This window comes from Salvelinus sp. IW2-2015, linkage group LG15 (genome assembly GCF_002910315.2).
Source record: "Salvelinus sp. IW2-2015 linkage group LG15, ASM291031v2, whole genome shotgun sequence".
In the NCBI taxonomy this organism is placed as follows: Eukaryota; Metazoa; Chordata; class Actinopteri; order Salmoniformes; family Salmonidae; genus Salvelinus; species Salvelinus sp. IW2-2015.
Window position 1 is genome coordinate 21,726,633 of NC_036855.1, and position 140,046 is coordinate 21,866,678.

Sequence of the window (140,046 nt, forward strand, 5' to 3'; positions counted from 1 at the left end):
CCCCCCCCCCATGTACAGTATGATAAAAATAAAGTGAGATTTTTCAAAGTAACCACCCTTTGCCTTGATGACAGCCTTGATAACAGCTTTGCACAATCTTGCCATTCTCTCAACCATCTTCATGAGGAATGCTTTTCCAACAGTCTTGAAGGAGTTCCCGCATATGCTGAGCACTTGTTGGCTGATTTTATTTCACTCTGCGGTCCAACTCATCCCAAACCATCTCAATTGGGTTGAGTGTGGGTGATTGTGGAAGACAGGTCATCTGATGCAGCACTCATCACTCTCCTTGGTCAAATAGCCCTTACACAGCCTGGAGGTGTGTTGGGTCATTGTCCTGTTGAAAAACAAATGATAGTCCCGCTAAGCACAAACCAGATGGAATGGCATATCGCTGCAGAATGCTGTGGTAGCCGTGCTGGTTAAATCACTGACAGTGTCACCAGAAAAGCACCATCACACCTCCTTCTATGCTTCACTGTGAGAACCACACATGTGGAGATCATCTGTTCTCCTACTCTGCGTCTCACAGACACAGAGGTTGACATCAAAAATTTGGACTCATCAGACCAAAGGACAGATTTCCAACGGTCTAATGTCCCTTGCTCGTGTTTCTTGGCCAAAGCAAGTCTCTTCTTCTTTTTGGTGTCCTTTATTGGTGGTTTCTTTGCAGCAATTCAACCATGAAGGCCGGATTCACACAGTCTCCTCTGAACAGTTGAGATGTGTCTTACTTGAACTCTGTGAAGCATTTATTTGGTCTGCAATCTGAGGTGCAGTTAACATTAATGAACTTATCTTCTGCAGCAGAGGTAACTCTGGGTCTTCCTTTCCTGTGGCAGTCCTCATGAGAGCCAGTTTCATCATAGCACTTGATGGTTTTTGCGACTGTACTTGTGAAAAATTTCAAGAACTTTGTAAGTTTCCTCATTGACTAACCTTCATGTCTTAAAGTAATGAGGGACTGTCGTTTCTCTTTGATTATTTGAGCTGTTCTTGCCATAATATGGACTTGGTCTTTTACCAAGGAGGGCTATCTGCTGTATGCCACCTCTACCTTGTCACAACACAACTGATTGGCTCAAACACATTAAGAAGGAAAGAAGTTCCTCAACTTTTACAAGGCACACCTGTTAATTGAAATGCATTCCAGGTGGCTCCCTCATGAAGCTGGTTGAGAGAATGCCAATATTGTGCAAAGTTGTCATCAAGGCAAAGGGTAGCTACTTTGAAGAATGTCAAATATAAAATATTTTAACACTTTTTTTTTTGGTTACTACACGCTTCCTTGTGTTATTTCATAGTTTTGATGTCTTCACTATTATTCTACAATGAGGAAATAGTAGAAAGAAAAAAAGAAAAACCCTTGAATGGGTAGGTGTGTCCAAACTTTTGACTGGTACGGTAGGTATGCTGTTGCTCCACTTCTCAAAAGGTCAATGGGTTCTGATCTGTGCAGTCTGAATTACACTTTGACTAGAGCAGAACCAATATGTTTGTGTATGAGTCAATGTTGTGACCCTTTGTTCTCCTGTACTCCTAGGTGTGAAGCCATTAATAGTGGAAGATACGTATCTCCTCTGTCCTGCACCCATTCTCCAGGAAGAGGGAATGTAAGTACTATAATCACTGAAAGAATATCAGTTTTTCTCTTTATCTGCTGTTTACCTGCTGATGTTTCTGTCACCCATCCTAACCACACGCTATCTCTTTACACCCCTATTGTGTTCCAGGGCAGCCAACCTCTATGTCAGCATGAATGAAGGTCTCAGTTTTATCTCCAGTTCAGTCACCATTACAACAGTGGGCTGTGTAAGTACAGTGGGGTGGTGCATGTTGTTGCAGTACCCCCATCAAAGACTCACATGAACCAATAACTGTCCCAAACTATGACAGTTAGTCCCCTGTAGTTACATGATTACAGGCACTTTAACTTTCTGATGGGTCTCAGCCTTTGCACTGTGGTGGAACATGCAGGTCAGTGGAGACTGAGTTTGACCTGTGTCCCTCTCTCTCTCTCTCTCTCTTTGTCCCAGTCTGATGGAACCATCCTGGCCATCGCCCTGCTCATCCTCATGATGCTCTTAGTCTTCATGCTGCTCTGGTGGTTCTGGCCTCTCTGCTGCACTGTGGTGAGTCACATACACTATCTGTCACATTCACACTCATGGACAGTGTCTTAAAAGCTTGAACCTTTTTTAAACTTTTATTTTATTAAATACAAATGGCCCTATATGGTAGACCTGTGTGTAGCTTGAAGCATTCCCAGTAAGTCTTTTCTGAGAGAACTCTATGTACTTTATTTATGTACTTTATCACAGATGATCACGGATGTATTTTACGGAGTTATTTTATCTGAATAAATCACACTCAAGTCATCTTGCTAATCTAAACAGTATTTCCATGGTGAGATGGGTTATATGAGTCAGTGAAGGATGAGACTCTTTGGCCTTTTTGCCTCCAATTGATTTAATTAGTCCATTATGCCCGTAGGCCACCAGAGGTCAGTGGTAAAGGTGTGCTGAAGTACTTAGTCCCTCTGTTGAAGTAGTTTGTTCCACTGGAGGGTCACAGAACAGTGGTTCTCAGCTCCAAGGTCGAGGACGATATAGCTTCTTTATGCTGTTCTAGTATTTAGACAAAAATCCTCCCAGCTAGGCCTGACAAAATGGATCACAATTTAACCGCTTTGGTCTCCTATACGGAATTAAAAATGTGTATTTCCCATCAAGCCTGGAAACAGAGAAGTTGGAAAGACGCAGATTTTTTTTTTTTTATATGTTACACTCTCTTTTTAGTTCTTGTCAGTTATTTTCAGTGGAAACCCTTGCCCAGCACTGTTTAGGAGAGTGATGCTATGTTACCATGGGAAATCAGATAGCATCCCAGCCTTTGGGATTGGGAAGCACAGGGGAAAATAATCTAATTTCAAGTAATGAATATTCATTGCCTTGGCCGGGTTCATTTCTAAGGAAATGTACTTAGTTATAGTTGCTCAACGTTTTGTTAGCCATGGACACACCCCAAGCATGTATTTTCCTATAGATTGAGCAATGTGAATGAGGAAAATACAGATTATCAATATTTACTAAACATCTCAATGATTTTAATATTTTTCTACATCATCACAGGGCTCTGCCAAAATCCAACAGGAGGAGCTGGTAGTTAAAAGCCTACATGTCTGTGAAGATGTCCTTTTTTCTGGAACATATTTTACACAGGGTTTCTTGAATTTCCTCATAGCTAAAAACAGAAAAACAAGTGAGCGTGGAGCATAGACTCGAATGCCCTTTACTATTCCCCCACCCCCCTTGTAAATAGTAGGAAAAAGGAGAGAGAAAAACAATTCCTGAGCCATGTGTTTTCATGCAACCCTGTTTTTGGCACACATTACTGTGACATATATTTTAATGTGTTTTTGAAGTACATTTGCTTTTTTACATGCTTGTCACGAGTGTAAACTCCCCCCCCCCTCTTTCTCTCACCATAGATTATCCATGAGCCCCCACCAGCAGTAGTGGAAGACAGTTCGGTAGGTAAACCCTTGATGTTGATTACTTTCGGGGTGTGGGTTAATATATTTTATGTCTTCTATTGGTCTCCAGAAGAAAAGTTTCCATTCACTCACTGTTACACAATGATATGGCTGTTAAATTATGTAATGGCCATTAAGCAGAACATAAATACACTTGCAGCCATTTGTTTTATAGTTAAAGTAGTCACATTCTTTTTTTGGAGATTTTTACTGAACAACAGTTATCCTTGATGTATATTCCCTATCCACGAGAGAGAAAACCTAGGCTACAAGGACAGTGTAGCACATCCATTTGAAGTGTTAATAGGTGTAGGAACCCATTGCTTATGGTCCATTTTCTTCAATAACCTCAACTCACTGACCTTTAATATTCCCCTTGATTTTATAGACTGACATATGACCAAGCTGTTTCTTCCGCCCATGTCATGAGGACAACACCCTCCCACTATGAAGCCCTTACTCTCAGCAAATACCTTCTGATAAAAAGGCATGAGAGCTTCTTTGAACAGACCCTTCTCTGGTCACTGTACAAACTGATCATCCATTTCTATACCTCCCCTGTATGATAAAAATAAAGCTGAGAATAATTGTCCCTTTACTTCACTGTATGGGATTTTCTTTAAGTTTAAGGTTTCAACTAAGGCCTTATTTAAGAGCCATCTGTTAGGAATCCTTTCCTTGAAATCCCTCCAGACCTCTGGAAATTCACTGACTAATCAGATGAAACAAACAATACTTCACAACAATAAATACTTTCACAGTGAACAACAAACAGCACCGCAAATGACTCTACTTACAAACATTTTCAACTGTCAACAGAATTCTATCAAATTTGACTCATTTGAATGTCATTAAGCTTTTTTACAGCACACACTCTCTTCATAAATGTTGCAATATTTCCTTTTATTATAGACCCATTTTTTTTTTTTTTGGGGGGGGGTACGCGACTATGGTTGTCATCAGGAAAGAATAGAGAGACAGGTGTATACTGTAGTGACACAATCCAAGTACTTGTCTTCTCAACTGATATCATTATGTTTATACCAGTGCTTCTTTTAGATGTTGATTTTGTAAGATATCGATTGTCMTAAGATCACCTCATTAACCCGGCACATGGAATGTCCACACAAAATTGGTGAAGTAAGCATCTCCCCCACTCCAATTCAATTAGATCATATAGGAGGTATCTCCTCCTTTTTTTCTGTGAAGCTCTTTGCCCATTGTCTGTGTCTCTCTGAGGGTCAGCGAGGGTGATGGCGTCAGCCTATTGTTATTGCCACCTCCTCCCTGGCAGGCCCGCATCATAGTCCTGATGGATTCAATTAATCTGAATCTGGGCATGTGAAAGAGCTGAAACATGAGGAGGTGGGCTGTGGGCTCTGTCATTTCCTCTGATCTGACGCACGCCACGGACGGGACTGGAGGTAATGAGGCGAGGGGGAGAGTGAGTAGATGGAGACTGACTTAGACAATAAAGGAAATCATACCCAGGGCCTGAAATATTAGACTGAGAGTAGGGTATATGAAAGATGGAGAGACAGGGGGCTTGGTCTTTAAACTGTATCTCAGAACCAACAGTACCAGTGTGTGTGAAATGATCAATCAATCATCTCAGACCTACATTAACCCTGTCTTAGATACTGTGAACCACATGTGAGATATTAACACCTGTCTTTACACACTCTCTCTATTTCCCCCCACTTCAGGATGAGGAAGAAGATGGGATGCCCAAGAAGAAGTGGCCCACGGTTGATGCTTCCTATTATGGGGGTAGAGGTGTGGGTGGAATCAAAAGGATGGAGGTGAGCTTCCCTGGAGCCCTGCTGTGTTTAAGTGCTGACAACCAGATTTCATTCCCACTACTGTACTTCATACTACTGTAATGTACCTGCCCTCCCTCACAATCTACAGCTGTCCTCTCCATGCTATTTGACACAGGAAGACTCTGTTTGAAAGAACAGCAATGGCAAACAATCAAGCACACACTCAGTGGTTGATCCGACTGATTGAATTTGGTTGAAATGAAGCTAGACCGATCTTAAAACCTCTTGTTATTTGTCAGGTGCGTTGGGGTGAGAAAGGCTCTACTGAGGAGGGAGCCAAGCTGGAGAAGGCCAAGAACGCCAGGGTGAAGATGCCCGAGCAGGAGTTTATACAGACCCCGACTCGCATCCTCAACAATGGCACGCGCAAGCCTCCTGGCCCTCATAAGTGGTACTCACCAATTAAGGTATTGACCTGGACAATACATTGCACACACAGTTGTCAAGTTCAATCACATACTCAACATAGGTTCCTTTATATATGGCCATGTATTTGACTGATAGGATGGGTTGAAGCTGGAGTTTATTATGTAGGCATTTCATATTTTAGTGTTGGGGTCCCAGTCCTTACGTGACCACTGGTATGGAGCCCCTACACACAGGGCCAGGTGCTAGTTAAAGGCATTGTTCTATATGTCCTGACAGTCAGCAGGGGATGGCTAATTGAAACCAGATACACACTGGACTGACCTCCAGGGGACAAGGGCTGCAGAACCAGTAGTTTTGTGTAGAAAAACAGATTATTTTTGTTCTGCCCCTTCCCCAACCTCTTATTAATGGCTGGGTCTATGCAGAATTCACAATGAGCAAATATAATTTGTTCAGGTTCTGGCTTTGATAATAATCTGGGTCAGCTGTTTTATAATTAAATTGAATTTCAATCTACAAAGTGAACACTCTAATTGGTAACAGATAGACATGCATTGAGAAAATTAGGAAGTTATGGGTTGAGTTCGAAGATAATCCCTGGAAATTCATGTAAAGTATTAGTATAGTGTGTAAATGTATGTTGCATAGCGACTTATAGTCACACCAACACAAAACCATGCACAAAAAGCATCTTATTGGTATTGTGTACTGCTCTGTGATTGCAGGGCAAGCTGGATGCTCTGTGGGTTTTGCTGAGGAAAGGCTATGACCGTGTGTCTGTGATGCGACCACACCCAGGAGATAAGGTAAGACCCAACAAGCTGGATACATGTAGACAGAGCAAGGTTCATGTGAGGTCCCCTTCTACAACCCAACTCTGCCTGCGTCATATGGAACCCAGGGCTCTATGAAACACGTCATGGTTTCCACTGGAGGAAAATGTAATTATTTTAGCAATTTTCCTGATCAAGCAACCTGTAACTAACCGGCGTATAGCAACACAAGTGTTCTGTACAGGAGTCTCTAAAACATACTGTAGCTATACTATTATAGCGCCACATGATGTTCATTGACCTGTTTAAATCTATCAGAGGTTGTGACTTTCAACTATTAAACAATAAGGTTTTGAAATAAGTTATATTTCAATAGGGAACTATGAAATCCAAGCAAAACAAATATTGTGTTAACATTTTTACTTGTAATTTGCTAAGGGGTATAGTCCATTATTCCATTAGAAACTCCATCACTCCCTCCTCCTCCTCCACCATAAAGCCAGTCTGTGTTTTTATTTGGTGACGCATGAATCAGGCTTTGCATGATGAGTACATTTTGAAGCAACAGAAAATGTAGCAACATAAATGGGCACAGCTGCCAGTAATAAAGCACACATACTGTAGAAAGAGAGGACTGCTGGGAAAACTACAGTAGTAGTGAGCTGGCACCCATGACTTTAGAAACCCCCGAGAGTTACAGGTTGTGTTGAGAGTTACAGGCTGTGTTGAGAGTTACAGGCTGTGTTGAGAGTTACAGCCTGTGTTGAGAGTTACAGGCTGTGTTGAGAGTTACAGCCTGTGTTGAGAGTTACAGCCTGTGTTGAGAGTTACAGCCTGTGTTGAGAGTTACAGCCTGTGTTGAGAGCTGTGCATACGAAGGTTGTTGGTGGCACCTTAATTGGGTAGGACGGCCTCGTGGTAATGGCTGGAGCGGAATTAGTGGAATGGTATCAAATACATCAAACACATGGTTTCCATGTGTCTGATTCCATTCCATTTGCTCAGTTCCAGACATTATTATGAGCCGTCCTCCACTCAGAAGCCTCCACTGGAGCTGTGGTTAGGTTCGACTGGGCTGTGCTGAGGAGAATGAGAACAGAGAGGAAGATTGATTCAGTAGACTCTACTTCCTCCTTCACAGGAAGTTCAACCTGAATTAATGTGTAGCTATTCAGGGTGGATGGGGCTAAGTGTATTGTCAGCAAAGTTCTTCAGTCATGTCATCTGAGGGATGGGCTCAAACAAATAATTCTCTAAAGATTTTAGCATTTTCCAATGTGGCTGATTTATTCATTTTTCCTTGTACATAAAGCTATGTGGTTAATTGTGTAACTTGTTGATGCGAATGTGAAGATATTACAGTAAAGTACACAGCAGGGCGAGGGGAAGCATTGTGCCCTTGCGGGGAGCACATGAAAGGCCTGTTACACTGACTGAACACAAAATTACCAATGAGGCTTTTTATACTGTCTTCTTAGGTACAACTGTTTACTGCAGCTCCATTGGTCTGCACACCCCACTCACTGTAAGATGGTGAATAGAGACAGTGGAAATTACAGAGACATCAGAAAACTTGCAACGCTGTCATGAATTTACTTTTGCCAGCACATGAGGGGAAATAAGACTTAAAAAGCAAAAATAAAAACCAGCAGACTCTATTCTAATGCCTATCACACTGTAAATGACTGCTGACATTAATAACAACTAAGCCGTACATAATTAAGAGTAGGAGTGAAACCTCATCTCCATAAAGCTGTTAGTTCATTAGTACACAGGAAGCTAGGCAGAGAGCTCTCTAGTTTTCTTGTTGACTCTCAGTAAACAAGCCTGCTCTGGTTGCAATTAAGACCTCAAGTTAAGGCATTGTTTTTATAGTTTCCTCCAAACCAATGCAGCTGTGGGAGGGAAAGAATCTGGCCAGGATTTCAGCAATACTCCCACTTGACATCACATACTCAGTCCGATTCCCTTTATCCAATGTTCCAGTGCACTGACAGGGCTAGTGGGGAGAGAGCAGAGTCCCTGCTTCCTCTCCTCTGCCCCTGTGTTGGTGCCAGGAGAGAACAACTGCCCCCTCTCACTGAAGCCACGGAAGTTCAAGGCCAAGTGCAGAACTGCAGAAAACAGGATCCCCAGTCAATGGAAAAATGTAAAACTTCGTGTAAATAACATTTTTAGAAGACAATCATGGTACCAATAATATACCAGATGTATGTCCTTGAACCAATCATTTTAAAATCACACACAGAACAAGTTATAAGGACAATTTAGTTGCTAATGGCAGACTGAGGACCCTGGTTGGCCTTCAACTAGAGTTATTCAATAAGAGGGGGAGCACTGAGCTAGCCCGTAACATCACTTCCTGGATTAGCTCAAACTGTGCATGTTATGTGTCCTTGAGATGCCATTTTAACCAACTTCATTTGGTTTCAATGCGCTATGACGTCTTCTCAATAGGAATGAATGGTGTCACATGATCAATGGCTTTGTCCATTCACATACAGTCATTGGTTGGGGCTCTAATGAGGAGCTGTACTGTTTTCAATTTAAGACACAAAGAAAACATCATGGTGTGGTGGCACACAGCAAGGGTTGCATCAGCTGTAGATATTTCATCCACATTTGGGATTCATTGTTTTACGTCTTAGTTTGTGCTTTGAAGTCAGAGAGCTGAACTCAAGAAGTAAAACCTATTTGTATTCCTTTCAGGTAGTCTTTCATAAATGTATAAATGGTCAGGGGGCAGTAAAAAAAGGTCTGCTCTGCTACGTGAGTCAAGGGAATAGGAGTGTTGATTTGAATTAGTGGTTCAACCTCAGGATTCCCAACAGCAGTCAGTAAAGGTCTCACCAGCCTGCCTCAGTGCTCCTACAGGATGAGGCTCCTCATGCTCTCACACTTCAGTCCTCTCTCAGGCTGCTCCACAGGGACCAAGATAGACCCAGACAACTGGTAACCTATCCACTGTAGTTGGATTGTAAGGAGAGAGGTAGGTAGGCAGCTTAACCGATTTAAGCACAAAAAAGGGTATACACGCAATATTGTCACTGACAATAATCCTGACAGGAGGAAAGCTCACACAGAAAGCAAAGCATGTACGTAGGGTAATTGTTTAATATTCCAAAACATAAGCCAGTGTTCCAAAACACTGGCTATTGTTTGGAATATAAATGCATAAATACATCCAAGCTAAACTGCCTCCTCTTCCTAGTATACTGATGGCTAATGTCCAATTGCTGGAAAATAAACTTTGTGAACTCACAGCAAGGCTTCAATTGCAGAGGGACATCAGGGAATGCTGGGACTTTGTTTTTACTGAGACGTGGCTTACGGACAATACAATCGGCTCTGCTATTCAACCAGATGGCTTCTCCATATTTCGAATGGATCGAACGGCGGCTTCTGGTTAGAGTCAGAGAGATAGGGGTATGTTTTCTCATAAACAATTCCTGGTGGACCTACGTTGAAAACATTGAGAGTTCCTGTTAGCCCAACCTGGAGTTTCTGATGCTAAAATGCCGACCCCACTATATGCTGAGGGAATTCACGTGTGTTATTATAACAGCTTTGTACATACCGCCACAAACAAACACCAAGACGGCACTCAGCGAACTGTACAAGATCATTAGCCAACAGGAATCCGCTCACCCGGAAGCAGTCGCGGGTGACTTTAGTGCAGCTTTAGACATTATCGATTATAGTCTGCTGCTGGATAAACGTACGTGTTATGGCTTTACACACCCTGCTATAATGTAGATAAAGAGAGGGTGTTCTGTAATGGAAGCCTCTCAGATATAATCCAGTTATAATCAGGAATTCCCCAGGGTAGCTGTTCAGGCCCCTTGCTTTTTAAAATGTTTACTAACGGCATGCTACTGACTTTGAGTAAAGCCAGAGTGTCTATGTATGCAGATGACTCAACACTATATATGTCAGCTACCACAGCAACTGAAATGACTGCAACACTCAACAAAGAGCTGCAGTTAGTTTCAGAGTGGGTGGCAAGGAATAAGTTAGCCCTAAATATTTCTAAAACTAAAAGCATTGTATTTGGAACAAAACTTGCACTAAACCCTAAACCTCAACTAAATCTTGTAATAAATAATGTGGAAATTGAGCTAGTTGAGATGACTAAACTGCTTGGAGTAACCCTAGATTGTAAACTGTCATGGTCAAAACATATTGATGCAGTAGTAGCTAAGATGGGAAGAAGTCTGTCTATAATAAAGCAATACTCTGCTTTCTTAACAACACTATCAACAAGGCAGGTCCAACAAGCAACATCAAGTTACTGACGCAAGCAGTAAAATTTGATWWAAAAAAACAGATAAAAAACATCTTATGGAACAGCAGAGACTGTGAAGCAAAACAAACATTGGCACAGATACATGCATACACACACACACATGATAACATACATTATATACATTGTCATGACGTTGCCCTCTTTGGGTACAGTGAGCACCAACCTCCCTCTCTCTGTCTTCAACAACCAGGCTACTGTGGTCAGAGAGGTTGTAAATTCCTGTTGGAGATTATCTCCTCATGGCCACAGTATAGAGAGAGAGTGAGTTTTCATAGAGAGAACAAAGGAATTTCTTCCACCTCACAGAACTTGAGGTCCGAACAACATTTATGTTCTGGAGAAGGTATAAAAGATCGGTGAAGAATCCAGCTACGAACTGGTCCGTTTGGTACAATTTTGTGAAACTCATGGGAGACAATAGGGCCACCTTACCATAACGCTGTTTAAACAATAGCCTCAGATATGAGGCTTACATCTAATTGTTGTATAAGATGAATGAGTGAGGATGATACTGTTTGTGAAATTGTGTAATGTGATTTTGGACTGTTTAATGAAGGAAACTCCAATTCCCTTTYGAGTTTAACTAAATCAGAGGACCGCCTATGAGCACAGTTATGGTCTTGTGTCCTGGGACAGGCCCTTTTCTGCTCTTCCAAATAAAACCCCCACCCGGGTTTTCTATCACGAGGCCGAGCTTACCTCAATTACGAGATGGCTAAAGGTTGCAGACCAGCTTACCTCGATAACGAGAGGGCCAAGGTTTGAGACCAGACTCCTGAACTTTGAACCATTCCACGTGGTTAAACTCTTAAACTATCGATACCGACAGAATAAGAACAAGTCTTTGATATTAATTACTAGTCTGCAGCTAGGAATTCGGTATCATTGAACGCGAAGACCGACAACCGCCGAAACATCTATCCTATAACGACATGAATGAATGTCACTCTGAACTATTCATTCTAACCACGACAGAGAGAGAGAGAGAGAGGGCGGACAGACTCTCCAACAGAAACAAACTTTTCAACAGAGATCCCGACGACACACTGAGCGTAAATATATATATTGATTGCAATTGTTCCCGAATGAGTGAGCGTTCATGTGCAAAGGATTAGCATTTCAATTGTTATAATTATCACTCTGTCTAACAAGCCGCCATACCGGTTTAGCCCACTAGGGCACATCCCCCTATCATTTCTTTGTTAACATATCTATTTTGTTTGTTTGTGTGATGCATTTCTGTGAATTACTTAGTTAGTAAATAAATGATTTTAAGACAATTTATGTATGGATGACTCATAGTGAAGACTGATAACCAACAATTTGGAATGAGACTAACGTAAGGTAAATAATAATTCATTAATTCGAAGACTAATTGAGCAGATATTAAAATATCTGAAAGTTATATTAGGAAAATTATAACTTTGTAATCTGATTATTTTCCTTGGGGCCCCGACTTTCTAGTTAATTACAGTTACACGATTAATCAGTTTAATCGCATAATAATAATTTCAGAGAGTTATTTGATAAATAAGTCTTCAGTTTTAATGATGTCAAAGACACGACAACATACACCTGGATTTAGCACTGTAGATATGTGGTAGTGGTGGAGTAGGGGCCTGAGGGCACATAGTGTGTTGTGAAACCTGTGAATGTGTTGTAATGTTTTCAAAATTGTATAAACTGCCTTAATTTTGCTGGACCCAAGTTTCAGAAGAAAGTTATTCATTTCTGGCAATTTTGAGCCTGTAATCGAACCCACAAATGCTGATGCTCCAGACACTCAACTAGTCTAAAGACGGCCAGTTTTATTGCTTCTTTAATCAGAACAACAGTTTTTAGCTGTGCTAACATAATTGCAAAAGAGTTTTCTAATGATCAATTAGCCTTTTAAAATGATAAACTTGGATTAGCTAACACAACGTGCCATTGGAACACAAGAGTGATGGTTGTTGATAATGGGCCTCTGTACGCCTATGCACAGTAGATATTCCATTAAAAATCAGCCGTTTCCACCTAAAATAGTCATTTACAACATTAACAATGTCTACACTGTACTTCTGATCAATTTGATGTTCTTTTAATGGACAAAAAATTTGCTTTTCTTTCAAAAGCAAGGACATTTCTAAGTGACCCCAAAATTTGGAATGGTAGTGTACATATACAGTTGAAGTCGGAAGTTTACATACACCTTTAAACTCAGTTTTTCACAATTCCTGACATTTATTCCTAGTAAAAATTCCTCTCTTATGTCAGTTAGGATCACCACTTTATTTTAAGAATGTGAAATGTCAGAATAATTGTAGAGAGAATGATTAATTTCAGCTTTTATTTCTTTCATCACATTCCCAGTGGGTAAGAAGTTTACATACACTCAATTAGTATTTGGTAGCATTGTCTTTAAAWTGTTTAACTTGGGTCAAATGTTTTGGGCAGCCTTCCACAAGCTTCCCACAATAAGTTGGGTGAATTTTSGCCCATTCCTCCTGACAGAGCTGGTGTAACTGAGTCAAGTTTGTAGGCCTCCTTGCTCATACATTTTCTATGGGATTGAGGTCAGGGCTTTGTGATGGCCACTCCAATACCTTGACTTTGTTGTCCTTAAGCCATTTTGCCACAACTTTGGAAGTATGCTTGGGGTCATTGTCCATTTGGAAGACCCATTTGCGACCAATACTTAACTTCCTGACTGATGTCTTGAGATTTTGCTTCAATATATCCACATAATTTTCCAGCCTCATGATGCCATCTATTTTGTGAAGTGCACCAGTCCCTCCTGCAGCAAAGCACCCACACAACATGATGCTGCCACCCCCGTACTTCACGGTTGGGATGGTGTTCTTCGGCTTGCAAGCCTCCCCCTTTTTCCTCCAAACATAACGATGGTCATTATAACCAAACAGTTATATTTTTGTTCCATCAGACCAGAGGACATTTCTCCAAAAAGTACGATCTTTGTCCCCATGTGCAGTTGCAAACCGTAGTTTGGSTTTTTTATGGTGGTTTTGGAGCAGTGGCTTCTTCCTTGCTAAGCGGCCTTTCAGGTTATGTCGATATAGAACTTGTTTTACTGTGGATATAGATACTTTTGTACCTATTTCCTCCAGCATCTTCACAAGGCCTTTGCTGTTGTTCTGGGATTCATTTGCACTTTTCGCACCAAGTACGTTCATCTCTAGGAGACAGAACGCGTCTCCTTCCTGAGCGGTATTATGGTTGCGTGGTCCCATGGTGTTTATACTTGGATACTATTGTTTGTACAGATGAACGTGGTACCTTCAGGCATTTGGAAATTGCTATCAAGGATGAACCAGACTTGTGGTGGTCTACATTTGTTTTTCTGAGGTCTTGGCTGATTTCTTTAGATTTTTCCATGATGTCAAGCAAAGAGGCACTGAGTTTGAAGGTAGGCCTTGAAATACATCGACAGGTACACCTCCAATTGACTCAAATTCTGTCAATTAGCCTATCAGAAGCTTCTAAAGCCATGACATCATTTTCTGGAATTTTCCAAGCTGTTTAAAGGCACAGTCAACTTAGTGTATGTAAACTTCTGACCCACTGGAATTGTGATACAGGGAATTATGAGTGAAATAATCTGTCTGTAAACAATTGTTGGAAAAGTGACTTGTGTCATGCACAAAGTAGATGTCCTAACCGACTTGCAAAAACTATAGTWTGTTAACAAGAAATTTGTGGAGTGGTTGAAAAACTAGTTTTAATGACTCCAACCTAAGTGTATGTAAACTTGTTAAAATGACCATGCATAGATAATAACCAGAGAGTAGCAGCAGCATAAAAAAAAGGGGGGGGACAATGCAAATGGTCTGGGTAGCCATTTGATTAGCTGTTCAGGAGTCTTATTACTTGGGTGTAGAAGCTGTTAGGAAGCCTTTTGGACCTAGACTTGGCGCTCCGGTCCCACTTGCCGTGCAGTAGCAGAGAGAACAGTTTATGACTAGGGTGGCTGGAGTCTTTGACAATTTTTAGGGCCTTCCTCTGACACCGCCTGGTATAGAGGTCCTGGATGGCCGTAAGCTTGACCCCAGTGATGTACTGGGCCTTCGCACTATCCTCAGGAGGCCGAGCAGTTGCCATACCAGGCAGTGATGCAACCAGTCAGGATGCTCTTGATGGTGCAGCTGTAGAACATTTTGAGGATGTGAGGACCCATGCAAAATCTTTTCAGTCTCTCGAGGGGCATGGCCTGAGATCAGCCACCCACATAGTGGATGAAACGGTGGGTTTGCACATCCGAAGAATTTCTACACAAACTGTCAGAAACCGTCTCAGAGAAGCTCATCCGCGTGCTCGTCATCCTCACCAGGGTCTTGAGCTGACTGCAGTTCGGCGTCGTAACTGACTTCAGTCGCAAATGCTCACCTTCGATGGCCACTGTCATGCTGGAAAAGTGTGCTCTTCACAGTTGAATCCCGGTTTCAACTGTACCGGGCAGATGGCAGACAGCATGTATGGCGTCGTGTGGGAGAGTGGTCTGATACCAACATTGTGAACAGAGTGCTTCATGGTGGCAGAGGGGTTATAGTACGGGCAGGCATAAGCTACGGACAATGAACACAATTGCATTTTATCGATGGCAATTTGAATGCACAGAGTTACCTTGATGAGTTACCTTGATGAGATCCTGAGGCCCATTGTTGTGCCATTCATCCGCTGCCATCCCCTCATGTTTTAGCATGATAATGTTTCAGCATGATAATGTTTCAGCATGATAATGTTGTTGATAATGTTGCAAGGATCCGTACACATTTCCTGGAAGCTGAAAATGTCCCAGTTCTTACGTGGCTTGCATACTCACCGGATAAGTCACCCGTTAAGCATTTGGGATGCTCTGGATCGACTTGTACGACAGTGTGTTCCAGCATAATTTTTGCACAGCCATTGAAGAGGAGTGGGACAACCTTCCGCAGGCCACAATCAACAGCCTGATCAACTCTATGCAAAGGAGATGTGTCGCCCTGCATGAGGCAAATGGTGGTCACACCAGATACTGACTGGTATTCTAATCCACGTCCCTACCTTTTTTAAAGGTATTTGTGACCAACAGATGCGTATCGGTATTTCCATTCATGTGAAATCTATAGATTAGGGCCTAATTAATTAATTTCAATTGACTGATTTCCTTATATGAACTGTCACTCAGTAAAGTCTTTGAAATTGTTGCATGTTGCGTATACATTTTTTGCTTCAATTCATGCTACACACACATCACAGCTGTCGCTACCAGACTTTTATTAAACTGCTCAATTTATACACTTGCCTCCCCCCCTACATTTGGATCTATGAATTGTGCCTTCATACGTTATACTTATGCTAAAATCTATTATTCTATTCTATTGCAATTTACTTTATGTTCGTATTCTTATCTTTTATTATTTCTTATTGTTGTTGCATTGTTCTGAAGGAACCTGCAAGTAAGCATTTTGTTGGACGCTGTCTACCATTGCGTATCCCGTACATATGACTAATAAACTTGAAACTACATGAATCTTAAAGCATAGGTCTATGTACTCTCTGTTCTTTGCATTGATATTGTTTGGGATAGCATCACAAACATCTTGTTTTCAGTAAAAGTTTTGCAGCAAGGATTTTTCTTTGGATTTAGCACTGACACTATGCAGACATGAATCATGATGGGAAATCACAGCATGTGTGTTGGTCTCCCTAACCCAGTCATTTGAAATAGAAATGTCGATGGTGGACAGTGCACACGCTCTCTTAAAAAAGTTGCCATGCTGTAGGAACATGTGTTGTAGCAATCAGTCCATTCAATTTGTAACAGTTCGAAGCAAGAGACATTTGTATGCCTCCAGCTAATTCAACTGACCAGCACAACTGACAAAGCAATACAATAGCATAAAATCTCCTCACTGGTGTCTGTGAAACATCAATGTGACCGACTTTCCTAATTTTTATCATGAGATCTGTGTCTCTTAGATGTGTGTAGAGACTGGAGAATGTATACCTTTATTGCTTTTTACTTTGAACCACACCACCTCTACAACTGACCAGTGGATTCAGAAATAATACATTGCGTTATTCTAACCTTGTCGCTCTCTTTCATTTCAGGGCCGATGCATGAACTTCACCCGGGTCAAGTTCAATCCTCCTCCTTGCTACCCCCACTACAACCATCACTCAGTCCCCATCTACACCCCTCCAAGAGGCTGCAACCCACCACCTCCCCAAGGCAAACTCCCCCTTCCTACCGGCAGCCCCCCAGCCTCCCCCTCTCCATCCTCCACCTCCACACTGCCTCCACTGCCCTCAAAACCCCCTCCTTTTTCTACCACTCCTCTTCCTCCCATTACTCCACCTCCTACCATCACACCCCCACCTTACACTCCTCCTCCAACTCCAGCCCTTCCTCCAACCACTCTGCATATACCCCCTCCTCCTATGTGCCCCCCTTCCCCGCCACACCCTGCATCCCCAACCAGCTCCCTGCCCCCAACCCCTCAGGCCCCTCCTCCAGGACAAGGCTCTCTGCCCCCACCCCCTGCCCGCCCACCACCACGCCCCTCTCTGTAAATCCTCAGCAGTGATTGGGAGGGCAGGGGTTGACTAGTACTAGTACAAGGAAGATCAACAGGAATCACAACTGTCCCCTCATTCTACTGCCACCCAGGATATCTGTGTGGCTCACACACTTGTCAGCTATTTGTTTACAGTGGCCCATGTACACATGTAGGTCAAGAGTACAAAGAGAAGTTGTATTTGAGGTTCCACGGATATCTCCTGATGGACAGCTTTCGTTATAGACAGATCTATGTTGTCCATAGCTGGCCAGGTCTGCACAAAACACTGTTACCTTGCCATGGCAATAAGGGCTAAGCCCATCTGTCCATTCTACAACCAACAGAAGAATGGATGGATATCGTCGTAACAAAGTAAAGCCAAGTGTTGGATGGTTGCCTGTTTTWAAAAAATTAACTGAGGCTCTTGAGAGATGGCTGAGGTATTAAGTTCAGAAAGAAATTGAGAGATGTCTCCAAATGACATTCCGATAATGTATCAGTCTGAATTTTCCACATGCAATATTTGTTTTTCAKTGACAAACAAGTTATTATGAGCAGCGGAAGGATTCTTAGAATCACAAAAATGTCCCAGTGCCAAATGCCCTGCTGCATTGCACAATTACTGTCGAGGACAATGTTTCTTAATGACAGCATAAAGGATGATTTTACGCCTTAAATGTGCCTTTAATTAAAAACAGAATGTTATTGGAGAGCAATTACATTCCAGTGGTTTAAGTAATTTGTTCATCCATGTGACAGTGTTTGATTCATATGATGGGTCTTTGTTAGTTTATAGCATTCCTAAAATGCTTTATACATATAGCGTGTATAAATATGTCTTACTTTTTGTCCATTCAGTGTTGGATAACTATTTTGCAGAGTATGATTGTTGTGGTGAAAAAAATWATCATTACGAATAAATGACAATAAATGTGTGCATACGAGTCCTCACAATTATGCCAAATTCCTCAGAATCAGCACTATCAATGGTTAAAGTTATATAGTTGGGTTTACAATGTTGTATTTCATCTCAAAATGTTATGACGTATATATCCTTGGCCTTCCCCCCAAAAATGTAAAAAATGTTTTGTCATTGCTGCTCCTGTGGTTCAATGTGGTTTATTGAAGTCACATTTAAAAAAAATCTAATTACATATTGTGTAACTGACCAAAGAATATCATAGGGTAATGATGGTTAGCCTCTGAACCAGGCCATGACGACTTCAACTATCGATGCTAAGTCTATAGGCAGTCTATGGGTCAAAATATTCCAAGCACAAGTTGGATTATGTAATGCTTTGAGTTGCCCATAAAACAGGATGAGTTTTATGTAAACACACTTGATGAAACTATATGTCTTATTATCACACCCAGACACACATGTAGGCAGGCATCTGCATGTGTGGTTCTGTGCCAGTGACTGGGATCTTGTCCACACAATGGATCAGAATCTCCCCTGCAGCATCAGACACTTTACTATAGCTCCAGATGAGGTGTAATATAGGCCAGGCCTTCTGCCTATCCATAAGAGGAAGATTGGAGACAATCATGGAAAGTTGGCTTTGTATTGAGTCAAGTTCATGAAAGTACATATTGATGTACAGATGTCTGATTTTGTATAGTAAAAGGCGCATCCAAATATTTTGCAATCTGAATATGTGTAGCAAAGGAAGGCATTTTATGTTGGGTCTAGAAAACTTGAAGTGGAGTCACTCTCTGTGTTCCTTTGTGAAGGAATCATATTTTCATTACAGACTTATTGACTTTACATGCACCTGCCAGGCTCTCAGGTCAAAAGAAGTGTACTGTAGCCGCGAAACTGGAAAGCAAGGCAGTATAAGCAAGTACAGATTTAGCTGTCATTGCTATGTAACCAATTGTCATTTAGAATTTATGAAGTAAACGTTGAATCCTTGAAGTAATTTTTTCAAACTGTGTCTTTTTTATGATTTGTTGTTATYCACACATACACTGAGTATACAAAACATGCTCTTTCCATGACATAGACTGACCAGGTGAATCCAAGTGAAAGCTATGCTCCCTTACTGATGTCACTTGTTAAATCCACTTTAATCAGTGTAGATGAAAGGGAGGATACAGATTAAAAAAGTATTCCTAAGCCTTGAGACAATTGAGACATGGATTGTGTATGTGTGCCATTCAGAGTCGTGAATGGGCAGGACAAAATATGTAAGTGCCTTGGAACGGAGTATGGTAGTAGGTGCCAGGTACACCGGTTTGTGTCAAGAACTGCAATGCTGCTGGGCTTTTCACGCTCAACAGTTTCCTGCATGTATCAAGAATGGTCCACCATCCAAWGGACATCCAGCCAACTTGACACAACTGTGGGAAGCATTGGAGTCAACATGMGCCAGCATCCCTGTGAAACGCTTTCAACACCTTGCTGCTCTGAGGGTAAAAGGGGGGGTGCAACTCAATATTAGGAAGGTGTTCCTAATGACATTTAAAGCAGCGAGAGCAATGTCTTGGATTGAAAAACACTGATTTAAAGCAGATTGATACAATTCTTGACCTGTGAAATGTACTATTTCGATGTACTTCATGGTGCTCCTAATGACAAGGTGCAAGCAGGCAATGTCCCATAGTTTAAACACATCACCAGAGACTTGTAAAGAGATTAGTAGACCTCACATTTCATAAAGCCACCCTCTTATCCCCAAATCCCACCCAGCTGGATCATAGGCACGCTCCAAACTCATTCTGGAAGACATCCACATGCCATTATTAGTGGACCTAATTCAGTGCCTCTTTTAAAAATGTTAAATACTAAAAGCATACAAAAGAGAAACATTCAATTTACCAGCTGGTTAGACATCACTGAAGCAATACGTTTTTCAGCCCCTTTCTTTTGAATACCTTGCTCCTAATGTTGTTAAGGATGTTGGAGTCACTGGGTTCACCAACTATGCACCATTTACTAACAGTGCAAAGACTGTACCTCCCTGCCTCAATCATAGAAAAAATTTAATGATTGTGATTCACGGCTAACAGCATCCAGATGTTCATATGTTGAATTATGTCACATCTACAAATGGAGTGAGCTATCTAGGAAAATATTAGACATCATCTAATCTGCAGGAAATGTGGAAAGGCTGTAGGAAAGGCGTGCCAGTATTAATTATACATTACATAATTGTGTTTTGGGCATATAGTGGGAGGGATATAGGGGACATTTGGACGAAATAAAACAATTGTTCACTTGAATCCTCAAACTGAGGAATAAATATATACCAAATATTACTATGTATTAACCAAATAACTCAGAACAAACAACCTATAGACAAAAGGCTTTGGTTGCTTTAAATGGTATATAGAATATTATCCTTTATGTCCCTAGATCACAGAGAAAGGAAATATAATGCTCAGCTGCGTTCATTGACCCCTTCCATAGAGGCCAAACACAATGCAAGAAATGTCTTGGCAGAAGTTGCACACTTTCCACCCCTCATTTCTTCCAAGCCATTATGACATAGTGTTCAAATTCACTGTGTAGTCCTAAGGAGGCCAGCCCTCATCCATCTACAAAGCTCTGTTAACACTGTATCTGGTGGCCCCTCACACTGGATTCAACAGAAGGAAAATAATAACTCAAGAACATTATGACCCAGTAAATCCAGTAGAAAGCCTCTGGTTATTCTTTCTGGGAAGCTAACTGACAGTCAAGTATTCTTCAATTGCGATAAAAGTCAACCGATCACTGCTTTAAGACAAAATGCTCTGTTAAACTCCTTGGTTGAACACACCCAGTCAGTAAACTGATAGGAGTAGGCATCAACAGTAAACACACAACAAAAGCTGTCAATGGACTATACAATAGTCTTCATAATGAGCAGAAGAAATTAGTGCAGATGGACGAAATGAGACAAGGAGAGGAAGCCACTTTAAACTGTTGAGATGCACCCTTGGCAAGGTGTGGCAGCTGCAGCAGCTGTTGATAGTTATTCAAGATCAGAGGTAATTGCACTGTTTGCCACTATATTAGACGCCTTGCCCTTGTTAGTTCATAATGAGGACTGATAAACCCAGAGAACTGAATGCTTAAGGAAAATGATGCTATGACACTGAAATGGTGTGTAAAGGATGTTTACAACGCCTTCTGTCGTCTTTTGACAGTGAACGATCTTAAAGGACTAAAACATATATTTTCAACAATGTTCACTGTGGTTAGAGGATTTAGACTTTTTGGCTCTGTGTATAAGGCTATGGTTGCCTTTGGTGATTGCACAACTCCTGCACTTGAGGCCATTTTAGTACTAAGCCAATGCAATGAAACAATTCTGGAGGCTGCTCTTGTTTTTACCAACTGTTGTGCATGTTTTCTTTCAGCCATACTGAAGTTCAACACAGCCTTTAGGTTGATGCTGTCAGTTGTCATTTCTCATCAGYACATAAATGTGTGTTCAAGTGTCAATGATCGCTGTTATACCTCCYAGGCTATTGGTTCCAAAACTGGCCAAACCGAGAAAGGCTTCAAGACCACCCAATCAATTCTGGCGGCTTGTTCAACTCTTTGTCAGTGCTCCCTGTCAGTTTGCTCAGCCATCTTGGCTTTCAACAGATGCATTGCACCAGGTGTCTCCGCCATGTTGGTTCTACGGGGGTACGTGAGACCAATGTTCTTCACCATCAGGACCCTCACTGGATACTTTGCAGAGGCACTTGCCTTCAGTTGGGACCTGATTCATTGCTTCAAGGAAGTGCTCTTCTCTCAGCAGTTGCGCCTAAAGAAATCACTCCTGTTTCTGTCCGAGGTGGCTCTTTGCATCTTTACCTGACCACTTTGTCTTGGAATGAATATCGTTTTAAGGACTTTTCCTCCAGTAAAGTAACTTGAGTAATGCTTTTCTTTTTAATTCTTTTAACATCTTAAGGAAATGTGCATCCTAGGACTATTGCTTCAACTTCCCTTCAAGTGTTTATTGTATTTTCAATTGCCATATTAACTATTAAAATGTTTRCTTAATTGAATCATTAGTTGAATCATTGTCCAACTGCATATTTGGAAATCTTGGCAAGTTACATTATCTGCCATAATGGCAATTTTATGGATGAGATAGGGAAATTGTTAATCCACGGGCATTATTGTGAATACTTAATCCTACTGTACACTGTCAAAGCCCATTTTAAAAAGACACAAAGTATAGTACTAGACACTATTGCAACAGTCATAATAAAGTGCCCCACAAGTTTCCAACAGATGTTCCAGGGTCTGAGTGTTAGTGCAGTGTCCTTGTCCATACTTTCAGTCTGAACCTGTCAAAGGCCTGCATTTTTACATGAGTTACTAAAGCACTTCCAGTATAAAACATGGTCTTTGAAAGATCCTAGCAATGTAGGCAGATACAAGGGCTCAGTAAATGTAATACAATGAAAACACAGTTGCAAAGACCGGTAAACCTTTACTTGGGGAAATCCCCTTTTCAGGAAAATAATGCTTGATTGCAAGATCTTAAACTGAAAGGTAAAATACAAATAAGCAAAGAACCTGTCTCAAGTTGTCAGTGACCCTTTAGCATTCAAACCAGCATACTGCTATACTCCTTGGCTTATAAAAAGACACATTTTGGAGTCACCAGCTGACATGTTAAGTTATAAAACAGCAGTTACATAGTCAAACACGCTTACTGCATTGCTCTGTGTCTCGTAGGCAGAGCACTTACAAACCCTTATCAACAGCGTCTCTAAAACCACACCTTTGGTTACTCAAAGCAAAATTAACATAGCATGTTTMMTTTTTTTGATTGCATAACCCATATGTTCAAGAGGTGTGTGTACTAAGTTGCTGTATAAAAAACATTCAATAGAAAGGAAAACTATGGTCCCAATATTGCAATCAAATTGGTATGGTGGCAGGGCATGGGTCGACAAAACGTTGGTGCAGATTACGCTCATCTGCAACTCCATTTCTCTTGGAAAAGGAGTTGCGTTATTGTAAAACAGAGACCCAAACTGAGCCCAGGCAACAAGGCCTATTTATTTATTTATTGCTAACAAGAACAGAAGAGTTGAATATTGATAAACTGTCAACAAGTCACAATGCTAGTAACATGCCTACAGAGTAACGAATGTTGATCATTGGTCCACTAGTACTCATTGTCCATCTTGAGGAAATTGATTGGGTAAATGATTAAATTGCACTTAGAATTTTACTGACGCATGATTATGCCAGGACAGTCAAATATTCAGACTACCAACTTGGTTTAGGCAAGAGTTTAACGCTCCTATACGTCTGCCAAACCACAATGAGTGAATCATTGTCAAGTTTCTTTTGTAACTTAGCCAATGATTCAAAACAAATAGGTGCACAATAGTGAACACAAGCAAGTCTGTAGCAAGTTTCATATTGCCCTTAACACCTTCAAAACTTGTGTAGGAGACAAATTCTATTGATTTGTCATCATGGTATTTTGAGTATAATAATGGAGAGTTCTCAATAGTCTCTGGAACAGGTCAGTAGACTAAAGCATTTTTTTATGGAAACTTTCTTCTTAGAAGCACTTCAGATGTAGTCAGGACTATAGCTCAGAAATATTTAAAGCACCCATGCTTTAAATAAATCAGTCTAATAAATCAATTATTTAATGAAAATCACATTCATCAGTTACATCCCTGAGCCTCCACTGGCCCTTGAAATGCTCAGTCTGATCGTGTGGACATTAGGAAACACATTTGAAGATATTTATATATCTGATTGGCTGGTCTAGAGCCCACCCCTTACCCAGCTCAGTCATTGCTCTATTATCAATCAGATCACATTGTGACATGATGTGGGCAAAAAGTTCCAGGGCACCTGTACAAGCTGAAATTCCAGGCATTATTTCCCAAAAAGGGTGTTATCATTTTCACAAAGTGTCATTTCTACCTCAGTGTAATAAAAAGAAAAAAGAAAAAAAGAAGTGACTTAACTGCACTACCCATTTAATAATTTACTCAACACAAAAGAGTAACAGATAAACATTTCAAACGACAGATGTTTCTCTAGCTGCCAAAGAAAACAGATCCCAACAGACCAAATTATTTCACCAATAACACCAAAAGAACCAGTAACTTCAGTAAGATCTACATGTGCAGACTCTTGACAACAAACAGCTGAATTAAATGTYAAACCAGCAGCAAGTATCCAACATTTAAGTTATGAGCACTGTTGTGTATCATCCAAAATAGATACAGCTCAGTCTTTTCTTCAGTTGGATCATTAATTGCCTACAGTCCAGTAACCCATGGCAGCACCCAAATGCCAACATTACTGCCAACCCTTCCCACCACTGACCCCCCCCAAAAATCACATCTATGATATAACAATGTCTTCAGATGTGTGTTTTGAAAGAAGAGACAGATACAGTACATGTTTAGCGTACCAGAGTAACAATTGCATTAAAAAGAGCCATGACACACAAAACAGGAAAGTTTCTGAAATGGGTTTTTGGATCATCAAAGGACACGTTTCACTCTACAGTCACAGACTTGGCCAGGTTCCTTGGGCAATCCACCTGTATTGGGAGAGAAGAGTCAGACGTTTCTACATTTACCAAGAAACAACAACCCTAAGAAATTAGCTCCRCATTATGAATGCCTACAGTAAGAACCCAACTCAGTGACAGTGCAGTACTCACGTCAAAGCCCCTGAGCACAGCCAGGTGGAAGGAGAGCAGCTGCAGGGGGATGACACTCAGGATGCCCTGCAGACAGTCCACACAGTGCGGCACTTTGATGGTGCGGCTCGAGCTCTTGGCGGTCTCGTAGTCATCTTTGTCACAGATCACGATGGGTCGGCCCTGTAAACCAAACAAAAGGCATTATGCTTCCAGCACAACATTGTCATAACCTTTAACCTGGAGTTCAGTGTTGAAATGTGAAACTTTGGTCCTTCCTTGAATAATAGCTTTGTTGACTCATGTCTCAAACCCAAAGCTTAGGTCCACATCTGTGGTAGATTAGTGAGAGTGGTGATGTCATGTAGAAAATAACCTCTCCCTTGCACTTTGTGGTGAATGTGAGGACCATTTGATATTACTGCATTGTGAAAACAAATCTAATGTGTAAAGTATGTGTGCATGAAGCACTTAATATCCATGTCTTTAAGTTGTTATATTTCTTTTTAACCTGGAAGGTAGGTGGTCACTACAACAGCTAGCGGGCATATCACTACCAGAAAACAAAATGTTTATTTAAAGTGAGTTTAACAACCAGATAACGTCATTGGCAATGGTTTACTGTGGTTCCAACATTTCAACAGTTGATGGGGTGGAAAGCTAAATGGTGTTTGAGATTTGGTGCGTCAGTTCTTACCGCGCGGGCCACCACCTGCTGCAGTGCATTCTGACACTTGGTGTAGGTGTGGTCTCTCATGATGATCATGATGACGGGCATGAGTTTGTCGACTAGGGCCAGAGGGCCGTGCTTCAGCTCCCCGGCCAGGATGCCCTCTGAGTGCATGTACGTGATCTCCTTGATTTTCTGGAGAGCGACACACCCAACACCTCATTCAGATAGGAAACCACATTCCCATACACATTCAGGGACACAACCTCAGAAAAACACCATGCCAACACGACATAAGTTGAGTATGTATATCTTATCTTCTTAAATTCTAAAACGGAACAGTAAACTGGCCAGGGAACACGATCAGATCCAGGAGCACAGCACACTGACTCAACACTGTGTGCCTCAGATACTGGAGGATTGGCAATCAACAGAACTTGAAGAATCCCTAAATAGTGTGGAGTGTGGTTGCAATTATGCAGAGAGACATTTCTAAATCAGTCTAATTAGTTCCTGTGATTAAAAACACAATTCCAGCAGGCTAGACTCCATTAGGGCTTGCGTGAGGCTGAGGCAGAACAGTTATTGTGGGCTATTGGAAAGTGAAACAACTCTGGGCCGAGTGGAGATTCCTGTAGAATACAGTTCTGAAGAGACAACGTTAAGTTTCAGGAGGCGGAGATCGAGGTGGGCATGCTGACCAGTGCTCCCTCCAGGCAGGTGGCGTAGTGGTAGCCTCGGCCCATGATGAGAACACTCTTCTGCTGGTATAGCTCTGCTGCAAGCCTCTGGATCTCATCATCCAGACTAAGCACCTCCTTTATCAGATCTGACACACAAAGAGAGGGAGGAAGGAGGAGCAGCAGGTAAACACACATAGCGAGATAGCGAGACAGGTACAAAGAGGGGGAAAAAAAGAAGAGTAATCTTAGTCTAAGGTTATGAAATGAGAAACCCCTACAAAATATTCCTCTTCAATTTGCAGTACATTTGGGAGAACATGTCAGAAAATCAATTTCATCAAACTCCTGGATGAAAGACAATACAGTAACACCCATCCTATGACAGTCCAGCAGGCCAATGTTAACAGGTCCTGGAGACTGGGGTCAATGGGGGCTTGGGTCAGGGAGACCATTTAACATAAGGCTTTGGGTCCAGAGGAGTGTGCCAGGGCAAAGAGCCAGGACTAAGAGCCAGGACTAAGAGCCAGGACTAAGAGCCAGGACTAAGAGCCAGGACTAAGAGCCAGCTGCTGAAGCCTCCTCCCTCCCCACTGTACACTCTCGTTCCCTCTCTGAGGATACCGCCACAGCAGAGTCATTGCATTAGCTCTCTGACAATGCATATTGTTCAAACAAAAACAGCCCAGTTGGAGCAAGATGACAGACCGAGGAGGCCCACTACAGGCCTCCGCTTTCCCATCCCTCGCTCTGGCTGCGCTGACTGTGACCATTACTTACTGCGGTCTACACTACAGTAGGTCAGTGTGTCGAATAATCTGCACATCCCTTTGAGCATCACCTACACAAAGGTTTATGGTCATTAACAGCACAGTGCAATGTCTTGGTAGATGTGTGTAGGGTCTGGTCTACCTGGCAGAACTCTCAGGCCCTGGATGATCTCACGTCGCCGTGGCTGCATGGAGATCCTGTCGTCGCACATCAACAGCGCAAACATGATCAGAGCCACAAACTGACTGGTGTAGGCCTGCAAAACAGACACAGCCAGACATAATGCATGCTTAATGCTTCAGCAAGAAGCAGACTGTGTTCTGTACTGAGGTCCCAGGTGTCTCCTAGATGCCTGCATATTTAGTTAATATTGCCTGCTAACGTGAATTTCTTTTAACTAGGGAAATTGTGTCACTTCTCTTGCGTTCTGTGCAACAGAGTCAGGGTATATGCAGCAGTTTGGGCCGCCTGGCTCGTTGAGAACTGCGTGAAGACTATTTCTTCCTAGCAAAGACAGCCAACTTCGCCAAGCGGGGGATGATTTAACAAAAGCGCATTTGCGAAAAAAGCACAATCATTGCACMAATGTACCTAACTATAAACATCAATGCCATTCTTAAAATCAATACACAAGTATATATTTTTTTACCTGCATATTTAGTAAAAAGAAATCCAGGTTAGCAGGCAATATTAAACTAGGGAAATTGTGTCACTTCTTTTGCGTTCATTGCACGCAGAGTCAGGGTGGGTATATGCAACAGTTTGGGCCGCCTGGCTCGTTGCGAACTAATTTGCCAGAATTTTACGTAATTATGACATAAAATTGAAGGTTGTGCAATGTAACAGGAATATTTAGACTTATGGATGCCACCGGTTAGATAAAATACAGAACGGTTCCGTATGTCACTGAAAGAATAAACGTTTCGTTTTTCGAAATGAGTTTCTGGATTTTACCATATTAATGACTTAAGGCTCGTATTTCTGTGTGATATTATTAGAGGTCGACCGATTAATCGGAATGGCCGATTAATTAGGGCCGATTTCAAGTACATATAACAAATCGGAAATCGGTATTTTTGGACACCGATTTGGCCGATTTTTTTATTTGTATATATTAATTTTTTTACACCTTTATTTAACTAGGCAAGTCAGTTAAGAACACCTTATTTTCAATGACGGCCTAGGAACGGTGGGTTAACTYCCTTGTTCAGGGGCAGAACGACAGATTTTTACCTTGTCAGCTCGAGGATTCAATCTTGCAACCTTACAGTTAACTAGTCCAACGCTCTAACCACCTGCCTCTCATTGCACTCCATGAGGAGACTACCTGTTACGCGAATGCAGTAAGAAGCCAAGGTAAGTTGCTAGCTAGCATTAAACTTATCTTATAAAAAACAATCATAATCACTAGTTAACTACACATGGTTGATGATATTACTAGTTTATCTAGCGTGCCCTGCGTTGCATATAATCGACGCGGTGCGCATTCGCGGAAAAAGGACTGTTGCACCTACGTGTACCCAACCATAAACATCAATGCCTTTCTTAAAATCAATACACAGAAGTATACATTTTTAAACCTGCATATTTAGCTAAAAGAAATCCAGGTTAGCAGGCAATATTAACCAGGTGAAATTGTGTCACTTCTCTTGCGTTCATTGCACGCAGTCAGGATATATGCGATAATAATAAACGCTTTGTTTTCAAATTGATAGTTTCCGGATTCGACCATATTAATGACCAAAGGCTCGTATTTCTGTGTGTTATTATGTTATAATTAAGTCTATGATTTGATAGAGCAGTATGACTGAGSGATGGTAGGTAGCAGCACGCTCGTAAGCATTTATTCAAACAGTACTTTCGTGCGTTTTCCCAGCAGCTCTTCACTGCGCTTCAAGCACTGCGCTGTTTATGACTTCAAGCCTATCAACTCCCGAGATTAGGCTGTGTAACCGATGTGAAATGGCTAGCTAGTTAGCGGGGTGCACGCTAATAGCGTTTCAAATGTCACTCGCTCTGAGACTTGGAGTAGTTGTTCCCCTTGCTCTGCATGGGTAGCGCTGCTTCGAGGGTGGCTGTTGTCGATGTGTTCCTTGTTCGAGCCCAGGTAGGAGCGAGGAGAGGGACGGAAGCTATACTGTTACACTGGCAATACTAAAGTGCCTATAAGTACATCCAATAGTCAAAGGTCTATGGAATACAAATGGTATAGAGAGAAATAGTCCTATAATTCCTATAATAACTACAACCTAAAACCTCTTACCTTGGAATATTGAAGACTCATGTTAAAAGGAACCACCAGCTTTCATATGTTCTGAGAAAGGAACTTAAACGTTAGCTTTTTTACATGGCACATATTGCACTTTTACTTTCTTCTCCAACACTTTGTATTTGCATTATTTAAACCAAATTGAACATGTTTCATTATTTATTAGAGGCTAAATTGATTTTATTGATGTATTATATTAAGTTAAAATAAGTGTTCATTCAGTATTGTTGTAATTTTCATTATTACAAATAAAAATACATTTTTAAAAACGACCGATTAAATCGGTATCGGCTTTTTTGGTCCTCCAATAAATCGGTATCGGCGTTGAAAAATCATATCGGTCGACCTCTAGTTTCTGTACAGCACTTTGTGACATCAGCTGAAAGAAGGGCTGTATAAATAAATTTTATTGATCTAAAGCCAAAGGCATGGTTGTAAAACCTTCACACAGCTATTTTCCTTGACAGCACTGGAACCACAGTCCCTCACAACTGACAGTCCTAGCCATCCACTCAGATTTGTGGCAGTGCATTTAATCCGGTTAAAACCCCCATCACTTCATCCAGAATGTGAAAAGAGGACAGGCTCACGCTAGCCTGTCAAAACACACTGATGCAACCATGTCCCCGAGAGGCCTCAAATGTGCCACACATCCTCCTCAGGCAATACGGCATGATGAGCAGTTACATTTCTTTTAATGTAAGGGTACAAGCATGCTCCAGGCTCTATTCAGACAAAGACCACAGATGACTCTCATTTGCTTACATTCCCTCCCTCAATATCTATTGTTTGGCTAAGGGGGAGAAGCGTATTCAAGAAGGGGTGCCGTCTCAACTCCAGCTTCATTCTCCCTGACCTTGTTTAGCAGACATAGTTGTGGAGAGCCCCAATTCTGAGAACAAGACAGACACCAGAGTCATCCAGTTTAATGTCCCCCAGAAGGTTAATCTGAAAAATATTATGAAACTATACAAAACGGAGTCAGCAGGAGCGTGTATTGAGCAGAGGTTAAATACATAATGTCCTCTGATGTGCTGTGCGTGGGCCTGGACCAGACAAGCAGTAAAGGACAGCGTCTTTGAGGCGTGCTCGCCAGGCTTTCTGCGCTGTGCTGGGTGGGGCCTTGGAGCTGCCGGAGGGTCCCTCAGCCAAGCCCGAGAGCCAGAGCAGGGAGGGACCGGACTCTTTTTCTACTACCCGCCCTCAGCTGCTGAGTGGAACTCACTCCAGTCATCTGCAACCCCACTCTGGCAATCTGTAGGATCAGTGCTCATAGTAGAGGGAAACCATGGATCCTTACTTTTTATAAGAGTAAAGATGAGAATATCAGGCACTGTGGGTTCTGTGTAGAGCAGTGGAATATAGCAGTTTAATTAAATAACCTCTTACAAAAGGATCCAGACACTAATTTCAGATGAAGTTCTCTAATTTCAAGGGAAAGAGGGGTTAACCACATGTATAGAACATTGCKATTAGCACCCAAGTGCTTCAGGGTTTGCCTTAACTATACAGATACCATCAGCGCAGCATATTGGCATAAACCTCATGTCCTTGCAATAATAAGTATACACGGGTGATTATATAGACCAAGCCAAAGCGAAACTGCCTCTGGACTTCGTAACACCGCTTCGCCTAATTAGGAAGGAGACCATTCCATTCATCTCCAACAACCCTACTGCAGTCTGACCAACTAAAACACTCTGGAGAGGGATATGAGGAATTCCCCCGCCCTAATAGGCTATCCTGAAGGGATTTTTTCCCCCACCACAGAAGTAAAAGAAGTTGAGATAGCGGAGTATGGTGAATGGAAGGTCTCCTGTTCCAACAGCTGAGTGTCTACAGGACAGTACACTACGTGAGTCAGTATGGGAAAGGAATCAGTCAGGAGAAGTGCTACACAGAGCAGCAGTGAGCCGGTCCCCTCACCTTGGTGCTGGCCACTCCTATCTCTGGCCCAGCGTTGATGTGCACCCCACAGTCTGTCTCTCTGGAGATGGAGCTGCCCACTGTGTTGGTGACGCCCACCGTCAGGGCTCCTCTCTCCTTACAGTAGCGCAGGGCCATCAGGCTGTCTGCTGTCTCGCCTGCACACAAAAGGTAGCAATGCAAATCAGCACTCAGGATAGATACTGGAACAGGTTGGACTACGTGTATATACCGAATACAATATCAGATTCTATAGACCGCAATAACAGATATCATCAGGTCTTTACATTCAGCATCAATACATGAAAAGTGAAAGAAATTGCTTTGTGTGCATTATCATTGGGCTGAGCATGTACTTGTACGAGACGTTGCTGAAGCTGTATTGTGTGGGGAAATGAGTACAGACAAAGAGGCAATGTTCAGGTTCTTGAGGAGACAGCGATCCTCCCACCTGATTGGCTGATGAAGAAGCAGACGTCGTCACGGAACACTGGTGTGTTTCTATCCAGGAAGTCGCTGGCCAGCTCCACCATAACAGGCAGCTCAGTCAACTCCTCCAGTACCTGGCGAGTCTGTGGGGAAAGATCAGCACTGGATCACATATGACATCCACACTGAAAAACATGTTTCCATGTACAAACCAGAGTAAGAACTTARTTGTGTCCTTGTTTTTCCTATCTTGGAGCCTTAGGCTCTAGTTGACTCCATTTTATGCTGGTGATATCATTCCTGCTTTATAGAAAAGGTCATCAGTTACTCACCGCCACCCCAGCATGGTAGCTGGTGCCACAGGCGATGAGGATGAGCCGTCGACACCTCTGGATCTCTTTAATGTGATCCTTCAGTCCACCCAGGGTTACTAAGGATACAAACAATCAAAATACAGTAATCATGTCCCTTTTCTTGGTATGTATTCAGATAGATATTGATCCTGAGGATACCACCTTGATGGGTATAATGACAGACATGAGAGGGGCATAGTATGTATTGTGTAGTAACTTGAGTGTTTTGTGACTTGACTTGTGTATTACACTGGAAAGGTKATCTCACCTGTGTTGTCATTGAAGTTGACCCTTCCTCTCATGGTGTTGACCACAGACTCTGGRTGTTCAAAGATCTCCTTCTGCATAAAGGAGCTGTAGTTCCCTGAAAAATGTTCCAAAAAACATTCGAGCAGAGTCCTCAACAACAGCACTTAAAGCCTGCTGGCTTTGCATTTTTATAAAGTGTTAGGCATTTTGTAAAGGTTACTGTTGACGCATAATTACTACTAAAAGGAAGCCAGTCTGGAAAACATGTTGTTTAGTGCTCTAATTCAGCCTTTTATTGCTGTTGGGAGGTAAATAACACAGGAGATAAATGATGACTGGAATGATCTTGCTCTTTAATACAGACATTTATCAGGCATGTCTTGACTAAATAAAATAAGCAAGAGCCTACAGGGAGATTGTTGTTTCCTCGCACGGCCCTTTGTGACAATGAAATACGAGAGGGTTTTGCAGCCCGCCTCTGCCGAGACAGAAATTTAGGTCATATGAATTAGATTTATTTCAGCAGCACTCCTGGAATGGAGGCTGAGGAGAGAGCGATAGGGGCAGAGGCTTTAATGATAGGACCACAAAGGCTTGTCTCCTAAAACTGACTGGTAGTCTATTAGCACCCTCTGCTGGAGACATGGGGAGCAGCAAGCGCAATATAAAGTCCTGCTAATGACCCAGGTACAGTACTCTACATTGGTGATTGACGTGATCTCGATGCCCACTCCAGCTAGCTAACATTATCAGTTTACAGAGTCACGTTTAACAAGAAAAATCATTATTTACTAATCCGTTTTTTAAGAATTAATCATTCCTGATGCATTATGCCAGCCCTAGTAAATATGACCCTTGTATAGTGAAATTATTCTGACTGTATTGACAATGATAATCAGCAATTCCAGCCATTCTTGGGTTCTCAAAGTTCTAGTAGCACCATCAACATCTTTACAGAGGGTTGACCCATGACAGTGCTGTACCCTCCCCTCACCCTTCATGATCTGCTGCAACTCCATCTGCAGGGTCTGGATGGCACGGGCAGGGTGGTCTCCGGCTGTACGCTTGATGCGGTGGATGGTGAGCCGTCCGGCCGTCACTGCTGCCACGTCATCATCCTCCAGGAAGATCACACGGTTGGTGTGCTCAATCACGGCGCTGCCAGAACAACAGAGCAACAGTGAATCCAAGTTAATGATGTTGTTAATTCCCACTTTCCTAGGAGAAAACATTCACCAAACAATTGTCTAGACTGATTCTAAAAGTACAGTTAATCCAAAAAATACACTTAACGTTGCATGAGTGGGATATGAGTAATATAGAGAATAACAAGGTGAGGAGTCTGACCTGGCATCAGAGGCAAAGTAGTACTCCACAGATTTCTTTTCCTCAGCGAAGAGCGTGTGGCAGGTGTCCTGCTCCATCCTGGGCAGGGTGGGGCAGCCCTTCTTGTCCTTACCAGCTGGGGAGATACAGTAGTGTACTAGACATAAAACAGCTCCCGGCTGCTCATATTCCATTCTGACTCACTGATGGAGAGCAGTTACATAATAACTTACATGATCGGTACAGGATAGGAATGTGATCTGTGGACAGCTTGTGGTCACTTTTCACCCCAATAAGCAGAGGACCTCCCCTCCTATTTACATACAAACATAAACAATTACAATGATTACATACAATTAAAAGATGCATGTTTAATGGATATTATTCCTTTACAACTCAAGGACTATGTAGAAATGCAGTAGCAGTGTACCGGGTGCCTACAGCCTCTCCTGGGTAATGGACACTCTTGAAGACCAGGACAAACGCTCCTTCCTAGGAGACCAGATAAAACCATGTTAATCACAAGACAGGTCAGAGGGCCTTGTTTCTGGACAGTTCTGCTCTGTAGATGAACAGGCTCCTACCAGCTGCTGGGTCACTCTCTCCACCAGAGTAGCAAAGCTGAGGTCTTCACTCTCACGGTTGTCATACATGTACTTTACCAGCTTGGCAATGGTCTCTGTGTCCGTCTCAGACTCAAACTCATAACCCTTGCTCTCCTGTGGAATGGGAGAGAGTCAGTCATGGAAGTCTGACAACTCTTGCTGATAGCCTTAGCTAATGAAAGAAACCGACTGCCTTGGGAAAAAAATTGAATATGTTGCTTTGCTCACCAGGAATTTCTGCAGGTCTTTGTAGTTTGTGATAATTCCATTATGAATGACAATGAACTCTAAAAAAATAAGATACACATATACTTTAATAATAAATGTTCCTCGTTACTCTCTATATAGTCAGTCAACGTGAGACTTCTACATCTAGCAGAATGTGATGCCTATACAGGAAAGAGGCCCTAATAGTCCTACAAGTTTAAGAAATGTCTATGTACTGACCGTTGCTCTTGTCAGACCTTTGTGGGTGGCTGTTGACAGGGCTGGGGGCACCATGGGTAGCCCAGCGAGTGTGGGCGATGCCAAGGTGGACATCAAACTCCACATCCATGTCCATGTCCTGCTGCTCTGTTGAAATGCAAGCCTCATAAATCAACTGACATGTGCCCAACATAAAGTAGGTTTGAGTCATTGGTATTGTAGGCATTATATTTATTTCTGTACAATCCACTTATCTACTCAGTAAACATCCTTACTGCTGACAACGGGTGTAAGTCTTACTTGTGAGCTCATCGTCAAGAGCCTTCACTTTTCCGGACTGCTTGATCAGCTGAATAGACCGGGCATTGGCCTCCCATTCCTTCCCGTTCCCTCCATCAATTCCAACACCTGGTAAAAAGAGTCTTATTGCTACAGAGTACACAAATATGCCTCTGTTGTGTGATTTTGTAGCGGTTATCTTACACATGCTACAGTTTGATAGCAGACAGAGCATCAATGTAAGKGTGACTAGATTGACACACCTGCTCAAGGCAAGGGCATACAGTGAGGCCAATGGACAATCATTGTTTTTAATGTTAGGAGAGAGAACAAAAACATGACTCCTGTAGATAAGCAGAATAGCCGACGCCTGCCGACAGGCTTACAGTGAGAGGGAAAGGAAGCTAATAAACATGCAGACAGACCGACGCAGACAGTGTGTTGAGACAAGCCGTCTCATCTCCCTCAGCTCACCGGCAGAGTCATAGCCACGGTACTCCAGACGAAGCAGGCCTTTGAGGAGGATCTCCAGGATCTCCCGGCGAGTCCGTGGCACATGGTAGTTCAGATAGGCAAAGATTCCTGACAGAAGGAACAGGGAGACATATTTCAACTAGGAAGTCAAACAATGATATACAACAAAGGAATTTCATTACAACTCTTTTAAGGGATTAAGTGAACAAATCCTCATAGTGGGTATTACCGTTTACTTTTGGTGGTCTGTGATTAGGTCAATAGAGACCAAATAAAGCATGTATGCTTTCTGTTCATATATGCCGATTGTGTCAGAAACACTGAAGGTTCCATTGGCCAGCTAGACTAGCTGATGTAATCTGCAGGCAGTTCAATTATTGGCTCACTACAATTCACAGCAAGAACTACACTAAGGATTTCTACACGTGAAAAGTTTCAAACGTTAACACAAGTAAAACATTTAAAAATGCTCTGGTGCCATTTATCATCATATAGGAATTGGAAACAATGGTTGTGTGTGCAACTACACAGTAGTTCACACACCCATCTGTTCCTGAGGGCACAGCCTGCCCTGGATGTTATCTGCAGTTTTTACATGAGAGGGAAGTCACCTTGAGAAATGGACAGTGGGAGACTCAGTGGAACAGGGTGTTCTAGTGTTGGGGCAATATGCTGACAGAAGGATCAGGTGCTCTAGGCTATGCTTTTGTGCAGTTCAGAACTCGTCTGAGAAGATTTTTTACAGACATGCCTGGCTGAACAGAGGTTGGCCTACATACCATCACCACCTGGTATGGCAACTGCTCGGCCTCCAACCGCAAGCTCTAAGGGTAGCTGGTGGGACAGCCCAGTACATCACTGGGGCAAGCTTCCTGCCATCCAGGATCTCTAATACCAGGCGGTGTCAGAGGAAGGCCCTAAAAACTGCCCAAGACTCCAGCCACCCTAGTCATAGACTGTTCTCTCTGCTACCACACGGCAAGCGGTACCGGAGCGCCAAGTCTAGTTCCAAAAGGCTTCTACCCCCAAGCCATAAGACTCCTGAACAGCTAACCAAATGGATACCCGGACTATTGCATTCCCCCCCCCCCCCAGTTTTACACTGCTGCTACTCTCGGTTTATATCTAAGCATAGTCACTTTACACTCTACCTACATATTCCACTCAACTAACCTGTGCCCCTGCACAAACGACTCTGTACCGGTACCCCCTGTATATAGGATTTTATTGTTGCTCTTTAAAATTGTGTTATTTTGCCACTTTTTACATTTCAGCTTATTTAGTAAATACTTTCTTCAGACTTTTTCTTAACTGCATTGTTGGTTAAGGCTTGTAAGTAAGCATTTCTCTGTAAGGTCTACCAACACCTGTTGTATTCCCGCGCATGTGACCAATACAATTTGATAAGCCTATTCGTGCCCAATTTCTGTGCCCTGCCCCATTTTCTTCATGAAAACCATCAATCACCCACATAAGCTCACAAATAGAACAATGGCATAAGGTTTCAACAAACAAGTCAAAATAAACAAACCTAAATGATGAAGGCCAAGAGACAATAGCTATTCTTAGGATAACACAATAATCAATGACACATTCCCAATTAGAGGAGGAGCGGTGATAAAGGGGCGGTGATAAAATAGTGACTATGTAGAGCACTGCAAAGGAAGCAGTGCAACAGAGCATCATTGAGAGCAGACTGGCACATGGGGAAATCGAGGAGGGTAGCGGGGGGAGGTCGGGAGGGGGGTAGGAGCGGGGGGGAGGGTCGAGGAGGTAGCGGGGGGAGGTCGAGGAAGGTAGCGGGGGGAGGTGAGAAGGTTACGGGGGTGCGGAGGAGGTCGAGGTCGAGGAAGGTAGCGGGGGGGCTAGGACTCGAGGAAGGTAGCGGGGAGGTCGAGGAAGGAGCGGGGAGAGGTCAGAAGGTAGCGGGGGAGGTCGATGGAAGGTAGCGGGGGAGATCGAGGAAGGTGGCGGGGGGGAGGTCAGAGAAGATGGTCGGGGGGGAGGTCGAGGAAGGCAGCGGGGGGGAGATCGGAGAAGGTAGCGGGGGGCGTCGGAAAGGTAGCGGGGGGAGGTCGGGAAGTGCGGGGGGGTGAGGTCGAGGAAGGTAGCGGGGGGGAGGCGATGGAAGGTAGCGCTGGAGGGTGCGGAGGTTGAGCGGAGCGGTACGAGGAAGGTAGCGGGGGGGAGGTCGAGGAAGTAGCGGGGGGAGGTCGAGGAAGGTAGCGGGGGGAGAGTCGAGGAAGGTAGCCGGGGGGGTGAGAATCGGGAAGGTAGCGGGGGTGGGTGGAGGTCGGGGGGAGGATGAGGAAGGTAAGGGGGGGTGGGAAGGGATAAAGCGGGGGGAGGTCGAGGAAGGTAGCGGGGGGAGATCGAGGAAGGTAGCGGGGGAGGTCGAGGAGGTAGCGGGGGGGAGGTCGAAGAAGAAGCGGGGGGGAGATCGAGGACGGTAGCGGGGGAGATCGAGAAGGTAGCGGGGGGGAGATCGAGGAAGGTTAACGGGGGGAGGTCGAGGAAGGTAGCGGGGGGGAGTCGAGGGAAAGTAGCGGGGGGGCGATCGAGGAAAGTAGGCGGGGGCAGTGCGAGGACAGGTTAGCGGGGGCAGAATCGAGGAAGGTAGCGGGGGGCAGATCGAGAAGGTCAGCGGGGGGGAGATCGAGGAAGGTGGCGGGGAGATCGAGGAAGTGGCGGGGGGAGATCGAGGGAGGTAGCGGGGGAGATCGAGGAAGGTATGCGGGGGGGGAGATCGAGGAAGGTGGCGGGGGAGATCGAGGAAGGTGGCGGGGGGGAGATCGAGGAAGGTGGGGGGGGAGATCGAGGAAGGTGGCCGGGGGAGATGCGAGGAAGGTGGCGGGGGGAGATCGAGGAAGGTGGGCGGGGGGGAGATCGAGGAGGTGGCGGGGGGGAGATCGGGAAGGTGGCGGGGGGGAGATGAGGAAGGTAGCGGGGGGGCGATCGAGAACGGTAGGCGGGGGGGGGAGATCAGGAAGGTAGCGGGGGGGGGGAGATCGAGGAAGGTGCGGGGGGGGAATCGAGGAGGTAGCGGGGGGGGAGTCGAAGGAAGGTAGCGGGGGGGAGTTCGAGGAAGGTAGCGGTGGGGGGGGAGTCGAGAAAGGTAGCGGGGGGGAGTCGGGAAGGTAGCGGGGGGAGGTCGAGGAAGGTAGCGGGGGGGAGATCGGGAAGGTACGCGGGGGGGGGGAATCGAGGAGTAGCGGGGGGGGGGGCGGGAGTCGAGGAAGGTAGCGGGGGGGAGATCGAGGAAGGTAGCGGGGGGGGGGGGGGGGGAGGGAAGATCGAGGAAGGTAGCGGGGGGGGGGGGAGATAAAGCGGGGGCTCTCATAAAAATCTCAGTTGCATGACAGCATTACCACCATTATATCCTTAGGAATTAGCCTGCAGCAGTTCAGTATGAGGAGCATTTATTTCGGTAATTTTTCTGACTGAGACGACAGTGTCTGATTGTCTCTTCTACTAATGGATTTCATAGTGCTAAGTTCCCACCACCCTTAAAAAGCTTATCATCCACACTATTTATACTGGTTCTGGCTGGCTATTCAAAACAGAGCTGGGAGGCTTCAGGAACTAGTTGTGGAGTCAGCAGATGAGAGATGATGAGGGGAGAACTAATCCATCACTTTCTAATATTCAGACAGACAGGTTAAAAAAGTAAACATTTTAAATCCCCCTACCTCATTCGAATCAATGTGGCATAATCACTGTCTATCATCATCAGTAGTGGTCTATATTCTAGCAAGGAATGAAACTTTGCGCAGTGCGTGCGTTCTGTCAGTCCTGTAGCAAGCTAGTATGTAACCTGATGAAAAGAAGGGTAGTTAGCCAATGGTCGCTAATGAATCCAAATATATAGTATAACGTGACATACGGTAACATCAATGACAGGAATAAAGGAGCGATAAACTGTCAATCAAGTAGCTAGCAATGGCTAGCTGGCTAGTTAACGTTAGCTAGTTACGCTAAATTAGCTAGGTACTTATTGGAAATGGGTGTGTAGCACACGGTTTATACACATCAAATCGCTTAGTCGCCCTCATGACAATTTCTCTGATAACATTGTTAGCTATAAAATATCTGATCCAGCCAATCTACAAGTTCACTTAAAAGATATGAACTCAATAATTCGATGTTAGTAATTTGTGTTGTCTGGCAAACAAACTAAGCTCTCTTTCTTTAGATGGAAGCTCAGCTGTCTGACTGAAAACATTGACATCTCCCCAAAACCAGTTCTGTGTTAATCTCACAATTTGCATGTGTAAACTATTGCGAATGTGCACCTATTTAATGTATTATATCTAGCTAACGTTACTTACCACACATGTCAGCTCTTCTCTTGCAAACTAGCTCGTTTACACCAGGCTTAGCTCAGTTCCTCATCTGATGAGTCAGATGGTCCCGCCCCCTTTACATTCCATTGAATGGGATTCAAGTAGCCTAAGCAGGCTTCCCTTATTGGTGCAACGGCTGTCAATCCCGAATTTTACCGCCGACGCACTCACCCTGACGTAGCAGCAGGATGGAGATAGGATATCCGTGGGCMCAAGTGAGGAGATGGAAAGTATACCTTCCTAAAATCTCGCCAGAAGGAACAGATTGATGGTTTCAGCCATGGTATTCTCATTTTCCTTATATTGTTTACCTAACAAGCATAAGGTGACTATTTTTCGGAATACTCAGGTACTTCAATTTATTAGTTTGTTCTTGTATGACCAGAAGACCTATTTTGTTTACAAACTTACGAAGAAGACTGAAAGCTGTATTTATTTTGTATGTATACAGTAACTAAGATACTGTTTTAAAGGGCATACAGGTCTGCTTTGACTTTACATGGCTATTGTTCTATTTAGTTATTAATACTTATTTCCACGTGAAAAAGGTCTTAGGAACATGTATATGTAAAACATTTTTTATTCAATTTTTTATGATCAGTTTTCATATGCACTTAAAATAGTAGGTACCCTTTTATTTCAATTATTATTTTGTATTTTATTTCTCAGAATAGTTCCTGATTACACTAAAGAGGGTTTTTAGTCTCTCTTACTACAAGAATCCTTGGTTTGGTCTTGAACATAATTTTCAGTTGAGTTGAATTTCAAAACCGGATAACGTCTAGCTCAAAGTTGATGGAATAAGCTCACTTTAAATTGACTTAAATGGTGCAGGTCTTGGTTCCCTATCGTTTACGTTCACTGCTCCTACGTCTTTGACTCATCCTACTACAGTTMATACTTTTATATAATCTTTGTTGTTTTGTCTTTGTCTATAGTTTCTCTTAATGCTAGGGGGTTACGAAACAATGTGAGGCGCAAGGCCTTATTTTAATTTGCTAAACAATTTCGAACAGATTTGTGCTTTTTTCAAGAATCTCACTCAATTTCGGCTGATGCCAACTTCTGGAGGTCGCAGTGGGACAACGATATTTGGCTTTCCCGTGGATCTGAACGCTCCGCTGGTGTCACTACAATGAAAAATACCTTTGGTGGTAATATTCTACACTCGGAATGTGACCCCTTTGGTCACTTTATTTGTCTTGTGATCAGTTACAATGACATTACGCTCATTACTGTACACTTCTACGGGTACAACACCAAACATGAGAATGATGAGTTGCTTGAATCTATAGAGAAACATATACTTCATTGGTTATCTAAATTTCCCAATTCGTTATTATTGATAGGAGGGGACTTTAACATTACTATAGATAATTCAACTGACAGATGCCCCCCAGGTAGGCCAACCAATCAGAATTGGGGTTTAATACTTTTTATGGAAAAGTTTGATCTTACTGATATATGGAGAGGTTTCTGGCTGACAGATCACTCACTTGGAGTAACAAAACAGGTTCCAGACAATCCAGAATAGATTTTTGTCTTATATCCAAATGTATTGATAGTGATTGTGTTACTACAAATATTTGTACTACTCCCCTCACAGACCATAGGGCCATTTACATTGATATCAAAATATTTACCCCTGATACTAACCTTGGTAGAGCATCCTACTGGAAGCTAAATAGCTCATTATTAAATAATGATATAGTTAAATTTGAGGTTAAAGATCTGCTCTCACACTTTTGGGAAAGGGCTTGTGAAGAACAATCTTATTGCAAGAACTGAGAGCTCTTTAAATTTGAGGTGTTCAAATACCTTAGAAAATATGGTAGTAATCTTGCTAAGACCAGAAGAGCTGAGGAGGAAAAGGTGATCATTAAGATAACTTCCCTTTCTCATAGGTCCCCAGCAGGCCTCACAGGGGAGGAGAAGATGGAACTAATTGAGTTACAAAATAAACTGGATAATATATATAGATTAAAAGCAGAAGGAGCCTTTATTAGATCTAGGAAAAAATGGATTGAGGAGGGAGAACAGAATTCATCCTATTTCTTTAGACTTGAGAAATTTCACTCTAAAAATAACACTATCCATAAGTTAAACATTGATGGTGTTATTACAGATGACCAAAAATTAATCGCTAAATACTGTAGTAATTTTTACAGAAAACTGTATAGCTCTACGTACTGTCAGGAATCCACAGATATGTTTTTGAACTCACTGAATAATGTTCATTCTATCAGTGATATAGAATCTAAACAGTGTGATGAACCTATCAAAGTTGAAGAGATTATAGAGTCTATCAAACATCTAAAGAACAATAAATCACRAGGTGTTGATGGAATTACATCAGAATTTTACAAATTATTTTCTGAACAAGTAGCTCCCTTCCTATTTGAAGTCTTTTTAGAGAGTATTACAAACAATGTTCTCCCTCCTACAATGAGTCAGGGGTTAATAACACTGATACCTAAGCCTAAAAAATAAGTGCTGCTCATCGATAATTGGTGTCCAATTTGTCTTCTTAATAATGACTATAAGATATTATCCTTACTACTTGCAAAAAGAATGAAAGAAGTCCTGGATGCAATCATTGATGAAGCAGTCTGGCTTCATGAGGAACAGACATATTTCTAACAATYTCAGACTAGTATTAGACATACTTGACTACTCAGACCTAATAACCGAGGATAGCTTCATATTATTTTTAGATTTTTATAAAGCATTTGACACAGTAGAGCATCAGTTCCTCTTCCACTCCCTTGAGAGACTTGGCTTTGGGGATTTTTTTTCTGTAAGGCTATTAAGACTCTCTATGCAAATGATAACGGCTCTATCAAATTTAAATATGGCACCTCACCTAGATTTGAGTTAAAGAGAGGAATTAGGCAAGGTTGTCCTATCTCTCCGTACCTGGTTTTATTAATCACCCAACTTCTTGCAAATTCTTTAAATAATAGTTCTGTACAAGGTATTTCCATAGCTGGTAAAGAAATTATTATAAGCCAGCTGGCTGACGATACTACACTTTTTCTGAAAGATGCTAACCAAATTCCCATATCGATCAATGTGATACAATCCTTTTCCAAAGCGTCTGGTCTATAGCTTAACATTAATACATGTGAACTCATGGCTGTCAAAGATTGTGTGACTCCTTCATATTATGGTATTCCAGTAAAAGAAGAACTTACATATTTAGGCATAACTATTAAAAAGGATCAGAAGTCTAGAAGCTTACTAAATTTTAACCCTCTTATTAAAAAACCCCAGAAGAAGCTAAATCAATGGCTACAGAGGGACTTATCTTTAAAAGGTAGAGTCCTAATAACCAAGGCTGAAGGTATCTCTAGACTAACATATGGCGCTCTATCTTTATATCTTGACAGTAAAATAAGCAAGGAGATAGACCAGATGCTTTTCAACTTTCTGTGGAGAAKCCGTACCCATTACATTAGGAAAACTGTTGTAAAGAACACTTATGAGAATGGTGGGCTGAATTTTCTGGACTCTACTACCTTAAATAATACTTTTAAGATCAATTGGATAAAACAATTCCTAAGACCCACTTCTATCTGGAATTTTATTCCTCATCATGTCTTCCCTACTTTTGGTGGCCTTAACTTCATGCTGTTTTGCAATTATAATATTGACAAAGTTCCAGTGAAACTTTCTGCTTTTCATCGGCAGGTTTTCTTGTCATGGTCCTTAATTTATAAACACAATTTTTCTCCACACAGATATTATATATGGAATAATCGGGATATATTGTATAAAAATACTTCTTTGTTTTAAGAATATTGGTTCCGAAATAATATCCTATTGGTGAGCCAACTGGTAAATGCAGAGGGTCTTTTACTCAGTTATAAGGAATTCTTATCGCTTTACAAGGTCCCTCTAACACCTAAAGATTTTGCAATTGTTTTAGATGCCATTCCCTCAGGTGTTGCTCTATTATTCAGGAACGCATCAAGACCTGACCCTCAGAGCCTACCTTCTATTGACCCTATTGACTCATCAGTAGGAAAGATTTGTTTCTCTTTTGGTCCATTCAACAACAGAGCGATACGAACCTTGTTTCAGCAGGATGTTGCATCTATACCTTATGTCATGCCTTATTGGAATGGATTTATTGATAATATCTGTTGGAAAAAAGTTTGGATGTTGCCACACACATACTTACTTGTTAACAAAATTAAGGAAGTTTCCTTTAAAATTATTCATAAATATTATCCTGCCAACCACTATATGAAGAAGTTTAAGGAAAACATCAACTCAAATTGCTCCTTTTGTAATGACCACCCAGAAACAGTGTTACATCTTTTTTGGCATTGTATTCATGTAAGAAAACTGTGGCAAGACATCAGTAGATTTATAATTGAACACTTTAATGAAGGTCTTACACTATTGTGGAGATGTTCTGCTTGGATTCTTTACCTCCGATAGGAATAAGCTGAAACATTTTTATGTAATTAATTTCATTATTCTTTTGGCCAAATTTCATATTCACAAATGTAAATTTACAAACAAAAAAACAAATTTTCTTACCCTACAAAAAGAAATTGAACTGTTTTTTAAGACAATTAAATACTCTACTAACAAAAAAGCTGTTAGAATTATAAGTGTATGTATGTCCCTTAAGGTCTTTGTGTAATGTGATATTGTACCCCCTAGCTCAATTGTCCATTGTACACTGCTCAAAAAAATAAAGGGAACACTTAAACAACACAATGTAACTCCAAGTCAATCACACTTCTATGAAATCAAACTGTCCACTTAGGAAGCAACACTGATTGACAATACATTTCACATGCTGTTGTGCAAATGGAATAGACAAAAGGTGGAAATTATAGGCAATTCAAGCAAGACACCCAAAAAAGGAGTGATTCTGCAGGTGGTGACCACAGACAACTTCTCAGTTCCTATGCTTCCTGGCTGATGTTTTGGTCACTTTTGAATGCTGGCGGTGCTCTCACTCTAGTGGTAGCATGAGACGGAGTCCTCCAACCCCACACAAGTGGCTCAGGTAGTGCAGTTCATCCAGGATGGCACAATCAATGCGAGCTGTGGCAAAAAGGTTTGCTGTGTCTGTCAGCGTAGTGGAGGCATGGAGGCGCTACCAGGAGCCAGGCCAGTACATCAGGAGACGTGGAGGAGGCCGTAGGAGGGCAACAACCCAGCAGCAGGACCGCTACCTCCGCCTTTGTGCAAGGAGGTGCACTGCCAGAGCCCTGCAAATGTGACCTCCAGCAGGCCACAAATGTGCATGTGTCTGCTCAAACGGTCAGAAACAGACTCCATGAGGGTGGTATGAGGGCCCGACGTCCACAGGTGGGGGTTGTGCTTACAGCCCAGCACCGTGCAGGACGTTTGGCATTTGCCAGAGAACACAAGATTGGCAAATCGCCCCTGGGCGCCCTGTGCTCTTCACAGATGAAAGCAAGGTTCACACTGAGCACATGAGCACATGTGACAGACCTGACAGAGTCTGGAGACGCCGTGGAGAAATGTTCTGCTGCCTGCAACATCCTCCAGCATGACCGGTTTGGCGGTGGTCAGTCATGGTGTGGGGTGGCATTTCTTTGTGGGGCCGCAACGCCCTCATGTGCTCGCCAGGTAGCCTGACTGCAATTAGGTACCGAGATGAGATCCTCAGACCCTTGTGAGACCATATGCTGACATATGCACATTTGTGGCCTGCTGGAGTGTCATTTTGCAGGGCTCTGGCAGTGCACCTCCTTGCACAAAGGCGGAGGTAGCGTCCTGCTGCTGGGTTGTTGCCCTCCTACGGCCTCCTCCACGTCTCCTGATGTACTGGCCTGTCTCCTGGTAGCGCCTCCATGCTCTGGACACTACGCTGACAGACACAGCAAACCTTTTTGCCACAGCTCGCATTGATGTGCCATCCTGGATGAACTGCACTACCTGAGCCACTTGTGTGGGTTGTAGACTCCGTCTCATGCTACCACTAGAGTGAGAGCACCGCCAGCATTCAAAAGTGACAAAAACATCAGCCAGGAAGCATAGGAACTGAGAAGTTGTCTGTGGTCACCACCTGCAGAATCACTCCTTTTTTGGGGGTGTCTTGCTAATTGCCTATAATTTCCACCTTTTGTCTATTCCATTTGCACAACAGCATGTGAAATTTATTGTCAATCAGTGTTTGCTTCCTAAGTGGACAGTTTGATTTCACAGAAGTGTGATTGACTTGGAGTTACATTGTGTTGTTTAAGTGTTCCCTTTATTTTTTTGAGCAGTGTATATAATCTATATATACTTGTGTTCCCTCATGTACTCTCTGTATTGATTTGTTGTTAATAATAATAAAAAATAAATACAAAAAAAAAGGAGATGGAAAGTAAATTTGTGAAGTGTCAACCAACCAACCAATATTTATTGGTGGCTATATTATRGTAAAAAATCATGAAAACTAACATTTGCTTTTTTGGTCTTAATATAAGGTTTAGGTTAGGCATAAGATTAGCAGTGTGGTTAAGGTTAGTTTTAAAATCACATAAAGAAAATKAAATAAAATATTGAAATAGGCGGGGTTTATGTTTGTGGTTACTAGTGACAACCATATTTATTCAAAATAACCATATTTATTCCCAGTTTAGTTTGATAAAATGTTTTTGTGTCACCATATTCGTTTGTTACTTTACATCTGCCTTATTTTAACAGACCGTGGACTGGACAGAGATGTGTTAGTGGATGATAAATTCCCAACAAAATTGTATAATTTATAGAGGTGTTTTTAATTGCTTATTATACATTCACATAATAATAARAAACTTAAAAACCAATGCAAACTCAAGCTTTCCTCCAGACCATACTCCATCTGTGCACCATTTCCCCTGTCAGGTTGACGGATTATTTGGTTGCCAATTTCAAATCATATCAAACTGTCACATACGCCGAATATAACGTGTAGACCTTACTTGAAATGCTTACTTACAAGCTCTGAACCAACAGTGCAGTTCAAGAAAGAACTACATTCAGGGCATTCAAGAAAATAATTTCATACTTAATTCAATGCATTTGATTTATTTACATTATACAGTGTGCACATTTGTGTTGTATATGGACGGAGTTGCGCTTTTTTAAAGGTTCAGTGCAGTCAAAATGTATATATTGAACAACAGCTGATGAACCAAACACTGTAAAGGAGTGAAACAATTTTATCAGTGTTATTTCCTGATAGCTGCTGGATGAAAATACAATCTACACAGGACCTCCTAAACAGCAGGTTTGCATGTGTGGGAGTTTCGGCTTTCCATGGTGACATCACCATGCGGTAAATGAATAGACCAATAAAGAGTTTCAAACCTCTCTGACAATGACAGCTACTTCTCCATTCTCCCCTTTGCAAAATCCTTACTTGATGTAGTTTTTTGCTAAAAAGCTATTTTGCCCATTTGAATGGAAATCTTTTACAGTAAGGTACTTAATTGTTACCCAGAAATGAGTTGATAATGATATACAAACGGCTGCATTGGGCCTGTAATAACCAATACTTACTGAGTTATATGGTGTGATAATACTAGAAACTGTAATAAATAAATCATCAGACAAGCTGGAATCCTTCACCTTAGAAGCCTTTCAAAGCAAGCATCAGGACAAAGACACTACTTCTTACCCACTGAAACACATAGCCAGAATGACTTGACAGCTGACAATCTCTGAGAATTGCTATGAAGTTCAATGAGAAATCTCTCCAAATAACCCTGCAGTTCTTCTTTTACCACTGCTGTGCTTTAGACAGGACTCTACGATGCTCATTAATCCGCTACAGGATGGAGTCAGGAGTGGGTGCTGGAGGAGAAGGGTAAGTAGAATGTCTGTAGAGTCAGTCGTTTCCATTGGACTCAGCCTTGGACAACTTCCTCTTGCTCATCCTTCACCTGGGAAAGAACATGAAATGTTAGGTTAGTCTTGTGAAATCGAGAACTGGACCGACAGGCAATCATGAATCATCTCAAATTCCGCAAGTTATTTTGTACAGGGTACAAACCTGCTCTACCCCTTCCACTTCAGGGACATAGAACTGCAACATATTCTGGATGCCACTCTTCAGTGTAACCATGGAGCTGGGGCAACTGGTGCTTCAGCTTCACAATGCCATCCTCAAAGCTGCAATACAGGACATCTCCACCATCCTCCTGCACTGTGGGCCTGGGGGAAGCCACATGAGCTAAGACTGATACATACCGATACTGCAATGAGCAAAGAGACACTTCTGACAACAGGTAGATGTCAGAAAAAGGCTAAATACAACAACTAATAATACCTTTCGGGTATCCAGAAGCTCTTTGATCATAGTAATCACCTCATCATCATCATCTGAGGGTGCTGTGAAGACAAAGGGAACAGTTAATGCAAACATATACTTACAGAACTTACAGTGCCTTCGGAAAGTATTCAGCCCACTTAAAATGTTCTACATTTTGTTACAGCCTTATTCTAAAATGAATTCGTTTTTTTACCTCATCTATCTACACCCAATACCCCATAATGACAAACTAAAAACAGGTTAAGAAATGTTAGGGAATTACACAGCCTGGAGGTGTGTTGGGTCATTGTCCTGTTGAAAAACAAATGATAGTCCCACTAAGCCCAAACCAGATGGGATGGCGTACTGCTGCAGAATGCTGTGGTTGCCATGTTGGTTAAGTGTGCCTTGAATTCTAAATAAATCACAATGTCACCAGCAAAGCACCTCCACACCATCACATCTCCTCCATGCTTCACGGTGGGAACCACACATGCGGATATCATACGTTTACCTACTCTGCGTCTCACAAAGACACAGCGGTTGGAACCAAAAATATCAAATTTGGACACATCAGACCAAAACACAGATTTCCACCCTTCTAATGTCCATTGCTCATGTTTCTTGGCATAAGCAAGTCTCTTCTTCTTATTGGTGTCCTTTAGTAGTGGTTTGTTTGCAGCAATTTACCACGAAGGCCTAATTCACGCAGTCTCCTCTGAACAGTTGACGTTGAGATGTGTCTGTTACTTGAACTCTGAAGCATTTATTTGGGCTGCAATTTCTGAGGCTGGTAACTCTAATGAACTTATCCCCTGCAGCAGAGGTAACTCTGGGTCTTCCTTTKCGGTTGCGGTCTTCATGAGAGCTAGTTTCATCATAGCGCTTGATGGTTTTTGCGACTGCACTTGAAGGAACTTTAAAAGTTCTTGACATTTTCCATATTGACTGACCTTCATGTCTTAATTTAAGTATGGACTGTCGTTTCTCTTTGCTTATTTGAGCTGTTCTTGCCATAACATGGACTTTGTCTTTTACCAAATAGGGCCATCTTCTGTATACCACCCCTACCCTGTCACAACACAACTGATTGGCTCAAAACGCATTAAGGAAAGAAATTCCACAAATTACCTTCTAACAAGGCACACCTGTTTATTGAAATGCATTCCTGGTGATTACCCATGAAGCTGGTTGAAAGAATGCCAAGAGTGTGTAAAGCTGTCATCAAGGCAAAGGGTGGCTAATTTGAAGAATCTCAAATATATTTAGATTTATTTAACACTTTTTTGGTTACTACATGATTCCATGTATTAACTTGATGTATTTATACTTGAAGTATTCACTATTATTTTACAATGTAGAAAATAGTAAAAATAAAGAAAAACCCTGGAATGAGTAGGTGTCCAAACTTTTGACTGGTAGTGTATGTAAATAGTTTTATATTTAGACATTTTCTCAAAACCTGTTTTTGCTTTGTCATTACGGGGTATTGTGTCTAGKTTGCTGAGGATTTTTATTTATTTCATCCATTTCATAATAAGGCAAACGTAGCAAAATGTGGAAAAAGTCAAGGGATCTGAACACTTTCCAAAGGCACTGTATATACACACTGTGTGTGTGTGTGTGGTACCATGGTTACAGAAAATTCTGAATTAATCATTAATAATGATGAGTGAGAAAGTTACAGAGGGTCTAATATCATAGCCCCAAGACATGCTAACCTCTGCTGTTATTGGTCATGTTGAGAAGTTAGCATGTCTTGGGGGTAGGGTCTTTGACCCGCTGTAACTTTCTCACTATTCACATCCGTAATCATGGTAGCATCCACATTCATGTGGAAGTGTTTAGAAACATTCATGTTTGACATGAGGGCGGCTAAGCATTTTGATGTGTATAAACCGTGTGCTACACATCCATTTCCAATAAGTACCTAGTTAACTTAGCGTAGCTAGCTAACATTAACTTGCCATTGCTAGCTACCTGATTGACAGTTTATCACTCCAGAATTCCTGTCATTGATGTTACCACTCGGCACGACGTCACGTTATACTCTATACTAGAATTCATTAGCGAACCATGGCCAACTTGCCCTCTTTTCATCAGGTTACAAACTAGCTAGCTACAAGACTGGCAGAAGGCACGCACTGCGCAAGTCGCACTGTTTTATTCATTGCTTGCTAGAATATATAGACCACTTCTGGTACTGATGATAGACAGTGATTATCCCACATTGATTCGAATGAGGTACGACGTCAACAGGGGAACATGCTAACCTCTCACCATTACCAATAACAGGGGAAGMTAGCATGTCTTGGGGGTATGATATTTGACCCTCTACCTTTCTCACAGTATTCACGATTCATTTAGGATTTTCCGTAACCACGGTACCATCCACATTAATGTAGTGTTTAGAAACATTCTATTTTTATTTACTATAAAAAAGTTACTCCAAAATGACAATGTATTATTTACCATTGGACACAAAATAGTCAAACAACCAAAACCAACTGCAAATGCATCCAACAAGTTTGTGTGCAAGTCACAAGCTGGATGTAGTCATTGCGTGCCAGGAATATGGGACCACATTAACTTGACTACTTTATTTATAAGAATCTTTAGGGGTGTCAATTTTGATCAGTACCTTTGAGGGAAAAAGTATTACTTGTTCAACAAAATCTCTTTCTCTGAGCAATTGTTTTCGTATAAAATAATTTCCCTTTTTTTTTAGCATACAATACAGTTCAGCACTTTACTTATTTATTGTACATTGTCATTATTGCTCATCTTTATCAAGGGTGTCAATTTCTGACCCCACTGTATATATCCTTGTTATAAAGCCTATCCTATGTTAAAACTTGTTTGGGCTGCAATCCCGACAAAGGTACACTTATGACAACATCCAGCTCAAGTGCAAGGCGCGAAATTCAAAATCTAGTTTGTTAAAATATTTAACTTTCACACATTAACAAGTCCAATACAGCATATGAAAGGTAGACATCTTGTGAATCAAGCCAACATGTCCGATTTTTAAAATGTTTTACAGGGAAGACAAAATATGTAAATCTATTAGCTAACCACGTCAGCAAAAGAGAGCACTTTTCTAACTCCATCAGTTTTTTACTCCGTCACTAGCTATCACTAATTCGACCAAATAAAGATATATATAGCCACTAACCAAGAAACAACTTCATAAGATGACAGTCTGATAACATATTTATTGTATAGCATATGTTTTTTTTGAAAAATGTGCATATTTATGGTATAAATCATAAATTACATTTCAGCTACAATCAGAAATTGCACCGAAAGCAGCCATAACATTTACAGACACCAACGTCAAATAACTAATTACTCATCATAAAACATATCTGAGAAATACATACTGTGCAGCAATTGAAAGACAGGATTCTTGTGATTCCAGACAATATTTCCGATTTTTAAATGTTTTACAGCGAAAACAAAATGTAGCGCTATGTTAGCATAGCCACAATAGCCAGCACCACTTGGGCGCCGCCGGACCAGTTGACATGCACAAGATATGAAAATAACATTATAAATTGGGTCTTACTTTGGCTGATCTTTCATCAGAATGTTGATCAGGGTGTCCTTTGTCCAGATGAGTCGTTGTTTGGAGTCAGGATGGCAACTTTCCCTTCTCACTTAGCATTGGCACTGGTCGACTGGCCGGATTTGTCCAACGTTAAAAAAGTCAGAGAACGGAACACGGCAAAACTCCCGAAGAAAATTCAATAATCTGATTAAACTATATTGAAAAAACATACATTACGATGATATGGTCTCATTTATCAAATAAAAACCCAGCCGGAGATTTGTTCCCGTCCAAAAAGCAGCAAAACAGACAATATCATTCCCAAGTCGCGCGCTTCAGACTTCCGGAAGTGGTCGGTCACGTCAAAGAAATAGCTCTTATTCAACTCTGAACCAAGACTATCACGAAATTTCTTCTCTCATACCCTCTTGACACCCAGAGCAAGGCGTACGGAGTGTACGTAGGGTCTTACGTATAATGACCATGTATAGGCATAACGTTGAAGCGAGCATAGATTTCTGACATTCTACTTCTTGGTCAGGGAAAGTGCTGCCAAATGACTTCTGTACCACTCAGAGAAAAAATTAGAACGGTTTTAGAAACTAGAGATTGTTTTCTATCCAATATTAATATTAATATGCATATTGTAAGAGCAAAAATTGATTAAGAGGCCGTTTGAAAATTGGCACATATTTTCCAGTTTTTCCAATACGCCCCCTGCAGTGCATGTCTTGCAAAGCCTTATARAGTGATTGTGTTTGCTCCATGCCTGTATTTGCACGAGGGGTGTCCTCCTCATTGACAACAGGAAGTCCAGAGGTGAAAAAGTCCATAATTGCAGCAAACACGTCAGGTTTGATTAACTTCCATTCCAGATCTATATCTGTCTGAATAAGAAGTCAGAAACGGCGCAATCCTCATCCGTTCTAAGCCATGATTGTCATATTATAAAATATATACAGCGCATTAAGAAAGTTCAAACCCCTTGACTTTTTCCACATTGTTACATTACAGCCTTACTCTAAAATGGATCAAATCAAATACATTCCTCAATCTACACACAATACTCCATAATGACAAAGCAAAAACAAGTTCAGAAATGTTTGCAAATGTATTGAAAATAAAAACATGATTAACTTATTTACCTAAGTATTCAGACCCTTTGCTATGAGACTCGAAATTGAGCTCAGYTGCATCCTGTTCCCATTTATCATACTTGAGATGTTTCTCTAACTTGGAGTCCACCTGTGGTAAATTCAATTGATTGGACAAGATTTGGAAAGGTACACACCAGTCTATATAAGTTCCCACAGTTGACAGTGCATGTCAGAGAAAAAAKCAAGCCATGAGGTCCAAGGAATTGCCCATAGAGCTCAGAGACAGGATTGTGTTGAGGCACAGATCTGGGGAAGGGTACCAAAAATGTCTGAAGCATTCAAGGTCCCCAAAAACACAGTGGCCTCCATCATTCTTAAATGGAAGAAGTTTGGAACCACCAACACTCATCCTAGAGCTGGCTGCCCGGACAAACTGAGCAATTGAGGGAGAAGGGCCTTGGTCAGAGAGGTGACCAAGAACCTGATGGTCACTCTGACAGAGCTCCAGAGCGCCTCTGTGGAGATGGGAGAACCTTCCAGAAGGACAACCATCTCTGCAGCACTCCACCAATTGCACCTTTATGGTAGAGTGGCTAGATGGAAGCCACTCCTCAGTAAAAGGCACATGACAGCCTGCTTGGAGTTTGCAGGTACCTAAAGGACTCTCAGCCCACGAGAAACAGTCTGATGAAACCAAGATTGAACTCTTTGGACTGAATGCCAAGCGTCACATCTGGAGGAAACCTGGCACCATCCCTGTTACGTTCCCCAGTTTCTGTGTTGTGGGTTTGTATATACAGTGGGGAGAACAAGTATTTGATACACTGCCGATTTTGCAGGTTTTCCTACTTACAAAGCATGTAGAGGTCTGTAATTTTTATCATAGGTACACTTCAACTATGAGAGACGGAATCTAAAACAAAAATCCAGAAAATCACATTGTATGATTTTTAAGTAATTAATTTGCATTTTATTGCATGACATAAGTATTTTGATACATCAGAAAAGCAGAACTTAATATTTGGTACAGAAACCTTTGTTTGCAATTACAGAGATCATACGTTTCCTGTAGTTCTTGACTAGGTTTGCACACTGCAGCAGGGATTTTGGCCTCACTCCCTACAGATCTTCTCCAGATCCTTCAGGTTTCGGGCTGTCGCTGGGCAATACGGACTTTCGGCCCCTCCAATGATTTTTCTATTGGGTTCAGGTCTGGAGACTGGCTAGGCACTCCAGGACCTTGAGATGCTTCTTACGGAGCACTCCTTAGTTCCCGGCTGTGTGTTTCGGGTCGTTGTCATGCTGGAAGACCCAGCCACGACCCTCTTCAATCTCTTACTGAGGGAAGGAGTTGTTGGTCAAGATCTCGCGATCCATGGCCATCCATCCTCCCTTCAATACGGTGCAGTCGTCCTGTCCCTTTGCAGAAAAGCATCCCCAAAGAATGATGTTTCCACCTCCATGCTTCACGGTTGGATGGTGTTCTTGGGGTTGTACTCATCCTTCTATTCCTCCAACACGGCGAGTGGAGTTTAGAGCAAAAAGCTCTATTTTTGTCTCTCATCAGACACATGACCTTCTCCATTCCTCCTCTGGATCATCCAGATGGTCATTGGCAAACTTCAGCCGGGCCTGGACATGCGCTGGCTTGAGCAGGGGACCTTGCGTGCGCTGCAGGATTTTAATCATGACGGCGTAGTGTGTTACTAATGGTTTTCTTTGAGACTGTGGTCCCAGCTCTCTTCAGGTCATTGAACCAGGTCCTGCCGTGTAGTTCTGGGCTGATCCTCACTTCCTCATGATCATTGATGCCCACGAGGTGAAATCTTGCATGGAGCCCCAGACCGAGGTGATTGACGTCATCTTGAACTTCTTTCATTTTTAATAATTGCGCCAACAGTTGTTTCCTTCTCACCAAGCTGCTTGCCTATTGTCCTGTAGCCCATCCAGCCTTGTGCAGGTCTACAATTTTATCCCTGATGTCCTTACACAGCTCTCTGGTCTGGCATTGTGGAGAGGTTGGAATCTGTTTGATTGAGTGTGTGGACAGGTGTCTTTTATACAGGTAACGAGTTCAAACAGGTGCAGTTATACAGGTAATGAGTGGAGAACAGGAGGGCTTCTTAAGAAAAACTACAGGTCTGTGAGAGCCGGAATTCTTACTGGTTGGTAGGTGATCAAATACTTATGTCATGCAATAAAATGCAAATTAATTATTTAAAAATCATACAATGTGATTTTCTGGATTTTTGTTTGATTCCGTCTCTCACAGTTGAAGTGTACCTATGATAAAAATTACAGACCTCTACATGCTTTGTAAGTAGGAAAACCTGCAAAATCGGCAGTGTATCAAATACTTGTTCTCCCCACTGTATGTGTGTATTTCAGGAAATGGCTTCCTGAAGTCCTAAGCAGCTGATTGGTCGGCCCCATTGATGATTGGAGCTCTGACCCCACCCTCTCGTCAGGAGATACAGCTGTTTTCAATTACCGACTCCTGCAGCTTTAAACGCGAGAGTTTCTTTGTTAGGAGGAGGTAGCTTCTGGGTATGTCCTGTGTTGGTTGTTGCTCAGAGAGAGCTTCTTGGTATGTCCTGTGTTTCGTTGTTAGTCTGTATGAATTTTTGTAAAGTATTTTGTAGCAGGTCCTGCTGACGTTTGTGTATGCCATAGGAATGTTTTTGATTTGTGAAATTGTTCACTTTAAGTTTGTATTATTCTGTTTAATTTGTTCCTGGGGGGGAAGGCACCTTGGGAGTGCTTAGGCAAGAGGACTGCGAGCATACATATAGCCGTAGTATGTACTATGTCTATGCACACTAGGTAAGACCTGGGTGGACCATCCCCTGGATTTTGGTTAGTGTGCCAGTTGGTGCTAGTTAGGCAAGTTGTGGGTAGGTAGGTAAGTTGTGGGTAGGTAGGGTAGGAGAGGGGGCTCTAACTGTTTTACTTTCTTTGCTTTGGTTCCATCCAGCCCCTTTTCCCAAATGACTGTGTGAAGGAAGAAATAAATTCCCTGTTAAGGGTAATATATATTCTGCCTCAGTCATCTTTACCCGCCCTGCAGTCACATAACTCCCCATGGAGTGAAAGAGGTAAGTGTAGCAGGGTGTTGCGTTCCCTCTTCCAAAAGGCGTACATAACAATCCCTATAGTGAAGCATGGTGGTGTTAGCATCCTGTTGTGGGCATGTTTTTCAGCGGCAGGGACTGGGAGACTGGTCAGGACCGAGGGAAAGATGAATGGAGAAAAGTAGAGATTCTTGATGACAACCTGCTCCAGAGCGCTCAGGACCTAACACTGGGGTGAAGCTTCACCTTCCAACAGGACAATGACCTTGAGTGGTCCAGCCAGAGCCCGGTCTTGAACCCGATCAAGCATCTCTGGAAAGACCTGACAATAGCTGTGCAGCAACGCACCCCATCTAACCTGACAGACCTTGAGAGGATCTGCAGAGAAGAATGTGAGAAACTCCCCAAATACAGGTGCGACACGCTTGTAGCGTCATACCCAAGGTTGTAATCACTGCCTAAGGTGCTTCAACAAAGTCCTGAGTAAAGGGTCTAAATACTTATGAAAGTGTTTTGAATTTTTTTATAAATTCATTTCTAAAAACCAGTTTTTGCTTTGTCATTATGGGGTATTGTGTGTAGAAAACGAATCAATTTTAGAATAAGGCTGTATTGTGGAAAAAGTCAAGGGGTCTGAACTTTCCGAATGCACATGTCATTTTTCTTACATGCTGACATACATGTTATTCAAATCATTGAACCAACACTGCTCGCGCGCATCTGCATGGCCAGGCACTAAACTAGAAATTGGATCTATTTGTGACGCTCAACGTGCTGCAAGTCCAGCCTCTCATCGGTTTTAAGGAGCATATACCCACGTGCCATCTCCTCATTGGTTTTAGTAATGCACAGTAAGGTTAGTTGCCAACCGTCAAATAAAGTCCAAAGAAAAAGAAGCCTGAAGGAGGAGATGAGAAACAAATTCGTTTTATCTGAGCATTAATTGTCGGCGTAGTGGACCTTGTGCATGTCAGGTAAAACTAACCAATGTTTATATCCCAGGACAAATTAGCTAGCAACAGCTTGCTAAATTGCCATAAATGTTTAATGCTTTTTGACTTGTCCCCAAATTAATATAATTGGTTCAGAGTTTGTTTTGATATTTCAACCTGCGTGTCCTGATCACTTCTGGTGTGGGTTAACAAAATCAACGTGCGCGCGTCCGGTTTGGACAGCATGTTACTTTTTAACTCTGCATTGTTGGGAAAGGGCTCATAAGTAAGCAMTTCAGTGAAGTCTATACCGGTTGTATTTGGAGCATGTGACAAATAACACGATTTGATTTAAATGACTGTAAATCTTACCTTGGTTATGGTAATGAAMTCAGTACCCAAAAAGACACCCTTGACACCATCGATTCTAAGTAGTTGCCTGAAGAAATAATATGAAGTTACAATGTTGCCCAAGATAAGTTAGGGCTGTAACAAGATGTCTATCAGACTGCTTGTTTCTTTCAAATGTGTAAAATAGTTTTATCCCATATTGGAAGGCATGGTTTCAGTAGCCTAAGTCATTAACCTAGCGAGGGGTGAGCAATAGGCTTCCCGGGGTGCAGCAAAATCCATTGTTCCTTGTTCGAGGACCATGCGACCTGGCAGAAACTTCAAGCTGTTTGGGTTGGGAGTGTCTTGAGTCTGAATGAACATGGTCCTTGCTGGAAAGAGGGGCACAATACTGTCAATCATTTTCGCTATTGTGGTGTTACAACACATGTTAATAGCTTGTACAAAATAGAGGTACTTTAATGTAAATGTCTTCAGAAAGTATTCATACCCATCCGAAATTCAAAATGGATTAGATACTTTTTCTCACTCACCTACACACAATACCCCATAATGACAAAGTGAAAAGACGTTTTTAGACATTTTTGCAAATGTATTAAATGAAATACAGAAATATCTAATTTAGATAAGAATTCACACCCCCGAGTCAATGCTTTGTAGAAGCACCTTTGGCATCAATTACAGCAGCAAGTCTTTCTGGGTAAGTCTCTAAGAATTTTCCACACCTGGATTGTGCAACATTTGCCCATTATTCTTTTCTAAATTCTTCAAGATCTGTCAAATTGTTTGTTGATCATTGCTAGACAACCATTTTTCTTGCCATGTATTTAAGTCAAAACTGTAACTCTGTCACTTTGGAACATACACTGTCTTCTTGGTAAGCAAATCCAGTGTAGATTTGGCCTTGTGTTTTAACTTATTGTCCTGCTGAAAGCTGAATTAGTTCCCCAAACATAACTTAGTATTCAGGACAAAAAGTTATTACTTTAGTGCCTTGTTGCAAACAGGATGCATCTTTTAGAATATTATTATTCTGTACAGGCTTCCTTCTTTCACTCTGTCATTTAGGTTAGTATTGTGGAGTAATGAATGTTGCTTTTCCATCCTCAGTTCTATCACAGCCATTAAACTAACTGTTTCAAAGTCACCATTGGCCTCATGGTGAAATCCCTGAGCAGTTTCCCTCTCTGGCAATTGAGTTAGGAAGGACACCTGTATCGCGTTTGAGTCCATGCAACTTATGTGACTTGTTAAGCACATTTTTACTCCTGAACTTATTTAGGCTTGCCATAACAAAAGGGGTTGAATATTTATTGACTTAAGACATTCCATCTTTTCATTTTTTATTAATTTCGACAAATCTGGAAAAACAATTCCACTTTGACATTATGGGGCACTGTGTGTAGTAGGCCCATGACAAAAACATCTCAATTTAATACATTTTAAAATCAGGCTGTAACAACATTTGGAAGAAGACAAAGGATGTGAGAATACTTTCTGAAGGCAATCTATATACACACACTGTACATGGTTTTCATGCCTACCAGAAACAATTGAAAATAGTGGCAGTGGCCATCTCCTTGTGACACCAATGTTGAGTGGAGTCCAATGCAGTCCAGCATACTGATATGCACGCACAGCAAGGCTTAAGAAAAAACATTCTGAGCAGGTTAAATTCGGATAAGGGGTAAATGGATCACCAGGATCAACCATGCAAAATAAAAACAACCAGTCACGGGAGATTGTAGATAATCTGATTAGTCACATGATGTAACATTATTTATGAGTACCACATGCTGACAATGAACAATTCAATTTGATGGAATGTGGACAGAAAATGTTACTTCCAAAAAAACAATGATGAAAATATTCCTGTGATCAAACTCCCACTGCATCATTAGGCAAGTAGGGATATTGTGCTGACTGGGCTGATGTATTTCTGCCAGTGAGAGGCAAGCTGAGCAACTAGTTAGCTATAAATAATCATGTTCTATTAAACCAGTTAAAAGTTATAACAGTATAATTTTTGCAATATAATTTTTGCAATATAATTTAACTGTAGATTGAGCTACAATAATCACGTTAGCTCACTAGTCTCATATCTGCGTCAGACCTCGGCTTGGGTTATGAAACTGATAAGAGCTACTATAGCTAGCTGCTTACTTACTAATTAGTTGAGGAACACGAAGTGACAGAAATAACGTGAAAACATGCATTCCTAAAGCTTAATAGATATCTTCAGTAGTCAACGAATCCAGAGGAAAACTTACGGAATTGAAATTCTTAGAGAAATACCCAACAACCTAACCTGTCTGTAAGTCGCCATGTTTGTGATGTTTCTAAACAGTGACTCAATTTCCGCAAACTCCGCTGAGGGCGGAAACCGTCCTTGTATTTTTATGTAAGCAAATTATGTATGCCTTACTATATGATACACAACCACAAGGTAGATGAAAGGTGCATTTTATAACATTCATTATGTAGCAGTGTGATGGTGCATAATCTAGGGGAACAACAAGTTGCACACAAGGACCAATTCAAATAGGCCAGGTCAAGGGGGGATGTTAATAATTCAGTGTATATATATATATATTTTTTTTTAAATTACAGCTGCATAGCTAATGTTTTTCTTTGGTGTACAAACACTTTTTCATATCAATATTGTACAAACATGTGATTGTAAAAGTTGTGTATATTTTGGTTTGGCCCATCGCGGGTTATCTGTATTTCCGTACCCCCTTATTGTTCTTTTTTGCCTGACCTTCGGCTAGCAAGGTGCCTGAGAGCTAGGACTGCGCCAAGGGTTAACATAATGTGCATTGTCTCTTCGTGTGCAGGGCAAATACAAATAATTCAACTAGCAGACCGTCAGTTGTGGCAGCGTCCTAATTAAAAGTACACAACGCAGAATGAACCACGCTACAATTACATATGGGTGTGTCTCATGATGATAAACAAATGCAATATAAATTAAAACAATTAAAATGACTTGTTTTGCATTCATTTATTTATTTTACATAAGGACATCCAACAAATGAGTGTTCATCAAATGCAAGCTTTGCATGACAAGTATTTTGATATGGGTGCTTTTAGGTTTCAGCAGGTGAGGCTTGCTGTATAAATCAGCGACTGTTCATTCCTATACAAGTCAGTCAGTCATAAATCAAAGACTTGATATTACTTTCAGGAATTTACCTACAAAGGAACGGTTATAACAACTAAACTTCACACAATAGCAATTATCTGGCAAACAAATGTTAGCCAACCGGAAGACAGAAGTTAAATAAAGTTCAATTTCAATTTACTCTGTCGATTGTCTGTAGGCGTAGTCTTTATGCAGGGGGAATTAAATTACATGAATTTAACGTATAATTAAAAAGCATTTCCAAACGTGGGTCTTTGTAGACCCGTGCAGTTCCTTGGAGGTCAGTTCCTCTCTGCTTACCTCATGTCAAAATAAAAGTTGCCCACAAGTTCATGCTTTTTGTGTGTGCAAGTGTGGCGCACTTGCAGGAATTTTATTTTTGACATGAGGTAAGCGGGTCTACTACAACATACCCACGTTTGGAAAGTCTTTAAATGTATGTTCTATTAGATTTTTGTTTTTTGTTGTTGCACAATGACCAACCCTATGGACAATTGGCAGAGTAAATTACAATCACATTATCTAACTTCTGGCGCACTATCCGTTTTTTTGCAAGCTAATCCCTACCAACGCTACTGTGTAAATACTATAGTTGCTAAAATAAACTATTGTAGAGTAAATTATTACTGCTGATGCAGTGTGCATTCTTCATTTGCACTGCAGATTAACAAACATATACAAGTGTTGTACAAAGTAATACAAAAATAATGAATAACTAATTTTAAGACAGCGGTTCTTACTTTGGATCAAGTAGTTTAAAACCTCTATTGGTCCCCACCATGACCAAGTAATATGCAGAGTCGTGGATAGCAAACATTAAAAAGTGCTTCAAGATTATTGAATAGTCAGCAGAAGACCATATCAGCATTCCATACGGCTATGGAGAAAACAAAAACAGAAGGAATGCAAAATCTGGTGTAGAAGAGCAATAAAGTAACCCTTCGGGTTTATGATGAAACCATGTGTTGACCATTTACTTGYAAGTGTATTTTGAGCATGTGTAGGTAGGTGTCTGACGTGAAAGTCATGGTTCAACTGTGTGTTTCGCTTGAGGTGCTTGACAAGGGTTGTAGTTATTCTGGTATGTTCTGCTAGGGGGTGCTGATTCTAAAAAGGTAGAAATTGTGTGAGGTGCCATCGGTCTAAACTAAAGCCTTGTTCACACTGGTAGTTTGAAATGACTCAAATCCTATTTTTCGGRATATCCAATTCTAATCTTTTATTTTTCCTGCAGCCTGAACAGCCAAAAAGCACTTGGAATGTGGTGGTTTGAAATCAGATACAAATCTGATTCTTGTCCATGCGAATTAAGTGTGAACGGTCAAATCTAATTTGCCCTCAAGTGGTTTTTACTGTTATTTGGCATATCTTGTTACTTTGCTAGCTACTCTTGACATGACAAGAATGTGGTAGCTAACTAGCTTGTTGTTTACAAACAAATGTGTGAATGTGAATGTACAGCTACCTAGCTGACTGCTGTGGCTAGCCAAAAAGGACTTGTTTTGAAAGTTAGTTAATCTTATATTCTTTGCAGCTCTAAAAGTATTCCTACATTATGATTAACATTCAAAGCAACGGGAAATGTTAATGGCAGGCTTACATGCAGTAAATTTGGTGATTCTACTTGTGTGTATGTACTGACATGTATGTGTAACTGATACACTACATGTTAATGTATGTAAATTGTAATGTCTTTTTCATTATGTGTCGGACCCCAGTAAGACTAGGTGTTGCTATTGGCGTCGGCTAAGGGGGATCCTAATAAATCAAATAAAATGTGGGATCTTTCCCCCACGACATCTTCCCCCCCACGCGGTTTCAATTGTTTTGGTCAAATTCTATTGATCTCTTTACTGCATCTATTGTTGTCACCTTAGCTTGCTACATAACTTCTGAGTGATAGGAAGCACGAGCACCACCACCAATCACCCTATACCACTGCGCACACACATACTTACATAGCCATGTCAGGAAATGACTGCTATCTGAACACACTTGTAACTTGCTGTTTGGACAGTCAGTATTCCAAAACAGATTTGAAAAACTAAAAATATTTGAGCATTAAGGCCTGCAGTGTGAACAAGGCTTAACAACTACATCACATTTACAAATCTTGAATCGGTGACTCAAGTGCAGGTATAATGTAGAAGTGCGGATTGAGAACATGATTGTGAATGTATAGAGTTCCAGTGAAGGTAGTATTAGATACTGATTGGGAGTGTAGCGGAGGTGCTGATTGGGAGTGACTTTGCCGATAGTGCTGATTGTGAGAGTGGAGGACTTATAAGGCTTCACTTCTACAGCATTAGCAACCTGCTCAGTCCAAAATTAAAGTAAACCAACAAACTTAAATACAGCAGAGGCACCCACAAGAAAGGACAAGCGTAAGGAGAAACTCTGACCTTTCACCTCTAAGGTATGTTCTGTACTGTTTGCCCTGCATGTAGATTCATAAGGCGGACTTTTGCAGCACTGACAGTCACGTGACCATGTAAAACACAACTAATAGTGACTAAGAAAGCAATCGGTGAAGGATAAAATAAAAAAAGAGGCTAAAACTCAAACATTACAGCTTGACATGTGCAACATAATCCAGCATCTGATTAACATTATAATACATGATCAAATATGACAGCACTGCTAGAGGTACATTTAACCTACCTAGTAAAAAGTGTACACCACTCAAATGGGCTAAAATGGTCATCAGATTACTTCCAAAATATCAGAAGTATAAGACACAGAGTAACCACTAAAGGAGGCCTTCCTCTCATCACCCTGAGACCAGGGCTGTCATGGGAATCCTTACTGGGCCTCACAGAGCAATGGGGAATGGACTAAGTATAAGAGCAGAGGGTCAAATTTGAGCGGTTGAGCCCAGAACGGGATATGCAGTATACAGTTGAAGTCGGAAGTTTACATACACTTAGGTTGGAGTCATTAAAACTCATTTTTCAACCACTCCACAAATTCCTTGTTAATTAACAAACTATAGTTTTGGCAAATCGGTGAGGATATCTACTTTGTGCATGACACAAGGAATTTTTCCAACAATTGTTTACAGACAGATTATTTCACAATCCCAGTGGGTCAGAAGTTTACATACACCAAGTTGACTGTGCCTTTAAACAGCTTGGAAAAGTACAGAAAATGTCATGGCTTTAGAAGCTTCTGATAGGCTCATTGACATAATTGGAGGTGTACCTGTGGATGTATTTCAAGGCCTACCTTCAAACTCAGTGCATCTTTGCTTGACATCGTGGGAAAATCAAAAGAAATCAGCCAAGATCAGAAAAAAAATTAAGACTTCCACAAGTCTGGTTCATCCTTGGGAGCAATTTCCAAATGCCTGAAGGTACCACGTTCATCTGTACAAACAATAGTACACAAGTATAAACACCATGGAACCACACAGCTGTCATACCGCTCAGGAAAGAGACACGGTCTGTCTCCTAGAGATGAACGTACATTGATGCGAAAAGTGCAAATCAATCCCAGAACAGCAGCAAAGGACCTTGTGAAGATGCTGGAGGAAACAGGTACAAAAGTATCTATATCCACAGTAAAATAAGTCCTATATGGACATAACCTGAAAGGCCGCTCAGCAAGGAAGAAGCCACTGCTCCAAAACCACCATAAAAAAGCCGGACTACGGTTTGCAACTGCACATGGGGACAAACATTGTACTTTTTGGAGAAATGTCCTCTGGTCTGATGAAACAAAAATAGAACTGTTTGGCCATAATGACCATCGTTATGTTTGGAGGAAAAAGTTGGAGGCTTGCAAGCTGAAGAACACCGTCCCAACTGTGAAGCACGGGGGTGGCAGCATCGTGTTGTGGGGGTGCTTTGAAGCAGGAGGGACTGGTGCATTTCACAAAATAGATGMCATCATGAGGAGGGAAAATGATGTGGATATATTGAAGCAACATCTCAAGACATCAGTCAGGATGTTACTTGGTCGCAAATGGGTCTTCCAAATGGACAATGACCCCAAGCATACTTCCAAAGTTGTGGCAAAATGGCTTAAGGAATTGGAGTGGCCATCACAAAGCCCTGACCTCAATCCTATAGAAAATTTGTGGGCCGAACTGAAAAAGCGTGTGCGAGCAAGGAGMCCTACAAACCTGACTCAGTTACACCAGCTCTGTCAGGAGGAATGGGCCAAAATTCATCCAACTTATTGTGGGAAGCTTGTGGAAGGCTACCCAAAATTTTTGACCCAAGTTAAACAATTTAAAGGCAATGCTACCAAATACTAATTGAGTGCATGTAAACTTCGGACCCATTGGGAATGTCATTAAAGAAATAAAAGCTGAAATAAATAATTCTCTACTATTCTGACATTTCACATTTTTTAAATAAAGTGGTGATCCTAATTTATCTAAGACAGGGAATTTTTACTAGGATTAAATGTCAGGAATTGTGTAAAACTGCATTTAAATGGATTTGGCTAAGGTGTATGTAAACTTCCGACTTCAAATATGTGTGTGTCCTTTCTGTATCTAATCTAACACTGGACCCAGACAAGAAGCTCTCTAAATTAAGTAATGCTTTCAATCTGATAGAAAAGCTGAGGGCAAACTAAGGTAGGCAGAAACCCCTCCCCCACTAGACTGCCTTATCCTCTGTGCATACCAACAGATTACTTCTGACAAAGAATATGACAGCTACCAGCAGTGACAACGGATGTACAAGGGGCCTCATTTATAACCTTTGCGTAAATTTTATACAAAAATAGTTAAACTTGGCGCCTGCCATACATACGCATATTTCCAGTTATAAAATCAGACCTGTGGTGAAACTGCGCGTCAACAGGCATTATAACGCCGCCTGTAAAACCCCAGCATTCACCTTTTATGGTGATAACTCCCTTATTTGCTATATACTTTGGAAGTATTGGAATTAGGCCAAGACAGCATCTAAAGAAAATAGCAATGGAAAACTTCAAAGGTCTTTGGTGCTGTTGGCAGAATATTTTCTTTTGCAGTGACATTTGCTGTATCTGACCGTTTCTGATAGAAAAAACCAATTGCAAATTGTTGTGGACCTGTAAACAGATCGTTTTAATTCAATGTTTTGTATAAACTTTTTCCTGAACCAAAACATGCTGCACTGCCCGCAAATTCTTCTTCAACATGGTCTACTCTGAATTTTTTTTTTAACTACAGTAGGCCTACTTAGTGGTAGCCTACACACTTCAATGCAAAAGATCAACTGTATGTTATTAACCACGCTCCTCTCGGATGCATAGATCAAAAACATATAATAGCCTATCTAATAGGCCCAATTAAAAGAGAGATGAGTATGGTCATTTATTGTATGGTTATGTCAGAAATATGAACTCAACTTGGACAGAAAAGGTAAGGAATGTATTCTGCAAAGGTTATGATAAGCCTATACACCGAGTGTACAAAACATTAAGAATACCTGCTCTTTCCATGACAGACTGACCAGGTGAATTTCAGGTAAAAGCTACGAGCCCTTATTGATGTCACTTATTACATTTACTTCAATCAGTGTAGCTGAAGGGGAGGAGACACGTTAAATATGGATTTGAGACATGGTTTGAATGTGTGCCATTCAGAGGGTGAATGGGCAAGACAAGAGTTAAGTGCCTCTGAATGAGTTATGGTAGTAGGTGCCAGCCCAGGCGCACCAATGTGTCAAGAACTGCAACGCTTCTGGGTTTCACACTCAAGTTTCCCGTGTGTATCAAGAATAGTCCACCACCCAAATGACATCCAGRCAACTTGACAACTGTGGGAAGCATTCTTGTGGAATGCTTTCGACACCTTGTAGAGACCATGACGAAATGAGGCTGTTCTGAGGGCAAAAAGGGGGGTGCAACTCAATATTAGGAAGGTGTTCCTAATGTTCGGTGTATGCATGTTTATAAATGAAATATTGTCTACCCGAGAAATTTGACATTACAGTATTCAGATGTAGCCTACAAACGTTAACGGAAAAGGAACCGTCTCTTCTACCGTTAAACTGCGCTTCACGTCGGATCACATTGAGCAAAATACTTGAAATAGCTTATCTATTTACTATTGTAAAGTGGGTTTAATTAATTGAGAAATGGGATAAATTGTAGCCTATACTAACTTGCTGTAGGCCTATAGGCAATTTTGTGAGTATGAAGCCATTAGTCAGAAAAGGTGAGGAATGAATTATGAAATTATCATGGAAATGAAATAAATTACTTTTCTAATTATTTTAGAATGCAAAGAAAATAAATTGATTTTTGCTCTTCTCACTAATAAATGACTGTATCTTGTTATATTTAGCTACCTGTTTTTGTTATGAATTCGACTATTATATACAGTGGCTTCAGAATTCAGTATTCACACCCCTTGACTTTTTCCACATTTGGTTATTTTACAGCCTGAATTTAAAATGAATTAAATTGAGATTGTGTCACTGGGCTACACACAATACCCCATAATGTGAAAGTTGAATTATGTTTTTTAGAAATGTTAACAAATAAAAAATAAATAAAGCTGAAATGTCTTGAGTCATCTCTTTTATGGCAACCTAAATACAAATTGTCTTAAGTCACAAGTTCCATGGACTCACTCTGTGCAATAATAGTTTAACAGGATTTTTTTAGGGGCCATCTCATCTCTGTACCCTACATACAGATAATTGTAAAGTCCCTCAGTTGAGCAGTGAATTTCAAACACATATTCAACCACAAAGACCAGGGAGGTTTTAAAATGCCTCGCAAAGCAAGGCACTTATTGGTAGATGGGTAAAAATACAAAAGCATTGAATATCCCTTTGAGCATGGTGAAGTTAGTAATTCGGGTTTGGATGGTGCATCAATACACCCAGTCACCACAAAGACACAGGTGTCCTTCCTAACTCAGTTGCAGGAGAGGGATTTGTGGTGAGGCCAATGGTGAGTTTAATGGCTGTGATAGGAAAAAAACTGATGGATCAACAACATTGTAGTTACTCCACAAGACTAACCTAAATGACAGAGTGAAAAGCCTGTACAGAATAAAAATATTCCAAAACATGCATCCTGTTTGCAAGAAACTGCCAAAAATGTGGCAAAGAAATTAACGTTATATCCTGAATACAAAGCGTTATGTTTGAGGAAAATCCAACACAACACATCTGAGTACCACTATATTTTCAAGCATGGTGGTGGCTGCATCGTTATGGGTATGCTCGTCATTGGCAAGGACTAGGGAGTTTTTTGGGGGATAAAAATAAACTAAATAGAGGTTAGCGCAGGCAAAATCGTAGAGGAAAACCTTATTCAGTCTGCTTTCCAACAGACAAATTCACCTTTCAGAAGGCCAAGCATACACTGGAGTTGCTTACCAAGACAAAATTGAATGTTCCTGAGTGGCCTAGTTACAGTTTTGACTTAAATCAGCTTGAAAATCTATGGCAAGACTTAAATGTCTGTCTAGCAATGATCACCAAATAATATAACAGAGCTTGAATAATTTTAAAAGAATGTGCAAATACAGTACATTTCAGGTGTGTAAAGACTCACAGCTGTAATCACTGCCAAAGGTGATTATAACATGTATTGACTCAGGGGTGTGAATACTTATGTAAATGAGATTTCTGTATTTCATTTTCAATAAATAAGTAACATTTCTATAAACATGTTTTCACTGTCATAGGTTATTGTGTGTAGATGGGTAAACATCCATTTAGAATTCAGACTTCACATAATTCACAAAATGTGGAATAAGTCAAGGGGTATGAATACTTTCTGAAGGCCACTGTATTCCTGCACAAGGCTACTACGCTACTTTTCCCTTAATTGCAATGCAAAAATTCAACCACTTGAAACTGCATARGCATGGAGGCAGGATAATCACATTCTAACGTCAAGTTCAGTTTTTATAATGACAATTTTTGCTTAAACTGCTGCATGCATGTTTTGGGGAATATTTTGTGTGTACACAGAGTTTATAAATGAGGACCCACCTCAATTCTACTGCAGCAAAAAAAACACATTGATGACCTTGCTCAATATCAAGAATGATCAAAGTTTGTAAGGACAAGATCTTAAGAGTTCTATGCTGCCCTGCAGTCCAGCCCCGGTGCTGGTGACAGCATGCAGTGTGTATGCCTTAGTGTAGTGTGCACAGGTGTGGGCTCCAATGCTGGCTCCCCTTCTCTGTAGGGAAGGATGGGATCTTTCAGGGCTTTTCTTGTGGGGCCTTGATGTGAAAGGGCGCAGAGACAAAGGGGTCTACTGAGCTCACCTCTGAAGTCCAGGAGTGTAAGGGTRCCACAGGTACTGAGCCCACAGCAGCCTGCCTGCTCACATTGGACACCACCCTCTGAGCTGTCACAGGTTGGTGAGGCAAGGGTCCCTCAAAGTGTCGGGAGTACTTGGCCAGGGCCTGTGGGCGGAAAGGCTGCGTGGCCACCTGGCTCAAGAGGGCTGGTTCAGGGGCCACAAGGTGAAGCACAGCTGGGTGAGGGTGCTGGGTCTTGGGCTTCACGAAGGGGGCCTGCAGGAAGACGTCTGGATGCTGTTGAGCCACAACAGGGGGACGTTGGAAGGGGGCATTTGCGAACACGTCACCTGCCTCCTCTTGTTCAATCCTGAAGGGGGATTTGAAGAAGACATCAGGGACAACCTCAACCACCCTGGCTTGCTGGGGCATCTGGTGGGAATGATTCAAGGATGGGGCACAGAGGGATGGGGTAGGTTGGTGGGAGGAAGTGGAGAGTTGTGGGTGTGATAGGGATGGCTGGGAGGATGGGAGGGGTAATTCAGACCCCTGCTCCTCCTCTTCATCTGAATCCAGCAGCAAAGGTCTGGAGCCACTGCAGTCATGGACCACATCACTCTCACTGGACCTCCTGCCCTGCTCCTCCTTCACTCTCTCGTCTTCTTCCTCATCATCGCTGGAGTGGATACAGCCCTCGTTTGATCTGTGACCTTCTCCAGGCAGCTCAATTTCAGAACCCCCCTCGTCCAGCACAGCGTAACCATTACTCACCCCTTTCAGCTCTGCAGAGGAGAGAAGGCACAGAGTAATGGATAAGACTTGAGATGTGTAAATGGAGACAAGATGATACAGCAATTGAGTTGACATTGAGAAACCTCTCGCAGCTCTGAACACWACGGTCTGTGGTCCTTTGGTCTAACGGACCATCAATTAGGTCAATCCCAAAGATGACAAGTATACAGCTCTACTGCAAACAAGTAAACACCATGGAAACAGCAATAACAGCACAATGGTCCAACAGCAGCAAGCCAGCACAGCACGACTACATCAAAAACACAACATGTTCTACTCTGTACAACACAATGTGACAGACAAGACTATTCAGCACTATCACCACAACAAAATACATTGTTTCCACTAATTGATTTCAGCAGACCTGCAACATTCTCTAAGCATATATACTCAATACCTCATCAAAACAATTCCATGTACCATTACAGAGCAAGTAATAATGTCAGATTTAGGGTTGTAATTAGTAAGTTATATAAAGATATAGGGACTTGATAAGAAGGCAGTGGACCTATGGAAACAAGGAGTGAGAGGACTCACAGGAGCAGAGACAGAAACAAAGAGAGGGGGGAAGAAACAGGGGCAGTCTTACCTTGGTAGTGCAGGTAGCAGGAGTTAGCCGGCAGCTCCAGAGGTATAGGGTTAGTGGCAGCCATTGTAGGGCACAGTTCAAAGTCAGCCAGAAGGCAAAGAGCTGGGCAGGGTGTGAGTAAGAGAAGAGGTAGAACTGTAGCTCTAAGCTTCTCAACCTCCCACTGGATTGAAAGGCAAGAAGCTAGGTGTGTGAGTTCTACAGTCAGTGAGAGCACTCAACCCCATGTAAGAGTGCAGTGTGTTAAGTGTGTTAGTTGCTTAACTGAGTGAGCACCGAAGTGTAATAGGATGATTGGGCACTTCCATACTGTAGCGTCAATGAGAACTGTGTTTCGATCAATAGGGCAAAATTATTAATTTTTTGTTTCAAAACGCGGAGGCCTCCGAAAGCCATTAGCGCATTTATGAGCTGCCATACTGACAGCATTCGCTGTCTGAAGTGTGAGCCTTGACATTGTTAGGAAAGTGAATTATGTGGGTGTGTGACTAAGCAACAGACTGTCTTAACCAGCCATAGGATGCATTCTGTGCCTATAGCTACTTGCTCATCCAATCATCTCATAACACTAGCATAWATTGAACTACATTTCCTACTGGTGAACTGAAAGACACCAAGGAGACTAGTTCCATCCACGTTTACATGTTTATTTAAGGTCCCTTTGGTTTCTTTTTTTTCTTATTTCATAAAAATAGAAGGTACACACTAGATAACTCTTTGCTTTCACATATTAACATTTGCTGTTTGTTCATTTCAACAGTTTTCATTTTATCAAATTATACTTGTCACCGTTTCCCCTAGCAAACACAGTAGGTACATCCGTTTCACAGCAACACAATTTAAAACTCTACTGGCAAGGCTAGACCTCTACTGAATACAGCACTGTGGTGTCTAAGAACAATATGAGCACTACTGTAGAATTGCATAGGTTAGCTACACTAAAACCTGCAGAAGACTGAACTGTACAACAAGTAGATCAGAGAGAAAAATGAATAAAAATGAAACAAGAGTAGCTTTACTGATTATCTGTCCATACACTTCAGATTCCATAGGCCAATTTCTAAAACTTACTGTACAATATATGGTTTGGTGAGGAGGGGTAAAACAATGTTTATCTCAAAGATACTAGCAGTAACATCAACGGAAATGTATCATTTTACTTTGTATACTTTCCAAGTATGGAAACAAAACTTTTTGACATGCATTATACGGGTTGCATTTCAGTTTCTGAAATACTGTATCATTTTGATATGCCTCAGAAGATCAATCAAGGTTGGGTACAATGTAGTGCATCACATCCACTGATTATGCTTGCTGGGAGGAGGATAAAGAGGAGTCAAGACAAATTTTGGTTCTGTTTCCAACAAATTATACAAATTGCACTGTAAGTAGGTAAGCTAGATAACCCCTAAATGTATAACATAAGCTAACAGTAAAGGAGGAAAATAAGGGACAGAGATGTCAGGAAGACCCTTCCGTCATAAACCCTGTTTTCAGAGGGAGGGCTCTATGAGGTGGAAGAAATATATTCCCTTCAAGCTATTAAATAAACTACAGCTCAGAGAAAAATTCAAAATTCAAGAAAAAAGTCAAAACCAGGGATGATGTGTGATGACAATACCCCAATAAGGTACAGTAAGTAACAAGCACAGAGCTATCCTCAGAACACAACCAAGTTAAGATAGTTAAAACCATGGGGCTAGTTGCTTCCCTATGCTAAAATAGTCTTCCACAAGACCAAGAAGGATAGACAAAAATACTGTGGACAAAATGGAGGGACAGGATGGTAGTAATCTTAAATACAGCTTCATAAATAATACACAGAAATACATTTTTTTCATTCAAGTATATGTACTTGTTATGAACTTTATATATTTCATATTGACTCACTTCATACATTCATTCTATAGTACTATCAATAGTCACATTTATTCATAACATATATATTTTTTWAATATTAAAACACTTTGAAAGTAGTAGTTAAAGTACATTTTTAAAGGGAGAATGAGGACATTGAAACAGTGGTATTATATACATAAGAGTTGGTGGGGAATGGATTTGTCCAGATTTAAGTTGGACATTACATCATAGGCAAGCAACATCAAGGTGTGTGTGTGTGTGTGTGTGTGTGTGTGTGTGTGTGTGTGTGTGTGTGTGTGTGTGTGTGGTATGGATGGGCAGATCAGACAAAAGGGAGGTGGATATGAATGATTATGAACATGTGCAACAGAGGCACATGGAACAAATAGAGAAATTGATTGCCTGTACTGTATGGCTACACCAGCGCAACACAAGCAGACAGACAAAACCCAAGCTGCACCTAGTTCTCGCTCTGCTGGCTCACTGGTGAATATCAACCGACTCATTAAACAACCACTGCACAGTTCTGTTGTACCTGCGAGTCTTATTCCCCTGCTCAATATGGCACTCTTTTCTATCGCAGCCTCTGAATTTACAGCTGCTAACCTTGCCAATGGGCCTGAGAATAGAAACAAACAAACCCAAATAAACCCAATAAAAGCTCTTATTGGAATACACATAACCAAAAGACAAGGGCATCCAAATGAATCACACACATTTAGAATAATACCACGATTGCATCAACCTTTCGAGACAATTCTTAGACTTAAGGGCATAGTGGGAGGGAAAAAATGGACCAGCTCAATATAATCTTAAAGGAGGACTACAGGAAATTCACAGCACAGGAACAATAATCCCAGGAAACCTTCAGATAAACAGATTGTAGCTCTTACGTAAAACACAGCCAAGATAAACATGGTTGCACAGTAAAGGAGATGGTTGTTGTAGCAGACCTGAATATCAGCGCCAGTTTGGGGGTAGCTGGCGACGCCTGTAGAGATCAGATGTCTACCGTAATGGTGCACGTTGCACAAGCGCAATGGCAGACATCTTACAACATTTGCAACAGACAGCCAAACATTCCCAGGGGGCAGCAGTGGATCACAGCAGTTTGATAACAGTTAAACACACAGCAGAAGACCAAGGACTGACAGCTTATCGTCATTATTAGTCTCCCCTGTATGCCCAATGCAAGCAGCTCTGGATAGTTCAGTCAGCATATGCTTTTCTTAAGGGCAACTGCTTTGCTCTATAGACTATACATGGTCATAGCTGCTACAGGAAGAGTGCATACAGATAACCAAGAGAGATAGAAGCAGTGTACTGTTGTGTTACATGGTCAGACCTGTGACAAATAGGTATGCCAGGGGTGGATTGTATAAGTGATCAAACATTGTAGAACCCAGCAAAGACAATCGGGTTATGGGCAAGCCAGGCAGTATGTGCATGAGGTGGGGTTGAATCTGCATGGAAGGACAATTAGGAATGTTGACAGATTGATGAAAGCGTGATAATGACCATAGCGCAGCCAAGACAGAAGCAGACAATGTGTCAGGGTGGGTGGTTAATGCAAAGTTGTTACACCAACGGCCACCATTGTATCAGGCAAGCAAGAGATGGAGGTGGGGGCAAGGAGGCACACCGGAGAAAGTTTTCACTAGTCCATTTCACCTCGCAAGGTGCTACAGAAGTGCCTCTGCTGCCCCCTCTCCATCCCCTATGTGTTACGATTGCACGCTACCCCTTCGACCTCGCTCTCCCAACCCCCCTAGAGGTCGATGAGCTGATCCACCAGCAGAAGGGAGCGGGCCATGTTGGGGATGCTGGACTCTGAACTGCCACTGTTGCTGCGCGAGTGACCACCTGAAACGTGCCAGAAAGAGAGAGAGAGAGGGATACAAGGACAAGGGGGGAGCAAGGAAGAGAGAAGAGGGAGAAAGGCGAACAAGCGGGAGTGAGAGTAATATTTAGAGAAAGAATTTGACAGAGAACAGAGCCCAGAACATATAATGGCAAATAATTGAGAATCGGTGAAAGAGAGCGGAGAAGAGAGCAGAATGACAGGAGCAGACAGGGGTGAATGAGGGACAGGGGGAAGAGAAGAAAGATACAGAAAGTAAGCTGATGTTATCTATATGCAGCCGCAGCATTTCAGGGAAAGCGTGCTGGGAGAACCTATTGTAAGTCGTCCTACCCTCTAGAAGAACTACTCCTTCAAGCTCTGCCTTTGGTGCTTCTGTTCTGACAGACTGTACAAAACAACTGCAGAACGGCGCCTCCCTTTGATCGGAACTCTTATTGACAACGTTCAACCAATGAAAAGTGAATGCGAGAAAGCGAAGAGAAACCCACCGATGTGAGAGCATGCTAGGACGAGGGCTAGCTAAGGTTACAGCACAATCCAGCTATAGTCGCTCTCATCAGGTGTAAGTGATGAACTAAGGTGTTATCTAGGGTCTTCTCAGCGATGACTGTGCTCATTCATGGTCACCTTGGGTTATATAAGTTGAGGAAGACAGCTCATACAGAACAGTACTCTGGTCTTCAGAAGATCTGTGTGGATCAACGAGACACGTGGATCCAAACCATATCTACATTCTGCTGGTCTACCTTACATACCTTGGTTGTTGGTGTTTTTGATGAGCACAGGGATGGGGTCAAACTCGTCCTCAGTGCCCTTCTCCCCAGCCTCGGGGCTGGAAGCCCGACAATGAGGTAAGCAGAGTCCTTGCAGGTGAGGAGAGGAGTGAAGGTGGAGGGGGAAGGTTAGCGCAGCCAGAAGAGTGCGAGTGGGGGGGGGGGGGGGGGGGGGGGGGGGGGGGGGGGGGGTGCAGGGAGTACAGAGATAGATGCAGCCAGAGCAGTCACAACGTTAGTACTAAGCCATGCATCTGATGTGGCTTTTGTAAATGAGTCAAGGGTCTGCAGAAGATCCCACAATGCTGTGGCTGCTGTATAGCGCTACAAATTAATACCTCACTGTTTGAACTATGAAGGGCTGTTGATACAGGCTGCCGACAGGTCAGCCTGTCGGCTGATCTTGATATTACTAATATGATAGTTTAACATCATACATTCAAAGGTCACTTGCCTTTGAACATGTATTTTTGTGTTTTGACTGGGCGTTAAAGCTGAGAGATATTGCAGGCGTGTGGTTTAGTTTTTGCTGAACATAAGACTGAGGTCAGACTTGCTGAGGGGCGTTTACACAGGTAACACACTGAGTGTACAAAACATGACAGACTGACCAGGTGAATCCAGGTGATGTCACTTGTTAAATCCACTTCAAATCAGTGTAGATGAAGGGGAGGAGAAAGGTTAAAGAATGATTTTTAAGCCTCGAGACAATTGAGGCATGGATTGTGTATGTGTGCCATTCAGAGGGTGAATGGGCAAGATCAGGATTCATACAGACAGTACAAGTCAAATTCAAGTACTTTTTCAAGCAATAATATTCATTTTCAAGGATCATCAATTTGTTATAGTTCCTATTATGCAATTGTTTCTAGTCGCAGTCATCACTACCTTACAAGTTCAACTCAATAATACGGGTTTCACTTTATTTACTATGAGTGGTAAGTCAGTACTGATGATGTTGACTGATTTCCTTCTATGAACTCTAACTCAGTAAAATCTTTGAAATTGTTGCACTTATATTTTTGTTCAGTATACATATTATTAAATTGTCTTTATATTTCACTAAATGACATGAAAGTGAAATTTGACGGTGTAAAAAGCCATTCGTAGAGTCAAAAATATTTTATTCTATACCCATTAGAAGAAAATTAAGTTATGTGTTTGATAAGATTAAAGACACAATTTACATTTCTGGGGAACCCACATGGGTCCCGGACCCCAAGTTTGGGAACCACTGTACTACTAACCTCTCTCCCTGCTTGCTTCAATGCTTCCTCTCTCTGTGTATCTCCTTTGCAGCTTGACTCACCACTGTCTGTCTCACTACTCTATAAAGAAAAGGTATTTTGTTATGAGAACTTAAAGTAGCCCATTTTTGGATTACAGCTAGCTTAATTTCAGTCAACTGCTCCTGCTGAGGTCAGGTTTCATTCAACATTAGCTTCTAACTTCATCCTTCTAGCCAGCTAGTTATAGCTAGCTACCTGGCTAACAGCCAGAGCCTTTGAACTACCTAGCTAGCTAGACACCTGACTGAAATATAAGCGACTATTTACGAGTTGTACACTGGGGGGGGGTTGTTTGGGGATGTCTGTTGACACGGCAGGAGTCAAGGGATGTTAAAAGAATTCTCACTATCAGCGGCGTCCCTCTCCTACTTGCCACTGTATGTCTGGTCTGACGTAGTTCATTTCCCCTCTCGGCCTACATCATAGGCAGAGTTTCCCGTTGGACAGAGTAGTGAATGAACGCGCTGCTAACAAGGCAAATCCGGGAGATTAAACGCCATTTCCCAAATATAAAGGTAAGTAAACGGTGTTTACCCTCACCCTCCACTACATCCTTGGTTGAGTCTGGCAAAACTCATTCATAAACATCAATATCCTGCCAGGCAGGAGGAATCTACTGTACATTTGACCGGCATTTTAGCTATTGATGTGACGTTTGGTGGCACCTAATCAGTCAGTTCTGTACCTGCCTGGCTGAGTGGCAGTGTAGGTGGAATGAGCGAGTTCTCCTGGCAACTAGAGTGCAAAACTCATTAGGAAATAAAACTCAGTAGACTGCCTGGAAATTAATTTGCACGACCAATACATTTTCTAATATTTTTAATATAAACATAATTGATCATTTCCTTTTTTCATCTCATTTTAATTAAAGTACTTTGGAAGTACCAACTTGAGAAAATGTTTGATTTAGTAGTTCATTCAGTTGTAGTTAGTAGTTCATTCAGTAGTTGAATTTCAGAGTGCCAAATTCATGTATTGCACCTTGTGCAAAACCTTGTGCAAACCCTGCAAAATAACTTTTTTAAGTGCCTTTGAATGGGGTATGGTAGTATTATGGTAGCTAGGCGCACAGGTTTCAGTGTCAAGAACTGCAACACTGCTGTGATTTTCACGCTCAACCGTTTCCGTGTAATATCAAGAACGGTCCACCACCCAAAGGACATCCAGCCAACTTGACAACTGTGGGATGCATTGGAGTCAACATGGGCCAGCATCCCTGTGGAACGCTTTTGACACCTTGTAGAGTCCATGCCCCGACATATTGAGGCTGTTCGTTCTGAGGGCAAAAGGTGGTGCAACTCAATATTATGAAGGTGTCCCTAATGTTTTGTACACTCAGTGTACAGTATATGACAGCTGGTGAGAGGGTCTTACCAGCAGGTGCTTGGGCAGTGCCAAATGAGACAGGAGCCAGCTCATCCAGACAGGAGGCAGAGCCTGCGGGTGCAGAAGAGCAGGAGGATGGAGGTACACAGACAGTTTGAGCCCCAGGGGTGGAGGTGTGAGACAGCAGAGAGCAGCCCASCAGAGTGTCCTCCCCAGCTAGAGGGTCTGAGGGAGGAGAGGCCAGAGCACAGGGGCCAGGATGTAGGGAGGAAGAAGGAAAGAAAGTAAACAGGCCATTAGCCCAAACAGGGGGGGAAAGCATTGGGTTAATAAGCTCACCCTCTTCCCACAGACAAAAGTTCAGACCAAAAGTAAATGTGAGCTTCCTCTTATAAACTGAGTATACAAAACATTAAGAACACCTGCTCTTTCCATGACAGACTGACCAGGTGAATGCTATGATCCCTTATTGATGTCACTTGTTAAATCCACTTCAAAATCAGATCAGTGTATATGAAGGGGAGGAGACATGTTAAAGAAGGATTTTTAAGCCTTGAGACATGGATTGTGTGTGTGTGCGCCATTCGAAGGGTGAATGGGCAAGACAAAATATTTAAGTGCCTTGGAACATTGTATGATAGTAGGTGCCAGGTACACCGGTTTGTGTCAAGAACTGCAACYCGGCTAGGTTTTTCACAATCAACAGTTTCCTGTGTGTATCAAGCATGATCCACCACCCAGAGGACATCCAGCCAACTTGACACAACTGCGGAAAGCATTGGCAGCAACATGGGCCAGCATGCCTGTAGAACGCTTTCGATACCTTGTAGAGTCCATGCCCCAACAAATTGAGGCAGTTCTGAGGGCAAAAGGGGGGCTGCAACTCAATATTAGAAGGTGTTCCTAATATTTGGTATACTCAGTGTAAATTTATCCTCCAAGTAGTACCCTGCTCAAACCCCAGACTAGTAATGGTAATGTGCTGTATGTAGTAGTTGGACCAATGACAGGACCATGGTCCATTAGTGTCCTCTAGTGGAGCAGATTTCCACTACAACCAAAAGCTAAGAAAAAAACAAACAACTGCCCACTGAATGATGTGGAGAGGTCAAACCCAGGGGCAGCAGACACGCTCTATTGCTCAGCAGTAGCTGCCTTGTCCCCAGCTCCAGCCTATTTTCACTGGCTGCAGGGAATGTCAGCCATTACACAAACATTCACACTTTGCTCATGTTCATCTGGAGCAGAATCAGCACTGCTAATCAACAGTGCGCTGCAAATGTTTTCCTGTTCACCRTTAAGAGTACGTCATAGTAACGGATCATTGAGATAAACCGAGGCGCTCGCTGTCACAACCATTCCAGACAGTTTCGTTAACAGCAATAAAAAAATGGTGACAGGGAATAATATTTTGCTGCAAGCAAACCTGTCAGCACAGCCTGGCAGGGCATGTTTGAGCAGGCTACTGATAAATGACCTGATCCTTTCAACACCAAGCAATAGTTAAAACAAAGAAAACCACAACTAAGCTCCTGAATCAAGACTGATATGCCTGTATGACGTTGATGGCAGAAATAACACTCAATCTTAGTGAAGGAAAATCCCTCTGTGTTATCCCAATGCATTGTGGCCTCACACACAGAGCTGTGCGTTCATTCATGCACGCCAACTGATGTACGGCAATAATACTACCTATAATTCAGGGCTGATACAGAGGAGTGGTAAAACAGTAAGGTATAGGGCACTAACCTGGCAGGCTGGCTGAGGCTGTGTCCAGACCCAGGATCAGAGAGTCCACATACATATCAGCCTTAGCTGCTGCTGAAAATGGAACAGGAGACATGGTCAGATAAAGAAATGAACGAGAATGAATAAAAAAAAGCTCCAGGTAATAAAGTATATGAGACTGATTTGAGTTCATAAACAACCAGAAGCATCTCTCATATCTGGYGAGGATACAGGAAGGGGAGAGACAGGCATGCAGACAGGCAGGCAGGCAGGCAGGCAGTCAGGATAGCCTGATACCATTGCTGTTGCCCTCTCCACAGCTGCTGAAGGGGTCAGCCAGGGGCAAAAGGTGAGGGAGCAGCAGACAAGTCTCAGGGGACTTCAGTCCCTCAATCAGCTTCTCTGTGAGCCATCCAAACAGAGAGACAGGAAAAGGAGAGGGAGGACCAGGAAGGAGAAAGGCATAGAAAGAGAGGAKAGGAAGGGAGAATTTGCATAAGCAAAGTAGGAGTAGAGGGAGAAAAGAGAAGAAGGCTCATTTAGGTACCACTGAGAACATGGTAATTAATTATGCTATCAAGATGAGCATTAGTTGGTAGAGGGTAACGCTCACAAGGGGTAGTAACGGTTAGTTCTTGGATTTGTCAATATTCTACTGACTGCGTCATGTTTTGCCATGAGYCAGCCCTCTCCCTCTTGCTTTCCTATTCAGCAGAGGGGCATAAAAAAATATTAGGAAAAAATAAAAACAATCCTAGTGTGATAGAAATCACAGACCATGCTTGAGTAGAGGACAGGTTTATTTCAGCTGGGCCCACTCTATTAATACCATTCATGTCAAACTGGTAGTGGAACGAAACAGCATGCCTTCAAAAGGGAGTGTGTACCCTGATCGTCTTAAACKATCCACACATAAATCCATCCAACCAAACTGAGACAAAGACAAACAACTAGCAGCTAGTGTCATTATCTCATCTGTATTTGGTCATTAGTTGACAGATTCATTTCAATATGGCAGACAAGCATTGCCAAATAGTCTCAAAGAGCAAAATGTCAGCCTATACAAAAAACATACCAGGGGTTAGCTACCATAGCGCCATTCCACAGACTAGGCCGACATCACTGACTGTCCTTACATGACTCCTCACTTTCATCACTGAAAAAGTGTTGGATCACCCAGCACTACCGGACTGAAGGCATCCTTGTTAAGTCAGCTTTGCTGGGTGTGCCAGGTGTCACAGACAAAGCAGGAGAACTGTCTTCAGGATATGTGCCTCTCCAGCAGGTTAGTACATCCAAACAGCCTGAGTGCAAACCAGGTGCATGCGTGTGAGAGCATCTTCTGGGTCAAAACCTCCTCTCCATACATACTTACAGGTGACTGGCTGCTATGGGGGGACAGAGGACCTTGGGCAGGGGGTGTGGGCTCAGAATATGACACAGCACAGCTGCCCATTTGCCGCCTTCACTAAGGGATAAAGGTCATAGGTGGTAGGTCAATGCTAACAAACTGCTATGATACAACAGCTGTGCATTCCAGAGCCATATTTAGATGTATGGCTCTGGTGTACTTCTCGTTTGGCACCATATCGCACCATAGCAGCATGCACTGATCTGTGAGGAAACAGATTCTCTTTCCAATCCCCTTTAAGAATGACATATGAAAATGTAATAACTAGACTAGATAGTAGGACCATCCCTTCTGAAATATGCTGTGGAGCAACAGGCTTGGAGGTCCTACCATCTGGCCTGTGGTTATGTGAACCTCTGCAGACACTGTGCAGTGCTCTGCCAACAGAGACATTTGGGCTCCCGAGTGGCACAGGGGTCTAAGGCACTGCATCTCAGCGCTAGAGGCGTCACTACAGACACCTTGGTATGAATCTAGGCTGTATCACAACCGGCCGTGATTGGGAGTCCCATTGGGCGGCGCACAATTGGCCCAGCGTCGTCCGGGTTTGGCCGATGTAGACCGTCATTGTAAATAAGAATTTGTTCTTAACTGAATTGTCTAGTCAAATAAATAAAGGTTACAACAGCAGGGATGCAGTTCCTGTTGTCGATACCTGTGCTGTGCTGCAAGTAAATCCTTAGGGCACTGATGGATAGAGAACACTGTGTAGAAGAATATGTGAGTGGGGAGAGGACAGAGAAGAATAACCACACCCTGCTTATGTAACAGCCACAGGCTGCCTTTTATCCCCTCAGTCTCAGTCCCCACAGACTGTTTGACTGTCACTGGAGCCACTCTGTGGGCCTTTGCACAGACCAGACTGAGCTAAGACAGTGTATTGCTCCTGTGCCATTTGGAAAAGCAGTCAACTACCAACTGAAGGAAGAGCTCAGATGTGATGGTAAACTTTCCCACTTTTCTCAGTGAGAAGGGCATTCTGAAGCAGGCACCTCCAGAGATAGGCTACAGTACAGCAATCAAATTAACAAAGTAGAATGTGTCCTTCTGGTAATCAAGCAACAGTGCAGTTAGAGGCACGGGTCCACAAGTGTGAGGCGATCCAGCTAAGGTCTCTATTCATAGGAGCTGAAAGGGAATCAATGAGTGCGTTTACTGCGCTAACAGGACAGGGACAATAGCACGACAGAGCAAAGCCATGTAATCTCAGAGTCATTATATATACAATTGGATTTAAAACAACATGAGCTATAGGACATACACTACAATGCCAAAAACAGACATCCCTTGAAAATAGTGATTTGGCTATTTCAGTTGCTGACAGGTGTACAAAATCAAGCACACAGCCATGCAATCTCCACAGACAAACATACTGCCAATGGCCTTTTTAAAATGTTTATTTTAACTTTATTTAACTAGGCAAGTCAGTTAAGAACAAATTCTTATTTTCAATGACGGCCTAGGAACAGTGGGTTAACTGCCTTGTTCAGGGACAGAACAACATATTTTTGACCTTGTCAGTTCGGGGATTCGATCTTGCAACCTTTCGGTTACTAGTCCAATGCTCTAACCACTAGGCTACCTGCCGCCCCAACTGAAGAAGAGCTGTGACTTTCAATGATGGCACCTTTCCAACAAGTCAGTTCTTCAAATGCTGCCTTGCTAGAGCTGCCCCGATCAACTGTAAGTGTTGTTATGTGAAGTGGAAACGTCTAGGAGTAACAACAGCTCAGCCACAAAGTGGTAGGCCACACAAGCCCATAGAAAGGGACTGCAGAGTGCTGAAGCACGTAGCGCAAAAATCGGTTGCAACACTCAGTACCGAGTTCCAAAGTGCCTCGAAGTGACGTCAGCACAAGAACTGTTCGTCGGGAGCTTCATGAAATGGTTTTCCATGGCCAAGCAGCCGCACACAAGCCTAAGATTACCATGCGCAATGCCAAGCGTCGGCTGGAGTGGTGTAAAGCTTGCCGCCATTGGACCCTGGAGCAGTGGAAATGCGTTATCTGGAGTGATGAATCACGCTTCACCACCAGGCAATCCGACAGACGAATCTGGGTTTAGCGGATGCCAGGAGAACGCTACCTGCCCGATTGCATAGTGCCAACTGTAAAGTTTGGTGGAGGAGGAATAATGGTCTGGGGCTGTTTGTCATGGTTTGGTCTAGGCCCCTTAGTTGCAGTGAAGGGAAATCTTAATGCTACAGCATACAATGACATTCTAGACAATTCTGTCCTTCCAACTTTGTGGCAACAGTTTGGGGAAGGCCCTTTCCTGTTTCAGCATGACAATGTCCCCATGCACAAAGCGAGGTCTATACCTAAATGGTTTGTCGACTGGCCTGCATAGAGCCCTGACCTCAACTCCATCGAACACCTTTGGGATGAATTGGAAAACTGACTGCGAGCCAGGCATAATTGCCTAACATCAGTGCCTYACCTCACTTATGCTTGTGGCTGAATGGAAGCAAGTCCCCGCAAAAAATGTTCCAACATCTAATGGAAAGCCTTCCCAGAAGAGTGGAGGATGTTATAGCAGCAAAGAGGGGGAACAAATCCATATTAATGCCCATTATTTTGTAATGAGATGTTCGACGAGCAGGTGTCCATACTTTAGGCCATGTAGTGTATACAATCCACCAACATGATTGTCTCAGGAACATCTATGTGCAAGAACTGAAAAACACTGGATGGAGGGTTGATGTTGGCAGGACAGACAACTGGAACGTGCCACTTCATTGCACAACAATGTTGCATGCTGGAAAAGGGCATTACCTGGAGTGTCAGAGAGGGAGAGTGTGTTAAAGGGGTCCGGGCCACTCAACATCTCTGAGCCTGCATCCAAACTCAGGATGTCAGCAGATCTCTCAGCTTAACATCACACAGGGAGAAAGAGAGAAAGAATGAGAGCTATCAGGAGAATAGGGGGAGGAAGGATGTTGAGGTTTTTTACAGTTATTGATCTAATTGAAGTCAACAAGATGTCATTGAGGACAACACAATAAACAACATTATTGAATACTAGTTTCTGATTGGCTAGAAGGGCTTTCTAGAACACGGGACAGTTGGATGTCTCTGGGACCGATATATACGGGACACCTAATCATGACGCAACAAAGCACTGCACATGCATACCGTACTTGCTACGAAGTTACAGAAGCTAAACCAACAACTACACAAACCAATATTAATACATTGTAAATTAGGAAAAATMGAGAAAACATTTGTCTTAAAGATTTAGAGATGAAGCCAACACCTAAAAACACATGAGGACACCTCATGGGAAATATGTAGAGATGAGGGAGGGATAATAACGTAGGTATGACACAGGGAGAGGGAGGAGAGCTGTTGAAAACATGGACAGCCTTACCTGGGAAAGCCTTGCCTGTAGCACCAGCAGCAGAGACAGGCTGCAGACCTGGAATGAGGTTCTCTGTGGAGAGGCTGGCCCTCTCCCCTGTTGTAGCTGTCATAAAGACATACACAATTAGGTAAATGAACAGAGGTGACGCTTTTTTCTATCTACCACCTATCCATTGCACTTGCAGATGTGTATACACAGATTGGGCATTGTGGTCTTACTCTCGACCAGCTTGGTAAAATCCTTGTTGAGTAGCTCCTCAGCAGTGAGCTTGGAGAAGTTGTCGTCACCAAACGGGTTCCAGCTGCCAGTCGGTGCAAAGGGAGCTGTCTGGGCACCGCCCTCACCTGGCTGGTTCACACTCTGCTGGGAGGAGCAGGGGGAGCCAGAGGGGGTGGTGCTGGCTGACCTACAACACACATACGGAAACAAAGGTTACAGTGGAAATCATCCATCTCATTTATCTTATGTACAAACAAGTCTGTGCAAATAAAGAGCTTGTAAGCAAATATGGGTGAATTAAAAGTCTATTGAGTTAATTGTAGATTGAATAGACGGTTTATTCCTGTGTTAAACTGGGCTATAAAGGGGGTGTTTATACGGTTGTCTGTTGTATATTCATTGGCCTGAATCTCTCTCTCTGTGTCAGTAGAATAATTGGACAGTTGATTGTTAGTTCATTGAGATTAGTTAATTCAGATTACTTGGACTTGTTGAGGCTGGCCTCGGCTGCAGCCGCCTGCAGTAGCTGGGTGGACCTGCTGACTGGGACCCCAAACACAGCACTGTGGGTGACATCGCTCAGTATGCGCCTGTGGCCACCCCGGGGACCCATCTTTGGGGAGGAGGGGGGCGTCAGGGAGCCAACCTTGTGGAGCCCACGGCCAGATGCCAGAGGCTGGGGAGGAAAGACAGTCATGAAGATTAGCAAAAATATCACACGGAATATGAAAATCAGGGAGAGAAGGAAGAAAATTACAGGTTGATACAAGTTGATTAGCCATTCTCTAAGAGAGGATATTATTTCATTGCATCCCAAAATACAGAACCATTGCAAAACCATATTGAAACATTCTACTGGTTAGTGAAAAGACATGGTTGATTAGTGGCAAAGCGCCAATGTAGGGTCTTGAGGATGATCAGTTATTCATTATATTTTTTGTTGTTGAGAGGTTGGATTTAGAAGATTCAGAACAATACATAACAAAACACAGGAATCAAGAGACAGAACTGAGTGGTGACAGATTCCAGAGACAAAGATGTTTCATGACAACCTTAGACATTAACCATAGTGAAAGGAAAAGCAGCCAGACAGCTTCTAAAACTCATCTTTTTGGTTGTATATCTTTGAACACTATGCAAAGCATGAAATATCCATCTTTGATGTTAGAAAAAAATGACTAAAAAGATTAAAAGATGACCGTCTTTACATTGTTTGTTTGCACCTTATTGCAGCCCTGATGTTTACAGGATACAGGACAAATCCAAGAGCAAGTATTTCTACAATTTTTTACATAGATCAATAAAACATGCAGTTATTTTAAAGGGAACTAATCCAATTCAAATGTAGAATGCATACAACGTCAGTGTTAGGTGATTAGCTAGATTCGAAGGCCCCAGACAGAAAGAGAGGGCCCGTTAGCCCCCCTGTCCCAAAGAGCAGCAGGCTGCCAGAGGGGAGGGAGGTTACCGTGGGCTCAGAGTCACAGTCAGAGTCGGAATCAGGTGCCACAGGTCCTGTGGCTGCAGGCTGAGGGGGAGCTGCTGTTTGGGGGGAGGGGGGCACAGGGCCGGCTGGTGGCTGCAGAGGAGCAACAGGACTAGCTTTGGGCTGCATAGCCACAGAGCTCTGGGGGGCTGGCATGGGAGGCTGCTGCCGTTTGTAGAGGGTCTGCACCAGTTGATGCTGCTTAGGGATAGGATAGTGGGAAAAACACAACCAGTGCTCAGGAAAACCTCTCCCTACTGTCTCATTTGGCCAAGTTTGGGATGAGTTATTGCTCTGAGAAGTGCAAACCAGTTCGCCACATGTACAGTGGGGCAAAAAAGTATTTAGTCAGCCACCAATTGTGCAAGTTCTCCCACTTAAAAAGATGAGAGAGGCCTGTAATTTTCATCATAGGTACACTTCAACTATGACAGACAAAATTAGAAAATAAATCCAGAAAATCACATTGTAGGATTTTTAATGAATTTATTTGCAAATGGTGGTGGAAAATAAGTATTTGGTCACCTACAAACAAGCAAGATTTCTGGCTCTCACAGACCTGTAACTTCTTCTTTAAGAGGCTCCTCTGTCCTCCACTCGTTACCTGTATTAATGGCACCTGTTTGAACTTGTTATCAGTATAAAAGACACCTGTCCACAACCTCAAACAGTCACACTCCAAACTCCACTATGGCCAAGACCAAAGAGCTGTCAAAGGACACCAGAAACAAAATTGTAGACCTGCACTAGGCTGGGAAGACTGAATCTGCAATAGGTAAGCAGCTTGGTTTGAAGAAATTAACTGTGGGAGCAATTATTAGGAAATGGAAGACATACAAGACCACTGATAATCTCCCTCGATCTGGGGCTCCACGCAAGATCTCACCCCGTGGGGTCAAAATGATCACAAGAACGGTGAGCAAAAATCCCAGAACCACACGGGGGGACCTAGTGAATGACCTGCAGACAGCTGGGACCAAAGTAACAAAGCCTACCATCAGTAACACACTACGCCGCCAGGGACTCAAATCCTGCCAGACGTGTCCCCCTGCTTAAGCCAGTACATGTCCAGGCCCGTCTGAAGTTTGCTAGAGAGCATTTGGATGATCCAGAAGAAGATTGGGAGAAAGTCATATGGTCAGATGAAACCAAAATATAACTTTTTGGTAAAAACTCAACTCGTCGTGTTTGGAGGACAAAGAATGCTGAGTTGCATCCAAAGAACACCATACCTACTGTGAAGCATGGGGGTGGAAACATCATGCTTTGGGGCTGTTTTTCTGCAAAGGGACCAGGACGACTGATCCGTGTAAAGGAAAGAATGAATGGGGCCATGTATCGTGAGATTTTGAGTGAAAATCTCCTTCCATCAGCAAGGGCATTGAAGATGAAACGTGGCTGGGTCTTTCAGCATGACAATGATCCCAAACACACCACCCGGGCAACGAAGGAGTGGCTTCGTAAGAAGCATTTCAAGGTCCTGGAGTGGCCTAGCCAGTCTCCAGATCTCAACCCCATAGAAAATCTTTGGAGGGAGTTGAAAGTCCGTGTTGCCCAGCAACAGCCCCAAAACATCACTGCTCTAGAGGATATCTGCATGGAGGAATGGGCCAAAATACCAGCAACAGGTTGTGAAAACCTTGTGAAGACTTACAGAAAACGTTTGACCTCTGTCATTGCCAACAAAGGGTATATAACAAAGTATTGAGATAAACTTTTGTTATTGACCAAATACTTATTTTCCACCATAATTTGCAAATAAATTCATTAAAAATCCTACAATGTGATTTTCTGGATTTCTTTTCTTCTCATTTTGTCTGTCATAGTTGAAGTGTACCTATGATGAAAATTACAGGCCTCTCTCATCTTTTTAAGTGGGAGAACTTGCACAATTGGTGGCTGACTAAATACTTTTTTGCCCCACTGTAAATACCCTTCTGAGTCCTGTGTTTTTCATGAAACTTGTCATTTACAGTATTTACATGTGGTGAACTGGTTTAACAGATCAGAGGGGAGTTTCTGCAAAGTCAATAAAGTTATTCAGTTTGATTCAATTTAATTCAAAAGCACAAGGTTATTCAGAGGTCCTGATAAAAGTGCACTCTGCATAGTTAGACAATAAATAAATGGATACAAAACAAACAATGGCATCTTTACATACACAGCATGAGCATACAGTGGACCATGTTTATGTCCAAGGAGTCTCCAACTAATACTATTTAGATAAAGTAAATGGAATATTGCAGTGAAATTACTTCATATTATTGGCAAATGGCAACAAGATTGTCAACACAATGAAATATATAGTGCCTTTAGCAGACTGATATGAGATATGCCCACCTGGTTGACTTGCTGATGTGGGCTGAAAAAGGCGGCTGCCTGCTGCTTCATGAAGAGACCCTGCTGATGCTGGGGCGTGGCCATGGGTTGCGAAGAGGTGGTCTGAGCCAGTGGGGATGTGGCCTGTGCAGCAAGTGCCTGCTGAACTGATTGGACAGCAGCAGCAGGCTGTGCGGCAGCTAAAACACCTGTAATACAGTTAAGATGGTTGTCTTGTAACAGCCCTGCTAAACTACAGCCATTGGGCTTCCGGCATTGCCATCAGCCATTGAGGGAATGCTTCTTTTGAAATCAATGAAAGCTGCTATACTGCCCATGTCGCACTCGCGTTGCGTCACATCCAATAGCAGCGTCCAAGCTCAAGAATCGTTGCGGTTCAATTCTCTGATGCACGTGTTCATTCTCTTGTGAATTGAAATAAAGTTGATTGTGGTTGTATATGGCCTTGACTATACACCACTGCTTATTTTACATTTGTCATTTAGCGGAGGCTTTTATCCAGATTTATGAAGTCAAGAAGCTATTAGCTAGCAGAAACGCTAGCTAGCTACAATGACCATGTTCACAGTGTAAACAAAAGCAACTTGTAAAATTAAAGGATCATTCAGTACAACCCCACTAGCAACAATTGAGTGAGTACTTGCAAAAAAACTGGACCAAAGATATTGTGCTTATGCATAATCAATGAACATGGTACAGTAGGTGAAAATAGAATAAGATGCCCTTCCCCTCTGCTCCTCTCCGCTCTCAAAGCATGGCCCTGTGTAGTAGGTAACACGTCACATTGAACCGACACTGATGGCAAAGCAATACGTAGTGGAGCTCAAGTATAAGGGTGAATTCATAACAATGGACTGAAACAGACAAGCTTGAAGCTCCTATCCGTCTCTATACAAGCATATGGACAGATAGACTATGAATGTCACCAAGGGCTCATTAATTCAAACCTTGTCCTGCTGGACAAATTGAACCACTGGGATTACAAGGCCATGTTATGTCAGCCAAAGATGTGGAACATTTCAATGCAGGATGCCCATCTTGGTGGGTGCTTTGTTACAGGATAAGAGACTTTCACTGCTAGCAGGCCACAGCTCACACATCATCAGATCCTTACGGTTCAAGCTTTGAGAAGCAGAGGTTGTATAGAGGGTAGTGTACTGTATGCGTACCTATGGGCTGGGGCCCTCCTGCAGCCATGTTGGGTCTCTTGCGTGGGGTGAGGGCTGACTGGATGGGCAGGATGCCGATGGGCTGGGTCCCTCCAGCTTTGGGGCGTGAACGGGGTGCGATGGAGGTCTCCATTGTGGGGACGGGGTCTGTGAGCCTTGGAGGGGGAAAGGAAAGGCAGGTTATCATTGCTGGAGCTTGACATATTTAACTATAAAAAAAAGCCCAGATACTTATGCTCTTCACTCACCTGGCTTTGGATTGACTTTTTTTGGCCACAGCTTCGCTGGCTCTGATTGGTTCGGGGAGTTTTGTAAGAATAGGGGAGTTCTGAGAAGGTGAAAAGAGTTAGAGTACTATGCTTAGATATACTACCCAACTAAAATCAATAAGCTTCACCCAGATTTCTAGTTTAAAAGTTTTCCTTCGGTCACAGAGCAGGAACAAGGACCCTTTATCATTATAAACTTTTGCATGACATATGATTGCAGCAATTCAATGATCAGTTACAGATTTCATGAATCAGCTTTGAATGTCCACTTTGATGCCTCTCTGGGAATGTGGTCTGAAATGTGCTGTGTCAGATGATTGAATGCTGACATTGCACCATCAATGCATAGCAAAGGGGCCTAGGGGATGGAGGGCAGCCAACTGGCAACAATCACAAAGCTCCCTGCTCCACCATCTTCTGGCATTTTACACTACACTTATGTTGCTTTCCAAAACGATAAGACATGAATAAAACATTTCAATAAAACGTGAAAGCTTCTTACGTTTAAAAATAAATAACATCTAGTACAGTGCCTTACATATCATCTCTTACTTTCAATGATGTATTTACACCTGGCATTAGGAACGGGCAAGATAACAATTCAGATAAAATTAAAAAGGTCCTCTACATTATGACCAATTGAAATATTTGGTTGTAACCTTTGTCTCCAGGGAGATTTTCTAGTACGGTTGTCATTACTGATGGTGAGGTAACTTACATGTACGTTCTGGATGGGGCATTCTATCCCGGCCAGCCTGAAGGAGAAGTAGGACACTTGGTAGATATCTGGTCTCTTCTCAGGGTCAGGCTCCAGCATGTATCCTGATGAATGGAAAAACATATGGTTGGTAATGATGATACGAATACATTTCACTCATTGGACTAAAATACTTGGGACTGTGTAAGACAGAAATGGCACAGAGAAAAACAGAGACAGAAAACAAAGGCAGAGCCTTGACTCTCTCACACACACACATGGACCAGTGAGTATAAGGTGATGGGGAGGATGGCTACTCACTGATGAGGCAGTGCATGTCCGGGGAATAGCGGGAGTTATCTGGAATAGTGAAGCTGCCATCACAGATGGCCACCTGGCTCTCCCCAAACGGCAGGGTGAAGTAGCACAGCTTATAAAGCAGGCAGCCCATAGCCTGCAGAACCACAGCACAGAAAGCATCAGCACACCTTGTGTTAACTTGGCATCAAGCCAACTGTGTTCACCCATAAAATGATTCATTAATTGAAGGTTTATACAAATATGTCCATTCAATAGAGAGTTGCATCTGAAAAACAAATTGTCCAAACCCCATGTCTCTTGTCATTTGGACACACCTACTCATTCAAGTTCTTTTTTTCTCTTAAAAAACAAKAAWTTTCTACATTGTAGAATAATAGTGAAGACATCAAAACTATGAAATAACACATATGGGAAAAAAAGTGATAAACAAATCAAAATATATTTTATATTTGAGATTGTTCAAAGCAGCCACCCTTTGCCTTGATGACAGCTTTGCACACTTGGCATTCTCTCAACCAGCTTCATGAGGTAGTCACCTGGAATCCATTTGAATTAACAGGTGTGCCTTGTTAAATGTTCATTTTTGGAATTTCTTTCCATCTTAATGTGTTTGAGACAATCATTTGTGTTGTGACAAGGTAGGGGTGGTATACAGAAGATACCAAATAGGGCTAAAAGACCAAGTCCATATTATMTCAAGAACAGCTCAAATAAGCAAAGAGAAACAACAGTCCATCATTACTTTAAGACATGAATGTCAGTCAATCCAGAACATTTCAAGTACTTTGAAAGTTTCTTCAAGTCCAGTCGCAAAAACCATCAAGCGCTATGATGAAACTGGCTCTCATGAGGACCACCACAGGAAAGGAAGACCCAGAGTTACCTCTGCTGCAGAGGATAAATTCATTAGAGTTAACTGCACCTCAGATTGCAGCCCAAATAAATGCTTCACAGAGTTCAAGTAACAGACATCTCAACATCAACTCTTCAGAGGAGACTGTGCGAATTAGGCCTTTATGGTCAAATTGCTGCCAACAAACTACTACTAAAGGACACCAATAAGATGAGACTTGCTTGGGCCAAGAAACACGAGCAATGAACATTAGAGCGGTGGAAATCTGTCCTTTAGTCTGATGAGTCCAAATTTGAGATTTTTGGATACAACCGCCGTGTCTTTGTGATGCAGAGTAGGTGAACGGATTAGATCTGCATGTGTGGTTCCCACCGTGAAGCGAGGAGGTGGTGTGATGGTGCTTTGCTGGTGACACTGTCTGTGATTTATTTAATATTCAAGGCACACAACCAGCATGGCTACCACAGCATTCTGCAGCGATACGCCATCCCATCTGGTTTGCGCTTAGTGGGACTAGTGACGGAGTGCTGCATCAGATGACCTGGCCTCCACAATCACCTTTCCTCAACCCAATTGAGATGGTTTGGGATAAGTTTGACCGCAGAGTAAAGGAAAAGCAACCAACAAATAGTTAGCATATGTGGTTACTCGTTCAAGACTGTTGGAAAAGCATTCCAGGTGAAGCTGGTTGAGAGAATGCCAAGAGTGTGCAAAACTGTCAAGGCAAAGGGTGTCTACTATGAAGAATCTAAAATATATTTTGATTTGTTTAACATTTTGATTACTACATGATTCCTTATGTGTTATTTCATAGTTTTGATGTTTTCACTATTATTCTACAATGTAGAAAATAGTAAAAATAAAGAAAATCCTTTGAATGAGTAGGTGTGTTCAAACTTTTTACTGGTACTGTATATTTATTTACAAAGCTAACAGACTGAATTTCATTATCCACCCTCCACAAAGACAATCTGTTCCTGTTTTCATTGTGTATTTCTGAGTCTTTCCCTTTAAAATTGCCACAGAAAAGTCCCTCCCCCCAAAGTAGATTGATCACCAATATAGCCAATGAAAGCAAAGGATCTGAAGATGAAAATTACAAGGGTATCAAGTTGATTTTGATTGGTCCAAACCGTGGAAAGTCCTCCAAATGGTACTACCACACAATGCCAAATACTGTATGGAAGAGCGGCGAGGTCTAAACTGGCAACGGTCACAGCAAATGAACGTTCTTATTTCATCAACACTGTCAAATGAAAGTATATTAAGGTTATCATTTTTTAGAGAACAATCTAATGATTATGTGATTTATAATGACATAGGGAAAAGAAAACTGTACTTTGACATTCATCTTGCAGTACCCTCCTGAATTGCCCTGTTTCTCCACACATTCTAGAGCAGTGAGTGAACGCCCTATATAGTGGAGAGAAACCAGTCATAATCTCTCATGGTGATATAGCAGCATGCCAACTCACCCAGATGTCTGCCTTTGTAGTGATGACCGTGCCATTATAGAGGTTGATCATCTCTGGGGCTCGGTATGACAGAGTAGTGTACCTTACATGGGAAGGAAGGGAGCACACCAATTTTGGAAGGACTTCAATCACAGATAAACTCACAACATCCCAAACTGTTGTACTTGTTGGTTCACTAGACTAAAACTATCAAACCACTTTCATGAGTTCAGTATTCCAGTTGAGGTGAAGCTCTTCAGAATCACTCACTTCTTGATTTCCTCCTCCACCAGCGGAACGCCCTCTGTCTGAGGGTTCTGGAAGCGGTTGGTGGCACTGCCAAAGTCACACAACACATAGTGTCCCCGGTCATGGAGCAGGATATTCTCCACCTGCAGAGGAGATAGACACACAGATGAATCCTGAGACCATCTTCGAATAGCGTTTAACATATTTATACACTTCATGGCTCACTTCATGCTGACACACATATGCAGCTAGGACATGTATTAAAGAAAAACAGATTAAAAGGCCATGATAATGCCAATGAGGCCATTAAAGTGTAAGTAAAGTGCAGACTGAGGGTGTGTGAAGACAAGTGCTCGTGCCTTGAGATCTCGATGGATGATTGGCGTCTTGCACTGGTGGAGGCAGGCCACGGCCTCGCAAGTGTCACAGAAGATCTGCAGCACCTCTGCCTCAGTGAAGCCTGTCTGCAGACGCTGGTTCATCAGGTTCACCACCTGACCACCTGTAACAAACCAGGAAGGACTTACAATGGGTTTGGGAAAAAATAGGTATGAGGTTTGTGCACTAATGAAACCACTAAAGCGCTTGAGAAGGAAAGACGAGCAGAATTACCACGACAGAAGTCCATGAGGATGAGGACCTCCCAGACATCTCCTGCTCCCACTGCAGTTATACTGGAGTCCAGGAAACCCACAATGTTCCTGTGGCCCACGAGGTCCCTCTGAACACACAATTGGTTAATATTTTAGAGAATATAAAGAACCTCATACATCTCTGGTTGGCTTTCAAGTTCCAAACAGGGTGCCATAACAATGGTGATCTTTGTTTGTTTTTTGGACTGACTGAGTGTACCGTTCTGCTCTAGCTTACTGCCTATGAGGATATGCCAAAAGGCTGGAAGTAATAATGATAGCCATCCTGTACCAATTATACCCCCCAGGGTGTGGCTGCAGGGGCTAGTTATCTTACAGCATGGCCTCTAGTTAGGCAACGGAGGCCCAAGGGGGCGGGGGAGTTTAGCTGCATGAATGCCAATTCAACATATTCAGCAGCAGGCTCCAACTGGGCTAAGAGTGAAACTCTATTACTACCCACCCTCCTGCTCCTTCCCTCCATCTCCTCTCTGTATATGTTTAAGTTAGTCTTGTCAACCCTCCCCTTCCATAGTCAGCAAATCACACACTCCCATATCACCTTTTCCAGAATAAAAAAAACCCTCTTCTTTGATTTGTGTAATGTTGCTCTATGGTTCTACATCCGCTTCACTATAGCAGAAGCACAGTGATCCTGTGGTTTCCAACGAGTCAGTGACCTCACACAATCCAATGCCCCCTTTGTCTAAGAGCCTAACCATATAGCTATTAGCTAGGTGTGCATTCTACGTTGGACTGAGTGACCGACTAAGCAGGGCTCCAGCCCAGAGCCTGTTCTCACCATGATCTGGATCTCCAGCTCGCAGACCTGCAGGTCGTGCTCGTTGTTGACATACATCCTCTTCAGAGCACAGCGCACCCCCTGGTTGGTCCGCACCAGGAACACAATGGCAAAGCCTCCTGTGGAGGGAGGGAGAGAGTGAGAAAGAATGCAGAGGATGCTTAAATTTCTGCATTGACCTGTGACTGGGTAGCACAGGTCACCAATGAAGTCAGCTGCAATGTCAGACAACTTAACAAGAACGGAATACAATAAACATGAAAATGGCTAAATATGGAGCGACAAATGTTCGCTTCGTGACACTAGTTCCCCCTTGAGCCAAATGATGAGCTTTGACCTTCACAAATGTCAGCGACAGTAACTGAATCAGCCCAGAGTCATAGACAGTCAGCCTCCTCCAGTCTCTCTGCTCAGCCTCAATGAATGAGTCTTAGCTGCTGATGCTGCTAAGAGGCTGATTGAGCAGAGCAGAGCGGGCATCCTCCAGTCTGTCCATTACCTCATGACAGCAGCACACCACGCAACCCTGGCAACGTGCACCCTCTCTCTCTCTCTCTCTCTCTCTCTCACACACACTTCATGACCCTGGATAAACAGTGGGGGTGGCAAAGTTAGCTGGGAAGATACGTTGTGAAATGTGTGTTCAGTCAGAGGGAGCTGTGATAAAGGACGGCTCAAAATAGCATTGGGTGAGTCAGCAGTAGAGCCGAGACAGAGAAAGACTGCAGGTATTGGAGCAGCAGCACTGACTGGAGACAGTGAAGAGTGCGAGATTCCATCATCCGGCTATTAGAAGAACATTGTACTGACACAGGGCAACTGGCAAGGCTCCAAAAGGGCCCTTATGTTGGTCTCTCCATCTCGCTCACCTGCTAATTCAGACACACAAAACCACTAGTGATTGTGTATGTGGCTGGCTGTGCCCACTATTTGTTTCTGTTGAACAAGGAGGCAGTACTGGCTTGTTGTTCCATGCGTGGTACAACACTGGGCTCTTTCATCTACACACCTTTCACACACAGCAAGGGAGCTGGCCTTTACCTCCATAAAGAATAATTCCATCAGATGGGCAGGGTTCAGTAGAAGCACTGTCTGGAACTTAACATACTGTGCATGTATCTCAGCTAGACTTTTATCTCACATTGTTCAAAGAAAGGTAACAGTAGTGCATTTATGTCAGTGATGCAGAGCTGGTGTTTTGAAGGATTGGTGGTTCTGCAGTGTTGTAGCAGCACAATGCTGTAAGGTGAGTAGTATGTGTGTCTGTGATTAAGAACTATAGGCTAGTAGTAGCTGAGCCAATGCTCGGAGGGGTTGGTTGAGAGCTCTGCTGTGCTGCTGCATTGACATGCACTACGCTAAATAAGCACCTCCAGGTTCTGATCAGAGCAGAAACAGATATGGGCCAGGACCAAGTTTCACTAATCTGAATAAGAGATTGATTTCATATTGGTTCTTCTCTCTGCTGCACGCACACACAAGCACCATAAACAGACACGTTCCAGTGCAGGTGGCTTGGTACCGCAGTGGCATTTCAGCACCTCACCCTAAACCACAGAAACCAGGCTTGTTTGTCCTCCTGAATCTTGTAGATTATTTTTTAGATGGGCCTGCATGCTCTGGGAAGAATCAATACAAACTGGGAGGTGGCTGTACATTTGAATGCAGAAGATAAGGCACTACAGAGCACCTGCAGCCTGTATAACAAGTGAGGTCTAAATCAAGCCTTTGAGAGCATTAGGCTACTGGACAACTGCTTCCTTGTCTATTTTCACTGCTGACACAGCTAGGCCTAAAGCATTTGAACCCTGCACTGAACTCACTGGGACAAACACACAGTCAGTCCTATTAGAAGAGCCTGCTTCTGCTGCTCAGAGAGGCCTGTTGGTAGCCAGCCCTGTGCTCTCCCAGCATGCTGTCTGTAGCTGCCTGCGCTGAGCCATGCCCTGGGCTGAGTCATCCAGCCTGCCTCACATCACRAAGCCAAGGACAGCTCCCCTCCACGTGATCTGTCTGTTCTGTCTGGGGTTTGATCATCAGAGGCTTTGGACCACAGCCTTCAGTTCCATAGGAGCTACTGCTGTACAATGAGACTCAGTTCAAATAATCAGTGTGGCCTATACACTCAGTAGAATGGTAAATGTACGACCAGTGGAGGGCCAAGCTAAATCTATGTTATCAACTCAAATATATGCAAAATAGAGTGTATCCAGCAAGGCCTATCTTGTCCCCGTTTCAAAGCTAAAATCAGAATACCTTGTGGGAGCAAGCACAAACATGTAGACCTACACACAACATGGAGTGTGTGTGTGGGTGGTCCTGTCTGAGCTGACTAGGGTTCGTCCTGACAAGCCACTGCTAGTTTGCGCCGTCTAATCTCAGGCACCTACGTGAAATTAGAGGGATTAGCCACCTTCTTAAGTAACATGCCGCGAGCAGCCCATTGACTTTCACCAGACTGGACAGGCCAACAACAACTACATTATAAACATTCCCCCTTAACACTGATGACAGCCAGTATAATACCCCGCTGTCCACTCAACCAAACACAAATAAAAATAATTAAAGTATCCTTAAGTGTTTTGGCATACAGTTCAGGAAACAATGATAGACAAGCTCCATTGCAGTGACGACAAACAGCAAACTATAAATAAATATGACTACTACATGGTTAATAATCATGCTCACTGAGGCGTCTGCATTATGCTGCATCCTGCATGGAGAAGACAATTCTACTGGCACTGTCGAGTCTCCAGTAGGCATTATTATTATATTAAACCAGCTTGCACCAGCTAACACTCGTTGATGATTCGAAAAAGACAGTTGGTTTTCCCAGCATGCCCCAGTGGTTTGTGTGTGCACTCTCTGACAGTAGAGTGAGAGGGGCAGGCAGGCTTCCGCCATGACAATGTCAGTAGTAGAGGGCTAGTGTTACCATACCAGCAATAACGTTACACGCCTGTAAACTGGAGTAAATGACCCACCTTGTTGATACTGTAAAGAGAAAGTGTTGCAGCTAAATGCTTTCTGGTCTTGGGATTGCTGAGAGAACAGGGGCAAAACTGCTTTGACAATTCCTGCAAATGTGACCCTGCAATACCTCAAAACCAGCTGAACAAAAATAGCCTGAAGGAAAGCAAATCTACAGCCAGAAAAATGTATCGATGGAAAAATATTCTAACTAACATTCGTCAAAATTTGTGATTTCTAATGGAGGGCAAGTGGTTTGAGGGAGAGGGTCATCTCAGCTGGTTCTACCACTGGTCCCAGACCAGTGAATCACATAAGCAGCCTCTTCATTCATGGTTTGAGAATATTCAGAAAGTTATCCAGTTAGTTATACTGAATGATTTTACTGTGCTTTGACTGTATCATCCAACCCCCATGTGTCACTGTCTCCTCTGAATGACACACTCACTTTCATAGAGGAGTAGTCCTAAACCTGCTGAGAACTGAAAGTGAAGATATCCAGGCATTCAACCAGGGGTGGTACGGACCGACACATGGTGCCCATCTATTATTCAGCAACAGGCCCTCAGTTGACAGAATGGCACATTCACTTTGACCATGGTCGTGTGGATCAGCGTAGCATTGTCTCTAAAGCAGAGCATTAGTGTTTGGGGGACACAGCGTCGGGCTCAGCAGACTAGACTGTGGGTGTAGATGGCTCATGGACGGGACAGTACTGTGTAGAGCATAGGGATATGGTGTGGAGAGCAAAGCAGCCTAATGGGTTAATGGTGTTGACAACAATGCAGACAGCAGCACACTGAGCCAATAGCATCAATCAAGAAGAATGGTAGACGGGCCGAAACGGCCCCCATTAACATTGTCAGGGCTGTAGTGGTGCGGGTCGAGAGTTTCAAGTTCCTTGGTGTCCACATCACCAACGAACTATCATGGTCCAAACACCAAGACAGTCATGAAGAGGGCACGACAAAACCTATTCCCCCTCAGGAGACCGAAGAGATTTGGCATGGTTCCCCAGATCCTCAATAAGTTCTACAGCTGCACCATCGAGAGCATCCTGACCTGTTACGTCACCGCCTGGTATGGCAACTGCTCAGCATCTGACCATAAGGCGCTACAAAGGGGCATGTGTACAGCACAGTACATCACTGGGGCCAAGCTTCCTGCCATCCAGGACCTATATAATAGGCGGTGTCAGAGGACAGCCCATAAAATTGTCAGAGACTCCAGTCACCCAAGTCATAGACTGTTCTCTCTGCTACCGCACGGCAAGCTGTACCGGAGCGCCAAGTCTAGGACCAAAAGGCTCCTTAACAGCTTCTACCCCCAAGCCATAAGACTGCTGAACAATTAATAAAATAGCCACCGGACAATTTACATTGACTGACCTCCCCTCCCTTTTGTACACTGTCGCTACTCACTGTTTATTATCTATGCAGTCACTTCACCCCTACCTACATGTACAAATTACCTCATTTAACCTGTACCCCCGCACACTGACTCGGTACCAGTTCCCCTTGTATATAGCCTCATTATTGTTATTCTTATTGTGTCACTTTTTACTTCAGTCTATTTGGTAAATATTTTCTTAACTCTTCTTGAACTGCACTGTTGGATTTTCTTAGGGATAGGGGGCAGTATTTTCACGTCTGGATGAAAAGCATGCCCAAAGTAAACTGCCTGTTACTCAGGCCCAGAAGCTAGGATATACATATAAAATTGGTATATTGATAGAAAACACAAAAGTTTCTAAAACTGTTAAAATAATGTCTGAGTATAACAAAACTGATTTGCCAGGCAAAACCCCAAGGACAAACCATCCAGGGAAAAAAATGGAGTTCACAGTATTTCCCAACGGCTTTCTATGGGAAGCCCTATTTAATAGGAACCTGATTGCAGTTCCTATGGCTTCCACTAGATGTCAACAGTCTTTAGAAATTCTTCAATGTTTTTCTTTTGAGAAATGAAGAAGTATGGCTGTTCTTTGTATGTGTCACTCCAGGTGGACTCTGTTTGGTGTGCATGAACTGGAACGTGCTTCACGTTGTTTTTTATCCAATATTGGAAACAGTTTATCCTGTCTTAAATTTTATCGATTATTTACGTTTTAGGATACCTGAGGTTTGATTAGGAACGTTGTTTGAAATGTTTGGACCAAGTTTACAGGTAACTTAGATACTTTGTAGTCATGTTGGGCGAGTTGGAACCGGTGTATTTCTGAATCAAACGCGTCAAATAAATTGACATTTTGGGGATATAAAGAAGGAATTTATCGAACAAAACGACCATTCATTGTGTCACAGACATTTGGGATTGCAAAAAGAAGATATTCAAAGGTAAGGCATTTATTATATTGTTATTTCTGACTTTTGTGTCGTTACCTGCCCGGTTGAAAATGATTTTCATGTGTTTGTATGCGGGGCGCTCTCCTCAGATAATCGCATGGTCTGCTTTCGCCGTAAAGCCTTTTTGAAATCTGACACTGCGGCTGGATTAACAAAAAATTAAGCTTTATTTTGATGTATTACAGTTATATTTTCGTGAATCTTGAATATTGACATTTCTGTAGTTTGAATTTGGCGCTCTGCAATTTCACTGGATGTTGTCAAATCGATCCCGCTAAAGGGATTGGCGCGCGAAGGGATCACTAACAGGTTAATTCCATTGAGAATTTGTGGTCAATCCTCAAGAGGCGGGTGGACAAACAAAACCCCACAAACTACAAGCATTGATTATGCGAGATTGGGCTGCCATCAGTCAGGATGTGGCCCAGAAGTTAATTGACAGCATGCCAGGGTGGATTGCAGAGGTCTTGAAAAAGAAAGGTCAACACTGCAAATATTGACTCTTTGCATCAACTTCATGTCATTGTCAATAACAGCCTTTGACACTTATGAAATGCTTGTAATTATACTTCAGTATTCCATAGTAACATCTGACAAAAATATCTAAAGACACGGAAGCAGCAAACTTTGTGGAAATTAATATGTGTCATTCTCAAAACTTTTGGCCAAGACTGTACATTTTAAAGTGAAAGAGTCAAAGCATAATCCTGTTACCGTGAAATGCTTACTTACAAGCTCTTAAGGTCTGGGGAGTTTCCTGGCCATGGCCTCAAAATATCGATGTTTTGTTCCCCGAGCCGCTTAGTTATTACTTTTGCCTTATGGCAAAGTGCTCCATCATGCTGGAAAAGGCATTGTTCGTCACCAAAACTGTTTCTGGATGGTTGGGAGAAGTTGCTCTCGAAGGATGTGTTGGTACCATTCTTTATTCATGGCTGTGTTCTTAGGCAAAATTGTGAGTGAGCCCACACCTTTGGCTGAAAAGCAACCCCACACATGAATGGTCTCAGGATGCTTTACTGTTGGCATGACACAGGACTGATGGTAGCGCTCACCTTGTCTTCTCCGGACAAGCTTTTTTTCCAGATGCCCCAAACAATCGGAAAGGGGATTCATCAGAGAAAATAACTTTACCCCAGTCCTCAGTAGTCCAATCCCTGTACCTTCTGCAGAATATCAGTCTGTCTCTGATGTTTTTCCAGGAGAGAAGTGGCTTCTTTGCTGCCCTTCTTGACACCAGACCATCCTCCAAAAGTCTTCGCCTCTGTGCACTCACACCTGCCTGCTGCCATTCCTGAGCAAGCGCTGTACTGGTGGTGCCCTGATCCCGCAGCTGAATCAACTTTAGGAGACGGTCCTGGCGCTTTCTGGACTTTCTTGGGCGCCCCGAAGCCTTCTTCACAACAATTGAACCGCTCTCCTTGAAGTTCTTGATGATCCGATAAATGGTTGATTTAGGTGCGATCTTACTGGCAGCAATATCCTTGCCTCGGAAGCCCTTTTTCTGCAAAGCAATGATGACGGCACGTGTTTCCTTGCAGGAAACCATGTTTGACAGAGGAAGAACAATTATTCCAAGCAGCACCCTCCTTTTGAAGCTTCCAGTCTGTTATTCGAACTCAATCAGCATGACAGAGTGATCTCCAGCCTTGTCAACACTCACACCTGTGTTAACGAGAGAATCACTGACATGATGTCAGCTGGTCCTTTTGTGGCAGGGCTGAAATGCAGTGGAAATGTTTTTTTGGGATCCAGTTCATTTGCATGGCAAAGAGGGACTTTGCAATTAATTGCAATTCATCTGATCACTCTTCATAACATTCTGGAATATATGCAAATTGCCATCATACAAACTGAGGCAGCAAACTTTGAAAATTAATATTTGTGTCCTTCAAAACTTTTGGCCACAACTGTATGCCCCAAAAAAATTAAACTTGATTTCAAATTTTAATAAACCATACAAACTCTATGCACAAAGACTACTTCATTTCCAAAAACGAATTTAGTGGAAAAACTGTGCAGATGCAAACTTCGGTAATGGAATTATGGTAATATCTCCCTCAGGTTTTATTCGACCACATTTTTCAAAAAACAATATCTGCTCTGAATTAAGATTCAAAGATGTTTGCAGAAATAATGGGGTGTCAGCTATGACATGGCACCTTCAGTTTGAAAAAATATATTTTGGTTACTGAACTACATTAAGTGAAGTGGATTTACACCCGGCAACGGAATTACATCATGGGTCCCTGATCTGTACTACACAGAAATGTATCATTATGGATATGAGTGTCATTCTCCTCTTGTTTCACAAGTTTGGACATCACAGCACAGTACAGTACAGAGTAGGGTACAGCACAGTTCAGTACAGTATAATATACTGTACTTTTCTTTACTGTATTGTATAGGACATATTCCACTGTGCTCTAATCACTACTGAACTGTATTTAATTGAAGTGTAATCTACTGTGCTCTACTCAATGTACTGTGCTATCCAAACTTGTGAAAATACATAAAATTATAGGTTTTGATTTGGTCGTTTTACTGTGGATATAGATACTTTTGTACCCMTTTCCTCCAGCATCTTCAATGTCCTTTGCTGCTGTTCTGGGATTGATTTGCACTTTTCGTACAAAAGTACGTTAATCTCTAGGAGACAGAATGCGTCTCCTTCCTGAGCGGTACAACAGCTGCGTGGTCCCATGGTGTTTATACTTGCGTACTATTGTTTGTACAGATGAACGTGGTAACTTCAGGCATTTGGAAATTGCTTCCAAGAATGAACCAGACTTGTGGAGGTCTACAATTTTGTTTCTGGGGTCTTGGCTGAATTCTTTTGATTTTCCCTTGATGTCAAGCAAAGAGGCACTGAGTCTGAAGGTAGGCCTTGAAATACATCCACAGGTACACCTCCAATTGACTCAAATTATGTCAATTAGCCTATCAGAAGCTTCTAAAGCCATGACAATTTTCTGGACATTTCCAAGCTGTTTAAAGGCACAGTCAACTTAGTGTATGTAAACTTCTGACCCACTGGAATTGTGATACAGTGAATTATAAGTGAAATAATCTGTCTGTAAACAATTGTTGGAAAAATTCCTTGTGTCATGCACAAAGTAGATGTCCTAACCGATTTGCCAAAACTATAGTTTGTTAACAAGAAATTTSTGGAGTGGTTGAAAAACTAGTTTAATGACTCCAACCTAAGTGTATGTAAACTTCCGACTTCACCTGTAAATGCCAACTAACTTTTTGATCAGTGTGTGTTTCAACTATTTAACTGTACTAGAACGCTTAAGGCTGCTAAAATTTTAAATTTTGGTTATCGGTATCGGGTTTGTTGGCAAGAAAAATATCAGATATTGGTATCGGCCAAAAATGTCATATCGGTGCATCCCTACTATTTATGTTGTTTACAACTTTTACCTTTACTCCACTACATTCCTAAAGAAAATATGTACTTTTTACTCTCACACGTTTCCCTGACACCCAAAAGTAGTCGTTACATTTAGAATGCTCAGGCATCTATCAATATAGCTCACTATGTCCCTGTCTGTCCGCAATAAAAATAAACTAATAAAATCATGCTGTTTGCTTAATATAATCAATTTACTTCTACTTAAGTAAGACAATTTAGTACTTTTTCCACCACTGTACTTAAGTACAATTTAAACCAGATACTTTTACTCAAGTAGTATTTTACCCATGTTACCAGAGATGCCTTTTTCTTTCTTTGTATAGGTATTCGCGCGCATTTGATATTTCACAAACTATGTCAAGGAACATTTAAAACTAATACCGGGTCGCTGATTATTGTTTTGATAACAAACAACATTCAGTCATGTTACCTAGCTAGCTAACAACCTGGTAACTTGACAGTAGGTTCAGGCCAATTTTATTGGCACAGGAAGAAAAGGTAAAAGGTCTGCTAGTCATGAGATGTGCTTCAAAAAGGTAAGATTCCTATTGGCCTAATGTAAGCCTAAGTAAATAAAAAAAATCTATTTCTTTCTGGTGCTCCTTAAATTCTGTTTGGTGTCTAACGTTTTAAACTGGGAGCAGTGTGTATAGGTGTGTTTGTGGGAGAGAGAGTGGTGTGTGTGTTTGAGAGTGAGGGAGACCGAGAGAGTGTGTGGATGGGAGGGAGAGTGTGTGTGCATTAACTGAAGGGTAAAGGGTTCATGCAGTGTTTTCCCCTTACTGACACAATGACATGCAGATCCTTACGCATGTATTTTCGTTCCTCCCATTCCTCCAGCCAAATCACAGGTAGGCCTTTGGAAATATGAGCAAATCAGCCATTCAATGCCATATTCTATTATACACTGAACAGTGTGAAGTTCAACTCAATGTGTTGTATTGAGTAAGTGTGAATTTCAGTGACAGGTTTTTTGGAAAATGTTTAGAAAACGTGGACAAGCCTCTGGGGGACGGGGCAAACAGGATGCTAGGCCAATTATTTATCTTTACACCGTGGTATCGCGATACTACTAGGTATCGTAATATTTAGCCTGGTATCTTTTGTAACATTTTTGGTACCGTGACAACACTATCTCTGATACCTTTTAATATTTTTTCTACTCAGTGGCTACACCCCCGTGAGCCCAGACATCACATTAGGCGTCATAGAACCGCACCGTCTTCGACAGAGGATAAAACCCACTCCTGAAGAAATTCACACCAGACTAGAAAACATGCAGCTGACGCAACATGTTAAAATAGTTTGCACTACAACTCTACCAAAGGACAAGTCCATACCACGTGGAGCATTGGCTACACGGCTGGAAATGGTTCAACTCTGAGACTATCAGTCCCTACAGAATAAGAGCAAATCTTAGATATGTAATTTCTAGCTGCAGACTAGTAATTATACAAGTCTAGAAAGAGAATACCGACAACCACTGAAGCATCTATCTATGAGAAGATTTCTGAATGGTACTCTGAAATATCCATTCTAACCACCTACAACCGCAAAAGACATTGTGACTTCTGGGAAAGTTAACCAGAGACTCTGATGAACCCTACAGGACGATTGAATATTCCAACAGAGAAGACAACGACAGAGCTTAAATATATAAATTGCAATTATCCTCGAATGAGCGGCCGTTCACGTGCAAATGATTAGCATTTCAATTAATATAATTCTAGACTGTGTAGTGAATCCAATTGGTCTTTCCCAGTCTCCACCCCTTTCCTTTTGTCTTCCAAGCAGTCATATCGGATTAGCCCACTAGGGACTTTTCTATCATTGTTAGTAACCAATATCTACTGTTTGTTATGTATTTCTGTGATTATTTAGTTAATAAATAATTAAGCCAATTTGTATATTGCTGAATCATTATGGAAACTAGGGTTTGTGCAGATAACCAATAATTTTACGACGTTTGGAATGAGACTAATGAGGTAACAATTAATAATCATTAATGGAAGACTAATTGAAAATATCTTAAGAGTCGATTCGGGAAATAGAGACTCATTTTTTTCCCTGTGGTGCCCCAACTTCCTAGTTAAAGTTTACATGATAGTTTTAATAATAATTACAGAGAATTGATTTGATAAAATAACAGTCTTCACATTTAATGATAGTCACAGACACGACAAAGGTAATATATCTCTTAAACGCTGTTGAATATTCCGATAATACGGGGTGCTACGCTAGCTAGATGTGGCTGGGGGTGGTAATAGCCTTTCTTTCACATGATCCATCAATTTAGAAAAGTGCGCCTGGTAAGCGTCATTTAATAATGATAAAATATTTTACAAGTAACCATTTCCATGTACCCTTTACACCTTCTGTATCTTGTGCATGTGACAAACTTAGATTTCATTTGATATAGTGCGTGTTTAACAGAGACGGTAATGTGAACAACATGACCAGCACCAAAGTCAGATTTGGATACAGGCCAAGGACTAGATAATATATTTTTTAAATGGAGTTCACACTTATTGTAGGCTACTACTTTTACAATTTTTTGTCTTGATATCTTTGGTTGTTTACTACACTACTCACTCGGTTTAGTACATGGCCTCACATGTGAATCCTTAAAGAGATGTGTGGGGCTAAGGCTTAAGAGGGTGTGAACAATGCTGAATGGGTGTAGACAACATGCTCTCCAGTAGGTGTAACAAAAATATTCATGGACAATTTTCTTAAAAGTGGGGTTACAAGTTCATCAACTCTCAAAGCAGAATTACTTTCCCATTGATATACCATTTTCCAGCTTAGTCTACTTTTATCCAATGTAAAAAACAATTCCAAATGTTGCTACATAGGACCAAATCCAGATGGTGGGTCACACATTAAAACTGCAAACATTTTCTCTACAGCCCAAGGCAAAATGTGTAGAATTGCTTGAGTTGAACTCTAAAACGTACAAAAAAGTATCTCCGCTGTAAAGAGGAGGGCCACTAAAATGTACGCATACCCACGAGCAACTGTGGCCCCTCATGATGACTTCAGATTCGGGTCTACCAAACATATTAAGAAATGACAATGCCAGATGATCATCAACATCATGTGAAGGAGAACATAGCTCAAGAGGTAAGCTGTGTCAATGTTCCAACCAACCCTGTGAAGCAAATGCACACACCCACAAAAGTCAGTGACCAAAGACAAGCCGCGTTGCCAAACCAACACAATTCTCCCAATCTAATCTGAAAGATAATGTATTGTGTGGAGCATGTGCTAATTTATTGCCTTAAGTTATAGGCCTCCCCACTGTGTGCTGCCATTACAGTCACTCCCAGTAGGCCTTGGAGCATCTATTCCTTTTAAGTATATTCTCCATCCTCCATTGACCGGAGATTAATGGTGAACACACATACAACAGAAATTAATTGGAAACAATATGACCCGTTTGGCTCCTACAGTCCTCATGTAGCAAATTGTACTGATACCCTCATCTAAAATCCCACATTTTTTTATCCCCTCCATTTGTCATCAAGAGTTGTGACTCAGTCAGAAGGTAATAATGTCTGAGCAGACTTAAAATAATACCTTGTTCCTCCATTCTTGAGGAATGGGGGCTAGAAATGTTAGCCTATAATGTATGTCAGTTATGATGAGGTGAGATTCCAATTCCAGGGCCATGTTCCTCCTGTGAAAGACCAACCAGGTGGACAATCCTGAATGATAGAAATGCTTGATACAACCTTGCCCATGCCCTAGATGCCCCATCTGCTTCAGGATGGAGACTGTCCAGTTTTTAGATTCCCATCACCATCCATCTGGTGGTCACATTCCAAATTAATCCTGACACTACCAGTGACACCACAGCTGTTTTAGGGCYCTCACAGCTGTTACAGCAGTTGCATACCATAGCCAAGCTTCCAAGGCCCCCAGGCATAGGCTAGGCTAAGTCCTTATTATTGACCATGATGACAGAATTCTTGATATCGCCAAGAATTAAAATTAAAGCCAATCTGTTATAACACTATTTGCAAACAAAAGCAGCTAATGTTAGTTTATGTTAGATTGAGATCATAGGATGGAGGCCATATCACAGCTTGGTCTCATAGACATTTTAAATACGGGACACTGAAATTCGTATATGTTACATTGTGTATGGTTACATAAGACAGAAGGTTACTTAAGACTGATTGGGGTGGATAGGTGTGCGTATAACGCGAACGTCCAGCAACCCAAAGGTTGCGTGTTCGAATCTCATTAGACAACTTTAGCATTGGAGCAACTTTTATATTACTACTTATTATTTTTAGCTACTTTGCAACTACTTAGGATGTTAGCTAACCCTTCCCCTAACCCAGAAAGTGGAATTCGTAACATATATACGTGTTTGCACATTCACAACATATTGTAAGTTTTGCAAATTCGTAATATATCATACGAAATGGGTGGACATCTGTAAATTAATACATACCATACGAAACGCTACATATCGTAAATGAGGTGTCTGATTTACGTACAGATTTTTTTTTCTTCTTCTTGAAACCAGGTTGCACGTCATCAGGGTAAACTTGCTTCCAGCTTGGCACTAGTGATATCGGGCAATGTTTGAATAGCAGATAAATTACTCTAACGTTAACTCACCTTCAGCAACAGTTTCATCAACGGTCACTTGATACCGTCCAATGGTGAAAACCCGTCCAATAAAACTGCCAACGCTGCTGCTCGACCCAATGCCACCTCCACCTGCTCCAGAACCAGGCCCAGAACTCGCAAGTTCCCGGCGTGAATCGAAGAACTTCTTCATTTTCCGGTGGTGAAAGCCAAGTGCCGATTGGTTTGCAATCAATACCTATCCACAATAACGCCTAGCTAACTATTCGATTTGGATAATTGGTTGACCGTAGTCAATTTAGGTTAGTTAACAAGTTAGCTATCTTATTGAAGAGCCCCCTCGTTCGATTTCCAGGCGCTAGCTAGCTAGCTACCAAGGTGTCGACTGTCATAATAGCTAGCTAGCTAAATAGCCAACTAGCTAGTTAACTCACTATCAGCATATGCGTTGACACGGGTTAGCTATTAACTAAGGTTATTACTATAACATTAGCAATGGATAATCCGTTAGCTAGTGGTAGCAAAGAAATCCCTATCTAGCTGGCTTTGACAGTTGTGTTGGCAAACTACTAAGCTAGCTAGCTACTCTGGCCAGCTTGTTCTAGTTATTTACAAACGTCATCACCCATTTTCAGCGTAAAGACATTTAGCTATTTCACCCGTTTCTCCAGAGCTCTTGGTGTAGACTCCTGAATACTCCCTGGTTTCTCTTAGAGCATTGGCTAATTAGCTGCTTAACGTTAGCTACATAGGTGTCCTAGTAGCTAGTAATTCATAGCCAGCTTTACTCCCGTGGACAACAACTGATCTGCCTGGGCGCAACGTCGATGACAAAATGTGCAGATCGGCGCTACTGTCAGTTGGATTCGGTAGGGCTTTAGATCAGGCAAGTGACACCGTAGATAATATTTGCACGTTCGAACTATTTGAGAAAATCTTTCTAGCTTTATTTGGTTCTTCGTCGCGAAGGACCGTGTACTATGTTAAATTTTGAAAATAAAAATAAATACTCTAATCTGAGTGACGTTGACCTCAATGAGACCAGGGAATTGTAGTCCGTACAAGGTATGTTGTGGAATCGGCGGGTCGCCTTCAAAATAAAGGCCCCCCCTTTGAAACTGATGCAAACAGTTAAACATTGTGGAATCATGACCCAATTTGACTAGATMGTGCTAAACAATTTTGGAATGGTGTTATATAAATTCAACAAAAGACCATTTGTTAATTTGATCAACAACAAAAAAATATTTTAKAATTGTACTGTGGATGCCCTTATGAAAAAGATTGCAGTCATTGTGTCGTATAACTGCAGTATCCTGCAAATACTGCATCCAAAATAACACCGTTTTTTTTACTGCAGTAATTTTGCAGTACATTAGTGCAGTACGCTGCAGTTATTCTGCAATTACTGCATCCAAAATACCACAGTCGACTGCAGTTACTGCACTTTTACTGCAGTTTTAAAACTGCATTTCTTTTGTTGTAAGGGTGTATTAGACTTCAGAATTGTATTGGGGGCATACTAACATTGCAATGTACAGTCTTACCTATGGATCTTGGGTCCATTAATAGGAAATCATGTCACAATTGAATCTATTGTTCATATTGGACATTCATTTCGCAATGTACGGCCTTACCTATAGATTTTGGGTCCATGAAATGGGGTATCAGCCTACTCAGTGACACTKACAGAACACAACTGTGAAGAGTTTTCACAAATGGGGTATTGTGGGGTATTGTTTGTAGATGTAACACAACAGAATGCGGAATAAGTCAAGCTGTATGAATACTTTCTGAAGGCACTGTATAAGGCCGACTTAAGCTGGAGACAGCAACACTAGAATGGGTGAGGTCTGGGAGCATAGTGCTGATAACATTGGACCTATCATGGAAAGCAACTCTGGACCTGCTAGGAAAACTGACTCTAGACCTGCCAGGAAAACCGACTCTGCACATGCCAGGGAAACTGACTCTAGATGTGACAGGGAAACTGGCTCTGAACCGTACAGGGAAACTGGCTCTGGACCTGACAAGAAAAAGGATTCTGGACCTGAAACTGGCAGAGAGCTAGGAGATCGGAAGAGATCTGGGCCTACTAGAGGAACTGGTAACTCTGAGTCGGGTAAGAGCCTGATGGCCCACCTGGGCTTGGGACTGAGTGCCGGAGACCTCAGACCCAGTATAACTGGAAAGTGCTAGGGACTGAGGGCTGAGGACTGAGAACCTAGGGAGCTATGGGCTGACTGTGTCTGGAGACAGCAAGCCTAATGTAGTAAAGTTTGGGCCTAGCAAGGCAGGATGCTCTAATCCTGGCGTGCTAGGAAACTGTCTACCAACTAAGGCAGGGGGCTGCGATCCGTGCAGGGCCAGAGACTGCAGACCTACAGACTGGGCACCTAACCTACAGCCTGGCAGGGCAAGGGGCTGTAAGCCCGGCAGGCTAGGACGCTGCTTACCCAATAAGAAATGGGTCTGCAATCCAAGCAGGGCAGGAGACTGCAGACCTACAGGCGGCGTAGCTAATTTAGGGCCTAGCATGGCAGGGGGCTCTAAGCCTGGGAGGATAGGACAATGCATACCCAATAAGGTGGGGGTCTGTGATCCGTGCAGCGCAGGAGACTGCAGATCTGACGGAGAAGCAAATGTGGGTCCTAGCTGGGTAGGATACCTAGGGCCTGGCAGAGCAGCAAACTTAGGGGCTACTAGTGCAGGTAACTATGAACTTAGAGCGGCAGAGGACTGGGGACCMAGCACAATGACAGGCATCTGGGAACCTAAGTCAGAACAGTGTGAACCTGCAACTAGGGCCATAGACTGAAGGCCTTGTACTGCTGTAAACTGAAAGCCTACCAAGGGGGCAGATTAGACTGGACCTACCGGGAAGGCAAGGAACTCTAGACCTACCATGAGGGCAGGATACACTAGTCCTCTTTCAAGGTCYGGACATACTTGGCCTACTGGTAAGGCACGGAACTCTAAACCTGACTCTACCAAGGAGAGGAAGTGGACATCTAGGTCATGGGGGACATCAGGGGTGACTTCTGGTGGGTCACGCGGGGTGATGTCTAGCGGGTCCCGCATGGCGAGAACTGGAGGGTCCCCTAAGTCGAGGTCTGGAAGATCTGGAGGTATTGGAGCTAGCAGGATGCTAGCAGGCAGGGCCAGCAGGGACCCCAGGCCTGGGACCGGCAGCTCTCACCAGGCAGGGGCTAACGGGGCCAGGCCAGCAGGAGCGGACTGAACCCTTGCAGCTCATCTTCCTCAGGTGCATGACAGCTTCGTGTGGTGGTGTGGGCTGGTATCTCTTCGGGGCACCCCAACATCTCAACTACAGCAGGTTCAATTCTATCTTGAAAGATCACGTAAAATTGGCTAGCTGGAGCAATCTGAGTGGTTGGCTCTTCTGAGCTCTCACCCGCTAGTGACAAACTAGTGGTCTGATCCCACTAGAGGGGGTCCGGTAAGAGCCAGGCAGATGTGTCCACATCCTGACCCCACTAGGGGGGGTGGATCACTACTGGCTGTAAGCAAACAAGTGATGCTCGTTTGTAGCAATACTGGCTGTATCCAAGGCTCAGCCAATTGTTTACATAACAACAGAATGCAGCGCAACACGRGACTGAAGAAAGAAGAGACAACCAATTTACTAGATACATCATCAGCACGCCCTCTGGAAAGTCAGCTTGCCAGTTACAYCAGCGCGTCCCCTGAATGATAACGAAGAGGTAACGTGAGAAGCCTGACCACGGAGACCGGGGTGAGAAGGTGAAGAAGCGTACTTCATGAGCTGTAACCAAAAAACTACTGTCATTTGGAAAATTTGAGMTGAGGGAGAAAGTGTGGTGGAACAAGTATTAGTATTAAGTATCTTGCTWYCTGGATCGAATTATCCATTAGCTAGCCAGAGAAATGTTGAGCAACATTGGCCAATTTACTGGACCCTGGCAATCTGTGTGAAATGTTAACTAGCTAACGAACTAACCACTATCTGTTAACTAATGTTTTCTCTCTACAGTATGTGGTTCATTTTCAGAATTAGAGAATTAGGTGAAAAGGAGGCGTTGCTTGTTAAACAAGTMGATTCAGGGATCAAGTGTAGCTGGTYCTGGGCCTGTCTTAAACTGGATGCCACTATAGAAGTGAAAGGAACACCACACACTTTCCCTCTTTCTCACTTTTGCTGGCACATTGTAGAACAGATGTCCACAGGCAGAAAGTGTACAATGTAATAATGTGCAGTGCAGCCCAAATATATTGTTTTTGTTGTGTTGAATTTGACAGTAACAGGTGTGTGTGTGAGTGAGGAGGGATTATACTTTTTTTTAACTCAGTGAYCYTTATTTTTGCACACATGTAGCCTTCATCGATGTCTATATGCACTTCATCGATGTCTATAGTGGCCACTATAATAGAGCAAAAATAGAATAGAATGTTTGTTTCATTCTATTTCTACTTTAAGATGCTTTTTTCCACAATTGCAATATTTATGRGTGTGGTCACATGCATTCTATTATAAAGGCTGTCATGGCTAACTGCAATATTAGTGTATTGTTTTTTCTGAAGACTTGAGTGTCATTTGCAGTAAAGTCTAGGCAACAAATAACATTGGATTGCATTCTTTACATTTTTAGCTGTGAGTTAGGTTCACATTAACCACTTTTTATTTTACACACAGAGATTGATCATGTAGATCATGTTCTTTGTTGTTTAATTAGTTAAAGCCTGCATTTCCCCCTAGCAGGGATTTTTTTWGCATGTTTCAGTGCAACTAAAAAAAGTGTCACCTTTTTGGGCCCTCAGCCATTTGCATCCCTGAACTTAACTGACTTTAGCTTGAATATAACACACTCTTTTTCAGTAGCTGAAACATGCACTTAATACTTGTGATATTAGCTACAAGCATACAGTAGTTAGCGGCTGGAAATTCTGTAATTGGACGACATGCATGAGCTAAACAGGTTAACAATGCTACCAGTTGGCGACAGAACAAATGTACATATGTAACAAGATAACCGACACTAGCAAGGTTTCAGGAGCATGTATTAATCATCTTAAACAATCCCCAACAATATAAGGCCCCAACTTACATTGCGGAGGCACGCACAAACACTTCTAGAAAACAGACTGAAAACTTGGTCCCCTGKCACATTTTGCATCTTTATTGGCTAAAGACAAAAACAACTCTAAGCTGGGATCCAGGAAAATGAAAGCAGTTATATACAATTAAAAACATTACATTTCACAACGGATTTCATAACACATTGTGTTCCCTCAGGCCACTACTCTATTACAGTACCACATACTGTATCTACAACACAAAATCCATGTGCACGTGTATGTAGAGTGCGTATGTTATGTTGTGTGTATGTCTCGTCACAGTCCCCGATGTTCCTTAAGGTGTAGTTTTATCTTATCTTGTTTTTTCTGATATTACTGTTGGCATGAGTTAATTTATGTGGAATAGAGTTCCATGTAGTCATAACTCCATGTAGTACTGTGCGCCTCCTATAGTCTGTTCTGGACTTGGGGAATGTGAAGAGACCTCTGGTGGCATGTCTTGTGGGGTATGCATGGGTGTCTGAGATGTGTGCTAGTAGTTTAAACAGACAGCTCTGTGCATTCAACATGTCAATACTTCTCACAAATACAAGTAGTGATGAAGTCAATCTCTCCTCTGCTTTGAATGAGGAGAGATTGACATGCATATTATTAATGTTAGCTCTCTGTGTTGATTTAAGGGCTAGCCGTGCTGCCCTGTTCTGGCCAATTGTACTTTTCCCAAGTCCTTCTTTGTGGCACCTGATCATACGACTGGACAGTAGTCCAGGTGTGACAAAACTAGGGCCTGTAGGACCTGCCTTTTTTGTTGTTGTTGCGATCTTTAAAAAGCAGAGCATTGCTTTATTATGGACAGACCTCTCCCCATCTTAGGTACTGTTGCATCAATATGTTTTGACCATGACAGTTTACATATCTTCAACATAGGAATCACTACAAAACATCTTGTATGACCTCTTATACACTTTGGAACTTTGGTGTTCCTTGATATGGRTACTATATTATGATCACTACATCCGATGGATTTGGATACTGATTTAGAGCAGATTTCTGCATCATTAGTAAAGATATGATCAATACATGTGGATGATTTAATTCCTGTGCTGTTTGTAAATACCCAGACTGAACCAGGTTGCAGGCACTGGTTAGTTTGAAGATTTTTCTTGAGTGGGCAGCTAGATGAAAGCCAGTCAATATTTAGGTCACCCAGAAAATATACCTCTCTGTTGATCACATACATTATCAAACATTTCACAGTGTCATTTCACTTGTGACAGAAGTGCACAATGTTTGCAGTGTCACACATTGATTCCTATGCAACCAGTTTATCCCCAAGTGATGTCACATAGCAATTGACAGAAATTCAACTGTTTTTTAGAAAGGAGTGGCTCCTAATCCATGATTGGAAATTTTATTTCTGAGGCTCTATATTGGTCATCACTAGTTACCACAGCCACAAAGTCATAAACCCTGCCTATTTCTACCTTTTCTCTTCTTAAAATCAGATGTTAAACCTAACCTTAACCACACTGCTAACCTTATGCTTAACTCTAACCTTAAATTAAGACCAAAAAAGCAACGTTTATTTTCATACATTTTTATGATATAGCTTTGTGGCTGTGGTAACTAGTGAAAACCCTCTGTATCCGTGAGTGCACAAATTCTTATAGCCTCTCCCAGGAATGTGGGATCTCATTTTCTCATGCCGAAACCAGATTAGATAGATACCAGTAGTTAAATCAGAGTTCAATGTCAGGGCTGAGGAAGATGGCGGATGTTTTGTTTGAAACGGCTGGCATATCGAGTGGAGATGAGAGTGAGAAGGAATGGATTACAGTGGCAAACAAGAAGGGAAATAAGAGAAGTAAAGTGGTCGTGGAATCTAGTAAATCCAAGCCTTGTTCTGACAATTGTTTTAGTTGGAGTGAGGGTTTTGGACTGATGGTGTTATCTGGGAGATCTGTTTGACATCTCAATGAAAATCATAGATCCGTTGTATGAGTTTGCGTCAGTGGGGATAGCAAGAAGTGGGTTTATTATTATTGTGTGTCCAAGGAGCAGAAGGAGTGTTCTTTGTACTTGAATATATCAGATTGGAATGTGATTGGAATGTGTTGTGTGGATCTGCGAAGCAGGGTGCCTATCAAAGGGTTTATTGCTGGAGTTGCACTAGAAGTGAGTGTAAAGGATGTAACTGAAGAAGTAGATGCAGTGGTTGGTGCAAGCAGACTGACCTGTATGGTTGATGGAGTGAGGAATCTCACTTCTTGGAAGAAGACTCTCTCCATTCGCATGTATTTTGGGGTTATGTGAGATACCCTGTAAGAGCCTTTGTGCCCGAACCCATGCAGTGTGATAAATGTAAACTACTTGGACATGTGTCAAGTGTATGTAGTCTTATGCCAGTATGTAATCTTATGCCAGTTGAGGCGAAATGCTGCAACTGTGGTGGAGGGCATGCGCCTGAATTCATGAAGTGCCCTGTTGGGGTGAAAGAGGATGGGTTTTTGTATTGACATTTTTTTTGTATTGTATATGATGTTTTTTCCCCCCCCGTTTCCCGCAATGGATTTTTGTTTTTTGTTCACTACCCYTACAGTAGGTGGCGGCATGCACGTTTAACGTTAGTTTGCGGACCGTCATAAAACCAGAGAAGAAGAAGAAGAGTTAAWTGGCAAAAATATTATATTTGCAATGTCACTAAGCAAAAAACAAACAACCAAAACGTCAATGTCCACTACAATGTCAAAACATGATTTTGTCAGGAGTTCAGAACCATTTATTTGTGTAACCAGCCGTCATATCGGATTAGTCCACCAGGGACTTTTCATGACATGATTAGTAATCGATGTATGATCTATCCTGTATATATAAACTCAGCAAAAAATGAAATGTCCCTTTTTTAGGACCCTGTCTTTCAAAGATAATTCATAAAAATCCAAATAACTTCACATATCTTCATTGTAAAGGGTTTAAACACTGTTTCCCATGCTTGGTCAATGAACCATAAACAATTAATCATCATGCACCTGTGGAACAGTCGTTAACTTCTTATGGCTACAGGGGCAGTATTGAGTAGCTTGGATGAAAGGTGCACAGAGGTGCCCATAGAAGGAGGGCTATGTTCCATCGCACATCTGAAGTCAATGTAATTCTCCGGTTGGAACGTTATTCAAGATTTATGTTAAAAACATTCTAAAGATTATTCAATACATCGTTTGACATGTTTCTACTGACTGTTACGGAACTTTTGGACACTTTGTCTGCTTTTAGTGAACGCGCTTCCTGACGTTGGATTTGTTTACCAAACACGCTAACAAAAATAGCATTTGGACATAAATGATGGACATTACCGAACAAAACTAACATTCTTGTGGAAGTGGGAGTCCTGGGAGTGCATTCCGACGAAGATCAGCAAGGTAGTGAAGATTTTATAATGCTTTTTATGAGTTTTGTTGACTGCCACAATTTGGCGGTAACTGTATGGCTTGCTTTTGTGGCTGAACGCTGTTCTCAGATTATTGAATATTGTGCTTTTTTTTATTTTTACATTTACCCCCTTTTCTCCCCAATTTTCGTGGTATCCATATGCTAGTAATTACTATCTTGTCTCATCGCTACAACTCCCGTACGGGCTCAGGAAGAGACGAAGGTCGAAAGCCATGCGTCCTCCGAAACACCAACCCAACCAGCCGCACTGCTTCTTAACCACAGCGCGTCTCCAACCCGGAAGCCAGCCGCACCAATGTGTCGGAGGAAACACCGTGCACCTGGCTCCCTTGGTTTAGCGCGCACTGCGCCCAGCCCACCACAGGAGTCGCTGGTGGCGCGATGAGACAAGGATATCCCTACCGGCCCAAACCCTCCCTAACCTGGACGACGCTAGGCCAATTGTGCGTCGCCCACGAACCTCCCGGTTGCCGGCCGGCTGCGACAGAGCCTGGGCGCGAACCCAGAGTCTCTGGTGGCGCAGCAGTGCCCTAGACCACTGCACCACCCGGAGGCTCTGAATATTGTGCTTTTGCCTAAAGCTTTTTGAAATCTGACACAGCGGTTGCATTAAGAACACGTGTATCTTTAATTCTATGTAAAACATGTATCTTTCATCAAATGTTTATGATGAGTATTTCTGTTATTTGACGTGGCTCTCTGCAATTTCTCCGGATATTTTGGAAGCATTTCTGAACATGGCGCCAATGTAAACTGAGGTTTTTGATATAATATTAACTTTATCGAACAAACAATAAAAAAACAAAAAAAATAAAAAAAATATAGTATTGTGTAACATGAAGTCCTATGAGTGTCATCTGATGAAGATCATCAAAGGTTAGTGATTAATTTTATCTCTATTTCTGCTTTTTGTGAATCCTCTCTTTGGCTGGAAAAATGACTGTGTTTGTCTGTGATTTTGCGGTGACCTAACATAATCGTTTGTGGTGCTTTCGCTGAAAAGCCTATTTGAAATTGGACACTTTGGTGGGATTAACAACAAGATTACCTTTAAAATGGTATAAGATACATGTATGTTTGAGGAATTATAATTATGAGATTTCTGTTGTTTGAATTTGGCGCCCTGCACTTTCACTGGCTGTTGTCATATCATCCCGTTAACGGGATTTCAGCCATAAGAAGTTTTAAGACACTAACAGCTTACAGACAGTAGGCAAATAAGGTCACATTTATGAAAACGTAGGACACTAAAGAGGCCTTTCTAATGACTCTGAAAAACACCAAAAGAAAGATGCCCAGGGTCCCTGCTCATCTGCGTGAACGTGCCTTACGCATGCTGCAAGGAGGCATGAGGACTGCAGATGTGGCCAGGGCAATAAATTGCAATGTCCGTACTGTGAGACGCCTAAGACAGCACTACAGGGAGACAGGGCGGACAGCTGATCATCCTCGCAGTGGCAGACCATGTGTAACAACACATGCACAGGATTGGTACATCTGAACATCACACCTGCGGGACAGGTACAGGATGGCAACCACTACCTGAGTTAAACCAGGAARGCACAATCCCTCCATCAGTGCTCAGACTGTCCGCAATAGGCTTAGAGAAGCTGGATTGAGGGCTTGTAGGCCTGTTGTAAGGCAGGTCCTCACCAGACATCACCGGCAACAACGTCGCCTATGGGCACAAACCCACCGTCACTGGACCAGACAGGACTGACAAAAAGTGCTCTTCACTGATGAGTCACGGTTTTGTCTCACCAGGGGTGATGGTTGGATTCGCGTTTATCGTCAAAGGAATGAACGTTACACCGAGGCCTGTATTCTGGAGCGGGATCGATTTGGAGGTGGAGGGTCCGTCATGGTCTGGGGCAGTGTGTCACAGCATCATCAGACTGAGCTTGTTGTCATTGCAGGCAATCAACGCTGTGCGTTACAGGGAAGACATCCTCCTCCCTCATTTGGTACCCTTCCTGCAGGCTCATCCTGACATGACCCTCCAGCATGACAATGCCACCAGCCATACTGCTCGTTCTGTGCGTGATTTTCTGCAAGACAAGAATGTCAGTGTTCTGCCATGGCCAGCGAAGAGCCCGGCTCTCAATCCCATTGAGCACGTCTGGGACCTGTTGGATCGGAGGGTGAGGGCTAGGGCCATTCCCCCCAGAAATGTCTGGGAACTTGCAGGTGCCTTGGTGGAAGAGTGGGGTAACATCTCGCAGCAAGAACTGGCAAATCTGGTGCAGTCCATGAGGAGGTGATGCACTGCAGTACTTAATGCAGATGCACCAGATACGGACTTTTGCTTTTGATTTTGAACCCCCCCCCCTTTTGTTCAGGAACTGATTATTCCATTTCTGTTAGTCACATGCCTGTGGATGTCTCAGTTGTTTAATCTTTTTATGTTCATACAAATATTTACACATTTTAAGTTTGCTGAAAATAAAGGCAGTTGACAGTGAGAGGATGTTTCTTTTTTTGCTGAGTTTATGTAATTCTGTGTGATTTATTTAGGTATTTAGTAAATAAATAATTTGGCCAATTTGTGTATTCCTGATTCAACTTGTTAACCAGGGTTCGTGCAGATAACCAAGTACTTTATGGCAATCAGAATGAGACTGAATAAGGTGATTATTAATAATTGACTGCTATTGATATTAAAGATCTTCAGATTCGGGAGATAACCGCTCTATATAAATGAATGCTTCCGTGGTGCCCCAGGTTATTAATGGTTTAATTGTTGCATTGTTTATTTCAATCACATAATCAATTAAACGTTAGGTAATCGATTTGTAATTTAATCCTAGTCAGAGACACGGCAGTACCCTTTCCCAGATCTATCTCGACACAATCCTGTTTGGGAGCTCTATGGACAATTCCTTCGATCTCATGGCTTGGTTTTTGCTCTGACATGTACTGTCAACTGTGGAACCTTATGTAGACAGGTATGTGCCTTTCCAAACCTTGTCCAATCAATTGAATTTACCACAGGTGGACTCTCCAATGAAGTTGTAGAAACATCTCAAGGATGATCAATGGAAACAGGATGCACCTGAGCTCAATTTCGAGTCTCACAGCAAAGGGTCTGAATACGTATGTAAATAAGGTATCTGTTTTTTAGCTTTAATACATTTGCAAAAAAATCTAAAAACCTCTTTTTGCTTTGTAATTATGGGATATTGTGTGTAGATTGATGAGAAAAATATTATATTTCATCAATTTTAGAACAAGGCTGTAATGTAACAAAATGTGGAAAAAGTTAAGTGGTCTGAATACTTTCCAAAGGCACTGTATAAGCTGGAAGTGGAAGCCTAAGTATTGTTGTCCATTAGTTTACTAATGGAGGGGTGGTAGGCTTAGGGGGAAATGGTAAAGCATAAAAATATATTTAATTCGTTTACTCCAGTTAGGGGAGGGGTGGTAGGTTTTGGGGAAAATAATAAAGACGAAAAATACATTTAAAAAAACATATTTTAAAAGATATATATGGGGGATTGGAAATGATGCTGACAATTACATTGTTAGAAGCCACAATATATCTGCAATATTAAAGCTGATCAACCACCTAAATAAAAAAGTATTCGCAGCCCTCAAATTTTTACAGCCTGAATTGAACATTTATTAAATTGAGATTTTGTGTCACTGGCCTGCATCATGTTATGGGTATGCTTGTCATCGGCAAGAACTAGGGAGGGTTTTTTTAATAAAAAGAAATAGAGCTAAGCACAGGAAAAATCCTAGAGGATAACCTGGTTCAGTCTGCTTTCCAACAGACACTGGGAGGCAAATTTACCTTTCAGCAGGACAGTAACCTAAAAAGGCCAAACATACACGGGAGTTGCTTACCAACACATCATTGAATGTTCCTGAGTTGCCTAGTTATAATTAAATCAGCTTAAAATCTATGGCAAGACTTAAAAATGACTGTCTAGCAATGATCAACAACCAAATTTGACAGAGCTTGAAGAATGTAAAAAATAATAATGTGCAAATATTGTACAAACAAAGGTGTGCAAATCTCTTGGAGACTTACCCAGAAAGACTCACATCTGTAATCGCTGCCAAGGTGATTCTAACATGTATTGACTCAGGGATGTGAATAATTATGTCAATTAGATATTTATGTATTTAATTATCAATACATTTGCAAATATTTATGGAGTCTTGTGTGTAGATGGGTGAGGAAAAAATGATAATTTCATCCATTTTGAATTCAGACTGTAACACAACCAAATCTGTAATAAGTCAAGGGGTGTGAATACTTTCTGAAGGCACTGTACCTCCTCCCTATAAGCTGACTCGTCATTGTTCATTATCAGGCTTGCAGCCATGGTGTCTTCAGCAAACTTGATGATGGAGTTGGTGTCGTACAAAGCCACGCAGTCGTGGGTGAACAGGGAGTACAGCAGAGMACTGAAGACAAACACCTGGGTTCCCATGTGTTAAGAGTCAGTGTGGAGGAGATCTTGTTGCCAATCCTCACAGCCTGTGGTCTGCCCGTTAGGAAGTCCAGGATGCAGTTGCACAGGGTGGTGTCCAGACCCAGGTCTCTGATCTTGGTGTTGAGCTTGGAGGGAATAATAGTGTTGAACACTGAACTGTGGTAAATAAACAACATTCTCACATAGGTGTTTCTCTTGTCTAGATGTGTTACGGCCACGTGAATAGCGATGGAAGTGCTTCAGGTCCTGAGCTACAGGCAGTTAGATTTGGGTGGTATGTAATTTTAGGCAAAAATTGAAAAAAAGGAGTGGATCCTTAAAAGCAGGTGGGCACTACAGCTTGGGACAGGAACAGCTTGAAGGTGTCAGCTAAGACGTCCACCAGCTGGTCAGCACACACTGAGTACGCGGCCAGGGATGCCATCTGGGCCAGCAACTTTGTAAGTATTCACTCTTTTGAGTCCTTCTGGGTGAGAAGATTGCATGGAGAAGATTCTTGCTGGCTAATGATCTTGTACAGTTCGCTGAGTGCCGCCTTAGTGTTTGCTTGTGGCGGTATGTACAAAGCTGTTATAATAATACACATGAAATCCCTCAGCATATAGTGGGGTCGGCATTTTAGCATCAGAAACTCCAGGTTGGGCTAACAGGAACTCTCAATGTTTTCAACTTCGGTACACAAGGATTTGTTTATGAGGAAATATACCCCTGCCCTCGACTCTTAACCGAAGCCGCCGTGCGATCCATTCGGAATATGGAGCCTTCTGGTTGAATAGCAGAGTCGAGTGTATTGTCCTTAAGCCACGTCTCAGTAAACACAAAGACACAGCATTCCCTGATGTCCCTCTGCGATTGAAGCCTTGCTCTGAGTTCAAAGTTTATCTGAATTCACAAGGTTTATCTGAGTTTACAATGGAAACCGATGCAACCCTGCTGGCTATGTGGCTAGCTACATGACCAGTGGTGCCAGTGAAGTCCATATGAGATTCAAGGCACTCTGATAAGTGCCATCATGCAGAAATAGCAAAGAAAATAATGTTTGATGAGCTAGCTAAGTTAGCTAGCAAGGTATACCGGTTAACAAAGGGGATGCTAGCTAGCTTAATTTGAATGCATGGCAGGACCAGTTTTGTCAAAGATCAATGGTAGACCGTCTTTGGTGTTGTGTCAACATTCAACTATTGGCAAAAACGCCGGCACATACACATATGCAGCGCTCATGCAATGCAATTATCTTTTATTATCTGTAGTTAGTAGTTAGTACACAAACTCACATAGCTATGAGCGAGCATGTTGAAAACAGTAAAGTAGCTAGCTATATGTGTTATCTCCAATAGCTTGCAATTGCATAAAAAATACATACGACAAAATACACTATATATACAAAAGTATGCGGACACCCTTTCAAATTAGTAGATTTGGCTATTTCAGACAGAACCATGTATAAAATCGAGCATACAGCCATGCAATCGCCATAGACAAACATTGGCAGTATATTGGCCTTACCCGAAAAGCTCAGTGACTTTCAGCGTGGCACCGTCATAGGATGCCACCTTTCCAATAAGTCAGTTCTTCAAATTTCTGCCCAGCTATAGCTGCCCCAGTCAACTGTAAGTGCTGTTATTGTGAAGTGGAAACATCTAGGAGCAACAACTTCTCAGCCAGGAAGTGGTAGGCCATACAAACTCACAGAACAGGACTTCAGAGTGCTAAAGCGCGTAGCAGGCAAAAAATTGTCTGCAACACTCAGTTGTAACTCTCCCTACCGAGTTCCAAACTACCTCTGGAAGCAAAATCAGCACAAGAACTGTTCGTTGGGAGCTTCATGAAATGGGTTTCCATGGCCGAGCAGCCGCACACAAGCCTAAGATCACCATGCGCAATGCCAAGTGTCGGCTGGAGTGATGTAAAGCTTGCCGCCATTGGACTCTGGAGCAGTGGAAAGGCGTTCTCTGGAGTGATCAATCTTCACCATCTGGCAGTCCGATGGATGAATTTGGATTTGGTGAATGCCAGGAGAACGCTACCTGCCCGAATGCATAGTGCCAACTGTAAAGTTTGTTGGAGGAGGAATAATGATTTGGGGCTGTTTTTCATGGTTCGGGTTAGGCCCCTTAGTTCCAGTGAAGGCAAATGTTAACGCTACAGCATACAATGGCATTCTAGACGATTCTATGCTTCCAACTTTGTGGTAACAGTTTGGGAAAGGCCCTTTCTTGTTTCAGCATGAAAATACCCCGTGCACGAAGCGAGGTCCATACAGGAATGGTTTTTCGAGATCGGTGTGAAGGTCTGACTTCAAACTCATCAAACACCTTTAGGATCAATTGTAACGCCGACTACGAGCGAGGCCGAATCGCCCAACATCAGTGCCCGACCTCACTAATGCTCTTGTGGTTGAATGGAAGCAAGTCCCCACAGAAATGTTCCAAAATCTCGTGGAAAGCCTTCCCAGAAGAGTCGACACTTATAGCAACAAAAGAGGGACCAACTGTATATTAATGCCCATGAATTTGGAATGAGATGTTCGACGAACAGGTGTCCACATACTTTTGGTCATGTAGTGTATCCCTCAATACATTGCGTATTAGTCCACTGACATTTGGCCCGTAGTTCCTGCTTAGGAAAGAAGTGGAGACCGTTTTCAGGGACCTACCAAATCACAATAAACAGTGAACAGCGAGGGGGATGGTTTGGGAGATGGTTTTTGGAGAAACAACCATACGACCGACCACTAGGTGTCATTGAATACCCACAGATCAAATCAAATTGATTTCAACAGTACTTGATAGAGTCCACTAGTTTTCTACACTGGTGTAAAATGTCACCATTGCATATCATTTGTATATTAACATATCTTGGACATTTATGGAGAACACTTATGGATCTATTAGACACATACATGCATACATCTATGTATTTTCTCTGTAAACTGATTTGACAACTGATTTGCATTTCTGGATTGAGGTGGGGTTAACTAAATGAGAAATGGCAATCCAGGGGAAATGGAAATACTGTACAACATACATTGTGATATCAAATGCCTTCTTACACTTTAAGATGGGGGACGCAACCAAGCCCACGTGAAACCATTCATGAAAACAAATGATCTGAAGTACTTAGGCCCTTACCAACTGACTATAATTTTTTTTTATTTTATTATAGATACCCCAAAATAGATTGAATGGGCTTGTCATTCACACAGTATTGATGAAACACCAAGTGCGTTTTTATCTAAATATGGGTATACGAGGACATCTTGTGGTCATAGGGTTTTTCCTCAGTCACTAGCTATCATAAAAGTGTATCCCCCTTCACAAGCTCGATGTTGAGCGTGTCCCCTTTCCTATGCAAACATTTGTATGCACTTGCATGAAATGCAATGAGATATATTTGACGCAGGTATTTACTTTGCAACATGTATTTTCATTGAGTAGATCGAACAAATATTACTGTACTTGCGTTTTTGTACCCCTTTACTAGCTAGCTACTGTAGATGGGTCAGTCCAGTCCCAGAGGCAGTCCGTTCTGCATGCCTTCTTGACTTCGATACAATGTGTCGTCATGCATTTGTGCATGCAGACTGCTGATAACTGTCATAGCTACCTTGCTAGCTAATTTAGCTAGCTCATCAACCAGTATTTTATTTGCTATTTCTGTTTGATGGCACTTATTAGAGCCTTAGAGCACCACTGGTCATCTAGCTAGCCGTTAGCCAGCAGGTTTATCGGTTTCCAGTGGACTAGGAGAACATTTGACATGCTGTAATGGTGCGATGACATGCCCTCAGATGATGAGATCATAAAAAAATGTCCCTCTTTTAAGTACCTCTCGAAAATCCTAATTTAATTACAGCTAACTGTTCAACACAGTTCAGTCTGTTATCTTAGCTAGCTAGCTAATGCCGATACACCATAGTCGTGGGTCTGCAAAATCAAGCAAATAGTATAGTATGGAACTCATGACAAAATCATGTTTTGACATTATAGTGGCTATTGATGTTTTGGTTGTTTTGCTTTGTACTTTGCGAATAGCATTTTATTGCCATTTAACTCTGCTGTAACTACCTGTATGTATCTAATCCGGTTTTGGCAGGAGAAAATGAGTGAAGTCCCAATTTCCCTCAAGAATTTGCGCACTCACGGCTACGGAGCCTCAGAAATAAAAGACAGTCACGGATTAGAAGCCACTCCCATTTTTAAAATGAGGTGAAATTAGATTACTATTGTTTGTGAACAGGCTACTGGGTGGTTGTTGAGTTGTTTTGTAACAGTTGTTTGCTATCACGTTTTAAGGTATGACCCTGAAGAAACCAAAGTTTATTCTTTAAACAGGGACAGGCAAACAACAGGTCAAGGTAGGCAGGGGTCAATAATCCAGAGAGGGTGTAAGGCACCGGAACAGCAGGCGGGCTCAGGGTCAGGCAGAGGTCGGTAATCCAGAGTAGTGGGGCAAAGGTACAGGATGACAGGCAGGCTCAGGGTCAGGGCAGGCAGAACGGTCAGAACCGGGAAACTAGAAAACAGGAGCAAGGAACAGGCCGGAGCAGGGAAACAAAACGCTGGTAGATTCTACAAACAAAACGAACTGGCAACAGACAAACAGAACACAGGTATAAATACACAGAGGTAATGGGGAAGATGGACGACACCTGGAGGGGGTGGAGACAAGCACAAGACAGGTGAAACAGATCAGGGCGTGACAGTTTGCCCTGTTAAAATGTTTCATATACACCCTTTAATCTGGTAAACTATAACATGGAGAGAGGATGTTTGATGTTTATGTTTCATCACTACTCATTGACTACAGCTCAGCGTTCTACACCATAGTGCCCTCAAAGCTCATCAATAAGCTAAGGACCCTGGGACTAAACACCTCCCTCTGCCACTGGATCCTGGACTTCCTGACGGGCCGCCCCCAGGTGGTAAGGGTAGGTAACAACACATCAGCCATGCTGATCCTCAACACGGGGGCCCCTCAGGGGTGCGTGCTCAGTCCCCTCCTGTACTCCCTGTTCACTCATGACTGCACGGCCAGGCACGACTCTAACACCATCATTAAGTTTGCAGATGACACAACAGTGGTAGGCCTGATCACAGACAACGACGAGACAGCCTCTAGGGAGGAGGTCAGAGACCTGGCCGTGTGGTGCCAGGACAACAACCTCTCCCTCAGCGTGATCAAGACAAAGGAGATGATTGTGGACTACAGGAAAAAGATGACCGAGCACGACTCCATTCTCATCGACGGGGCTGCAGTGGAGCAGATTGAGAGCTTCAAGTTCATTGGTGTCCACATCACCAACAAACTAACATGGTCCAAGCACCAAGACAGTTGTGAAGAGGGCATGACAAAACCTATTCCCCCTCAGGAGACTGAAAAGACTTGGCATGGGTCCTCAGATCCTCAGAAGGTTCTACAGCTTCACCATCGAGAGCATCATGCCTGGTTGCATCGCTGCCTGGTATGGCAACTGCTCGGCCTCCGACTGCAAGGCACTACAGAGGGTAGTGTTGTTATCATCTATGCATAGTCACTTTAATAACTCTACCTACATGTACATATTACCTCAACTAACCGGTGCCCACGCACATTGACTCTGTACCGGTACCCATGTCCCCCCCACCCCCCTGTATATAGTCTCGCTATTGTTATTTTACTGCTGCTCTGCAATTACTTGTTACTTTTATTTCTTGTTATTATCCATATTTTGGGGCTTGTAAGTAAGCATTTCACTGTAAGGTCTACAGCTGTTGTATTCGGCGCATGTGACTAATAACATTTTATTTGATATCATTTAGGGACCTATTCCCTGTCAGGAAATCAGAATGCTTTCTTCTACACCTGTATTTGTACAAGTATACAAGAAATGCAATGCTTCTAAAACAGGTTTAAGTGTTCTGTTCTGCATACTTTAAATAATCCTAAGTAGTCAACAGAAGCTCATTTCTCAATTGTCCTCTGTTCCTCCGAGTGCTAATCCCACAGAAATGACATGTTGGGACACTAGAATTGACACATTATTTCAGCTGTTTTCCTTTACAGCAGAGTAGGCCTGTCTTCAGTTTTCTGGCCTAATGTAAAGAAACAGCAAGGTGCATAAGGGAATACACTGCATCCAAAAATAGATGTACAGCTCTGTGCTTGCGCAATATTTATACTCTGAGTTTTGGTTTATATATTTGTGTAATAATTGTATACGTGAATGGAATATGTCAGTGCATGTTTATCGGTCCAAGCTATGGAATGTGCTCTCTGTCACAGGAGTCCAGTAAAAACGGGAGTCAAGCTGTTAGACCGACACAATGCTTCCTCAACTGGTGGGCTGCTTCTGACAGCATTGACTAGGAAGATGAAGGTGTAGATGGGCTCTGTGACAAAGCCAGCACAGGTGACGAGAACAGCGATTCTATCTATTGTAAGCACTTATAGCAGCCATTTAATATAGATGCTTCTTCCTGGTAGAATTGATTGGATATCCCTGATAACACTATTCAATTTCTTTATCAATACTGATGCAATAACCTCTAATTTATAATATAGACACAGATTATTTTGGTGCATCGATTCATTGTGGCTTACTTCAGAACAGTGTACAGTTGGTTCACACCATTACTCTATGTGTGCAGGCCAGGCCAGGGGTCTCCCCGACTCATTCTCTTATCAGCCCACAACAATCAGCACAAATCTGAAAGGGTGGACAGGAAGAGAGAGGGAAGAAGGGAAGAGTAAACTTCCTTTGGAATGCGCCTCTCCTCAAGCACAGGGTGGGGCGCTCTGAACAGACTGCCCACAGAAGGAGAGGCAACCGAGTGTAAAATAATGACCTCTTCTCCACAGGACTGTTGAGCTCATAATGTAATCTCATGTCTCCACCTGAGCCTTCAGAAACTTTGGATATAGACACCAGCATACAGCCTTCAGTAAGACAGTGAGGTGAGGAGCTCTTAAATCGGCCTATACCAAGACGATCTGCCTTCGATTGTCATCAGTCATGCACAGAGAACAAATAGAGCAGGTGCCCTGGTTCTCCATCTGCAGCCCAACCACAGGTTCTGTTAGTGATTAATATGTAGACCACCCCTGGCCCCCCAGCTCCACTCCACAATCACAGCTGCCTACCTAGCTGCTGATCAATGTCAGCCCTGGCTCACATAACAAAGCCTTTTTTAGTCTTTGTTAGGTTGCAATCACAAGCACAGATAACGAAGGCTTTCTACTCTGAGCCAACATCGTGAGGGTCAGATCTTGTCCCATTCGAGAGCAGCCTCATTAGAAAATGTCTATGTTTGGTGAAATCGCTACATAAATGGAAGCAAAGATTTGAGAGGCGGTTTAAGGTACTGTAGATAGAATTAAACTTTGCAAGCACCAGACTGCAAGTTCCTAAAAATGCAAAAAAGTGGCACAGTCGCTAACCTTAAAAATAAAACCTAATTCATTGCACATCACCCTAACCTTAAAGATATAAATTAATTTGCACATCATTCCTAACTGTAAAAAAACAAGTTCATTGCACATCATCCCTATCTCTAACAAAATACAACCTGATCAACAGTAGCAGCAACGCAAGGGGGCAGTGGAGTGGTTTCTCTTAGTTGACAACCTCATCCAAATGAAAAACTTTGCATGCTTTTGAAAGCTGTTTCTATTATTCATTTGCTTGATCTCTGAGGGGAGGCTATTCCATAGACAAATGGCTGTATAGAAAAATGTGCTCCTCGCAGTACTGTTTACGCTTGAAATTTTACAAGACATATCACTAACTGTGGTATTATAAGAAATTACACTATCATAATGGAGAAAATCAAGATTACAAAAAAATCACAGTCCCACAGAGTCCCACAAACGTGTTTTCATTAATAGCAGTCAATTGAATTGATAAAGGAGTGAAATGATAGAAAGACTTACTATTAAAAATAAACAATTTCCAGAGCTTAACCATATCATAGCCTTTCTAGTAAGCACATTATACACAGCTCACGTCCTATAAACAATTATAATCACTTAGCTGGAGGGGGAATGATTTTTCTTGTTTGTCTATGTCTGTTTGAAGATGGATCAGAGGGAGATTTAGAGTAAACAGCAGAGGAAACTGAAGCTTAGGTGATAGCAGATTGTTTCAAAGATGACCTCGACAACAGAGCCCCTTTGGGATCATGGTCAAGGCTCAGAGTGTAATAGAGATTAATACAGATTATTAACACCTTACTTACACAATTATCAAATCAAATTTTATTTGTCCCATGCGCCGAATACAACAGGTGTAGACCATTACCATTAAATGCTTACAAGCCCTTAACCAACAATGCAGTTTTAAGAAAATAGAGTTATGAAAATATTTACTAAATAAACGAAAGTTTAAAAAAATGTAACACAATAAAATAACAATAATAGTGGGTACCGGTACCGAGTCAATGTGTGGCGGTACAGGTTAGTTGAGGTAATTTGTACATGTAGGTAGGGGTAAAGTGACTATGCATAGATAATAAACAGTGAGTAGCAGCAGTGTAAAAACGAAGGGGGACAGGGGACGGGGACGGGGGGGTTGTGGTCAATGCAATTTTTTTTATTTTTTTATTTTTTTATTTCACCTTTATTTAACCAGGTAGGCTAGTTGAGAACACGTTCTCATTTGCAACTGCGACCTGGCCAAGATAAAGCATAGCAGTGTGAACAGACAACAACACAGAGTTACACATGGAGTAAACAATAAACAAGTCAATAACATGGTAGAAAAAATAGAATCTATATACAATGTGTGCAAAAGGCATGAGGAGGTAGGCAATAAATCGAATAATTACAATTTAGCAGATTAACACTGGAGTGATAAATCATCAGATGATCATGTGCAAGTAGAGATACTGGTGTGCAAAAGAGCAGAAAAGTAAATAAATAAAAGCAGTATGGGGGGTGAGGTAGGTAAATTGGGTTGGCTATATACCGATGGACGATGTACAGCTGCAGCGATCGGTTAGCTGCTCGGATAGCAGATGTTTAAAGTTGTTGAGGGAGATAAGTCTCCAACTTCAGAGATTTTTGCAATTCGTTCCAGTCGCAGGCAGCAGAGAACTGGAAGGAAAGGCGTCCAAATGAGGTTTTGGCTTTAGGGATGATCAGTGAGATACACCTGCTGGAGCGCGTGCTACGGGTGGGTGTAGCCATCGTGACCAGTGAACTGAGATAAGGCGGCACTTTACCTAGCATAGCCTTGTAGATGACCTGGAGCCAGTGGGATCCTGACGACGAACATGTAGCGAGGGCAAGCCGACTAGGGCATACAGGTCGCAGTGGTGGGTCGTATAAGGTGCTTTAGTAACAAAACGGATGGCACTGTGATAAACTGCATCCAGTTTGCTGAGTAGAGTATTGGAAGCTATTTTTGTAGATGACATCGCCGAAGTCGAGGATGGTAGGATAGTCAGTTTTACTAGGGTAAGTTTGGCGGCGTGAGTGAAGGAGGCTTTGTTGCGAAATAGAAAGCCTACTCTAGATTTGATTTTGGATTGGAGATGTTTGATATGAGATTGGAAGGAGAGTTTGCAGTCTAGCCAGACACCTAGGTACTTATAGATGTCCACAATATTCTAGGTCGGAACCGTCCAGGGTGGTGATGATAGTCGGGCGTGCGGGTGCAGGCAGCGAGGTTTGAAAAAGCATGCATTTGGTTTTACTAGTGTTTAAGAGCAGTTGGAGGCCACGGAAGGAGTGTTGTATGGCATTGAAGCTCGTTTGGAGGTTAGATAGCACAGTGTCCAGGAAGGGACAGAAGTATACAGAATGGTGTCGTCTGCGTAGAAGTGGATCAGGGAATCGCCCGCAGCAAGAGCAACATATTGATATATACAGAGAAAGAGTCGGCCCGAGAATTGAACCTGGGTACCATAGGCTGCCATAGATGACTCAGAGGACGCACATGCCGCCCTCCGATTTGACACACTTCGACTCACTCGTGTCTTGCAAAGTAGTTGGTGCAACCAGGCAAGGCCAGTCATTAGAAAGACCGAGGCTAACTGGTACTGCCGATAAGAATATGGTGAATTGAGACAGGTGAAGCCTTGGCCAGGTCGAATGAGACCAGAGGCTTGGCACAGTACTGTCATTATTATCGATGACAATTCTGGATTAGATTAATATCGTTTTAGTACTTGAAGCGTGGCTGAGGTGCACCCGTGACCGGCTTCTCGGAACCGGATTGCACAGGCAGACGAAGGTAAGGCTGGTGGGATTCGGAGATGGTCAGGTGAATCTGTTTGTTTTGACTTGGCTTTCGAAGACCTTAGATATGGCAGGGCAGGAGGATATAGGTCTGTAACAGTTTTGGGTCCAGGGTGTCTCCCCTTTGAAGAGGGGGATGACCGCGGCAGCTTTCCAATCCTTGGGGATCTCAGATGATACGAAGGAGAGGTTGAACAGGACTGGTAATAGGGGGTGCCGACCAATGGCGGGGGCGGACAGTTTCAGAATAGGGGGTCCAGATTGTCAAGCCCAGCTGAATTTGTAATGGGTCCAGGTTTTTCAGCTCTTTCAGAACATCTGCTTCTGGATTTGGGTAAAGGAGAAGCTGGGGAGGCTTGGGCGAGTGAGGCTGCAGGTTGGGGGGCTAGGAGCTGTGGTCCCAAGGGGAGTCGCCAGGGAGAAGGCAGGGTGGCCAGCCATCTGAGAAAATGCTTGTTGAAGTTTTCGATTTATCACGGTATTTATGGGTGGTGACCGCTGGTTGCCCTAAGCCTCACGTGCAGTGGGCCACTGCTGTGGTAGGAGGTCGCTCTTGTTCTCACATGGCTTTACAGAATCCAGAACTTTTTTGGAGTTAGAAGCTTACAGGAATGCAAATTTCTTTTGCTTGAAAAAAGCTGGCTCTTTGCTTTCCTGACTGACGCATTGTATATTGGTTCTCGACTTCCCTGACAGGTGCATAATCGCGGGTGCTCTTTCAAGATGCTATTGCATGTATCCGCCATCAGGATGTTTGTTTAGGTGGGCTGGTCGAGGGCACATCAATGTCTGTGAGGTGAACAGGACTATATCTGATTCTTAAGTTTTGCATTTTTGTGACACGGAGCTATATGCCTTGTCTATATATGGAGTGAGGAAGTACTTTAAGAAATTGACAGGCATCCTCAACTGACAGGGAATGAGGAATCAATATCTCTTTTTCTCAACCGTCCAGTATTAAGACAGCAAACGGCCTTTGCATCGAGCACACTTACATTGGGGCAGTTACTGACCCCACAGTGAGCCATTTATAGTATCTAAATAAGGGGGGGAGGGAAAGTTACTCTACCTGGGTCACCGGTACGCAGTGATGAGCCTGCGAGATTTGAGCGTAGACGTCCACCGTAGCGGATAACAGGCAATCGATGGCAGTGATCGCTGAGATCTTGATTGAAGACAGAGAGGTGTATTATTGGAGGGCAAGTTGCTAGTCAGGAATAACTGTCACTTTTAGGTGTCCCATGTTTACGGGATTTAGGGTTGTACCTGGTGAGAGTTCCTTGATGATTTGTATGAGATTGGAGGCACTCTAGCTTAGATTGACTAGCTGCCGGGGTGTTAAGCATATCCCAGTTTAGGTCACCTAACAGAACAAACTCTGAAGCTAGATGGGGAGCGATCAATTCACAGATGGTGTCCAGGGCACAAGTGGGAGCTGGGGGGGTCGGTAGCAGGCGGCAACAGTAGGAGACTTATTTCTGGAGAGATAATTTTTAAAATTAAACAGTTCGAACTGTTTGGGCATAGACTGGAAAGTATGACAGAACTTTGCAGGCTATCTCTGCTGTAGATTGGCAACTCCTCCCCTTTGGCAGTTCTATCTTGACGGAAAGTGTTATAGTTGGGTATGGAAATCTCAGAATTTTTGGTGGCCTTCCTAAGCCAGGATTTCAGACACGGCAAGGACATCAGGGTTGGCAGAGTGTGGCTAAAGTGGTGAAGTAAGACAAACTTTTAAATGGTCAAATCAAATTTTATTAGTTTTCACATACCATGGTTAGCAGCGGGGTGTTAAATATGCGAGTGTAGCGAGAAATGCCATTCTGTTGACATATACTAGTTCATTCCGACAATGCAAGGGGAGTTAAATAAACACCAGTAAATCTAACCGCTAGACATATCCACAACTACTACTTACACGGACTCTTTCACACAATGTGTCAAAGGGATAAAGAATCAATGTACATACAAGTTTATATGAATGAGTGGGTGGTACAGAACGGAAACATGGCGATCAGTAGATGGTAAAGAGTACGGTATAATACGTATGAGATGAGTAGCTCGTTAGGAGTAATGTAAACATAAAGTGGCATAGTGTTAAAGTGGCTAGTGGTCCATGGTATTGGCATTTTAAAGATTGGCAAGAATGCAGTAGTATGAATAAGAGTACAGGTATAGTACATATGAGCTGGGTTAATGTAGGGTAATCGATAAACATTGTATTAAGTGGATTGCTTTAAAGTGCAGTGGATACTTTTTCATAATTTCCATCACACTCCCATCTTTTAAAAGTGGCTGGAGTTGAGTCAGTAATGTTTTGGCAAGCAGGCCGCTAAATGTTAGTGGTGGCTGTTTAATCAGTCTGGATGGCCTTGAGATAGAAGCTGTTTTTTCAGGTACTCTCGGTCCCTGTTTGATTGCCCGTACTGACCTTTCAAAGCCTTTCTTGGATGATGGGGAGCGGGGTGAACAGGAGCAGTGGCTGGGATGGTTTTGTTGTCTTGATGATCTTTATGGCCTTCCCTGTGCATCTTGGGTTGGTGTAAGGTGTCCTGGAGGGCAGGTGTTTGCCCCTGGTGATGCGTTCTGGCCGAACCTCACTTCAACCCTCTGGAGCGCCTTAGGGTATGTGGGCGAGAGCAGTTGCCGTAAGGCGGTGATTACAACAGCCCGACAGGAAATGCTTCGATTGTGCATCTTTGTAGAAGTTTGTGGAGTGCTTTTGGTGAAAGCCGAATTTCTTCAGCTCCTGAGGATTTTGAAGAGAGCGCTGCTTGCGCCTTCTTCACAACGCTGTCTGGTGGGGTGGACATTAGTTTGTAAGTAATGAGATGTTACCGAGGAACTTAAAACTTCAACCTTCTCCACTTACTGACCCGTCGATGTGGATAGGGGGGTGCTCCCTCTGTCTGTTTCCTGAAGTCCACAATCATCTCCTTTTGTTTTGTTATAGACGTTGAGATATGAGGTTATTTTCCTGACACCACACTCCGAGGGCCCTCACCTCCTCCCTGTAGGCCGTCTCGTCGTTGTTGGTAATCAGCTACACTGTAGTGTCATCGCAGCAACTTGATGATTGAGTTGGGAGGCGTAGATGGCCACGCAGTCGTGGGTGAACAGGGAGTACAGGAGAGGGCCTCAGAACGCACCCTGTGGTGGCCTCCAAGTGTTTGGAGGATCAGCGGGGGTGGTAGATGTTGTTACCGTACCCTCACACCTGGGGGCGACCGTCAGGAAGTCGCAGGACCCAGTTGCACAGGGCGGGGGTCGAGGACTCAGGGTCTCGAGCTTGAGACGAGTTTGGAGGGTTATATGGTGTTTAAATGCTTGAGCTGTAATCGATTTGACCAGCAATTACTCAACATGGGTTATTCCTCTTGGTCCCTAGTACTTGGGTTAGGGCAAGTGTGCAGATGTGTTGCGTTAGCGTCGTCTGTGGACCTAATTGGGATCGGTAAGTCAAATTGGAGTGGGTCAATAGGGTGTCCGGGTAGGGTGGAGGTGATATGGTCCTTGACTTAAGTCCTCTCAAAGCACTTTCAATGATGAGGAATGAAGTGGCTACGGGGCGGTAGATCGTCTTAGCTCAGTTACTTAGCTTCTTTTTGGGAGAAAAGGAAAACAAATGGGTAGGCCCTCACTTGAAAGCATGTGGGGAACAGAGACTGGGATAAGGATGATTGAATAAATGTCCGTAAACACAGACAGCCGCCAGCTGGTCTGCGCATGCTCCTGAGGACGCGGCTGGGAATGCCGTCTGGGCCTGCGCCTTGCGAGGGTTAACAACGTTTAAACATGATTTTACTCACCTACGGCTGCAGTGAAGAGAGAGCCAGCACAGGTTTTTGGTAGGGGGCACTTGAGGTCAAAAGTTTGGCAGACTGAATATTGTCCTCCCAAAAAGCGGGCAAACAAAGTATATGTTTAGTCCTGTCTGGGGAGCAAGACATCCCTGGTCCTGGGCCTGGACGGGGCTGGTTTCTAGTATACTCTCAGTACATCGTTGGATTGGACTGTAGACCCTGTGAAAACAATGTTACCGGGTTAGCTGCTCATGCAGCTGGTATGTCGGAATTTGCTGACTTGCCGATATTTGTTCTCTGGTACTGGAGATTTGCAAGACCTGTTTTTTGATTGCCTATGGGAAGAGAATAGCTACACTGTATTGTATTACGGTATGCTTTTCCGGTCACCTTGCCTTCTCTGTCGTTATAAAGCTAGATGAGGTTCGGCGGAGGCTTTCAGTTTTCAGGGAGCGAATTGCTGGCCGTCAATACCACGGTTTCTGGTTTGGGGAGATCGCTCTTTTATCGTTGCTGTGGCGTACGACACTCGTCAATTCCGCACTTCCTAATGACTCGCTCCACACGAATCAGCATATTCGTCAATATTGTTGTTGGATGCGCGATGCGGAAACATATCTCCCAATCCGCGGTGTAATCGAAGCAGTCTTTTTGAAGCGTGGAATTTTCCAAAAAAAAAAACGGATATTTGTTTGCCGGACCAGCGTTGACAGACCTGTAGCGCGGGATCGCTTGTTGTAATATCGAAGTTTCTGTTTGTAGCTGGATCAACAAAATGGAGTCGTGGTCAGCTTTTTTCCGAAGGGGGGCTGGTGGGAGGGGCCTTATAAGCGTCGCGGAAATTAGGTATAGGGACAATGGTCTATGTTGTTTTTTCCAGCCCTGGTAGCACAATCGCTATGCTGATAGAATTTAGCGGAGTTTGGTTTTTAAGATTACGCCGTTGTTAAAATCCCCTAGCCTTACGATGAGTTGCGGCCTCAGGGTGTGTGGTTTCCAGTTTAGCAAAGCAGTCAGAATAAAGTTGTCAGTCCACCTTCTAGTTCCGCCATTTTCGATGTGGTCTGCTTGGGGGGAGAATGTACATTTTCTTTTTGTCGTCGACGAGCATTATGCAAATTTTGAACGTAGATTAATTATCCCTTGGTAGACACTTAATGTCGGCAAGGATCCAGACATCATTGATTGTGAGGAGTCAAGATCAGGGTGAAACAGAAATGTAACTTTCGATTGTCTCTATGCTAGTTTGTGTTTAAGATGATGATCCAACACTTATACTTCATACCTGAATCAGCTAAGCGCATACCCCCCGCCCCTCTTCGTTACCGAGAAAGATGTTTTGTTTCTGTCGGGCGTCGCATAGAAGAACACTCAGCTGGCTTGCACCGACTCCCGTCTCAAGAAAAGGTCTAACTAAATTTGAGTTAGCCATCAGATGTCTTTACAGGATCGACAGCTATAAGAGCTACTGCTTGCAATCCATCGATGTCTCTCTAGGATGCTAACGCGTAGCGCCGGTATTTCATCAACCTTATTGTCAAGAGGACCTGGACATGTGGCGAGTAGCGTATGCTAGCGGAGTGGAGCGCCGATGGTGCCCGTCTCCGCGAAGCCTGACACCGGGTACTAGAGACAACCCCACGTTTTCGCCCCTTTTCGGCGTCGCACAGGGTCGCCGGCTGGGATCAGATCCATTGTAATTGGGTGGAAGGCAAATACACTGGATTCCGTTTTTTCGGGTAAAGTCATATTCCTGGTAGGAACGATGATGAGTTGACGTTAATCGTAAATAATTCAGTAAAGTTTCGGCCATGCTCCGCACTTGTCACAATGTAATACAGAAACCTAAGAATGTACCGCCCAGGTGGTAACAGGCGATGTAAAGAAAATAACAACGTAAAATAAAACAAATATACTCGGGCCGATATATTCTTGATAGAGACAACTTGAATGTCAGAAAGGCAGGCATCCATATTTTTCGGCGTCACCGGAAGTCCACGCGTAGTGGGAGGCGATGGACTCATCTGATAGATATGAATTGACATAAGAGTAGCCAAGAGCTTTTAAATTCGATCACAGAAGTCAACAAATGAGGGTGCCTGGGTACATGCAGGGCCTGGGTTTACCTCCACATCACCCGAGGAACAGAGGAGTAGTAGGATGAGGGTGCGGCTAAAGGCTWWCAAAACTGGTRGCCTAGAYCGTTGGGGACAAGGAATAAAAGGAGCAGATTTATGGGCGTGGTAGAATAGATTCTGGGCATAATGTGCAGACAGGGGTATGGTGGGGCACGGGTACAGCGGAGGCAAGCCCAGGRACTGGGTGATGATAAGAGAGGTTGTATCTCTGGACATGCTGGTCTCAATGGGTGAGGTCACCGCATGTGTGGGAGGCGGGACAAAGGAGGTATCAGAGGTACGGAGAGTGGAACTACGGGGTCCATTGCAAACCAAAACAATGATAACTAGCCTGAACAACAGTATACAAGYKATATTGATATTTGAGAGAGACATACAGTAAGGCATAAAGTGATTGCAGGTCTTGATTGGGAGAGCTAGCTAAAACAARYGGTGAGATAACAGCAGCTAGTCAGCTAACACAGCAACAGCAGGTAAAAATGGCGACGACTAGGCAGAGAGGGTCGGATTAACTACACACAGAGCCTGAGTTAAAACACAGAGCCGACAGATAAAACACAAATAAACAGAATGGAGTACCGTGAATTAGTCCGGGTGGCCATTTGATTAATTGTTCAGCAGTCTTATGGCTTGGGAGTAGAAGCTGTTAAGGAGCCTATGGAGTCTATGACTTGGGTGACTGGAATCTGAKATTTTTTGGGGCCTTCCTCGGACACCGCCTAGTATATACATCCAGGATGTCAGGAAGCTTGGCCCCAGTGATGTACTGGGCCCTACGCACTACCCTCTGTAGCGCCTTATGGTTGGATACCGAGCAGTTGCCATACCAGGCGGTGATGCAACTGGTCAGGATGCTCTCGATGGTGCAGCTGTAGAACGTTTTGAGGATCTGGGGTCCCATGCCAAATCTTTTCAGTCTCCAGAGGGGAAAAGGTGTTGTCGTGCCCTCTTCACAACTTTCTGTAGCAATGGATGTGTTTAGATCATGATAGTTTGTTGGTGATGTGGACACCTGCTCCACTGCAGCCCCGTCGATGTGAATGGGGGTGTGTTCGGCCCTCCTTTTCCTGTAGTCCACGATCTTCCACCCAGTCTTGCTCACGTTGAGGGAGAGGTTGTTGTCCTGGCACCACACTGCCAAGTCTTTGACCTCTTCCCTATAGGCTGTCTCCTCATTGTCGGTGATCAGGCCTACCACCGTTGTGTCGTCAGCAAACTTAAAGATGGTGTTGGAGTCGTGCTTGCCCACGCAGTCGTGGGTGAACAGGGAGTACAGGACGGGACTAAGCACGTACCCCTGAGGGGCCCCCGTGTTGAGGATCAGCGAGGCAGATGTGTTGTTGCCTACTCTTACCACCTGGGGGCGGCCCGTCAGGAAGTCCAGGATCCAGTTGCAAAGGGGAGGTGTTTAGTCCCAGGGTTCTTAGCTTAGTGATGAGCTTTGTGGGCACTATGGTGTTGAACGCTGAGCTGTAGTCAATGAACAGCATTCTTACATGGGTGTTCCTTTTGACCAGGTGGGAAAGAGCAGTGTGGAGTGTGATTGAGATGGCGTCATCTGGGCCTCCTGGGTGGCGCAGTGGTCTAAGGCACTTCATCGCTGTGCTAGCTGTGCCACCAGAGATTCTGGGTTCGAGTCCAGTCTCTGTTGCAGCCGGCCGCGACCGGGAGGCCCATGGGGCAGCGCACAATTGACCCAGCGTCGTCCGGGTTAGGGAGGGTTTGGCCGGCAGGGATATCCTTGTCTCATCGCGCACTAGCGACTCCTGTGGCGGGCCGGGCGCAATGCGCAATGCAATGACTTATGGCTGTGCTCCTGCTTAAGGAAGGGTTGGGGGTGGTATCTAGAACATGCTCCTGATTAGAAATGTGGTTGGATGGTTATGTTGTAAAGGGTAGACCACGATCTATTTATGTTGAATCAAGTTCAAAACAGATGGTATTCTGTGATGGAAGATCACTAACAAGCGTCATCCATATCACTAATCAGTAATCATTAATGGTGGGACTGCATTAGTTAGCTTTGCTCATGGAGTCAAATCCCACTGGGCACAACTGGTTGAATCAACGTTGTTTCAATGTAATTTGTTAATGTATTGTGACATGGAATCTATGTTTAAAATACTTTGGATTCGCAAAAAGTCACCAACATAGAGCTGTTGTTTTGAGGGTGAAATTTCAACCACAGGATTATGCCATCTTGGTACCAATTTTCAACATAGACTAACCTTGTATAAAATATGTTGAATTGTACTTTTGAAACAACGTCAGATCTTCAACATTAGGCTGGGGCCGAGCACCTCCTACGTGATAATCTATGTACAACTGAACTTTGTTCTCCCATCCACGGTTTTAGCCGAGCCCAGCTTAGTTTTGATATTTGTCACTGACTTCTACCAATGTGCTATCATGGAAATTATTATTGAGAATCCTCCACTTCAAAATTATATCCCATCAATAACACGATTTAGGCATACAGTTGAAGTCGGAAGTTTACATACACCTTAGCCAAATACATTTAAACTCCGTTTTTTTTTTTTTTTTTTTACAATTCCTGTCATTCAATCTGAGTAAAAATGTCCTGTTATAGGTCAGTTAGGATCACCACTTTATTTTAAGAATGTGAAATGTCAGAATATTAGTAGAGAGAATGATTTATTTCTGCTTTTATTTCTTTCATCACATTCCCAGTGGGTCAGAAGTTTACATACACTCAATTAGTATTTGGTAGCATTGCCATTAAATTGTTTAACTTGGGTCAAACATTTTGGGTAGCCTTCCACAAGCTTCCCATAATATGTTGGGTGCATTTTGGCCCATTCCTCCTGACAGAGCTGGTGTAACTGAGTCAGGTTTGTAGGCCTCCTTCCTCACACACGCTTTTTCAGTTCTGCCACAAATGTTCTATAGGATTGAAGCCATTTTGCCACAACTTTGGAAGTATGCTTGGGGTCATTGTCCATTTGGAAGACCCATTTGCGACCAAGCTTTAACTTCCTGACTGATGTCTTGAGATGTTGCTTCAATAATCCATATAATTTTCCATCCTCATGATGCCATCTATTTTTGAAGTGCACCAGTCCCTCCTGCAGCAAAGCACCCCCACAACATGATGCTGCACACCCCGTGCTTCACGGTTGGGCTTTGAAGCATCCCCCTTTTTCCTCCAAACATAACGATGGTCATTATGGCCAAACAGTTCTATTTTTGTTTCATCAGACCAGAGGACATTTCTCCAAAAAGTACAATGTTTGTCCCCATGTGCAGTTGCAAACCGTAGTCTGGCTTTTTATGGTGGTTTTGGAGCAGTGGCTTCTTCCTTGCTGAGCGGCCTTTCAGGTTATGTCCATATAGGATCTTTTACTGTGGATATAAATACTTTTGTACCCGTTTCCTCCAGCTTTTTCACAAGGTCTTTTGCTGTTGTTCTGGGATTGATTCGCACTTTTCGCACCAAAGTACGTTAATCTCTAGGAGACAGAATGTGTCTCCTTGCTGAGCGGTATGACGGCTGCGTGGTCCCATAGTGTTTATACTTGCGTACTATTGTTTGTACAGATGAACGTGGTACTTTTAGGCATTTGGAAATTGTCTCCAAGGATGAAACAGATTTGTGGAGGTCTACATGTTTTTTCTGAGGTCTTGGCTGATTTCTTTTGATTTCCCCACGATGTCAAGCAAAGAGGAGCAGCTGAAGGTAGGCCTTGAAATACATCCACAGGTACACCTCACAA

General features: G+C 42.7%; 4 protein-coding genes and 1 long non-coding RNA gene across 15 annotated transcripts in view; 1 reads left to right on the top strand and 4 right to left on the bottom strand.

Moving 5' to 3' along the window:
- The window catches only part of LOC111973795 (anthrax toxin receptor 1), a 70,564-nt gene extending 51,347 nt beyond the window's left edge, over positions 1 to 19,217 (top strand). The window contains exons 15-18 of the mRNA XM_070447027.1: positions 5,242 to 5,337; positions 5,598 to 5,765; positions 6,453 to 6,533; positions 16,897 to 19,217. Of these exons, the coding sequence (XP_070303128.1) occupies positions 5,242 to 5,337; positions 5,598 to 5,765; positions 6,453 to 6,533; positions 16,897 to 17,358 (807 nt within the window). The 3' untranslated portion in view covers positions 17,359 to 19,217. The remainder of the gene's footprint in view (positions 1 to 5,241; positions 5,338 to 5,597; positions 5,766 to 6,452; positions 6,534 to 16,896) is intronic.
- Positions 19,218 to 24,267: 5,050 nt separating this feature from the next.
- Positions 24,268 to 39,829, bottom strand: gfpt1 (glutamine--fructose-6-phosphate transaminase 1). Of its 2 annotated transcripts, none has more exons than XM_024002205.2 (19): positions 39,744 to 39,829; positions 35,416 to 35,523; positions 34,963 to 35,070; positions 34,684 to 34,809; positions 34,465 to 34,523; positions 34,216 to 34,350; positions 34,062 to 34,123; positions 33,865 to 33,944; positions 33,653 to 33,767; positions 33,300 to 33,463; positions 32,325 to 32,420; positions 32,036 to 32,133; positions 31,726 to 31,846; positions 31,275 to 31,432; positions 27,221 to 27,335; positions 26,330 to 26,457; positions 25,656 to 25,823; positions 24,980 to 25,141; positions 24,268 to 24,856 (listed from the first exon to the last, which is right to left on the bottom strand). In XM_024002205.2, exons 1-19 carry the CDS (start codon positions 39,748 to 39,750, stop codon positions 24,812 to 24,814), a joined length of 2,055 nt encoding a protein of 684 aa, XP_023857973.1. In that variant the 5' UTR covers positions 39,751 to 39,829; the 3' UTR covers positions 24,268 to 24,811. The 2 variants fall into 2 exon arrangements, with proteins under 2 accessions (XP_023857973.1, XP_070303129.1); XM_070447028.1 differs by lacking the exon at positions 39,744 to 39,829 and adding an exon at positions 39,105 to 39,194.
- Positions 39,830 to 46,503: 6,674 nt separating this feature from the next.
- Positions 46,504 to 51,443, bottom strand: LOC111973791 (uncharacterized). The gene is made up of 3 exons (XR_002878641.2): positions 48,046 to 51,443; positions 47,770 to 47,930; positions 46,504 to 47,659 (listed from the first exon to the last, which is right to left on the bottom strand). It is a non-coding gene; the product is annotated as an uncharacterized lncRNA (long non-coding RNA).
- A 552-nt stretch (positions 51,444 to 51,995) lies between these two features.
- Positions 51,996 to 65,103, bottom strand: LOC111974029 (NFU1 iron-sulfur cluster scaffold homolog, mitochondrial-like). Its single transcript, XM_024001528.2, has 4 exons — positions 58,573 to 65,103; positions 57,264 to 57,399; positions 57,050 to 57,116; positions 51,996 to 52,464 (listed from the first exon to the last, which is right to left on the bottom strand). The coding sequence occupies exons 1-4, from the start codon at positions 58,739 to 58,741 to the stop codon at positions 52,210 to 52,212; spliced, it is 627 nt and encodes a 208-aa protein (XP_023857296.2). The 5' UTR covers positions 58,742 to 65,103; the 3' UTR covers positions 51,996 to 52,209.
- A 105-nt stretch (positions 65,104 to 65,208) lies between these two features.
- LOC111974128 (AP2-associated protein kinase 1) lies at positions 65,209 to 108,215 on the bottom strand. 10 transcript variants are annotated; one of them, XM_024001719.3, is made up of 20 exons: positions 107,234 to 108,214; positions 93,869 to 93,987; positions 93,047 to 93,155; positions 92,794 to 92,936; positions 92,456 to 92,577; positions 92,207 to 92,288; positions 89,879 to 90,011; positions 89,579 to 89,682; positions 88,840 to 88,919; positions 88,592 to 88,746; positions 87,423 to 87,610; positions 85,065 to 85,280; positions 84,079 to 84,272; positions 83,596 to 83,783; positions 83,384 to 83,479; positions 82,789 to 82,884; positions 78,901 to 79,005; positions 78,625 to 78,693; positions 76,924 to 77,100; positions 65,209 to 69,164 (listed from the first exon to the last, which is right to left on the bottom strand). In XM_024001719.3, the coding sequence occupies exons 1-20, from the start codon at positions 107,394 to 107,396 to the stop codon at positions 68,341 to 68,343; spliced, it is 3,363 nt and encodes a 1,120-aa protein (XP_023857487.1). In that variant the 5' UTR covers positions 107,397 to 108,214; the 3' UTR covers positions 65,209 to 68,340. The 10 variants fall into 10 exon arrangements, with proteins under 10 accessions (XP_023857487.1, XP_023857486.1, XP_023857489.1 ...); XM_024001718.3 differs by having other exon boundaries at positions 78,625 to 78,696; XM_024001727.2 differs by lacking the exon at positions 65,209 to 69,164 and adding an exon at positions 74,449 to 74,906 and having other exon boundaries at positions 78,625 to 78,696; positions 107,234 to 108,215.
- Between the last annotated feature and the right edge of the window lie 31,831 nt (positions 108,216 to 140,046).